This window comes from Tamandua tetradactyla, chromosome 11 (assembly GCF_023851605.1).
Source record: "Tamandua tetradactyla isolate mTamTet1 chromosome 11, mTamTet1.pri, whole genome shotgun sequence".
Classification (NCBI taxonomy): domain Eukaryota; kingdom Metazoa; phylum Chordata; class Mammalia; order Pilosa; family Myrmecophagidae; genus Tamandua; species Tamandua tetradactyla.
This window is the reverse complement of record NC_135337.1, coordinates 72,899,009-73,043,187: the sequence shown is the minus strand read 5'-3', so window position 1 is coordinate 73,043,187 and position 144,179 is coordinate 72,899,009. Positions and strand designations below refer to the sequence as shown.

The following is a 144,179-nucleotide window of genomic DNA, read 5'->3' as shown; positions in this document are numbered from 1 at the left end:
GGTTTGTTGAGGTCATCTATTTCTTCTTGAGTCAAAGTTGCTTGTTCATGCCTTTCCAGGAACCCATCCATTATATCTAAATTGTTGTATTTTTTAGTGTAAAGTTGTTTATAGTATCCTGTTATTACCTCCTTTATTTCTGTGAGGTCAGTGGTTATGTCTCCTCTTCCATTTCTGATCTTATTTATTTGCATCCTCTCTCTTCTTCTTTTTGTCAATCTTGCTAAGGGCCCATCAATCTTATTGATTTTCTCATAGAACCAACTTCTGGTCTTATTGATTTTCTCTATTGTTTTCATGTTTTCAATTTCATTTATTTCTGCTCTAATCTTTGTTATTTCTTTCCTTTTGCTTGCTTTGGGATTAGTTTGCTGTTCTTTCTCCAGTTCTTCCAAGTGGACAGTTAATTCCTGAATTTTTGCCTTTTCTTCTTTTCTGATATAGGCATTTAGGGCAATAAATTTCCCTCTTAGCACTGCCTTTGCTGCATCCCATAGGTTTTGATATGTTGTGTTTTCATTTTCATTCGCCTTGAGATATTTACTAATTTCTCTTGCAATTTCTTCCTTGACCCACTCGTTGTTTAAGAGTGTGTTGTTGAGCCTCCACGTATTTGTGAATTTTTTGGCACTCCGCCTATTATTGATTTCCAACTTCATTCCTTTATGATCCGAGAAAGTGTTGTGTATGATTTCAATCTTTTTAAATTTGTTAAGACTTGCTTTGTGATCCAGAATATGGTCCATCTTTGAGAATGATCCATGAGCACTTGAGAAAAAGGTGTATCCTGCTGTTGTGGGATGTAATGTCCTATAAATGTCTGTTAAGTCTAGCTCATTTATAGTAATATTCAGATTCTCTATTTCTTTATTGATCCTCTGTCTAGATGTTCTGTCCATTGATGAGAGTGGTGAATTGAAGTCTCCAACTATTATGGTATATGTGTCTATTTCCCTTTTCAGTGTTTGCAGTGTATTCCTCACGTATTTTGGGGCATTCTGGTTCGGTGCATAAATATTTATGATTGTTATGTCTTCTTGTTTAATTGTTCCTTTTATTAGTAGATAGTGTCCTTCTTTGTCTCTTTTAACTGTTTTACATTTGAAGTCTAATTTGTTGGATATTAGTATAGCCACTCCTGCTCTTTTCTGGTTGTTATTTGCATGAAATATCTTTTCCCAACCTTTCACTTTCAACCTATGTTTATCTTTGGGTCTAAGATGTGTTTCCTGTAGACAGCATATAGAAGGATCCTGTTTTTTAATCCATTCTGCCAGTCTATGTCTTTTGATTGGGGAATTCCGTCCATTGACATTTAGTGTTATTACTGTTTGGATAATATTTTCCTCTGCCATTTTGCCTTTTGTATTATATATATCATATCTGATTTTCCTTCTTTCTACACTCTTCTCCACTCCTCTCTCTTCTGTCTTTTCATATCTGACTCTAGTGCTCCCTTTAGTATTTCTTGCAGAGCTGGTCTCTTGGTCACAAATTCTCTCAGTGACTTTTTGTCTGAGAATGTTTTAATTTCTCCCTCATTTTTGAAGGACAATTTTGCTGGATATACGAATCTTGGTTGGCAGTTTTTCTCTTTTAGTAATTTAAATATATCATCCCACTGTCTTCTAGCTTCCATGGTTTCTGCTGAGAAATCTACACATAGTCTTATTGGGTTTCCCTTGTATGTGACAGATTGTTTTTCTCTTGCTGCTTTCAAGATCCTCTCTTTCTCTTTGACCTCTGACATTCTAACTAGTAAGTGTCTTGGAGAACGCCTATTTGGGTCTATTCTCTTTGGGGTGCACTGCACTTCTTGGATCTGTAATTTTAGGTCTTTCATAAGAGTTGGGAAAATTTCAGTGATAATTTCTTCCATTAGTTTTTTTCCTCCTTTTCCCTTCTCATCTCCTTCTGGGACACCCACAACACGTATATTTGTGTACTTCATATTGTCATTCAGTTCCCTGATCCCCTGCTCAAATTTTTCCATTCTTTTCCCTATAGTTTCTGTTTCTTTTTGAAAATCAGATGTTCCATCCTCCAGTTCACTAATTCTATCTTCTGTGTCTTTAAATCTACCATTGTAGGTATCCATTGTTTTTTCCATCTTTTCTACTTTGTCCTTCACTCCCATAAGTTCTGTGATTTGTTTTTTCAGACTTTCTATTTCTTCTTTTTGTTCAGCCCATGTCTTCTTCATGTCCTCACTCAATTTATTGATTTCATTTTTGAAGAGGTTTTCCATTTCTGTTCGTATATTCAGCATTAGTTGTCTCAACTCCTGTATCTCATATGAACTATTGGTTTGTTCCTTTGACTGGGCCATATCTTCAATTTTCCAAGCGTGATCCGTTATCTTCTGCTGGCGTCTGGGCATTTAATCAGATTTCCCTGGGTGTGGTACCCAGCAGGTTGAAAGATTTTTCTGTGAAATCTCTGGGCTCTGTTTTTCTTTTCCTGCCCAGTAGGTGGCGCTCGTGGCGCTCGTCTTTCTGCGGGTCCCACCAGTAAAAGATGCTGTGGCTCCTTTAACTTTGGAAAACTCTCGCTGTGGGGGAGGGTCGCCAGCTGAAGCAGCTTGGGGGAGTGCCGATCCAAATCTCCCAGCCAGCCCGGGAATCCGCGTGGGGGGGGGGCGCTGGCCCCTGTGGCCCGGGGGACCCCCGACCCAACCCTCCCAGCCAGTCCGGGGGGCCGCGCGTGGGGGGGCGCCAGCCGCCGCGGCTTGAGGGGACCGCCTGTCCAACTCTCCCAGCTGGCTTGGGAAGGAGGGAGGGAGGGACTCCGGCTGCCAGCCGCCCCGGCCCGGGGAAGCACGCGCCCCTCGGCGATCCCACCGCAGCGGACCCCCCCCCCCCCGCCGGCCCAGCCGCCCCAGAATGGGGTACGCTGTCTTTTTGGTCTCTGTCGTGGTTCCGGGAGCTGTTCTGTACCGTTTCTATTTCTTTAGTAGCTGTTCTGGAGGAGGAACTAAGACCCACGTGTCTTACTAAACCACCATCTTTTCCGGAAGTCTGAAGTGGGCACTTTTAAGGGTAAAGTGGGGGATGCACATCTCGGACAAAGTCAGGAGGGGGAAGGTGAGGCCGAGTTCTGGGTCTGATTGACAGAGAGCTCAGCAGGAAATACAGCAGACCACCTGTGTGACTGAGTCACCAGGGTTTAAGTTTTGGGACTGAATTATAATCACCCCAGACTGTGGGACTCAGAATTTTTACAGATATCCTCAGTAAGCATGAGGTCGGGATAAGGAAAGAGGTGAGGCCGGAAAACAGGTGGTGGGGAAATCCAGCACGTGGCGGGAAGCGTGGGGTCTGATGGTGTCGCTGAGCTGAGACTGACTTGTGACCCTTAAGGAGAGAGAAGACAGATGCATGCAGCAACCCAAACTTAATTCTGTCAGGTGTCCCCCAACCACTGAGCCTGAGGTTTGGGGGAACCACACATGCTCACAAACACAGTGTAAAGACATTTACCTCACAGGCCAACCCCAGAGAATACAAAGTAAAAGGATAAATAATCTTTTTTGCCTACAGCAGGGTCATTTTTTGTGCACCAGCTGCTCGCTCTTTACACAGGCACTGAGAAGTGTCCAGACAACTGCCAGGCCTCAGACATCAAACTCAGCTATTTCACCAGAGATGTCTGAATTAGGGAAAGCCAAAGCCTATTTGAGCGCCTATAAAAATAGCATCTGTGCTATTCACAGATTTCTCTAACCAGATTTAATTACGGTCTTTGCAGTCAGGTGAATGTTCTAGTTATTAAAAAAAAAACAAAAAACTGCTACTTTTCAGAGAAAATTTTCCTCTATTTTCCAAGAGCTATAATTATGTCAGGAAACCCTCAATAAATTATACTCATTTAATTTTATTGCGGCAGTTGAAGGTTTGAAATGTATAACTGCCATAAAATATCAAGGTGTAACATTTGAACCATATTTTATCCAACAGAAAATTTGGCATTTTTAGAAGCTCCAAGAGTTAAGGAGCAAAACAATGACATTTAATTTCAAGCAAGTAGAAGTTAAGATGGATAATATTAAATAATTTCAGTGTGCTGGTAAGCTGAACCATTCATGTTACAGAAAAAAACAATAAAAGCAACAATTTTTTGAAACACTTTCTTTACTTCTTTTTTAGAAAACCAGATAGATTTTAAAAATTTAATTGAGAAAGCTTTTGATTGCTTAGCTGGAAGCAATTAAGTTATTTGAATACATGGTTTTAAATATTGCTTGTTTCTAAAGAAAATATTTACGTCTTGAGTATAGATATTATTATCTGGACACCACATATGACATTATATGCATCAATTCTCAATGCAAATAAAAGAAACTCCCTGAGTTATCAGTGGATGATGAGGAATTCTCTAAAATCATTAAGAATAAGTTTCCATGCCAATAAGGCAATGTCTTCCAAAATCTCTGCAAAGCCATAAATGTGACTGATAAATTCTATAAGACTGCTAGCAATCAGATAGGATTTTTAGATACGTGTAAAATTTGAAAATGTTTCAGCAATTGGAGTGCAGAAATCCACACACTCTCCAACGGAGCTTGTACGAGCTATTGGCCCCAACACCATAGACATCCATCATTACCAAGATAATTAGGCACAGAAAAATAACAGCTGCATAAAAGGACTCAACAATTTAAAAAAAGACTCCAAAGGTTGCAGGCATAATAAGAGCAAGTAGGATAAATGATCCCAAGCTAAACAGAGTTATGCAGAAAGAGGGGGGAAAAACAAAGCCAAATTACACAAATAATTTAATTTTCTGGTAATATTTGTTCCACATCAGACCATCACAAAAATATGCTAATAGGGAATAATTCTTGAAGATGACAAATACATGCAATTTAAAAACACACAAGTAAAAGCTTTATATTGGCCTCACACGATATTAAAAAAAAAGTAGCTCAACATGTTTCAAAGACCTAAATTTCAGAGTTAAAACTATAAAGCTAGTAAAGGATTGCAAACAATTGTAGCTTCATGGCATTGTACAAGACAATCCATTCTTAAATATTAAACCAAAAACATGAGCAACAAAAAGAAAAATATATAAATTGGACTTCATCAAAATTTAAAACATTTGTGCATCCAGAGTCATCACCAGCAGAGTGGGAAACAACCTACAGAATGGGAGAAAATAGTTGCAAATCATGTATCTAAAAAGTGTCTAGTATGCAGAATATATACAGACCTCTAACAACTCAAAACAGAAAGACAGTCACTTTTTTTTAAATGGCAAAGGACTTGAATAGACATTTCTCCAAAAAAGGTATACATATGACCAACAATCACGTGAAAAGATGCTCAACATCAGTAGCCATTAAGGAAATGAAAATCAAAACCACAATGAGACACCACCTTACACCCACTACAATGGCTATAATATTACTTAAAAAGGAAAATAAGTGCTGACATATATGCAGGGAAATTGGAACACTTGTACATTGCTTGTGGAAATGTAAAATAGAAAACAATTTGATGGTGTCTCAAAAAGTTAAGCCCAGAATTACCATATGACCTAGCAATTCCACCTCTCCTAATGAGCTCCAAAGAACTGAAACCAGGCATCCAAACAAAATCAGCATGCAATGCCCACAGCAGCTCTGCTCAAAGCAGCAATAGGTTGAAACAACCAAAATGTCCACTGAGAGGTGAAGGGAAAAACAAAAGGGCCCTTATGGCCAATGGAGTGTCAGCCAGCCATAAAAAGCAGTAAGGTACGGATACATGCTACAACAGGGATGAACCTCAAAACTGCTATGCTCAGTGAGAGAAGACAGACATCAAAGGACATATATGAGCCTATTTATATGCAATATCCAGATTAGGTAAATCCATGGAAACAAAAAGTGCAGTAGTAATCGCCAGGTACTAGGGATAGGGGGATGGAGAGACTGCTTAGTAGTCCATGCTCTCCTTTGTGGGTGATGAAAATGGGGACCCAGATAGAGTAGAGGTTGAAAAATGCTGTGAATGTACTAGATGCTACCGAACTGTACAATTCAAAATGGTGAATTTACAACATGTGAACTTCACCCCAACAAATAAAAAACTAGTTGGCAATGAACAATCAATTGAATATTACAGAAAATGGAGTTAAAAAAGTCATGGTATGGCATGAAGAAGACCAAACTGACCAACTACAAATGGCAAGTTGATTTCTTTTTTCTTTAAGAGGAACTGACGCTGCTTCAGCAACCAGCTCTCAGGGGCGTCAAGACCTCTCTATGAGGAGCTGCCAAGACGTGACCCTACATCCTGCAAGCAGCGCTCCTTGCTCATTTTAGGCAAGGCTGAGTCTTAGAAGCAGAGGGAGAGCCCTGCCTAGGAAACAGCAACTTATGGAGTATTTGCCCATCTCGTGCACCTGAGAGATGAAAAGGCCATTTGGGGCCCAAGGCCAGCATTGGGGGCAACCGAATAGGGGAAGGCAAATAAAAGGGACCCTAACTTTTTCACCTTTAAGGTATTTATGGATTTAAAAATTGCATAGGCTAAGAGGCTAAGGAACTAAGTCAAAAGATGATTAAAACACAGATCTGAATTTTTATCATTCCTATGACACTGAGGTTAAAACTACAATTTAGAAATAAAAAAACAAGAGACACTCTAGTAGCACCCAACGTCCCGGCTGAGGCTCCTGGAAAGTTCCTTCAGGGCAGCAGAGCAAACCAGTGGAAGACCTGCTTCCTATCAGCAAGGTCCTAGGTCACGAAGGCTGGTCTTCCTCCACCCTACCTGCCAAAACGCCAAACACAGTGGAATTTCCATGGTGAAGACATAGAAACCAGAGTCGGGGGCCACTTGGGAGTTATGCTTCTGTACGTCTCAGCCAGAATCACAAACTGCCAAGGGACGCAGAGCCCAAACCAGCATGCTTCTGAGGACCTATGCACACCACAAACCGTCCGAAGGTAAGGCAATCAGTAAACTTCTTGCATTATTATCAAACCACATCAAGCAATCTATTAAATGGGTAAGTTACCGTGATTAAGTGGCATATTCATATGAAGAGCTACGATATGACATGAAAAGTTAATTACTGCTCTCAGCAACAAGAATGGACATCGCTGTCACTTTTTCGTTTTGAATTTAACATTGGAGTCATTTTTCTTTAATTCAGTGTGCAAGTATTAATTACAGCGATTTTATCCTTAAGTCTTCATAATTTTTGCCAACAGGAGCCCTATCTGTGAACTTCTGATTCATTCACATTAGTTTTAAACACTTTCTTTTGCTCAAAGTCAGGCTCGCCTTTGACTTTCTGTGCACAGACCTGGGGTCAGCCGTTTTCCAAAGGAACTCCACATCTTTTGCAGAAAATGGAATTTAGAAAACATTATACTTTCTCTATTTTCTCTGTCCTCTCCCCTTCTCCTCCTTTTTATTTTATTATTTCTAAATATTGCTTTCAGTCTTATTCCTTCTTGCGTTTATCTTGGATCTACAGTAAGATATATTTCATTTACATTATAATTCTTTTCTGCTTATTTTTCCAATATTTACCTGGTTCTATGGTGCTCTTCTGGTAGGCCCATCTTCTGGTAGGGTGTATGGGTGTGGTATTTCTTGACAATTGCATGATTAAAACAGCACTTCATTTTCCTTAGCTTCTATCATTAAGCGAATTAAAAATGCTTGACACATTTTAGTTCTTTGAAATTTTTTATTGTCTTTCTTTGCATATTGCTTTTGAAAAATCTAGTAACTTGATTTGTTTTTCCTTTGTAAGAGAATTAAACTTCTTCCTGGCAGCCCAAGAGATTTTTTTTTCCTTTAAATATATTTCTGGTTAAACACCAAACCTGGGTCTCCCGCCTGTGGATTGGCTTTTGTAATGGGGATTTATCAGTTTACAATTTACAGTTTTCAGGCCATGGAAAGGTCTGACTCAAGGCATCGAGAGGATGATACCTGGACTCTGAAGACAGGCTGCAGCATCTGGGACACCCCTGCCTGCACAGGCGCACGGCCAGCCCCTGCTCCTCCTGCATCTGGGATGCCCCCGCCCGCGCAGGCACACGACCAGCCCCTGCTCCTCCTGCATCTGGGATGCCCCCGCCTGCGCAGGTGCACGGCCAGCCCCTGCTCCTCCTGCATCTGGGACGCCACTGCCCGCGCAGGCACACGGCCAGACCCTGCTCCTCCTGCTTTCCCTGTTTCGCTGCCTTCAGTTCTGGTTCCAGGGCATCTGCTCCTCTCTGGGTTTCTCCAGGGCTGTTCTCTAAACTTCTCTGGGCTGTTCCTGTTTTTTATCCTGTTGAAAAGAACCCAGTAAGAGGATTCTTGAATGGGGTGTGTCACACCTCGAGTGAAATAACCCAAAGTCTCCACCCACAATAGGTTTGCACCCATAGGAGGGGATTAGAAAAACGTGATCTTTTCTGGGGTATGGAACACCTTAAAACTATCACAGTATCTATCAGTGTTTTTCTCTGATCTTTTATATGCCGTTTCTAACGCAGTTTTTTGGCTGTTCTTTTCATTTATGTGATCTCTCTTTTCCTTATAATAGTTTCGATTGTACTTATTCTCTCTTCTGCACCTAGTAATTTAGCTTTCATTCTCAGACTTTTGTCACTTTTAAGAATGTCTTTGCTGACATTTACTTTCCCATTTCACATCTTACGGGCGGCCCATGTCTATTCTGAATTTTTAATCTTCTTATTCAATATAGTTTATATTTGAAATGTCTTTTCTTTGATTATATTCAACTCATGATTAAATGAAAAAGAGACGTTGCTGAGTCTTGGAGCCTGTTATTTTCTGTTTCAAATTTTAAAAATTTTCTTTCTTTGTATGATAATTTCTTTTGTTTACTTATTGTCAAGATAAGCCACTATTTCGGATTACTTAGGATGGATGGCTTATTTGTCTTCTGAGTTTAATTGCACATCACTTTAGTGAATGGTTGCTCTTTAAGAAAAGCATTTATTTTTTGTCTCTCTTTGGGTTGTTTGATGTTATTAGGCTCATAGTCTTTAAATTTTCCTTTTTGCTTTTACCGCCTGAACTACAAGCGATGCCTCACTTCTCAAATTTGCCTCCCTTCCCCTAAAAGCAGTACCTTCGCGTTTCCTGAAAACCTTCCTTTTCCCCCGTTTACCTCCTCCAGTTGATGGGCACAGTTGCTTCAGTCTTTGAGCGGCTGTGAATAAAACCGCCATGAACAGCAGTGTGGAAATATCTGCTTGAGCCCCTGATTTCAGTTTTTTCTGGGAATATTCCTAGTAACAGGAATGCTGGATCCTATGGCGATTTTATACTTAGCTTCCTGAGGAGCCACCAAGCTATCCTCCACAGCAGCTTCACCGTGTTACATTCCCACCAAAGTGAGTGGGCGCTCCTCTTTCTCCACGCCCCCTCCTCCACTTTTAGCTTCATGTTTAACGTGGCCATTCTAGTGGGCATTAGATGATATCTCATTGTGGTTTTGGTTTGCCTTTCCCTAATAGCCAGTGATGTTGAGCATCTTTTCATGTGATTTTTAGCCGTTTGTATTTCCTTTTCGGAAAAATCTCTATTCATATCTTTTGCCCATTTTTGAATTACAGTGCTTGTCTTTTCATAGTTGAGTTGAAGGATTTCTTTATATATTCTGGACAGTAAGCCCTTATTAGATATGTGGTTTCCAAGCTGTTTTTTCCCCATTGAGTAGGTAGTTTTTAAACTTTCTTGACAAAGTCCTTTGATGCAGAAAAGATTTTAATTTTAAGGAGGGCCACACTAGGTTTTACTTATCAATTCCCCCTGTTTAGTCCAGCCCTTGGCCAAGTTGAGGGCTGAGCTCAAAACTGAGCCTTAGTCCATTCTCAGTTACCACGCGCTGGCTCTAGACGGCTCTCGGGTACCAGCCCTGGGTTACACCTATGGGGGCTGCTTGTTTCTGTTATTTCTGTGTCTGTGTCACTTTAGGTGGATGATCACTATAGGTCAGAGGGCAGCTGTGACCACTTACAACTTTAGGGAGGATGTGGAACACCGGGACATTTCTGCTGATTCTGGGTGGTGAGAGCCCCACATCGGCCACCTCCGAGCCTGGGCCCCAAATCACACCACCTGAGGTCAGACGTGAAAAGGTGATCACAGAGAATCCAGCCTGGGCCCAGGACTCACACCTCCTGTTTGGTTCCGGAGAACCTAGGTGCCTGGGCCATGTGGCCTGCTGGACTGTGCTGTGACACGCTCGGACACCCCAGCAGGGTGTACCCAGACACAGCAGGCGGATGAGTTCTTCTAGCTCAGCAGGTGAGTAGCTGGCACAGCTCTGTTACCTAAAACCATTCCAGCCAGAGAGCCCACAGACCTCGATGTGCAGCAATCCCTTGTGCAGGGACTCAGCACTTTCTCCTACACTTACAGGGAAGTTTCGGGTCACTTTTCCTGTGTTTTAATTCCTAACTCTAATGAGCCAGGCCCATGCAATGCCAGCCACCCCCAGGCAGCTGGCGTTTGCCTCGGGAGAGTAATGCAGTGAGGCAGGCCAGTGTTCAGAGGTCCCGTCCTCTGGCTCTGAAAAGTTTGATCTTAAGTAATATAGTGACCCCCTCACTTGGTCCTTTAAAATACCCAGGTTATTTATCACTGTCCTGGAATTATTAACATAAATGCAGCGTTGTTCATGGGCAGTCATGCTATCTGAAACCGGTTTGTTCTGCAGCCAAGCTGTCGACTTCAGCCTGGAGGGCTTGCGGGCTAAAGCTGTGTCATCACCTTAGATATGTTTATAACCTCTCGTTCCAGCCCATGCGCTGTGACGGTGACATGAAAGGAGGACCCCGTATTATGGAAGGTAAGAAACTGGGGGTGTGACCCTCTTTTGCCAGCTTGAGGTCTGGTATACAGAGGATAGTAAGTTAGCTTTCTGACTGGCATTGGGGTAGACAGCAGACAAGGTCACTGGAGCCAGTCCTACCTCAGGTGGGTACAAAACCATGCAGAGATGTGCAGTTTACAAAAGGGATGCAAAACAGCTCAGACCATGAGCAAGTGCAGAATCCGATAACCCACAGGAATGTGCTGTAGTTTCCCATTGAAACAAATTTCTCTATAGTCACCCTCCTTTTCTTATCTATAGTCACAGATAACTTCCTAAAGGTTACTCTTAGTATATTACTATATTATTCTTAATAATTATTCTTTTCTTTAGATTTGACCTGATTATTTTTATAGGAGCAGCAAGAATGGCAGTTTACCAGATATGCTTTTGGTGACTTTGCTTTGCTGGTAGTTTTCATAAGGAATCTCCAATTGGAATTTTAAAATAACCTCTTGAGGCTCGGAAGCTAAGCCAACCCAAGAAGTCAAAAACTAGGTTTCACCTGCGATCCAGAAAGGAATTTCCTTGCTGACCTGTCAGGCTGGGGGCCCTGAAGCCAATACCAGATGTTTTTTTCCCAGAGGTTTTTGTAAGCACTGGCTCAGAAAGTCAGCCCGAGTTCCTGAAAGTGTCTGGTCACCCTGCTAAATGACCTCCATTCCCAGCCTCGGGCCAGTCAAGCCTGGGTTGCGCCAGGGTCTCCAATCACATCCTGTAAACAAGCAGGACAAATTCTGATTGAACCTAAGCAAACAATTATTTTGCCAGAAATAATGAAGAGTTTCCCAATTCTGGATCCAGCCAAGGAGAAGAAGTTGAATGTTTCATGAACTATAGATAGGTTAAGGGAAAAGAGTAAGGGATTCAGAGTAAATGTTGATATGAATGTAAAACAAACAAAAAAACTATACATGAAAAGACTTGTTTTCTAAAAATAAAAGATGATAAAGTCAATATAAATATCATAAGGATATTATTCTGATAAGACACTGAATCTTTGTCTTTTAGGCAGATTACTCAAATGGTTACTAAAATCTTTTACAACTCCTACTAAGAGCAGACCAATAAGCCAAGAAAACTTCGTCACTTTAACAGAAAGAAACCCAAATTCTAGTTTGTGTGAGGATATCGTCGGAAAAGGAAATTCTTAAAAATCACATAAGTCAAATTTTAGCCAACCCAGACTATGACAAATAAAATTCCTTTTCCACAAGTCTTGTACAACTTTCTACATCCCTCCAAGTTTTTTCCTTCACATCCTCCTCCTCATTCAGAGCCAGCCAGTTATTTTCCTTTACGGTAATCCTATGCTTTTTTCCTAAACAAAGCACATCCTGCAGTTACTAAATAGATCTTTGAAATGGTCTTCAAACAAATATCCTACAAAACACATTTAATATTAAAATAAAATTTGTAAAAATAACCCAAATTGGTTAAACAAAATCTTACATTTTTTTATCATCTTGAAGATCTAGTTAGCTTATTTTATCAGTAAACTTGTGTAAATTTAGGAAGAACAAACACGAGTGGGAGAAATTGATTGAATTGTATTTAATATTGACTATTCAGAGAGCAAAGCTGTTTTTATTTAACTAACAATATTAAACTAGTCGCATTTGTCAAAGGTTTATCTGAATTATGTGAACTTGAATTTTTTTAAACATCTGGCTTTAGTTCTATGAATACTGTCTATTCATTGTAAATATTAGAAATTTGGTATCCTTAATTTCTAGGAGTTTAGAAGTATTAACTTATAGAAAAATAAGTATTTATCTTAAAGCCAATTTGAATAGACCTTTTAAAAAGAGTTTTAAGTTGATTTATATCATTCAGAAGTAGGAAATATAATACAAACATATAGACAGACACAAATAGATAATTTATAGCTTTGATGTTGTGCACAGGGAAAAAGCACATTTTATTTTATTCACAGGACAAAGATACCAACAGTAGCAATAATGAATCTGTGGATTGAGCCAAAAGGCTAGGGATTCAGGCTTAGAATTTGAGCTTTCTCGTCACTTAAGATTGACCCTCTAAGTATCTCAAAAGTTAGTGAGAAGGGGTGGGCCATGGTAGCTCAACAGTGCCTGCCCATGCGAAAAACAAAAAAAGTTACAGCAGAGAGCTGAAACACAAACAGAGTGAGAGTGAGCCTGAGACACCCTCACTCAGGGCTCTTGGAGACTGCAAGGAGGAGAGAACTAAAAGTCCAATGGTGCCTTCTGCTGTCTTTCTCTTGGTCTCCAGAGCTATGAACTCTCACCTTAGGGTCCGTTCATGGTTGCCAACGCTGTTAAAAGAGAACTTTCCATGCAAGTTAGGATCTCACAATCCTCTACCCACAGCTTCCCAACCAGAAGGTGGAGGGAGGCCTCACCGAGGGCAGAGAAGGAAGCTGGTAGAAGGCAAGTGCAGACGCAGGTAAGGAAGTGTTCTGGTCGGCTGACATATTTCCATCTGATTTAGGGGTGCTGCAAAGTGGGGAGCAGGTGGTCGCTTAGGGAAGAGGAAGCTGGAGTAGGAATGGGAAGTTAGCTGGTAGTAATTGATAAAGATCTGGGTGTATTTAAATTTGGTCTTCTGAGCAAGTTGGACATTTCCAGAACATAGAAACGTGTTGGGAATCTTAGCTTGGGTACCTCCATGTGGGACCCCCTAGATTTTATACTTCATCAGTAAGTTATAAGGGGGCTATTTCAATCTCCCCAGGAAATAGCTAATCCCACAAATATACTATATAAAAATCCCCAACTCACTCTACACATGAGAAATAATTCCAAAAAGACATAAAACATAACAATAAAATAAACCATGGAAATATTGGAAGAAAAGTTAGGTCAGGAGGGAATTTATTTTTCTAAGAATGATGAGAAAAGACCAATAGGAGTGACTATGAACATTTTCTTCTAAATTCATAGGGTTAAAACTTTATTAGAAAAATGTTTAAAAACCATGGAGAGGCCATTCAAAAAATAAGCATGATACACAACATAAACATGTGGAAAGTTATTTTAAATAACTAGTAATAAAAGGTATTCCAATTTAAAAACTCAAACTGTTGGTAATTAAAAATTTTACAGTGCTCATTGATGAAGAAGGTGTAAAATCCAATCTTATATTCTATAACATTTCAAAGAATTCTTGGTTTCTGGGATGATTTAATATTATATATCAAATGAATTGGAAGTAGTAGAGGTCTTGAAATAAAGATATATATCACATATCCATAACATTTTTCATATTAAATGTTAGAAAGAATGTAAATGTACATCCGTTTTAGTCCACGAAAGCTGCCAGAATTCAACACACCACAGATGGACCACAGATGGACTGGCTTTTAGTAAAAGGGGATTTATTTAGTTAAAAACTCAGAGTTTTTCAGAGAAAAGGCAGCTAGCTTTCATCTGAGTTTCTCTGTCCCATGGGAAGGAATACGGTGACATCTGCTGGCTTCTGGGTTCCAGTGGCTTTCCCTGGGGCGATTCCTTGAGTGCTGGGATGCAGTGGACTGAGCCGCTGAGCTCCCTTCTGACCTCTCTCTCTTACTCCTCCAGCTGATTAAATTAAACCTCAGTCACTGTGGAGGGCGCCCCTTAGCTGACTGCAATGCAATCAGCCATAGATGAGCTTCACGTGCTGATGATTTAAGTCCACAGCAGCCAAACAAGGGGCACCATCACCCAGCCATGTGGACAGTGGACCCTAACTCTCACAACATCAAAATGTGAACGTTTAAATTAATATTGCACATTAAATTAAGGATACTAAATGCAGTCTGTAAAAATATTGTGTAGCTCTATATTTTTATTCAGAAAGAAGCCTTTGGTATATTAAATCAATTAATTAAAAGATCTGTGATTAAAATTAGAAGTTTGTGAAGTGAAAAATATTTTTTTCTGAAATGAAGTATATGATTATGGAGATTTCTACTACGGGTTACCCATATTCTTTTTTAATTTTATAGTAAATATTTGTTATTTTTTATAACCAGAAAAATAATGCATGTATTTTCCATGGAGAAAAAGTACATAGTTGTTTTATTTTAGTCCTGGGGCAAAATTGTGATAGAGCAAAACTGTTTTCTAAAAGCAATAATCTCATAACAACTAAAATTGAAGTATTTTCCCTCTCAGAAAACTGCATTTTTGGTTTCTAAATGAGATTTCACATTCTGTTTTTCTATAGCCTAAAGCTAAGCTCAGTGCTAATGAGGGAAAGGTGGCATGTGGTCTTTGTAGGTGGGCAGAGCTGGCCACACTGACCAGTATCGGTCCAGTTATTTAGACTGTACATTGCTAGATTTTATGAGAAATGAAACCTGATTATAGTAGTTTTAAGCATCTAATACCAAGGCTCATCCAACAGGAAGTGCCAGCCAAGCTTTCCTACAGGCTGTGTTCTCAGCGTTCGTTATGAGAAATTTCCTAAATGTCTGCACGTCTCTTAGGCGGAGCTGGCATCAGCTTTACTGGTGAACTCTGTGCTTCGGGTTGATTAACAGTAGGTGTGAATCATTTTCACTCATATGTGTTAAGTTCCCGGGAATAGATTCATGAGATAGTAAATGTTTCTCAGTGTCATTGTTTCAGAAAAGATGTTCTAATACTTTGAATTACATTATTCAATTTATAACTCATGTGATAAACTGTTTCACCAGACGATTTATACAACCCTTTTGTCCAATCTGCATGGAAGATAGCAACGAATTCACTGTATTGTATGAGGGTACTTTACCCTTTAATTTTATTTGTTTATGTTTTGCTCTGTTTTTCTGCTAAAATTTTTGTTTTTATTATCCTTCTCTCAAAGTTTATTCCCCAAATCTTGGTTGTCGGGCAGGATTTTTCAGTATCATTCAATAACTAATGTGAAGCCTTGTTTGTTGAATAAATAAACCATATCTGTTTCGACTTGATAATAAGACATTTCTTTGTGAGATGTGATGTATTGAAATTAGATCTTTGGGAAGATTAATTGAGAAGCTTTTACAGACAGAGATTAAAAAGACTGCAGGCGAATTACGTACGACGTGACGAATACTGGAGCTGAACTAGTGTTGGGGTGGTGAGAGCTGACAGAAAGAGGGAGAAAAAAGCAAAAATTTGGATAAAAATTCTGTATGTGATCAAAGGGGACAGAGAAGTGAAATGGGTGCAGGGACTGTTCTGAGAAAACTTTAATTAGATTAAAGAACTTCCTGTTTCTAATTTGCTATGAATTTATACTAAGGAAAAAACATATTGTTATGTTTTTTCTTCCACTTTTTTTCTTCCATTTCTTTAAAAATGATCAGATTTCCCTGTCTTCTTCATGTAGTAAGGCATATTATTCAATAATTAAATTTAAATTTCCTTGCATTCCATGGATGAAAATCAAAAATGCATTTTGATTGCCATATTCAGTTTTTGATACTTAGACTATTCTGCATTTTTGTTCATAAGTAATTTTGACCATTTTTAGAGTATTTCCCTTGGGTAATTTTAACAAACAGGTTATAATGAGTGTTGAATGATTTTTTTCCACTAGAATAGCTTTTTTGTAATTTGAATCTTCTTGCCTTGCAGGTTGGTATTAATTTCCTATATCCTTATGGGATGTTTTGTTCATGTGGTTGGCATTCGGCTGTGATTGGGTTAGGGGTGTCTAGTGCTGCCTTTACATTATGGGGAGTCACTCACGTGCTTGTGGCACCTACCCAGCAGACACAGGCCTTCATCCTACTCACCTTACACTTTGAAGGAGTTTTGTTGTGGGGTCCGTAGAACTGTATTTGGTCAACTATACCTCAGCTTCCAACTTCTGGCTTTTCTCATGTTCTGTTTCATGCATTTGGACCAGGTTCCTGGAAAGTGATCTGTTTGAAATTGTGAATTGGCTCCATGAAGTCCAGATTGCACAACCCTGTGTGTTAGATGTCAGAGAGGCATTGGACGTTTGGTAGAGATAGAAGCAAAATGACAGTAGTGAAATGTCAGACTTTCATCTCATTGATTTTACAACCCCAAAGGAGTGCTGGACCTTTCTGATAACTAGCTGCTGGTCTTTACTGAATTTTGTCTGCCACTGCTGGTCATTTAATCCTGAATCAAGTTAGCCTTCAATCAATCCAAAAATGGAGGAATGAAGGAGCAATCCAATGAAAACGCAGTGGGCTGAAAGTGAGATGTTTTGAAGTAAGTTGCATTTTCTGATGCTTGTCTTTCAACAAGGCTGTGACAGGATTGACTTTGAAGCTTTCTTTTCAGTAAGCACGGCATGTCATTTTAATACAGACATTTTAAAAATTATTTATTCAAGCTAAGGATTCAAATATGATTGAAAGCAGGAGCTGTGGGTTGCTACATATGCACGTAATAAGAATGAATTTTCAGCATGTTATTTGAAGACCTAGTTATAAAGTGTTTTGGAAAAAGTGACTCTACCTACTCATTGGCTATTTTTATTGCTGATGTGGGTTAAACTTGCTGACTATGCCTTAGTGCTGATGGCTGTCTACACTGGCACAAATCACAGTATTAGAGGGAGCCCTGGAATACAGTAGGTTACCTGGCCAACTGCCCAACCCCTCAATTGTCATACCATCCACAAACACCTAGGAAGCCAGAAGTCCCCAAATCACAGAGATTCCTAAATCACGCAATAAAAATCTGTAAGTATGGCTAGTGAGGAATACGTAAAAGTAAAATGAAACAGGGTGCACTACAGACGAAACCCATTTGTAAACATGACAATGGTTTCTGAGGATCCATATTATAAAGCTTGCGGAAATGCAAATAAAAATGAGAAAAGAGACCCCATAAGGTCCAGGGAAGGTGAGTTCCTCTCATCAAGAAGATAAAAAGAACTTCTGAGAGACACAACCACAATGCAGAGAAGGTGCTCACGCCGTAACCTGTAACAGGTTGCTCTTCGCTCAAGTATATATGCTGGGCTGATTTCTATTTCATTATGCAGAAGGCTCCTGGCCTGTCTTCCAACTGTCAACCAGCTCTCAAAACTTGTATCAGGTGCATTTTACAAAAGTAGGGAAATAATAATAAAGCTATTCCCTGATTGCAATTAGTAAACAACAGTGGAAATTTTTACTTTTATAAAAAATTACATTTGTTATTGTTGAATTCTGATATAGCAGATATGTGAGTAATTTCATTCAGGGGTGTGAGAATGAAAAATACATTCAGTTGTCTTACTGGATTTTAATTTTATAGCTTCATTTCTCCCTGTGAGTCAGTTGAACATCCTCAGTATAGAATATAAAAGGGCTGTTGTGTGTTTTGAAACTGGGGACTACTGCTCTTCCTTTTTTTTTTTTCCATTTATCTTTTTTTATTAATTAAAAAAATGAACACAACATTTAGAAATCATTCCATTCTACATATACAATCAGTAATTCTTAATATCATCACATAGATGCATATTCATCGTTTCTTAGTACATTTGCATTGATTTAGAAAAAGAAATAGAAAGACAACAGAAAAAGAAATAAAACAATAATAGAGAGAAAAAAATAAAAACAGAAAAAAGAAAAAAGAAAAAAAAAACTATACCTCAGATGCAGCTTCATTCAGTGTTTTAACCTAATTACATTACAATTAGGTAGTATTGTGCTGTCCATTTCTGAGTTTTTGTATCTAGTCTTGTTGCACAGTCTGTATCTACTGCTCTTTCAATAATTTTCTCCATGCTTTCACTTACACAAATCATTAAAGTATATAAACCTCCCATGGCCATTGAAAAAAATCACACATAGATTTTTTTCCCAGCAAAATGCAAGATGTAAACAATCTTTCTGTGAGTTACTGGTGCGCTAAAAATGTTGCAAATGATTCTGTTCACCTCCGCTTTGCCACTCTTACAGCTTTTCCTGATGTGGATTGTGCTTTTCCTTGTTTTGTCCCTTCATTTCTCTTAACAAGAAAAAAAAGAGCACAAGGGAAACTGTAATCTTGAGGGTTTTGTGGTTATGCAGTTTCCTGGAAGTTACTCTGTTGCCAAGGGAAAAGGGTCAGTGGGAAGGCTTTCCCGTGGAGACAGAGCCAGAGGCCAGCATTGTCTTCCCTGCTGGGTGAACAGGAGACAGCTGGCAGCCGACATGAACGTGGACGGCAGGCCCTTTGCTTTCTCAAACAATGCTCCTAAAACAGTAAACGGGGCTTGTATCCACCCAAGTAATATTCTTTGTGTCATCAGAAACGTTACAAAATGTAACTTTTTTTGAGTTTTAAGAAAGGATAGTACACCAAGTGCAGAAAACTACTAAGAAATGAATCAGAAATATGCCAAGGGAGCAGGGGAAACCACAGAAATAGTTAATTCACACTTGCCTCAACTACGTCTTCACCTCACGGTGAGACTGAATGAGTTTTATGGCAGACATCACATTTGCCCATTAGGACCCTAGAAAGGCAGGAATTTCAGTGGGATTTGAGTACTTTCAGAACAATTTGAAGAGAATGGAAATCCTTGTAATATATTATAATGTTCTCTCCATTTATTCAAATCTTCTTGATGCAGATTTTTGTGTTTTTTTTTTGTAAAAAAACAATACCTTTCTTGTTATGAGTATTCCTAAATTTGTAATTGCTACTGTGGTTAGAATAACTTTCATTCCATTTTCTGGCTATCAAGAGGAAATAGGACTGCAGCTACACAATGGAGGTAAAGAAGAGTTTTCCTGGAATACAGGAGATCCCCTAGGGCGTCTTTTAGTGCTACCATGACCTGTGACTGAAGTCAATGGAAAACTGCAACAACCCAATCCAGGCATATGGGCAACACCGCCTATGGCAGTTATTCTTTGTCCAGCAAGGAATCAGCACAGGAAGAAAAAACCTATAATACAAAGTCAGAAAGCAAGGAAGTCTCTGGCCCAAGAGAAAGCCATAGCCCCAAGGGTACTTTCTGCTAACTATTTCACAGGTAAAGGGGCCATTTGGAGTTAAGCTATCCATTGAACACCAGGGCAGGTTCCTGTCTGCCTTGAGAAGATAGCTCTAATTTTAAGAACAAAGCAGGAATTTCCTCATGAATAGGAGGATATGTTCCAGATAAGCAAATGCAAAGCAGATGGATGTGCAAATGGCACAGATAGACAAAACAGACAAAAAACTGTTTTCAGCTTAACAAACAGACAGTCAAGTGCAGTGGTTTACTGCTTGAGGACATGCACACAGAGCAAGCTTACAAATACTTTACCATATCCTTCCCCTCAGGGCAGGACTACCAATGGCTCTGAAACTTCAGGAATGAAGGTTTGGGTCACTCCACCAGGCAAAGAATCACGGCCAGCTGAAGAGCTTGCTGAGGGTAAAGGGAATGTGGAATGGGTGGTGGAAAAAGGTAACGATAAATATGAACTACGACCATGTGACCAGTTACAGTAACGAGGACTGTAATGGTATGTTTCCTCCTTGCTTTGTAATTAGTACCTATGTATTTATATATAAAGCAAATATCATTGTTTACCTCTCTATTTTATCCCCTTTATAATATGACATAAATTGTATTGTTATGTAATAGTGTTTAAGTTGTAGAATACCAAGTCTAAGAGTGAATATTACCCAAGGACTTGCACCCTATTCTGGAGAGATTTAATGTCTTTCCAGTTGTGGGCAGTGCAGTTGAGTATTGTCAGGCAAGGAAAAATGTGTCTCTTACTGTTTTCTATTTAGAGATTAAGTATGGTTCACGGTGATGTGTGTAGCTGCCAAGTTGACAAGGTGTAATGGTCAGGCTCATGTGTCAACTTGGCCAGGTGATGGTGCCCAGTTTTCTGGTCAAGTAAGTATTGGCCTAACTGTTGCTATGAGGACATTTCATGAACTTAAATCATGAGCACCTTGGTTGCACTCATAGCTGATTGCATCTGAGTTGGCTAAGGGAGTGTCTTCTGAAATGGGTGATGCTTAATCTAACTTCCCAAAGGCTTTTAAGGAGAATTCAAAAAGACAGTCCCTCTTTCCACTTCAGCCAGCCAGCCTTTCCTGGGAGTTCGTTGAGGACCTTCACTGGAGCTGCCAGCCTGCGACTTGCCCTACAGAGTTTGGACGCTTACAGATATCTCCTGTTGGTTCTGTTTCTCTAGAGAACCCCGATTAATACACATCATAAGCTGAATTCCCAATATTCCAGGGTATATGCTGTTCAAGTGAGGGTATTGATTAGAGAAGGAATAGGACACTGAAAGTTGGAATGGGTACAAATGGACTGTTAATGAGATGGTGTGGACATGGGAACTGTAAATTCTGCTGTCTGTTCTTTGTCAAGTAAATATAGTGGTCTTCCCTGAGGAATCAGATGCCTAACATCCATCCTAAGAGATTAATCCTGCTATGCCTGGTCAACCTGTAATACTTCCCCAGAGAAGAGAACCCTCATACCTCTTTCTAAAGAGATTAACCTTATTTCACTAGATAAAACTGTAATGGAATACCCTGCAGCAGTTGGCTTGCATGATACTGCTAATTTATTTCATGATCCACCCTTCCCAACACACCCTTCTTTCCCCCCAAATGTATAACTAGACTGAAGTCCCCACAGGCCCCAAAAGGTGAAGTATAATATATGATTCATGGGAGGTGTGCTACACTCCAGAAAACCTGCATCATTCTTGCACCTTGCATAGCCAGAAACCAGAGAGAAACGTGTGGGATGGATAGTAAAGCTATATAATAATGGTGGAACATAAAATTGTTTCATGCTGAATTTACTGACATGGGCCAATTTAGCAGAGATCAGCATTCAATGTTGTAGCTCAAGGATTTAGAAAGGGCATTAAGTTTCTTTGGGTGGTAGCTGAAACACGGATCTAAAGGTGGCCGACATTACCTGAGGTCAAAATGCCAGAACTGCCCTGAAATAAGGTAGATGATGGAATCCAGAGGCTTAGAGAGACTGGAATGTTAGAGTAGACTTATCACATAGTATCTGCTCACCCACCCTAGGAATGTCCAGAGAACACACCTTTCGCCAGCTCTTATGAGGGATAAATTTGTGAGAACAGCTGCATCACTGCTGGAAGAGCTCCCGGTCACTCTTCTCTGTGGGTCAGATATTACCGTGGGAAGTGCCACCCCTGAGCTTGGATCCATCAGCACAATGGGGATGATGAGATCCTGTTTGGCAGGAGCCAAAGGCAGCACTTAATCTCTAAAACAAGAGTGGCAATCATAACAGACTGCAGGCCAAGCAGTTTGACTCACAGAGATCAGTGCTGTGATGGTAGATTGGGGGCATCTAGAAATAAAGTTAATGGGATGTCTACCAAATTCTTTCTTGAGCTATATGAGCAGAGGAGCTCTAGGTTAAGTGAATAAAATTCTAACGTGAATCACAAAAACAAAGTCATGGCCCTTAAACCATCCCCAGATGTGAGACAGTTTTCTGACCCAGGACCCCGTGGGTGAAGGAAGGCTGGATCCCTTTGGGGAAAGACCCTGCTACATGCCAAACTGTTAATCTACCCACAGCCTTTTATTAGGGTGATTGTGCATTGAGGGAAAAGAAATGATCAGACATTTCGTGAATTATTTATACACTGCCTCTGAACTGGCAGCAAATCCAGGAGACACAAAACACCACTGTGGCCTGACATTCAGGGTAGGGGCTTACGGAGGCCAGGCGATCGATGATGTTTTAGCTGAGGTCTGTCCCATTGGGTCCAGTGGGTCTCCCAACTCATTCTGTGTTTTGTTCCCAGTTCCAGAATGTATAATTGGAATCAACATGCTCAGCTGGCAGAATCCCCACACTGGCTCTCTAACTTGTGCAGTGAGGGCTAGTATGGTGGGAAAGGCCAAGTGGAAGCCATTAGAACTGCCCCTACCGAGCAAAATAGTAAATCAGAAGCAATACAGGATTCCTGGAGGGATTGCAGAGATTACTGCCACTCTTAAGGACTTGAAGAATGCAGGGGTGGTGATTCCCACCACATCCCCATTAAACTCTCCTATTTGGCCTGTGCCTAAAACAGTTGGGACTTGGAGGATGACAGTGGATTATCGTCAGCTTAACCAGGTAGTGACGCCAATTGCAGCTGCTGTGCCAGCTGTGGTATCATTGCCTGAGCAAATCAATACATCCCCTGGTAACTGGTATGCAGCTATCGGTCTGGAAAATGATTTTTTTCTTTCAAAATCTATTAGTAAAGAACTCCAGAAACAGTTTAATTTCAGCCGACGAGGCTAGAAATACAGCTTCACTGACCTAGCTCATAGTACATCAACTCTACATCCCTATGTCATTATCTTGTCCTCAGGGAACTTGATTGTTTCTCCCTCCCACAAGATATCACATGGGTCCATAATATGGGTGATATAATGTTAATTGGACCTAGTGAGAAAGAAGTAGCCACTACACTAGTCTTATTTTTGCTTAGAAATTCAGCAAAAACTCAGGGGCCTTCTACCTGAGTGAAATTTCTAAGAATCTAGTTGTGTGGAGAATATTGAGAGATTTCTCCATAGGTGAAGGATAATCTGTTGTATTTAGTTCCTCCCACAACTAAAAAAAAGGAAAAAGAAGAAAAAAAAGAGGCACAATGCCTAGTCGGCCTCTTCGGATTTTGGAGACAACATATTCTTCATTTGGGTGTGCTGCCCTGGCCCATTTACAGAGTGACCAGAAAAGCTGCTAATTTTGAGTAGAGACCAGAATAAGAAAAGACTCTGTGACAGGTCCAGGCTGCTGTACAAGCTGCTTTGCCACTTGGAACATATGATCCAGCAGATCCAATGGTGCTGGAGTGTCAGTGGCAAATAGAGATGCTGTCTGGAGCCTTTGGCAGGCCCCTATAGGAGAATCGCCATGCAGACACTTAGGAATTTGGAATAAAGCCCTGCCATCCTCAGCAGATAACTACTCTCCTTGTGGAAAAAAGCATTTGGCCTGCTACTGGGCCTTAGTAGAGACTGAACATTTAATCATGGGCCCACAAGTTACTGTGAGACCTGGGTTGCCCATCATGAGGGGTGTATCTGACCCACCAAGCCATGAAGTTAGGTGTGCACAGCACCCTATCATCTCACGGAAGTGGGATGTACAAGAAAAAGCTCAAGCAGGCCTTGAAAACATGGCTAAGTTACTCAAGGAAGTGGCCACATGCCCACTGTCCCTCTCACCTACCTCATTAGCTTCTCTTTTCCAACAGGCAGGTATGATCTCATGCAGCGTTGCCTGTGATCAGTTGACTGGGGAAGGGAAAACTCATGCCTGGTTTCCAGGTGGTTCTGCACAATTTACAAGTACCACCTTAAAGTGGACAGCTGAAGCATTACAGCCATTTCTGTGATGTCCTTGAATGACAGTGATGAGGAGAATTTCCCCCAGCAGGCGGGAATTTTGATCGGTGCATCTGGTTTTTCATTTCACTTGGAAGGAGCAATGACCAGAGGTGTGTTTGTAAATGCATTCATGGACTGTGGCCAGTGGTTTTGCTAAATGGTCAGGGACTTGGAAAGAACATGATTGGAAAATTGTTAACAAATGTTTGGAGAGTTATGTAGATAAACCTTTCTAACTGAGGGAAAAAAAAAAGGAAGCTAGTTCTGCCCCACGTTAATACTCAGCAAAGGGTATCCTCAGCAGAGTAGGACCTTATGTGAGTAGAATGACCTGATCTGTGGAAATAAGTGCAAGAATGGGCACATTTCCATGGAATTCACTGGCAATACCATGTTCCCATCATCATGAAGGAGGGGCATTGATTTAATTGTAGAATGATCTTCTGATGATTCAACTTTAGCACCGACTAGGTGGCAATTCTTGCAGGGGTTGGGCACTATTCTGCAGAAGACAGTGTATGCTCTAAATCAGCTTCCAAGCTACAGTGCTGTTTTTCCCATAGCCAGTTTTCATGAGTCTAGGAATCGAGGCATGGAAATTGGAGTGGCACCACTCACTATTACTCTTAGTGATCCACAAGAAAAATTGTTTGCTTTCTTTCCTAGAGAACTTATGCTCTGAAGGACTACAGATCTCAGATCCAAAAGGAAGAGTGCTTCCATAAGAAGACACGATGATTTGATTGAACTAGAAGTTGAGACGGTCTCCTGGCCACATTGGGCTTCTCATGCCATTGTGTCAACAAAGAAGGGAGTTACTGTACTAGCAGGGGTGAACTATCATGATTATAAAGGGGGAAATAGGACTGCTACTAAACTATAAAGGTAAAGATGAGTTTGTCTGGAATACAGTAGATCCCCTAGGGCGTCTCTTAGTACTACCATGCCCTGTGACTAAAGGCAATGGAAAACTGCACAACCCAATCCAGACAGGACTACCAATGGCCCAGTATGGTCAGGAATGAAGGTTTGTATCACCCCACCAGGCAAAACACCATAACCAGCTGAGGTACTTGCTGAGGGTAAAGGGACTATGGAAGGGACAGTGGCAGAAGGTAATTATACATATGAGCTATGACCACATGGCTAGTCACAGACCTGAGGGCTGTAACAGTTATGAGTATGTCTTCCTTGTTTTGTTATGAATACGCTCGCTTCTATACATGAAGCAAACATCTGTGTTTCCTTCCTTCTTTCATTTTCTTAAATAATATAAGTTGTATTAACTCTATTTTTATGGCATTTAAGTTATGGAATATCAATTTTAAGAGTGGATGCTTCCAAGGGCTTGTATTCACTTCTAGGGAAAGTGTTAATACTGGAAAATTAAACTGTGTTAGGTGAAAGTACAACTACTGATGCTTTTTAAAGTACAGTTCAAGGAAATGTCTATAGGTGATAAGGTCAAAAGGGATGGACTGTGATGGTTTAAGTTCATCTGCCAACTTCAATAGGTTATGGTTTCTAGTTGTTTGGTGAAGAAAATGCTAGTCTAATCATAGTAACTGTGACAGTATCAGATTTAAATCACTGGTTCATTGATTGCATCATTAGCTGTTGCTTCTATAATCACCAGTGGAAATTGCCTTCACCAATGGAAATTGCCTTCACCAATGGAAATTGCCTTCAGCAATGGGAGAAGGTTCATCCAAACAGTTGAAGGTCCAAGAGGGAGAACTGATGATTTCAGCAGTCAAAAAGAACACTTTTCTATCTTTCCTCCAGCTAACCAACTTCTCCTGGGGAATTTATTGAAACCTTTATCAGCGTCCCCAACTTGTGACTTGAACTATGAAATACGGGCTTGGTAATTGCCATGGTTGTGTGAGTCAATTCCTATAATAAATTTCTTAATATTTCTTTAATATTAATACACTGTCAATTCTGTTTTGGGGGAGAACCATGACTAATACTGACATAAATGAGAGGGTTTATATCTTTACTTTTGACCTCACTGTTCTATTCCAATTGGTCTATATGTCTGTCCTTGTGTCAGTACCATGCTGTTTTGATGAACATAGCTTTGTAATACATTTTAAAATCAAGAAGTGAGAGGCCTCTCTGCTCTTTTTCAAGGTAGTTGTGGCAGTTGGATACCTCTTACCTGTCTTAAAATTGTATGATTGGCTATTCCATTTCTGTAGAGAAGGCTGTTGGACGTTTTATTGAAATTACATTAAATTTGTGTAACACTTTGGATGGAATTGACATCGTAACTTATTTTCAGTCTTCCAACCAATGAACATGGAACGCCTTTTCATTTACTTAGGTCTTTCTTGATGTCCTTTAGTTTTGCATGCTGTTTTTCCAAGTACTATTCCTTTACACCTTTAGTTAAATTTATTCCTAGTTATTTCATTATTTTAGTTGCTATTGTAAATGGGATTTTTTCCCTGATTTCCTCTTTCAGGTTGTTTATTATTAGTTTATAGAAATACTATTGATTTTTGCGTGCTGTGCCTGTACTCCGACACTTTGATGAATTCATTTATTTACCCTAATAGTATTATGGTGGGTTTTCCAGGATTTTCTATAAATAGGATCACGTCCTCTGCAAATAGGGAAAGTTCTCCTTCTTCCTTCCCAATTTGGATTTCTTTGATTCACGTTTCTTGCATAATTCCTCTGGCTAGAACTTACAGTGTGAGGTGGAAAAACAGCAGTGACTTTGGTGACCTTAGCTTGACACTGATCTCAGAAGGAAAACTTCAGTCTTGCACTACTGGGTAGGGTATAGCTGTGGGTTTTCATCTGTGCCCTTTACTTGATCCAAATTGAGGAAATTTCCTTCTATTCCTAGTTTTCTAAGCATATTTATCTGGAAGTTATTCTGGATTTTGTCAGATGCCTTCTCTGCGTCAATTGAGATGATCGAGTGTTTTTTTCTTTATTATATTAATGTGATGCATTACATCAATTATTGTCTTATGTTGAATCGCCCCTGCATGCCGGAGATAGATCCAACTTAATCACTGGATCATAATCATAATTCTTTTAGTGTGCCTTTGGATTCAATCTGCTGGTATTTTTATACATATTTGTGTGTCTGTATTCATAAGAGTTATCAGTCTGTAATTTGCTTTTCTTATGGCATGTTTATCTGGCTTAGGGTGATATTGACCTCATGAGATGACATAGGAAGTGTTCCCTCCTCTTCAATTTTTTGACAGGGCTGGAGAAAGGTTGGTGTTAATTCTTGGAATGTTTGTTAAAATTTACCAGTGAACAAATTCATCTTATAATCCCTTTATTTCTGCGGGCTTAGTAGTAATGCCCCTCCTTTCATTTCTTGCTTTAGTTGTTTGTGTCCTCTCTCTCTTTTTCATTGTCATTCCAGCTACAGTTATTTCAAATTTATTGATCTTTAAAAGAGTCAACATTTGTGTTTTTTTAAAATTCTATTTTATCATTCTCTATTTCATTTAGCTCTGCTCTAATCTTCTTCTGTTTCTTCTCTTTGTGTTTAGTTTGTTCTTTTTCTAGGTCCTCTAGTTGTAAGGTTACTTCTCTGATTTAAGGTCTTCATTTTGAATGAAAGATTTTAAAACTATACACATCTCCTTTAGCACATCCTTTGCAGCGTCCCATAAGTTTTGGTAGGTTGTGGTTTTGTTTCCATTTGCCCCAATATTTCCTAATTTCCCTTTTGATTTCTTCTTTTACTCAGTTTGTTTAACAGTGTGTTTAATTTCCACACAATTGTGAATTTCCCAGTTGTCTCTCTGTTATTGATTTCTATCTTCATTCCATGGTTGTGGTTGGAGAAGATACATAGTATGATATTAATATTTTTATACAAATTAGACTTTATTTGTGACCTAACATATAGTCTATCATGCAGAATGGCTTATATACACCAGAGAAGAATGAGCAGTCTGCTGCTGTTGGATGAAATGTTCTATATATGTCTGCTAGGTCTAGTTCATAGAGAATTATCCAAGTGTTTTATTTTTTTACTGATCTTCTGTATAGATATTCTATCCATTAATGAAAATGGTATATTGCATCTCCAATATATATATTATATACACATTATTATAATATTATATAATATATTATATACTATATATATACATTATATATATTCTCTCTATATATATATATTTACATTATATATAGTCAATATAGATATATATATATATTTTTTCTCTATATATGTATTTCTCCCTTCAAATCTGTTAATATTTGCTTCCTATAATTTGGTGCATATATAATTATAATTGTTATTTCTTCTTGTTGATTTGACCACTTGTAAGTATATAGTGGCCTTTTTTTGTCCCTCATAACATTTTTTTGTTTAAAGATTATTTTATCTGCTATTAACATTAATAGCCCAGCTCTCTGTTGGTCATATTTTCCAGGTATATATTATTCAACTCTTTTACTTTTAACCTACTTGTGACTTTAAATTTAAAATGAGTCCCTTTTAAACAATTTTTTAATCCATTCTCCCAGTGTTGGTCTTTGTGAGCCTTACACAATTTTTGTCCTTGAATTCTTCCTTTAATTCCTAGTTTCATATTTATTTGATTTTTTTGTAGTGTGCCATTTTGAGTCACTTCTCATTTCCTTTTCTCTGTGTGTGAGTATTTATATACATATTAGATTCATCCTTTGAAGTTTTACCATGGCCTTAAATTTAACAGCCTAAGTCTATAACAATAACATTTGATTTGACAAAAACTTAACTTCAATAGCATACACAAACACTGTCTTATGTCCCTCTGTCCCTCCACCTTTTTGCTGTAGTGGTCATAAATTATATCTTTATTTATTGTACAGCCAAAACCACAGATGTATTATTTCTTGTTATGCAATTGCATTTTAATAATCTGTAAGAAGTAAAAAATGGATTTACTAGCAAAAAAATGCAGTACTAATGGAATTATAATTACCCATATGGTAACCTTTATGGAACAATGTCAGCCTAATTTCTAATTACTTCCTTCATCTTTCCTATCTGTGCTCTTCCGAAGCTAGTCATGTTTCCTTTGTGCACCCATGGTTGTTATGGTAACAATTTCCAAGAAGAGAGTATGATTACTTCCAGAAGTCATACTGTGTCATCAACGTTACGCCATTGCTGGCCTTTCTCCTATTTGTTGCATGTGCTTAGAAAGTTCGTGTCTTAGTCTGTGCCTGGAGTATCCTTTGGCCCTTCAGCTGGAAAAGCTTCACTGGGTCAAGACACTTGGCAAGCCAGCCAGGAGACCAAGGAAACTGGCTACTGACAGCATGAATTCTGGGAAAGGAGATTCTTGGGGTAAATTTTGGAATGTTCTGTAGTTTCCATGTGGGGAGGGGTGGCTGCCCTCCTGGACAAGTGGGGACCACTGAGGGAGGAGGGGATGCCCCAAACTCCCTGGCTGGACTGACCACAGGCCTGTTAAGGTTTCAAAAGAAAAAGGAGAGCAATCAGACTGACGCGGCTGTCACTTGGCCCCTATCAGGGACCAAGTACTCAGCTACCAAAGAGGCCCTGGCAACCAAAGTTGTGCGTGGAAGAGGATAGCCCAAATAGACTTAAGAGATGCATGAAATGAAAAGCTACACCATGTAGATGAAAGCTTAGAAATATGGACATGCTGGCATGCTAGGGTGAGCCAGTGAAAGTTGCCCAAAGGCGTCAGATGTACCCTGACTTGTCCTGACTGGAAACCCAAGGTGTGGGACCCTGTTGACTTATCTTCAGATGATGATAAGCACCAGTCTGCCTGATGTGAAAAGTGAGGAAAGTCGGTTTGCTCACCCTCTAGTCTAGAAAAAGGTTAAGTCAGAACAGGCTCAACACCCTGATCCCAGGCTGTGGGCACCTCACTGCCCCTGCCACTGCCCCAGCAGCACCTCCTGACCAAAAGTGCTGGTCACAGGCAGGGGTTATACTGCCTCTGAATGACACAAAATTGGAAATCAGTACAGACAAAACCTGAAGAGGTCTTACAAAATTGTGCCCATGGGACACTGGTGTTGGGGGAATATCACCACCCGTGCCTAAGATAAGCAAATTGGCATCTCTCACTACTCATCCCTCACTCTGCTGACTGGCCGGTCTGAGTCCAGTTCATCACTCAGTTGGCTCATAACTCAGTGTGGAGAAGCCTGGCCCGATATGGGGGACATACCCCATGCCACCCTGCACTGGAATATGCTTCATGAGCTCCAGGTCATGTAAGGGGCTGGTTCGGTTTGCTAAAGCTGCTGGAATGCAGTATAGCAGACGTGGGTTTGACTTTTTCAAAGGGGATTCATTAGGTGACACGTCTACAGCTACAAGGCCATGAAGATGTCTGAATTAAGGCACCATCTGGACAGTACCTGGACTCTGAAGACAGGCTGCCGGCATCTGGGACACTCTGGCAGCCAGGACAGCTGGTGGCTTGTGTCTGCTGGCCCTTGCTCACTGTTTATGGCTTTCAGCTGCTGATCCCAATGGCTTTCTCCCTGTGGCCCATGGGTCTTCTCTTGGTGTCTCTGGGGTGTCTCTCTCTCTGAGCATCTGTGCGTCCTCTTCTAGTGTCTCCAGGGCACACACTGGGTTCCATCTCTTCGCTTAGCATCTCCACGGGTGTTTCTGCCTTCAAGCATCTGTGTTTTCTCCAAAATATCTCTCTTTAAAAGGACTGCAGTCTTTTACTTACTCCAGTAACTAAGGATTCAGACCCACTCTGAATGAGTGAGGTCACATCTCCATCTAATCAAAAGGTCCCACACAAGACTAGGTCTGCCCCCATAGGACAGGATTAAAAGAACATGGCTTTCTGGGGTCTGTAGCAGTTTTAAACCAGCACAGCGGGATAGGAATGAAACATGAAATTTACACTGCTAACTTTGGATGAGAACAAAACTTTTACTATGGGCCATTCTACATAATGCTACAAATCAGTGGTATAGGACATTAGTGCTCATCCTTAGCCCATTAGTGGGGCAGCCCATCTTTAAGGCTGCCCAAATGATACCAGACTTAGGAGACTCTGAACAGCTAAGGTGAGAGGCAGCTGGAGTCAGACCTCCAGGCCGTGCCCAAGAGGACATGAGGGTCCAAACTGCATGGCATCCACACAGATGTGGGCTGACCTAGTAGCTGCTGGCAATAAAAGAGAAGATATTGATAAATGTCTGAACACTGTGCTAGTAAGATTGTGGAGTAAATTACCCAAAGAGCAGAGTATATACAAACTTAAAGCCAAATCACCGGATTGGGAGATGAATAGAGCCCAAAGAACGCAGGCCTTACAATAAATGGAGCCCTCTGCCCCTCGCCAAGGAGATATGACAAGCCCTTTTTCCCACTCACACAGAGGATAGATCAAGATCTCCAAATAAGGGCCATATATGGGGACACTGGGGATCGGAGGCCACATACCGAGTTAGCTAGTTTTGGTCCCCGACTAATGAGCATAGGGTTTTGGTACTGGTGGTCGCTGGAGCAGAACACACCCTCATATTCGGGAAGTGGTCATGACTAGGAGGGCCTACATCAGCCATTGCCAGGTATGGAAGCCAAAGCATTAAAACAACATGCAGCCACCACTAATGCAGATTGGCCGACTACCAGTGTATTTATCTCCGATTCCAGAAAATATACTAGGAATTGATACTCTGTAAAATATCACCTTACAAACTACTGTAGGTGAATTCCATCTCTGATGCCAAGTGGTCAAAACCATCCAAAGAGGGCATGCTAAGTGGTTACCAGCAAAGTTACCCTCCGCTGGTGCAAGATGGCAGCACATCAATATGAGTTACCAAAGGGCCATCAAGAAATCACTACCACCATTTAGGAATTGGAAAGAGTGGGCATTATAATCCCCACTCACAGACCATTTAATAGCCTAATCTGGCCAGTGAAGACGACTGATGGCACCTTACAAATGACTACTGATTACAGAGAATTTAACAAAGTAGCTCCTTCTTTGTTTGCAGCAGTACCAAATCTAACACTTAGTTACAAGACATAAGTATTCAACTAGGCCAATTTCATTTTGGGTTAGACCTTGCTAAGGCCTTTTAAAGTATTTCTTTAGACTCCTCCAGCTAGCCTACATTTGTCTTCATGAGGGAAAGACAGCAGTGGACATTTACCATGGACATTACTGCAAGTATAGCTTCTTAGTACCACTATTTGTTGTGGTTAGTAGCCCAAGATTTTAAAATGTGGAAACTTCCAGTAGGGGTCGCTACTCTCATTATAGTGATGGTGTTACACTGACCAATGACTCTCCTGCAATATTGAAAACCACACTAAGTCCATCGTGGCCTATTTTGAAATCTGAAAGCTGAGGACAGGCAGTAAATTGGGACAAATTACAAGGGCCTGTATGCTCTGTCAAATCCTTGGGTGTTGTCTGGTCAGGTAAGACTAAAACTATTCCCTCAGCTGTTGTTGATTAAGTGCAAAATTACCCTACCCTACATACTCCTAAATAGCTAATGGCCTTCCTTGTTTTATTGGGTTATTGGGGATCATTTATACCTCATCTAGCACAAATCCTGAACTTTTGTATACTCTACGTAGAAAAGGAAAAATGTAGGAATAGGGTATTCCACAGCAGGCTGCCTTTGAAAAGGCTAAATGAACTATCACACAGACTCAAGCCGTAAGGGAGGTGGGGACCCAGATGTGCCTTGTGAATTAGATGTGGTCAGTACCAATATTGGCTTGGGGTGGGGCTTGTGGCAAAGGCAACAGGCAAAGCAAGTTCCCATCAGCTTTTGGTCTCAACTTTGGAAAGGAGCAGAACTACAATACATCACCTTAGTAAAACAGCTATATACTGCCTTTAATGCTGTATTGCTAGTAGAAGGACTAACCCAGAAATGCTCTATAATATCATGGACTGCCCTTCCCACCACTAAACCCCATTCAAGGAGTGCTTAACTTAGCACTTTAACCAAATGGAAATCCTATCTGCTGCAATGCAATGTTTTCAACAGTAGTCTCAACCCCTTAAGTGCAAAAATGCATGACTTTTGGAGACGAGTCTCCTGTGTGGAAGACAACGCTTGCCCCTGCCTGCTGATCCTCCTGAGGTCGCTGTCTCTGTGCCCACCATTGATGGATGTGGCAGTATACATAAATCTGCCCAGTATCCTGAAGGGTCAGCACACAGCAGCTCACTATCTGGACTCCAGGAGCTGTGCAGCCTGGTATGGACACAATCTGGTGGGAAACTGGAATTCTGCAAAGTAGCCAGTGGGCTGAGTTAAGGGCTGTATGAATGGTCAGTGTTCATGAACCAAGAGATGCACTATTTGTACCCAATTATCTGTCCACGAGGCTGGACAGTGTGGATGACCACATGAAAACAGGAACAATGGACTTTCGTTGACCTCCCTTTATGGAGGAAATAGATGTAGGAGGGCATCGGGTGGCTTGCCACAGGTGAAAGGTAACTGTTTCATGTCTCTGTACATAACACCACTTCTTTACCTGGCAACATTGAACCCAGATGTGGCAAAAATTCATAGCCTGGAGCCAACACCGCATGAGGCTGCTGAATGGTTATGTAGGGACACAGAACACTGAGCATGCAGAAATTCCAGCTGCACATCACCAGACAGCAACTGTAAGAAGTTGTGGATACCTGCCCCTCCTGTTCATTACACCCAAGGTGCTCCCTTATCTACTCGGCCACATCGGCCACGAACAGATTTCAATCACTTGGTGACAGGTAGAGTATATGAAACCACTTCCCTTATCTGAAGGTGCAAAATACAGCTATACAGGCTTACATATGGCTCCTGGGCCATTACTAGCTTTCCCAGTGGGGAAGGTTAACCAAAGAGCTAAGATACATAGGCCGGAGAAATTGAGTCCTTTTTTTTTGTGGTCCCCACACATGTAGACAGTGATAGAGGCAGCCCCTTTACCAGACAATGGGCCACTGAACATGACGTCTTATGGACATTTGACTTTCCTTATAACCCCACAGCAGTGGGGTTAACTAAAGGAATGAACGGGCTTTAAAAAGAACAAGTGAAAGAGGATAGTCTTTGTAGCAATGAAAATCTGTTATACCGAACTCTGACTGGCCTCAACTCAAGGCCCCGAGCTGCTGCTCCTGCTCCTTTTGACCTACTGAGTGGGGGCCCACGCAGGCATATGAGTCCACGTGACAAGACCAGCCATGCTACAACAAGATTGTGATAATAACTTGCCCTCCTTGCAGCGCCAGCATTAGAAATAGGGGAAAATAATGTTGACTGTCCATAGTCGCAGCCAATGCATCCATGCTGGTTGGGAATCTTAAGCCCATGGGACATGGAGGTTACTCAAAACTTCAGTATTAACACACAGTTTATACACAAAATGCCAGAATTGTTTATATCACCAGCTGGCACCCTCCACGCCTCAGGAACTGCATGCATGACCCTGTGGACACTTGTCATGCCTAGCCTGACTCCAGAAGGTCCCTGCAATTGCAAGGGGGAAGAATGGCATCTGAACCCCCCTCATAGCGTCCCCTGCCCAGGAACCTGCATACTAATGGAAACTTCACTTGTATATTGCTAGATCACCAAGACCTACACCTAATTGTTCCCCATAAACATCCCTCTTTTCACCTACAGCATTGTAGGAAATACCTTTCTGCAGGCGACCTCTGCAGTAACCTGTGCACACAGCAGTCTCGGTGCTGGGCATGTGCCAGGTGGCATCAGTCTGTAGCGTGGGATGCAGGCTGATGTGGAAAAACACCAGCTGATGACAAGTTTGGAATGGCTTCTTCTCTTTCTCCTCATCACCAAAAATGCTGCCTTCTAAGACTGTAACTTAGCCACACACATATTCCTTATTTAGGGCACAAGTTAATAAGTCCCAGCCTAACTTGGGTATTCAGCATTTGGTGGATTTGGGTGGCTAACTGCTGAAACTGCACCTGTAGATAGAGTGGCTTGGTCTTTATGGAGACATTAAAGGACATAGAGATAAGGGGTGGCTGCCCTGAGGGCTGCAATTTAACCATCTGCTTGCAGAATGGCAGCCACTTTTAGTGGCAAAATGTTTCTAGTAAAGTGAAGTCACCCCACTTCGAGGGGGCGGCTCTGGACTTGTGGGCAAACAGCTTGCCCTACTTGTCCTGTAGCCAGAATGGATGGTGCAAATGGGACCAGTCCTCCATGCCAGCTACACTTATGACTCGACCACACCTTGTAACTGGGAGATGGTAAAGCCAGATATAGGCTACAACAGACAGCCTGGTGGTGCCCTTCAGCCACATCTGTCCAAGGAGGAGGCCCTAAAGCAACTGGAAACCGCGTGGCCGCGTTAGCAAGTCGCACTGCCCACAGGCCTAATGAATCAGGATGTGCTTCCGTCACTGCAACGAAGAAGCTGCACAGCTCAGAAAGGTGGCTTTGCGAATTTCAACAGCACTAGATACCCTCATTGCTGCATGAAGTGGCACTTGTGCTTTAATAAATAGCCAATGTTGTGTAAATATACCTGATAATTTAAAAAAATGCCCTGCACATTTTAAATCACGTACAAAATCAGGTACAAAATATTGAGCATCCATCTGTGGACCCTGGGTTAAAATGGTTTAATTCATCGTCTTGGCCATGGTGCCACTGGTCACTAGGGCCACTCCCTTTATGTGCCGGTGTGTTCATATCTGCATTGCGATGGACCTGGACGCATGCCTGTCCTGCGGTCAGTGAAGACTGCCGCGTGGGGTGGCCGCGGGAACCCAGGGCTTGGGCATCTCCCTAGGGTTCTGCCAAACATGGGCACATAGCAGCCTGCGAGGGCCTGGGCAGCAGGTCAAAGTTCAGCCGCCTGCCTGGGAAGAAAGCACGTGCAGATGGTCAGTGTAGCCCTGCCTGTCCCCGGGAACTCTAGGCTGTGGCCGTTACCACCCAGGCCAGCCCCTCGCTTCACCCCGTCCTCATGCTCCATGGAATCGTCACTGTTCCCTTCCCGCCCCCGTAGCTGACCACTGCCCTCGGAGCTGCGGGCTCTCCTGGGCTAAGGCTCCCTTAATGAGCTGCGCCTCGGCCGGCCTGTGCTTGGCTTTGTCCCTGGCCTCTCGGCTGGAAAAGCAGCATCTTTATCTTTTCCAACAAGTGCTCGTCCACCGTAAACACACGTGCACCATTTCCACAAGTAGAAACTTGTCTTCCCGCCCTGCGTCTCATTTCAGTGACCGCCCACCCCTTCCTCTGTACCCTGCCTTCCTCCGTACCCTGTATGAAGTTTTTTGATAGTTTCAAACATTAGCACTTTGTTCACTTCCGTCTTCTATGTCACTCGTTACAATCTTGTTTCATACCCACCGTTTAATTGACAATTCCATTTCCCAGATCACTACATAGTCCCCTACAACCCTACAAATACATCTAAAAGATACTTTTTTTTTTTTTTTTTTTTGCATGGACAGGCACCGGGAATCAAACCCGGGTCTCCGGCGTGGCAGGCGAGAACTCCGCCCCTGCGCCACCGTGGCCCACCCTAAAAGATACTACTTAATCCCTATTTTTCATCATTTCTAATAAGTTTTCATTCATTATTAATTTTGAAGATTTACTGATTGTTTATTATATGCCAGCCAGTGTTCTAGTTTCTGGGGATATAATGGTAAATAACACAGACAAAAATCTCTGACTTCACTGAGGTGTGCTGTGAAAAATAAAATATAGAGTATGTGTGATAATGCTAAATGGCAAGGGGTAATGTAAAGCAAGATAAAAATGGTAGCTATTTAAAAACAATTTGAATATACTGAAAACTTCCATGGAAGGACTCCCTGAGATGATGATGTTTAAATAAATATGAAAAGGAAATGGGCACCAAACCACTGCAGGTTGAGAGTAGAGCATTCCAGGGAGAGGAAATGGAAAAGTTTTAAGCATGAATGTGACTGGCATGCTATAGGAAAAGCAAAAATCTCAGTGTGACTGGGTTAGAGGGAATACAAATGACAGAAAAGGAAATCAAAGAATTAGGAAGGAAAACTCATTTAGGTAAAATCACAGGCCATAGAATGGGCTTTGATTCTGTCTCTTAACACTGAATTGTGATGAAGAAACCTCTTAATGTAAATATATTCCAAATTGCTATTTTTCCCTTACACTTATTTCTTTTTTGCCTTATTTCAGGAGTATTTTCCTATCCTTAAAATATATTCTTATTGATCACAAGATATATTTTGTTTTATAACCTACCAGAATTTATTTTTGCATATGGTATGCGGTAGGACAGAAGTTTATTTTTTCTATACAGGTATTAAAGGGTTCCACCATCATTTATTTAAAAGCCATTTTTAATGTTGGAAAGAATAAAAATAAAAGCAAAGACATCAGCACCACATACCCTGGAGGGAACAGTGGCCACAAAATTAACCCAGGCAAGTAACCAAGCAACAAAAATAAACAAACAAAATAGCAACCACCACAACAATCAGAATTTAGATTTGCTACTTTGTTTTATCTAAAATGTCCTGTTTCAATAAGGAAAAAAAACTACAAGATATGCAAAGAAAAAGAAAAGGGTGACCCATACTTAAGAAAATGGGTCAACAGATGTCACTTACAGAACTCAGATGTTGGCCATAATAGACAGACTTCAAAAATAGTTCTTATAAGTTTATATAAGGAAATACAGAAAACACATTTAATGATTGAAGTATGTTAATAATTATTTATTCAACAGAGTATCTCCATTAATAGACATTATTTGAAATTATATAAAATTGCTGGTGTTGAAAAGGGAAATAATTAAAATAAAATTTTCGTTAGTGGGGCTAAAAAAGCAGATTTAAAATCTGTCAGATATAAGGGATTTGTTGACTAGATATGAATAGATATTAAACAATCTGAAGAATTGTAGGGGAAGAAAAGAATTAATAAAAGAGAATAGACTCACCAACAAAAGGAAACATAACCCAACCGAACAATGGACAAAAGACTTGAATAGACATTTCTCCAAAGAAAATACATAAATGACTATTATGAGCATGAAACACTGTTCAACATCCTTAGATTTAGAGATGTGCAGATCAAAAGCACAGTGAGATAAATATTTTATACCCGCTGGGATGGTTCTTTTCAAAATGGAAAATAAATTTTTAAAAGAATGTTGAAAAATAGGAACAATTGTTCATTTTTGGTGGGAATATAAAATGTAGCAGACATTGTGGAAACAATTTGGCAGTTCCACGGAAAGGTTTGTATAAAATTTCCATGTGCCCTAGCAATCCCACTTGTAAATGTAACCCAAAAGAATTGAAATCAGGGACACAGGCAGATATTTTGCGCACCAATGTTAACAGTGGCATTATTCACAATTGCTAAAGATGGAAGCAACCCCACTGCCCATCACCGATGATCAACATAATGTGTTGTTTCACACGATAGAAAATTATTGCACTGTAAGAAGGGTGAAGTCTGGACACATGAGCCACATGAATGGACCTGGAAGACATCACGTTGAGTGAAATAAGCCAGGCACAAAAGGGCAAATATTGTTTGCTATCACTGATATGAAATAATTAGAATAAATGTTAAACTTATTAAATTATTAGTAATAAATCATTAGAGTCAGGAACTAGAATACAATTCATGAGGGTCTGGGGGAGTGATAAGGAATGGAGATTAACGCCTTCCTGAGTGGGAGCATTAATGAACGCTTCTGTTTGGGTGATGGCACATTTTGGTGATGGGAGGTGTTGACGGTAACACAGCATTTTGAGTATAATCAACAGTACCAATTGTGCATTTGAAAGTGGTTAAAATGGAACTTAGAAAGGGTCTATATGGTACCAGAATTAAAATTTTAAAGAATCAAAAAACTGTGTATGCTAATGAGAACTATGTGCCGTGGTCAATAGTATAATGATAATAAAATTGTTTCATCAATTGTAACAAAATAATAATAGTGAAAATTGGGCTTGTGAGAGGGGTTATATGAAAACACCATACCTTCTGCATGATTTTCTGCAAACCACTACTTCTCTAATAAAATATTTAATGCCCATCAGAGGAAAACTTAAAAACAGAAAAAAAATAAAGGCTCAAAGACCTGTGGACACCTTTAGCATATCAATAAGTGCATAATGAGAGTTCCATAAGGACAGGACAGAGAGAATGATCAGCAAACATACTTGAAAAAATAATGGCTGAAAACTTCCCGATTTGGATGCAAAATATTAATCTACAGATCCAAGAAGTTTGACATACTTAAGTAGGGTAAACACAAAGAAATCCACACCCAGATACATCAGATTTAAGCAGTTTTAGTGGCAAGGATAAAAAGAAAATCTTGAAGTCATCAAGGTAAAATAACTCTTCTCATAGAGTGAAACAAAAATAAAATAACACCTGCAGTAGAACTCAGAAAGAAATTGGGTAACATTCAAAATGCTGAAAAAATTGTCAAATAGAATTCCACATTCATCTAAATCATCCTTAAAATTAAAGTAGAAATGTAGACATTTCCAAATAAAATAAGACTGAAAAATTTTGCTGCTAATGGAGTTCCTTAAAAAGTAATAAAGAATTTCTACCTGCTGAAAGAAAATAATACCAGAAAATCACTGGAATTCACATGAAGGAATAAAGAGTAAAAGTAAAGTTAAATACCTAGGTAAATATAAAAGTGTTAGAATATATTTTTTCTTTTCTCATTTTAATTGATTTAAGAGATAAAATCATAATTATAAAATTTATAAAATCAATCAAGAGATTGATTATATAAATTAATAATTATAAAACTGTGTTTCTTGGCTTAGAACATAATAAAATGCAATACATGATAAAATAACACAATGGAAGATAATGGATTGGAACTATGTTGGAACAAAGTTTCTTTATTATACTGATATGATAGCATCAATCAAATAGATTGCAACAAGTTAAAAAGCATATTGTAATTACTAAAACAATCACTGAGAAAATGCCAAAAATAATATATTAAAAATATAATTAAAATGGTATACTAGATAATATCTATTTGACCCAAAGAAGGTGATATGGGAAAACAGAGGAACAAAAAATAAAAGTAAAAGGAAGCTATAAGTTAATAATTATTAATAATTAATAAATTTATAATTAAATTAATATGGATGGAATAAATATGCAAATCAAAAAGTAGAGATGGTCATGGTCAGATTAAAAAACTCTGCTTTCTACAAGAGATGGATTTTAAATTCACATATACAAATAAGTTGAAAGTAAAAAGAGGAAAAAGAAAATACCATGCAAAGAGTAAGCATAAGGGAAATTGATTATAGTTGATTACCTATAATAATATCAAACACAACATATTTTAAGACAAAACGATATTACTAGAGATAAAAGTGGATATTTCACAATAATAGTAAAGAGATCTAAAATGTACATATGCTTAACCACATGAAGCCCAACTGCCATTCAAAGGAGAAATAAAGAACTGAACAATAATGCTGGAGACATCCAGAACACACTTTGAATAACTGATAGAATTACAGAAGACAATAGCAGAATACAGATGTCTCAAGCCATGCTAACCAACTTGAGCATTCCACTCAACAGCATTATTTTTATTGATTCATTTGTTTTTAATACTTATTTTTTCTTTAATAGAGAAATTCTTGGTGTACAGAGCAAAGATGCATAAAATGCAGAATTCCCAAATGCCACCCTATCACCAGCACCATTGGTATGGAGTACTTGTTACAACTGATGATAGCACATTTTTATAAATTGTATTATACTTAAGGACCTTGGTTTAACATAGAATTCACTGTGTACTGTAGTTTCATGGATTTAAAAACAAAAATTGTTGTGTAACCATTTATACAGTCTAACGTTTTGCCTTTTGATAATATTCAGGTATATATTTCAGTGCTGTTTGCACTCACAATGGAGCGCTGCCATCACCACCATCCATACCGAGACATCTCTCTCGTTCCAACGAGGGACCCTGAACATTTTAAGCCTTAACTCCCCACTCCCTGTCCTCACCTCTTTCCTGTAACCTGTGTTCTAGGGTCTGACTCTGAGTTTGTTTATTCAATTTGCTTCAAATTAGTGAGATTATACAACCTTTGCCCATTGGGTCTGGCTTATTTCACTTAACACAACGTCTTCAAGTTTCATCCATGTTTTCACATATATCAGAATGTCATTCCTTTTTATGGTTGAGTGACATTCCATTTTATTGTATTTTATTTATCCACTTGTCTGCACTGGACACTTGGGATGCTTCCATGTTTTGGCAACTGTGAACAATGCCACTATGAATGTCAGTGTTCATATATGTCTGTTCTGGTCCCTGCTTTTAACTCTTGCGTGTATTTCCTTAGGGGTGGCCTTGGCAGACCATACGGCAGTTCTATACATAGCTTCCTGAGGAACTGGCAAACCACCTTCCACAGTTTGGTGGCTGCACCATTTTAATTTGCCACCAGTAACGAATGAGTGTTCTTTCTCCCCATATCCTTTCCAACCACTTATTATTTTCCTTTTTTTTCAATACCAGCCATTCTAATGGGTGTAAAATGGTATGTTGTGTTATTTATTTATTTATTTTTCTGCAAGGGTAGGTACTGGGAATTGAATCTGGGTCTCTGGCATGGCAGGCGAGTACTCTGCCACTGACCTACCATCACACTGCCCATCGTGGTTTTGATTTGCATTTCCCTTATGGCTAATGATGTTGAGCATCTATTCATGTGCTTTATGGCTATTTGTATTTCTTCTTTGGAGAAATGTCTAAGTCTTTGCCCATTTTTTAATTGGGTTGCTTGTCTTTTTTATTTTTAAGTTGAAGGATTTATTTATATTTTCTGGATTTTAAACCTTTACAGAATATGTGAGTTCCAAATATTTTCCCCTATTGTGTGGGTTGTCATTTTACTTTCATGATAAAGCCATTTGTGGTACAAAAGTTTTAATTTCCTATTTATCTATTTTTCCTTTTGTTAATTGTTCTTTGGGTTTAAAGTCTAAGAAACTATTGCCTAACACAAGGTCCTGAAGATCTTACCCTAGGTTTTCTTCCAGGAGTTTGATAGCTCTGACTCTTACATTTAGGTCTTTGATCCATTTTGAGTTGGTATCTGTCTGTGGTTTGAGTTAGGGAATCCCCTTCTTTTTGTTGCAAATGGAGATCCAGTTTTCCTAGCACCATTTGTTGAACAGATTATTCTTTTCCAATTGACTGGTCTTTGTCACTGTGTCAAAAATCAGTTGGATATAAATGTGAGGGTTGATTTATGAGCTCTCAATTTTATTTCATTTGTCTATACGTCTGTCCTTGTGCCAGTACCAAGCTGTTTTGATTACTGTGGTTTTGCAATAAGTTTTAAGATCAAGAAGTGTAATTCCTCAAATGTCTTCTTTTTTTTTTGTAAGGTGGCTTTACCTATTCAGGGCCCTTAAATTTCCATATAAATTTGATGATTGGCTTTTCCATTTCTGCAAAGAAGGTATTGGAATTTGGTTGGAATTTCATTGAATCTACAAGTTGCTTTGGAATTTCATTTGAATCTTAACTACATTTGGTCCATAAATGTGGGATATCTGTACATTTATTTACCTCTTCTTTCTTCTGGCAGCATTTTAAAGTCTTTTGTCTACAATATCTTTACATTTTTTTATTTATTAAAATAAATTAGATTTTTCTTAGATTTTTTTTATTCTTAAGTTGTTACTGTGTTGTAATTTTTTTCTTGGTTTCTTCTTCCAGTTGTTTGCCTGTGCATAGAAATGTTATTGATTTTTTGGGTGTTGATCCCAGGTTGCAGAATTCATATATTACCTTTAGGAGATTTGCTATGAATTTTACAGGTTATTCTGTACATAAGATCATATCATCTGCAAATAGGGAAAGTTTTACTTCTTCCTTTACTATTTAGATGCCTTTTATTTCTTTTCTTGCCTAATTGCTCTGGGAAGAACTTACAGTGAAATGTTGAATATCAGTGGTGACAGTGAGCATCCTTTTCTTGTTCCTGATTTTAGAGGGAAAGCTCTCAGCCTTTCACCATTGAGTAGAAAGTTAGCTGTGAGTTTTTCATATGCACTTTTTTAACATAGTGAGGAAGGTTCATTCAATTTCTGGTGTTCTAAGTGCTTTTATCAAGAAAGGATGCGGTATTTTGTCAAACATCTTTTCTGCATCAATTGAGATGATCGTGTGCTTTTGTTCCTTCATTCTGTTAATGTGCAATAATAAATTAATTTTTTTATGTTGAACCAAACTTGTATACCAGGAATATAGCCCACTTGATCATGCTGTATAATTATTCTAATGCCCTCTTGGGTTTGGTTTGATAACATTTTTCTGGGGATTTTAGCAGCCATATTCATAGGAGATATTGGTCTGTTATTTTCTTATCTTGCAGTACATTTATCTGGCCTTATAGAATGAGTTAGGAAATGTTCCCACTTCTTCAAAAAGAAGAGTTTGAGCAGAATTGGAGTAAATTCTTCTTGGAATGTTTGGTAGAATTTCCCATGAAACAATCTGGTCCTGGGATTTATTTTATTTTATTTTTTGAATATTGATTCAATCTGTTTACTAGTAATTGGTTTGTTCAGATTATTAATAATTGTTTTATTGAGCTCTTCTATTTCTTCTTGAGCTAATATAGGTAGTTTGTGTGTTTCTAAGAATTTGTCCATTTCATCTTGGTTATCTAATTTATTGGCATAGAGTTGTTCATGGTATCCTCTTAAAGTCCTTTTAATTTTAGTGGAGTTAGTAATAATGCCCCCTTTCAATTTCTGATTTGTGATAGTTGTATCCTCCCTCTTATTTTCTTTGTGAATCTAGCTAAGGATTTGTCAATTTTATTGATTTTTTTATCATTAAAGATCAATTTTGGTTTTGTTAGTTCTCTTTCATATTAATTGTTTTCTTTTCATTTATCCCCACTTAAAGTTTTGTTATGTCCTTCCTCCTAAGCACTTTAGGTTTAGTTTTTCTTCTTTTTCTCATTCTTCCAGTCTCTGAAGTGAAGTCCTTCTTTTTATTCATGTAAGCATTTAAGGCCATCAATTTCCCTCTCCACACAGCCATCACTGCATCTGATAAGTTTTTGGTAAGTTATATTTTTCATCCACCTCAATATACTTCCGGATTTTGTTTCTGATTTCCACTTTACCCCTTTAGTAGTTTCAGAGTATACCATTTAAATTCAATATATTTGTGGACTTTCCATTTATCCATCTGTTATTGATTTCTAGTTTCATTTCATGTTAGTCAGAGAATATACATATTATGATTTCAACATTTTAGAATTCACTGAGACTTCTTTGTGCCCCAACATATAGTCTATCCTGGAGAATGATCCCACTACAATCAAGAGAAATATGTATTCTGTTTTCATTGTTCTAAATATATGTTAGGTCTTGTAAGTTAAGTGCATCATTATGTCCTGTACTTCCTTATTGAGCTTCTGAATAAATGTTCTATTATTGGCAGTGGTGTGCAAAAGTCCCCCACTATTAAAGTAGGACCATCAACTTCTCCATTAAAGTCTATAAGAATTTGCATCAGATATTTTGGGTCTTTGCTATTAGGTACCTATGTATTTATAACTGTATTTTACTGTTGATTTGTCCCCTTTTTCAGTAAACAATGACCATATTTTTGCCTCATTACTTAAAGTCTATCTTATCCAATATTAGTATAGCCACCCCAGCTCACTTTCTGTTACTATGGCTATGGTATATTTTTTTCATCCCTTCATCCTTAACCTCCTTGTATCTTTGACTATAAGGTGTGTCTCTTGTAGACAGCATAAAGTTGGATCTTGTTTTCTAATCCATTCTTCCAGTCTCTGCCTTTTGACTGAAGAGTTTAATCCATTTACATTTAAAGTTACTACTGATAATTCAGAAATTTCTTCTGCCATTTTGCTATTTAGCCTTGTAAATCATACGTCATTTTTGTTCCTCACTTCTGTTAATGCTAATTTTATATTTATTTGCCTTTTTGTCTTGAATTAGATTGAATGCCTTCTCATTTCTCACCGGACATATTTTTCATCTATTTTCCTTACGGTTACCATGAGGGTTAACATCCTAAATATATGATAGCAATATTTGGTTTGCTACCAATTTAACTTCAGTGGAATGCACATGTACTCTTCCTATACCCCTCTGTCCTCCCACCATGTTTTTGTACTTGTTACCACTTGCATTTTTCAGCATTCACTGTCTGAAAGTATAGATTTATCAATACTTTCTCTAGACTCGCATTTTAGCAGCTCTTGTATGTGAGAGGTGGAGTGGTCTTGTTTGGAGTACATACCAAACAAGACCATACAATAATACTGACACTTATAATTAACCAAACGGTCACCTTTACCACATGTCTTTATGTCTTTATGCTAGTTTGGCCCATTGTCTCTTTTCCTTTCCTTTCTGGCTGAAGAACTCCCTTTAACATCATTTGTAGGGCAGGTCTGGAGGGGATAAATCCCCTTGGTTTTTGTCTTTCTGTGAATGTTATTAACCTCCCCCTTGGTTTTGAATGACCGTCTCACTGGAGACAACAATTTGGGTATGGAGTGATTTTCTTTCAGCACTTTAAGTCTTTCAGCTTACTGCCTTCTTGCCCCCATCATTTCTGATGAGAAACCAGCATTTGATATAACGAGAACTCCCTTGTATGTAACACTGCTCTTTTCCTGCAGTTTCAGAACTCTCTTCTCGTCCATTGCTGTCAACAGTGTGGTAAAGGTATAATGGGGTATACTCTTCCTTGTTTATTCTGTTTGGTTTTCCTAAGTTTTAATGTGCCTTTGCTAAGTTAGAAAGTTGTCTATCATTTATTTTAGCTTTCTTCCTACCTTTATCTCTTTCTTCTCCTTCTGGAACTCAGATAATGTTTGTATTGGCACCATCGCTTGATGATGTCCCAGACCTCTCGTGGGCTATTTTCTCTTTTATTGCTTCTTTCGTCTTTCTTCCCCTCAGTCTGATGCATTTGAGGTGTATGTCTTCGTGCACGGATTCTTTCTTGTGCCAGATCCAATGTGCTCTCGACACTCCCCTGGGCTTCCTTCATTTCAGTTACTATGGTCTTCAACTCCAGGAGTTCTGTTTGGTTCTTTTTAAAAATTCCTATTTCTTATTTAGACACTAAAATTCTCATTCATTGTTTTCCTGATATCCATTTGTTCTTCCTCTGTATTTTCTTCACCTCTTTGTGCATTAATTTTTCCCTGCATGGGCAGGCACCAGGAATCGAACCTGGGTCTGTGGCATGGCAGGTGAAAACTCTGCCTGCTGAGCTACTGTGGCCCACTGTCTTTGAGCATTTTTGGAACTATTTTTTTACATCTTTGGTATGTCCGAATTCTTGTCTTCTTTGTTAGACTTTTCTGGAATTTTATCCTCTTTCTTTGGATGGGTCATTATTTCCTGTTTTTTGGTTTTGTATTCTTTTGCGGCACCCTGTACATTTTAATATTTAAAAATGTGAACTCTGGAATCTATTCCTTGGGATGTCTGTTTCTTGGCTTTATGACCAGCTGGCGAGAAGACAGTTTTTCTGGAGCTCTGGAGCTGCAGTCCTCTTACAGGAAGGTCTGCCAGAGGCCAAAGCCGGGTGTGGGTTTTCCCCATCTTTCTGGCCTTTGCCTTGTCCTGTGATTTTGCTTGTTAGTTGTTTTGGAGTTCTCTTGTTTTCAGAAGTTTGGGTCCCTCCTGTTTCTCAGGAGACACACCTCCCTCTTCCAGGGACTTGAAGTTGCTCCGCCTTTGTCCCAGAGTGCAGCCTCTATACTTTTACATGCCTTCTGCAGTCTCAAGCTGCTTTTGCCTGGAGGGCAAATTCTGGAAGTCAGACACTCCAGAGAGGGTTTTCCTGAGTTAGACTTTCCAGGCCAGAACAGGGCCAGGGAACATGAAGGGGCAGAGACCTGCTCAAAGGGCCCTGGGGAGGGCTCGGGAGGGGCTCTGAGAGCTTGCCCGAGGGCTCCTAGGGCTGAGCTTCCCTGGCCGGCCCAGCAAGGGCAGCCATCCTGCAGCCCTAGGGAGGCCCTGCCTCTGTAAATGTCCACCTGTCCCCTGTCCAGGTGCGGCTGACACGAGAGCTTCTCTCAGAGCCACGCTCCCAGCCATCGGCATTCGCCATCAAAAGCTGCTGTGGGCATCTGCCGTGTCCACCCCTGCCCTTAGGGACCAGTGAGCAGTGGGGGCTGGACGCTGCAGCTGTGGCGGCGTGAGAGTGGAGGATGGTCACCAGTAGCTGCCCTGCGGGGAGAGCACTGCATTGTTCTCAACGTAGCTGGTCAGCCTCTCCCTCCGGCCCTTCCCTGGCTGCTGTGCTGGGCGCTAGGGCCGGGCGCCGCTACCACAGTGAACACACACGGACCCGCCCCGAGGCCTCCCCACGCCATGCTCCCGCCTCGCCCGTCACGCCCCGCCCCCTTCAGCAGCTTTGCTGAAGGAGCGGGTCCTAGAGCGCTGCGTTCTGCCTCTTCTACAGATAACAGCTTTGCCGGAAAGATCCCTTAGAACTCTCTGCAAGCTTCTGTCTCTAGACCATGCAACAGGCGTCCTCACCTGCAAGCTTCTTGAAGTAATAGGAAGTATATTCTCTGACCTCAGCAGAATTATATTAGAAAATAAACAACAAAATTGAGAAGTCCACAAATACTTCAGAGTTAAAAACACACTTATATGTAACATAAATCAAAGGAGAAATCCAAAAGGAAATTACAAAAAGATATTTAGGGGGAATAAAAACAAAAACATAACGTATCAAAATATTCAGGATGCTTACTTGGAATTCACGGCTTTAAATGCATATATTAGAAAGAAGAAACATCTCAATGAAATAATCTAAGACTCCACATTAAGATACAGAAGAAGAGAAACCCATAACCAAAGTAAAGGTAAGAAAAAAATATAGAGATCATATTAGAAATCAAAAGAATAGAAATGAGAATAGCATTAGAATAAGTGAAATGAAAAGTTTATTTTTTGAAATACCAACAAAATTGACACAGCTTTAGTTAAACTCGCCAAGAAAAGCATAAATTATCAAGATCAGGATTGAAACATGAGAAATCTCTAGTGAACTTGTGAAAATTAAAAGGATTTTAAAAGAATGCTATAAATAACTTCATGCTTAAAACTGAAAATTTAGATGAAACGGAAAAATTCTGGAAATGGACACAAATGACCAAAATGACTCAAAAAGAAGTGGAAAAAATGAATAGATCTATAGCCATAAAGAAATTGAATTTGTTACTAAACAGATTCTGCAAAGAAAGTCTGTGCCCAGATAACTTCCCTGGTGAATATGATCAAGTATTTAAAGGTTAAATAATACCAATTCTTCAAAAACTTTCCCAAAAATAGAAGAGGGAAAAATACTACCAACTCGTTCTGTTCAGCATTGCCCTAATACCAAAGCTAAACGAAGACGTTGCCACTAAAGAAAATTGTAAACCAGAATCCCTCATCAATATAGATGAAAGAATCATTTAAAAGATTAGTAAATCAAGTCCAACAATGAACATAATGTTTATAAACCATGGCCAAATTGATTTTATCTCAGAAATGAAAGATTTATTGACATCCAAAAACCAGTACGGTTTTAATATAATAAAGAAGATTGAAAGTCTGCACTTTATATTCTGAGACTATAATAGTATATTCACAAGTTATTGCTAAGTTTAACGGTAATTTAATTAAGAATAGTCACAGTTGCCCTCTTAAATAAATGTTTAGTAAGCAATTATGGCAGGGTTTCTTATTTGAAAATGAAAATATAATTCTAGAATGAAAATATATTCAGCAAATATAATCTATGTTAATATTGAATTTTCAATCTTTCCGTATTTGGTTGACTAGAGAATGCCAACTGTAGAATTAAGTTCTGGGCATTGATTTCAAGTTTAATTTCATCTCAGCAAAAACGAATATTTAATTCAAAGAAAAAGATTCCAAGGATTTCTGGTCATTAAACATTTCTTATAAAGAACTTTTTCGAACAGTTAACAGTAAGTTAATAAAATACACATGGTTTAACATTTTTCTGGAAACCCTGTGATTGAGGAGAAAAACAATTTCGGGCAAAGTGTATTTGCCAGAACCTTTCAAAAATAGGTTAAGATGTATTCTGTTGGAAATGAAAGGTTGCTGGTTTCACGCACCCCTATCCACAGATATCATTATTGAAAATAAAATAAGAAACCAAAGCCAAAAATGATCTGGCACCAGATGTGGATTCCCACAGAGGACAGTCTTTCATGTTGATCCAGAGAATTAATACTACCAGTTTTGGTCACCATCAAATTGGAACTTTGTAGCTTACTGTGATTCTCCAAGCATGGCTGACACAGAATTCAGTCCTTTTTTCTTCATCTGGTCTTAGGGTTAGCTCCAAGAAGAATTTTTCCTTCATTGTCTGATCATGAAAGTTTTCTGTAATTTATCTCTAGACTAATATCCTTCAGCATTCGTCAAGACCTTATTTTTCCATGACACATATATTACATTTTCAGACTAAACCAAACTTTATTACCTTACACACAAAGGGCCAAGTGCGATGTGAATCTACAGCCTGACATTCAGAAGTGAGTAAAGGTGACTTCATATTCCTTTCTGAGTCTGGTTTATCTGTTCAGTCCATGATAACAAATAACTTCTGGCTTGGTGTGTAGATACATAATGAAGTCATAATGTATGCAACATTTTTGTATGCATAGTATTCACTAATGAATGTCACTTATTGATTTGTGCCTTCAGTGTGACACAGTGCGAACTGCATGAGCTTTGAAGCATAACAATCTTCATTGGAAACTCAACTTCAACATTATTACAGCATGGCCCTAATTTACGTAAGCCCAAGTTTCAGTGGGAAAGTGGTCATAACTAGCCTGCCTTTGGATTTATTGTGAGAAATAGCAAGCGGGGCTCCTGATCCCAAGTGGCAATGACCTAGAACCCTGCTCACTCCAACTCAAGACGTATTTTGGGCTCTTTCACTGTGACACCGGATTTCTGGGGCCAATTTTTGTAGCAATACATGTTTTTCCATTTGTAACAAAATTTTAGTTAGAATAATGTCAAATATGATTTTTTTGGTAATGAACTGAGGTAGACTTAAAAATAAAGAAAAATCTAAATGGGTCATAGAGACATACATGCATGATTTATTTCGGTAAGTTTAAAATGAATCGGGGAAAATTTTAAATGTTAATTTTATATTTTTATCCACACGTAGATAGGCACAGGAAGCCTCCACCACAACAAACACTGCTGATGGACACATCCCTTGACAATTCACTTGAATTTGGACTGAAAAGTCAGCAAAGTATAATAAAATTATTGTATGCGAAAAACATACCTATGGTTGCTTGCTGACAAATGGGTTCCATTTAGCGAGTGTAGTAAAAGAGAGCAAGGCGTCAGAGAGAGAGGAGAGTGCTTTTCATGCACAATCTCATTTAACACGCCCCTAGCATATAACGTTGGTAGCACCTTTGTTGTACAGGTGAGACCTGAAATTCAGGCAGTGAAAACCCAGGCCTGACGCCCACCATTGGCTGCGATGGAGCGCAGCTGATTTCAGAGTGCGCACCTGTGAGCCCTTCTCCCTGGGGTGAGGGATTGAGCCTGGGGCTTGATTCCAAGTAGCACTAGGTAGCTACCCAGGACAAGTGATAGGACCCACCCAGGACAGGTGATAGGGGCTGCCCAGGACAAGTGACAGGAGGCACCCAGGGCAGGTGGACAGGTGACAGGAGGCACCCAGGACAGGTGACAGGAGGCACCCAGGGCAGGTGGACAGGTGACAGGAGGCACCCAGGACAGGTGACAGGAGGCACCCAGGGCAGGTGACAGGAGGCACCCATGCACAGGTGGAGACCAGGAGGGGACAAGGGAAACACCAGGGTTTCTGGAATTGAGTTGCATATTGATCCAGATGGAGGTACACAAATGCATATATTTGTACAATTTATCAAGGTGCAGATTTAAGACTTGTGTATACTTTGCTGGATGTATATTACTCACCTCAGCGTGAACAAAGCAGATTGCAGCACAATAAAGAGCCTTAGCCCAGTATTGGAGCAAAAGTGGCAACGTGTCTGCTGCATAAATGAATGCAGCCAGAAAATATTGAATGATTTAATATTTGTAGAATGCTAACAGTGATGACTTGGCACCTAACAAGCATTCTATATCATTGCAAAAACTTTACTATAAGAGATAACTTTGCTGGTTAATGAGAAACTGTCGCTAGAGATGAATTAATAATAAAATAAATTGAGAAACAGCCCAGTATACGATGATATCTAAAAGAAAATTGAAAAACAAAGAAAATTGATGGAGAAATTAAATGGGTATATGTTTAAAACATAGAAAACTTAAGTAGAAAACTGCTGTTCAAATGTTTTTGAACCAAAACTTAACCCTAGGCAGTTCTGTGGTTATTGTATAACTGGGTCTGTGGTTATTACGTAGCCAGCAAACACTAAATGGACATGAACTCACGTTGCTTGGAGAGTGGTTGTGGGTCAAGGTCCGGGGAACACAGCACTCTTTCCAAATGTGATCCGGGCAGAAGTCAGTGAAAATACAATTTCACATTGAGCCTGATAACTAAGCGCGGTCGTGGAAGAATCATCTGTGGAATGGTGACAGCAGTCAAGTTCCTTTGTTGCATACCTGTAGCTCAGCTGGCCTTGCGTCCGTTCTCTCAGAAGCTTCATTGCACCTTGTATGTACAGAAAGACTTTGAAAGCAATTCAAGCATGTGTCATCCTTAGTCCAATCCTGGATGAACTCCATCTAGAGCTGGATAGAAAGGATTTTATGTGCATAGATAAGAAAAAAGCTGAAATGACCTCTGGAAATAAATCTCTCACCACAGTTAATACAGAAATGAAATCTTCCATTCTTGGGAAAAACATGATTTGAAATAAATTGCAAGCTGTTAAGTGTCTTTGTCACATTCCTTCTGTAGGTACCATTTTCAGGGTTTATGAGTGTGCTGGTTTGAAAGGATCCTGTGCCTTAGAAAGACATGTTTTAGTCCTGATCCAATCTTGGAGCAATGGCTTCTTTTAATCCCTATTCAGTACTATACGTTGGAAGCTTGATTAGTTTATCTCCACGGAGATGTGACTCACCCAACTGTGGGTATTAACCTTTCATTAGAGGGAGATACGACTCCACCCATTCGAGGTGGGTCTTAAGTTTACTGAAATCCTTTAAAAGTGGAAGCATTTTGGAGAATGACAAAAGTCAGGAGGACAGCCCATGCAGCCAGATACCTTTGGAGATGAAGAAAGAAAACATCCCCAGGGGAGTTTCATGAAACTAGAAGCCTGGAGAGAAAGCTAGCTGCCGTTGACATGTTTACTATGTGCCTTTCCAGTTGAGAGAGAAACCCTGAACTTTGTTGGCCTTTCTTGAGTGAAGGTAACCACTTGTTGGTGCCCTAATTTGGACATTTTTATAGACTTGCTTTAATTAGGACATTTTCACGGCCATAGAACTGTAAACTTGCAACTTAATAAATTCCCCCTTTTAAAAGCCGTTCCTTTTCTGGTATACTGCATTACAGCAACTAGCAAACTAGAACAGTAAGCAATTACTTAATTTTCTGATCTTTTTTTACTGCCTTTTTCCTTCACCATATTTAAGCTCCAGGGAATGTTTCCATCTTAATCACTGATGTAACCCCAACACCTAGCACAGCTTGTGGTACCTAGTAGGAAGTTATCCAATATTAATTCAATGTGTAAATAAGAACCTACTGAGAATGATGATAGGTCCTGTGGATTGTTCAGAATTCCAAATGGTAGTGGTCCTTGGTCTCAAAGACTATAAACTAGTCAGGGAGAAAAATTTAATAGACAATACAAGGTCAACCATATTTAAATCCTAATTTACATTATACTAACAGGGCTACTTGAAATCAAAAGTGGAAAAATGATGAGTAGTCTTTAGTAGCAAAAGAAGACTTTGCGTAGACCTCCAAAATTGATAGGATTTGGGGAGAGAGACTGAGGAATCCAGGGGAAATTTCAACCAAAGGGACAAATAGAAACAAAACAACAACAATGCTTTCTCAATGAAACTGAGGGCATCTTACTCAGAATGAGGTAGGAAATGGGAAATGCAGGTGTGAACAATGATAGATAATAGAGAGGCTGCATAGTGTCAGGCAGGTCATGTAAACTGACATGGTAGGGGCTGGTAAAGTATTAAATGTTTAGAATCAAGAGAATATTATGTTGATGGTGGATGGTGAGATGGATTTTAATGAGAAAGACTAAAATCAGAGAAGCCAATTTCAGAACACATGGTATAAGCCGGGTAGAAGCAGGTAAGATTATCAATTTGGATTTGGAGAGCGAGAAAGACAGTGATGTGAGAGACGTTTGGATAGAAAAACTAATATATTTTTACGCTCTGATCACTTGTAAAGTGAAGCTGGCCTACAACGTTTTTGAACTTTGAGAAAGATGTCTCCATCAACTGTAGCCTTTGAGCAGTTGAACAACAATCCGGGAACAGAAGGGAAAATGCTGTGCTTCGTCTTAGAAGCTTGAAATTCAAGTGAGAATTTATTCTAGTTCTAAATTTCCCTTGAGGGGGCAGTGCAGCAGTGATTATTAAAAGCATGAGGATAGATGAGCTCTCTTATGGGGTGGGGAGGTGAAACTGAGATTTGGAACTTGGGTAATGAGTATAGTTCACAAATGAAGAATGAAAGAAAAATCAGCAGTAAACACAGATTGCATAGCTTTAAAAGGAGATGCAGCTGATATTTAGGAGGGATTATCTTTAACAGGATAAAAGTTCTGAGCAACTTTAGCCAACAGTTGGAAATCTGAGAAAGGTGGACCTTTTACTCCCAACTCTTTTTTTATGTGGGACCATTGGAACTGAGACTAACGACCACTGGAAAAAACAACACCGTGCGTCTGTGCTTTAGATTAGTCAAGGTTTTGACTCCAAAGACGATTTCATTGGTGTATTAGCATAGGAGGATTTTCATTCAGCCAAATGAAAAGTCATCATTTATACTCAAACCTCATAAAGCATGCTGATTTCAAAACTGAGTTCCAAAGCTCTGCCCATCATAAAGCATCATTTTGATTTACTGGTCCATATGTTTCTTGCTTACTATGTCAATAGTTAGTGTCTGGAGAGGTTCCCAGGATGTCTTGGGAATATGGAGAATTAATCTGAAAACTAGAACTACAGCGTGTAACCTTCAAAGCGGGGGAGGCAAACATTTCGACTTTCCCCGGGGAAGAGTGAGAGGCAGCCACGGAGGCCCAGGTGTGCAGTGCGAAGTGCCGTCCTCCAGGGCGCCAGGCTGCAGCACAGCAGAGGCTGCGTCAGAGAAGAGAACAGGAAGGAGATTCCGACACGTGGAAATGGGAAGGCCAGGGTTGTCAATATTCTCACACGTGTTTCCACAAAGTTGCACAAAATTTAAAACCCAGTAGGGGAATAGGCAACAAGAAATAGTGCGACCGAATGAGAAGGAAGGGAGGCAGCAGTGAGAGAGAAGCCAGATGCAGAAGGCTGCACGGTCAGCAGGGTGGTGGGTAGGTGCACCTGTGCACCGATGTGTGCAGATGTGGGCAGGTGTGTACAGGTGTGTGCAGGTGTGCTCCTTAGCGGAGCAGGAAGGAGCCAGCAAAGGGGGACTAGTGCTACCAACGTGCTCTCTGAGGAAGGCTTGACTGGGCTCAGCCGTGGCCAGCGATCATGATACACCCCTCGTTCCTGCAGCCCATTCCCAACACTGCTCAGGTGAGCAGGGTTAGCGCTGCTGCCCACGTCCCACTCTCGCTGTCAAGAGGTGACCAAGAGGTACCGGTGAGCGTGTCTGAGGGTGACCTGCTGGCCGACCCACCTGCCCCTGAAGGGCACCAAGCCAGACAGATTTCCCTGGAGCCCAAGATCTCTACGGCCCCGAGTGCCTGCAGCTTGTGACCTGCACACTTTGTCTTGCACTAGGGACAAGTGTGCCCACCTGCGCGTCAGGAAGGGGACGTGCTCAGCGAGGCGACTGGGCCCAGCAGCTTCATGAGACGGGCCAAGCTGCCCACACTAACTGAGTGTGATGGAAGAGAATAAATGTTGCAGAAGAAATTCCATGGAATCCCACTCTCCAGATAGTGGACACGAAGTCAAGCCACGGCTTTAAGTAACATACAATCACATGGAAGTGCTGCCGTCAGCTGCAACAAAAGTTCCACAGCAGGCCAGGTTCCAGTGGAGAGGTGTTCGGGAACCCTGTATTCCATCCACGATTGTCTGCATTCTGCAAACCACAATTTCTCTAATGAAAATAGTGAATTTAGGAATCAAATTGGTACTGGATTCTTCCATTGCAACTTATGAGAGCAAAAGCCAAGGCCTTTGGTCTATTTATAACTGTGAAAGTCAGAATCCAGGATGACGGCCATCTCTGGGCTACCCCCAAATAAAACTGTGTTGCCCAGAGCAATGGCCAGCCCGTGCTTATTCTGCCCCCACCCCCAGGGGCCAGAGAGCTGAAATGTCCACACCAAATGCACCAAATGCCAAGACGCTCTTTATTTAGTCCTTCACAGACATATCAGAAACTTTAGCAATGCAAATAATATGGACTGTTGCTGTAAAATACAGCCATGCAGTATCCATTTACAGTACTAATATATTAATGTAAAATGCGGTAAATTCATGATTTTATTTATTTTATTTTCAATGCAGTCTCATGAAATAGGTAATATTGTCTTTATTTTTAAAATGAGAGTATTAAAACTGCACTGCTTATGAAATGTAGTAAAGTTCCCATAGCAGCCGGGACCAGGTCTGCATCGTGAAATTGAGGGTTCCAGGTTTTGTCCACCTTAACTGGACTGCTTTTCCATCAGAACAGTACAATTTAGAACATTATAAACACACACAAAACGTAGACGTGTGCTGCCGGCACCTGAGTGCACAGATGGAGAGACGGGGCGGAGCAAGCAAGGGGGGCCGTGTGGACGTGCAAACCTGCGCTCAGGGCACACTCAGTGTCACGGGCCCCTGGGAGAATGTGTTTCCTGTACGGCACTGAAGACTTCACTCATCCAAGGACCAAGAGCAAGTGGACTCTTCCTTCCCTGACGCCCTGCGCGAAAGAGAGCGGCCAGAGGAAACCCCCAGATGTGAACAGTAAAACGATGCAAAACTGTGAGAGAAACTGGAACAGCTCATCACATTGCCACATGGGGTAGGTACTTGGTACATAGTCACTAGGCACTGCTCTAAACTGCTTCATATTTCCTACCGAAGTAAGTACTTGTTTAAAAAACATTCTTTATTGTGAAGTATAACCATATACAAAAAAATCAATAAATGTGAAGGTATATTTTAACAAGTAATTACAGAACAGATTTCAAAGTTTATTATGGGTTACTCATTCCACATTTTCAGATTTTTCCTTCTAGCTGCTCCAAAACACTGGAAAGTAAATGAAATATCGTTATAGTGATTCAGCAGTCACACCCGTTCGTTAAATCCTATCTTGTCTCTTATAACTCCAACTTCTCCCTTACTCCCAATCCACAGGGGTCTTTGGGTTATGCACATTCTAACCTTTTCATATTGAAAAAGGGTGTCATCAATATAAAATAGGGAGATGGAATTAGTAAATACTTTTACTATCACCATTTGACAGAAATTCTCTCCCTTTGTCCTTCAGACACTGGTACAACTCATTTCACTTCTCCATAAGCTACAACCGCCCAACACATTGATGCCATTACTGCATTGAACAAATGTTTCTCTTTTAGATCAATTAAGCTTTAAAAACAATTTTTTCATTTATTTTTGTCTGCAGTGTTCTTTCTTTCTTTATATATATCAGACTTCCTACTATATCATTTTCCTTCTTCCTCAAGGCGTCTGACACTAATTCCTTCCATTTTTGTTTTCTGAGAAAGTCTTTATTTCTACTTCACTTTTGAATGGTCATTTCACTGGACATAGAATTCTAGGGTGGTGTTATTTTTGTTTTCTTTTCTTTCACCACTTTAAATATTTCACTTTATCTCTCTTGTGTTTTCAGTGTTTCTGGCAAGGAGTCCAGTTTAATTTTCATCCTTTGTTCCTCGAGAGATAAAATTTGAGGTTGTATTTCCCCCTTCCCTCTGGCTTCTTTCAAGATTTTTTTTCTCTGTCTTTGGTTTTCTACATTTTAAATATGATTTGCCTGTGGTGGGGATTTGGGGGGAACATCTTCCTCGGGGTTCTCTGGGCTTGCTGCTTCTGTGGTTTGATACCCGTCATTAATTTTGGAAAATTCTCAGCCGTTATCACTTCAAATGTTTCTTCTGCTCCATTCATCTTCTTCTCTTTCTGGAATTACAAATGATGCATGGTTTACACATTTTGAAATTTCCCCACAGTTCTTGAGTGTTCTTTTCTATGTTTTTCATTGTTTTGTTGTCTTTGCTTTTCATTTTGGTAGTTGCTACTGACTGTCCTCAAGCATGTTGATCCTTTCCTCAGCCAGGCTCGGTCTAGAGGAGCCTCTCAAAATCATTCAATTTCTATTACTATTGTTTTGATTTCTAGCATTTTCTTTTGATTATTGTACAGAGTTTTCCTCTCTGCTTACTTTACTCATCTGATCTTGCATGTTGTCTACTTTTTCCACTAAAGCCCACGGCGCATGAATCATGGTGATAGTTCATCCCGGATGCCTTTCTGAGCTCTGTGCTGTATTTGCGTTCTGTTCGGATGCTTACTTCTTCTCTTCAGACTGGTTTGCATGACTTAGCGTGCCCTTGGCTTTCCTTCTTTTGAGAGGACTTGATGTTCTACCACAGACCACGAAAGCAAACAGGACTACAGTGTGAGATTGTACATGGATCTGGCCAGGAGTTGGGCTGTGCAATGGTTTCTCTACTTGGGAGGGGGTGGGGGGTGGATCACAGTCTTCAACTTGCTCCAGGTCTATGTTTTCACCTCCACTATTGACGGTGAGCTTTCCTTAGCATGCCTCCTTACAGAGGTTCTGCAGACTGCCACTCTTTGTGCTATAATCCAATGTGATTGTCCTGGGCCTGTAGATACGGGCTAAGGTCAAGGGAGAGGAAGCATCTTACAATCCTGTGAGTAACATGGAGTTGCTCAGCCAGCCTCTGACCCTGGGCTGTAACCTCCACAAATGTCCCCTGTTCCCCTCAGGCCTTAGGTGAGACCGGAAGGCTCACAGGGAATGAAGTTGGGTAATTGTCCTTTTCCTGTCTCTGATAAAGTTACCCTCAAAGTCTGTTTCCCTGGAGAGCATACTCTGCACTTCCCCCGCCAGAGCCAAGAGGGGGTTTTTCTCAGACCTTCGCCATGAGAACCTGTGGGGTTCCTACAGGTGAGAGCCTAGGAGCCCCTAAGGCTGCAGCCCTTGAGGGTTCTCACTCTTGTGCTGGTCTACACTCGATTTCCAACTGTGCAGTAACGTCAGCATTCGCAAATTCGCACCCGTGTGTGGAGCCAGCCGCTGCTGTGCAGGTATCAGAGATTTGCTGTGATTCTCTGAATTCAGCTCTCTCTCCAGATTTAGGAATGGCCCTTTGCTCTGCAGCCTCAGTTGTCTGCTTCATCAGTCCAAGAAAAGTCACTGAGTGTCAGGTTGTTCATTGCTTTCCCAAAAGGATGAGAGTTAATGGCTTCAAAGTTTGCACATCATTTAATCTCCTTTTTAAGGAAAAAACACCACATTTCTAAGGTGGTGAGACTTATAAATTCCAAAATCTTCACATGTCAGATCTTATATTAAACTCTTGTTTAAGGGAAAAACACCACATTTCTAATCACCCATTTGGCAATAGGCATTGGCAAATAAGAACTAATTCTTTGTCTCTTTTATATGCTTTTTTCCCCAATTTCATGAAAATCTTATATTGAAACAGATCTATACTGAGTTGAGAGTAAAGGTAACGAGCTATTTGAGCATGAATTTTCCCAGAAGACTGAACTATAAGTATATTTCAAATATTCAATTAAATGCCCCCGATAGAATGAGATGTTTATAGCTAATGGAAGATATAACATGCAGTTAAGGAAATGAAAATAGTTCATAGTCATTCAGAAAGTGATTCAGTTCAGAACTGGTCATGAATAAAGAGATTCCATGTAATGTAAAATTGTAAGAAAATTGTGATGTTATTAAAACTGTTAATGTTAATATTGACATAATAATAATAACTAAGACATTGAATGTGTTTCCCCAAATTGGTTACTGTGCTGAGTGATTGTAATGCATTATTTTATTTAATACTCAGAAATCCTTGAATTACACACTCTTAATATCTCCATTATACACGAGAAAACATCTTTTAATCAGCTTATTAAAATTTTCAGTAAGGTCTATGATTGTGTTTACCACATAAAATCCCCAGTAATCATGCTGAAACATAAAAATGGATTTGATCAATTAAGCAGTAAAGCAACTAGGGTCACTTAAAGATAAAGAGATTTAGAAGAGTGAATACATATATCAACTAAATGGCTGAGTGGATGCACTGGCAAAAATCCAGAGTAATCTTTAAAACTAACTGAAGACTCTGGACCTGGGAGAAGGAATTCTGCAGCTTCTTTCCCACCATTAGATGAAAGCCCAAGCCTATTTAATTGTGTCATGTGTCTTCAGAATATTCAAAAATCTTCTCAGGACTGAATCTGGTTAAGCATTTTGTAGGTAGGAAAGTGACCAGATTACTCTTGCAAAGTCCCACCAAGACCCTGGAGTAAAAGCCATTCCTTAAAGGTTCCTAATTTACACACTGTTTAGGGGAACAGGAACTGAGTGTGAGCAGACCTGCCCTGGCTATAGGTCAAACCACCTCAGCAGTCTGCCTCTTCTGAGCATCCTTCAGCCCAGGCTTAAGTAAAGAAGATAGCTGGAGCAGAAGGTCTACCAGACAGTTTTGTCTGTTTTGCTCATAGAATAGGAGTCTGGCATGTAATAGACACTCCGTAATATTTGCTACAAGAACCAAAGGGCAAAAGAAGAGAGTAAAGTAGGAAATAAGAGAATAGAATAATAAAGAAAAGGACCAGAAAGAATATAGAAATGCCACTGCCCCTTTTAATAATATCCAGACATGATAAAATCAAATTACACATTGCTTTCTAATTTTAGGAAACTTGAAAATAGATCTATACCTACTGAATTGAATTCAGAAATATGTACAGTGTGCAATAGCTGATACAATTTACTTTGTATGTTTTGAATGAAAATAAGCGGACTGACATTATTTTGCCAAATAATGGAAACAAATCATTGGCAAACCTCAAAATGATAGTATGGTCTCCCTAATTTTATCTTTTTATTAAATGTTTAATTTCTCAGTTGGTTTGTTCATTTTTGGTTCATGCCATCACAAGGTTTGATAGAGAAGCAAGACTTTAATTTTAACTGCTATTTTGTTTCTAATCCCTTGTATTCAGTCCCAAACTTCTCACAACCAGTGTCCACAGGTTCTAACCAGAAGAATACAGCAAAGTCATGTTTAATGTTGATGGACCCAGGTTTCCAAACTCAATGTATTGTTTCCCAAATTTTACACTCTTCTCGCCACTTGATATCAACTATTCCCACACTTTCAGTTATGAAGGGCATCCTGGTCTGCCTATCTATGTCTGTATTATAATTTTCTCCCAGAACTTCAGAATGAAATACTATGCTTCAATTTCCTCTTTTGCAAAATTAGGTTAGTAATATTACTCATCTCTTAGAGTTTTATGAAGACTGAGTTATTATAGGTAAGTTACTAGGAAAATCACCTAATGCATAGTTAATGGCAACTCAAAATTTGGATACTCCAGAGGCATTTAGCACTTGGTATGTCCCACACTGAACTCATGGTGAGTCCCCAGGGGTTGGGTTCGTTCTATATTCTCCATCTCAGCTGATTGTTCCCCAGCGCATGTCACCACCCATGCTCTACACTGAAGAGTTTTCCTGGAATACATGGTCTTTTTCCATGGCCAACCAATGACCAAGGTTTGTTAACTTTCCATTCCGCATATTTCTCAAATTTATCTCTGTAGCTCCATCCTTCCTACCACGTGGGTTTCATCACAAATCTGGACTATCTAACAGTTTTCGAATGAACCTTCCTACTCCTAGTGTTTCTCAAACTGAATTTTCATAAATTCATCATCATGGCCTTTGAAATCACAAGTTATTCCCCTCAATATTTTCAGCAGTATCCTGCATTCACATGGTATAAAAGACCTTTCACGAGTTGACCCTACCAAACTCTTCACCCTCACCCCCACCACTTCTCACTTGTCATGCTTGGCTCCACCAATGCAATCTGCCTGTAGTTCTACAAAAATTTGGTGCTTGTACTTATTCTCTAATAAGTCTTTACTCTGTCTCCTCTGTCTGTGATATAATTTACACCTCTTTACAAACCTGCTAACTTCTTGGTATACTCTGTGTTCTAGTTTGCTAGCTGCCAGAATGCAACACACCAGAGATGGATTTGCATTTAATAAAAGGGGATTTATTTCATTAGTTCTTTGGAGGAAAGGCAGCTAACTTTCATCTGAGGTTCTTTCTTATGTGGGAAGGTGCAGGGCAATCTCTGCTGGCCTTCTCTCCAGGCCTCTGGGTTCCAACAACTTTCCCCGGGGTGATTCCTTCTGATCTCCAAAGGTCTGGGCTGAGCTGTGAGTGCTGAGATGAGGTGAGCTGAGCTGCTTGGGCTGTGCTATGTTGAGTCTCTCATTTAAGCACCAGCCAATTAAGTCAAATGTCATTCATTGCAGCAGGCACGCCTCCTAGTCAACTGCAGATGTAAATCAGCAACAGATGAGGTTCACATACCATTGGCTCATGGCCACAGCAACAGAACTAGGTGCCTTCACCTGGCCAAGTTGACACCTGAATCTAACTACCACACTCTGTTTCCTCAGACATCCCTTTATTGCATCCCAGCAGAGCAGATTACTTAAATAGATTATTTTAATATTTAATAGCAGACATTTTGCTCTTATAAGCAAACATTTTCTAGTTCTCTCTACTTCTTTGGCTATATCTTCCAAATGAATTGAGCCTTTTCCAATATTCTGTTTCCCAATTTTTAAAACTCCTCGTTGACCCTTATCAGGAGTATTTCAGCCACATCCTCATCTGATGCAAGCTCCAGACAATACTTAGAAAGTCTCATAGACTTAACTAAATGCTCAAATCATGGTATGATTCTTAAAAAATCAGTTCTGTTTCTAAATAAGTTCATAAAATGTGCCCTTTTCTCTACTAGGACATAGGAGGAAAATGATCTATTTTCTCCCAGATAAGGCAATTCACTAAATGATCTAGGGAAGGGTAGAGTTAGAGCTAATTCATCACTTAATTCCTCTTCCAAAGATTCATGTAGGAAAGATATTGCAAAACAAACAAAATTTTCAAACTTGTTGAAAGCCACTTCAGCAATCAGAAAATTGATGTGAGATTAGGATGTGGTAATAGATCATGCAAACGTTGTACAAGACAAATAAGACAATATCAAGTTAAGTGGCATAGAAAAACAAAACAAAACAAGAATTCCCAAGGGAGAAAGAATGCCAGAAGTATCCAGAAAGAAAAACAGAGCTCACTAGAAAAAATCCCATTGGTAGCATTTGCCAAACAATATCATTTTTTGGAAGAAACTTTTGAGAGGTGGGTTTTAGCCATTTCTTTGGAGCTAAAGTTATTTGCAGAGCCACTTTTTAAATAGTCTATTCTAAGGGTCACTGGTTTTCAGTGAACTTTTGCAAATATTTCATACCTAAAGCACACAGTCATTTTTCAGAGTTGAAGTTTGGGAATATTTCTTAATATTTATGCATACAATATTTGTTTCTATGTAGTCTTCATAAACTAACTAGAAAAGAACTATTTGAAATTTAATTTAGAAATTAAATGTGTGAAAGGGTGTGTGTTTGATGAAAGAGAGACAAGAACATCCCATTCAAATGTTTTTTAAAATATACAGCAGTTTGTGGGCCTCCATCAAAATCTTGCTGTGCATCACTTAGTTTCCTCAAAACTACTAAAGAAGAGATAGAAAATTCAGTCCCATATTCACTCCTTTCTTAGCCAGACAGAAATAGGAAACTCTAATAGGAATTCTTTCAAGTAAGATTCAATTTAAATGAGTTATACTATAATACATTTTTCATTTTAACACTAATATCTTCATATTTGTTCTAATCAAATAAATTTTAATAAGAATGTATACTCAGGAAAATAGTATCAATTCAAGCCCTAAACTTCCTTTAGTACAAACTTGATTTCCTTTTTCTTGCTTTGGTTTGGACTAAATTGTTTTTTTCTGTCTCCTCATGAAGTTCTTCATCATTCATCAGGGCACTTGAAGCTACTTTCTATAGAAGTGACGTCCTAAAGGACGAGTTAGAGCTCGATGAGCAAAAACAGCCCAGACACAAGAAGGCGCGAAGAAAGGATGGATGTGTGCCAATCCACCCACGCTCTTTCACCCAACATAACTCTAGAAAAGCCAGCCAGACTTGTGGGAGGATGGAGCGAAGGGAGTCAGTGGGTTCAGAGCAAAGTAAAGCCCACTGGCCCAAACATGATGGAAACTGCAGCCCTGATCTTATTCCAGGAGTGAATTAACAAACTGAATTAGCCAGCTGCAGTTGCCTTGGTAAATGCGCACACTCTCGGAGCCAACTACTATCACTTAGAGTCTATTTTAATAGCAACCACACACTCTGTTCTCATGTGCCAGCCTCTCAAAATGTCCTAACACTGGAGAGACGAGGTAATTCAGAATAAATTACTTCTTCCTCAGAATTAAGGATCTTAAGCCCAAACGAGATAATTAAAAGCATTTTATCTATACATGAATGGTAACCTTCATTCTATAACATTTTAATATTAGTATATATTCTTATTCACATTACTTGGTGATATTTTTAAGTAATAGACAATAATAACTGATTTTCGGAATAATAAAAATCAAAGAAAAATGTCTATAATAAAAGCTACATTTATTTCTGAAAGTATTCATGAGTAATGGATAAAAGAAATCATTGCTGAGCCGGCTGGAGGAGATGAGCCTCCATAGTGATGAGGATGCCATGGTGGCTTCGGAACCCCGTCTCTCAATCAAGGACAGGAGTCAGTGTTAGTTCAGCCCTGCTGTGAGGGTGGTGCTGGGGGTGGAGTGGTTGGATTCTGGGACATCATCAAATGCGAAGTAATTTGCTTACCCTGAGATTATCCCTGGTCCCAGCCCACTTTTCTGGGAATAGAGACAAACAAAGAGAAAGGCAGCGAAGTAGGGTCTGAGAGGCATAACTTGTACTCTTGCTTATTCCCAGGATGCCTGGAATGTAGGGCCCTCATGCCATTGGACCCAACCACCTGCCAGCTTCAGCAGTTGTGTGATTAAAAGAGGCAGGCCCCACGCTGCGGCACCAGCTGATGTGTGGCATCTAAGTGTTGGGTAAGCAGAGGGGAGCTCATGCTTATTAGTTATGATTATGTCCTAGCTCAATGTAAGGTTTGGGAAAATATAAAAATGATCACTTCCTTATTTTATCCAACAGACAAGGCAAAGAGCTCACATTCTCTGGAAAACAAAACAAACATTAGAATTTTTGAATGCTAATGAACGTTCTTCTATACACAATGTTTTCTTACCATCAAAACCTATGAGATGGGAAATTCAATGGTATTAATTGCATTCACAAATTGTGCTACCACCAACATCCATTACCCAAACACTTGAAAGTGGTTAAAATGGAAATTCTGAATTGTATATATGTTCTTACAATTAAAAGTTTGAGGAAATATTGAGATATGCAAAGAATCATGGGGTTCACAAACAAGAGTAAAGCTATTAACTAAATGGCTATTAACTAAATGGCTTGCTAATTCCAGAATTGTAGTTACTAAATAGGACTTTAAAAGTCTATTATAAAAATATTTTAAAATTTTTACAGAATAAAGGAAAGAATGAGTGAAAAGATGTGAGACTGCAAAGAAATGGAAACCAGGAAAAGAAACAAAGTGAAGGTTTTAGACTGCATAGTTACAATGTATGAAATTTTAAACATATATACATTGGATAGGCTTACAGCAGAAGAGAGAATGTTGAAGAAAAATAATTACATTTGAGAAAGAGTGTTAGAAGCTATCTAATCTAAAATGCTAAAGGAAAGAAAATTGAAAAAATTTGACCTGGGTGGCATATCGAAAGATCTGATATACATGGAATCAGAGAACAAAAAGAGGTTAGAGAAAGAATTGGGCAGAAAATCATTTGAAGAAAGAAAGAAAAAACATTCCCCAAATTGGAGGAAAATATTCAGCCTAATGTAAAGATCTGTTGAGTGTACTGAAAAACAAAAAAGTTTGTTACCTAGAATCTACCACCAGTAAAATTAAAGAATGAAGCAAAAGTGGAAGAATGTCAAAACTTTATCAAATAAGTGTAAACTGAGAAAACTTCTTGCTAGCAGACCTGTAATATGAAGGTAAAGCTCATTCTTCAAGCTAAAGAGAATCATACTAGATAAAAATCTGCATCTTCAGAAAGAATTCCAGAAATGATAAATGTCTGTAAAAGTATAAAATACTACTTTTTTCCCTGTTTCTTATTTTTTTAAAAAAATGGAAATTGACTTTGAGAACAAAACCATAACATTGTATCAAGGAGTTTATTTCATATTTTTTAGTAAAATATAGGGAAAATCTGGTAAATATAATATGTCACATCCAAGTGTTATAATATTAATTCGTGATCGACAGTGACAAATTAAGGCACACATGTTAATCCTAGAGCAACTACTAGAAATAATTGACACACAATTGTTAAAAACCCAACAGAGTTTACTTGACTATTCCAAAAGAAGATGGGAAATGACAATCTAAACAAAAAACAAATGATGATATTAATAAAACATGAGCAGAGCAAAAAAAATCAATAATCGTATAAATATAAGTTAACTAAAACCTCAAATTAAGAAACAGAAATTGTCAAATGGCTTTTAAAAAAGTAAGCCCCCGATCTGTGGTGCTGATGATACACCTGCAGCAAATATATTTGCACGGATGCATCAGCAGCAAGAGGACAGGAAACATGACGTCATCAGCATGGTGACATCAACACCCGATGAAAACCTCTCCTTAGAGATGGTGGGAAGAAGTCTATTCCCATTTGTTCAGAACTCTGGAGGAAGGTATACACTGGAGAAAGATCCCACAAATGATGAGCCGAATAAAGACTAAAATGTCAGGTAGGAAACTTCCATTCCGGGTTGGCCAGTGCCCTCCGCTCCCTCTCACTCATCCCACACAGATAGAACAGTGCCCAGAGGCAGCAGCCAGGATCCTTCCCACCTCCCACCAGGGACACGGATGATAAAAATCTCTCAGTGCCGTGAGGCAGAACCCACTGTTTGGGGATCCAGAGGACAGGGGAGGACATTTCACAGCCCAGGTCAGTGAGGGACAGACAGTATGAGAAAATGTGGACAGAGGTGGTTTCCAGCTCTGGGTTTTGGTCCCCAACCCCAACCCTTGAGGGAAACAGCACTGGGATGCCTGAACCTTGCCTGGGGGAGAGCTGCAGATGGGGCCACTGGGGGAGTCCTCCACCCCAAGTAAAGTGGGGGACACAGCCACACACGGAGTGGAGTGAGGGCACAGGAACCCCAAGTTTCAGTCCAGCCCAGTCAGATGCAACCTGGGCCCCGGGAGGTGGCTCAGCCCCACCTGGTCACACGCAGCCTGGGCCTTAGGAGGGAAACAGCTCTCAGGATGATTAAGACACTGAACAGCACAATCTACTGGACAGGCGGAAAGTGCAGGGAACCGCAGGGCTCATCAGAGTCTCCCCAGACCCTGTCCCAGGCCCACTGGAGCTGGTCTACACCCCTGCACGGCAACCATGCCCTCTTTTGGCTGAGAACCATGGGCCACCCAAGTGTCAAAGCAGCTCCCTAATAGAAGTCCAGGTCTTGCTGGATGGGGAAAAGCAGAGCACGCCTGGGCTGGTGCTGGCTGGATGGGGCAAAGCAGAGCACACCTGGGCAGCTGCTGGCAGGCGAACTGGAAACTCTCAGTCCTGCAATCCAAGGCCTTTCCATGTGGGAATTTGGGAAGCTCCAGACACGTGCCCACAGGCAGGGCCTCAGCTGAGGTGCGCAGTGCCCAGCCCCAACCCTGGTGTCAGCAGATTCCAGCAGGCATGGAGAATCACAGCCTTTTCTGGAATGGGTCCAAGCCCAGTGCACTGCCACAGGTGGAGAGAGACTGGCTATGGGGAAAAGGTGGCCCGAGAGTGCCCCCACTGCAAAGACAGGGGAAGTGTGGTCTGGTAGACTGCTTTCCTGACACTCAGCACAAGCCCAAACGAATATACAACCTTGGGTGATGAGGAAAATCAAAAAATATTATCATGATAATCAAATTCCTGAAAATCAGCAGACTCTCACAAAGCACATTAAGATGCAAGAAGAGATGGCTAAGACGAATGACCAAGTTTAAAAGATAAATGATCAAATTTAAAAGCTAAGCCAAATGACACAAAATTTGGAACCACTGATCAGTATATGCAAACCTCCAAAATAATTTCAATGAGTTGGTTAAAGATATAACGGATATCAAGAAGATACTAGAAGAGTATAAACAATTTAAAAATGTAAGTAGAAAAATAGCAGCTCTTATGGAAGTGAAAATACTGTAGCTAAAATAAAAAATATACAAGAGACACACAACAGCAAATTTGAAGGAGCAGAAGAAAGAATAAGTGAGCTAGAGAGTATGGCAATTGAATGTGAATGCACAAAAGAACAAATGGTGGAAAAGAAGGAAAAATTTGACTTAGAGTTCCAGGAAATGATAAACAACATGGATTGTTCATATATAAGAATCACTCGTGTCCCAGAAGGAAAAGAGAAATAAACTAGAAAAGTATTTGAAGAGATAATTGGGGAAAACTCCCTAACCCTTATAAAAGGCATTAATATGGAAATCAAAGAAGCCCTATGAACTCCAAATAGAATAAATCCAAATAGACAAACTCAAAGACTCATGCTAATTAGATTTTCAAATAATGAAGAAAAGGAGAAATTCCTGAAAGTAGTAAGAGAAAAGCAATTCATCACATGCAAGGGAACACACATAAGACTGACTACTCACCAGACACCATGGAGGTGAGAAGGCAGTGGTGTCACATAGTTAAGATTCTGAAAGAGAAAAATTGTCAGCCCCAAATTCTTTACCAAGCAAAGCTGCCCTTCAATAGTGAGGGAGATATTAAAATGTTTTCAGACAAACAAATGCTGAGAAAATTTGTTAACAAGAGATCTACCCTGTAAGAAAAACAAAAAGTGAGTTTTCTGTTAGCTGAAAAAAAAATAGACAGGAGAGAGATGTCTGGAGAAGGGCACAGAATGGAAGAACATTAATAAGAGTGAGTTAAAGGATATAATAAGTGAGGGGGGGAATAGATCTGACAAATAAAAACCAGAGGATGACATGGTTGGTGCAAGTACAGTAATAACTCTGGATGCCAATGGATTAAACCTTCCAATTAAAAGATGTCAATTGGCAGAATAGATTAAAAAGTATGATCCAACTATATGCTATTTACAAGAGACTCATCTTAGACTCAAGAATACTTTGCTGGTTTGAAACTGTTATATACCCCAGAAAAGCCATGTTCTTCTAATATAATCTTGTGAGGGTAGACCTATTTTGGGGTGGGAATTTTTGATTGGGTTATTTCATGGAGATATGACCCACTCAATTATGTCAGAACTTGTAATTAGAATGCTTGCATGGAGATGTGACTCCACACATTCAAGACGGGTCTGAAACCTTTTACTGGAATCCTCTATAAAGAGAATAAAAGGAAGAAAACATAGAGAAAGCTCAGAACTTACACAGAGAGCAGAGAAATGTAACCAAGACACATGTTTGGAGATGCAATGCTAAGAGAGTAGAGTCTGCCCTGGAGAAGGTAAATGAGAACCCACAGATGCTTAGAGAGAATGCCACTGGAATCAGAAGCTAAATCCAGAAGCTGGGAGAGAAAGACAGCAGACATCAGCACATACCTTTCCATGTGACAGAAAAACCCCTATGCAACTGGCTTTTCTTCACAGTCAAGGTATCTTTCTCTGGATGACTTAATTTGGATATTTCATGGCTTTAGGACTTTAAATTTATAACTTAATAAATCCCCTTTGAAAAAGCCAATCCATGTTTGGTATGTTGCATTCTGGCAGCCTTAGCAAACCAAAATGGATTTTGATACCAGAGAAGTGGGATGCTGTGAGATAAAAATACCAGAAATGCTGGAATGGCTTTAGAAATTGATAAGGGAAAGATTCTGGAAGAATTGTGAAATGCTTGATAGAGAAGGCCTAACTTGTTTTGGAGAGATTGTTGGTAGAAATATGGACTCTAAAGATACCTCTGATGAGGCCTTAGACAGAGATGTTGAATATGTTTTTGCAAACTGGAGGAAAGTCAATTGTATTTTAAAGTGGCAAAGAATTGGGCAAAATTAAGAACTGGTGTTGGATGGAAGGGAAAATTTGAAAGAGATAAGCTCAGCTATCTAGCTAAGGATATTTAGAAATTAAATGTGGAAAACATAGCCTGGCTTTTCCTTGCAGCTTATAACAAAATGCAAAAGGAAAGAGATAAATTGAGAACTAAACTCTTGAGTACAAAGAAAGTAGAAATTGATGGTCTGGAAAATCTGGGCTTTGAAGAAAGTGAGATCCCAGAGAATAGTGCCCCACATGTGAATTTAGTCAAACATGAAACACATCTGCCATTTCTTTTAAAGGCTAGAGTTGCAAATGTGGCTATCAAGAAAGGACTTTTGGACAGTCCTATTTTCTGATTGTTGTGACTCCTATGTACTGCATAGAAAACCAACAAGAGTGTTGCAAGATCTGTATGAATGTACCCACTGCCATTCTGGACTAAAATGGGCAGATTGAAGAAGAAATGACTTCAAAGGCAGAACTGTGGAAGCTAAGGTGTGGAGCCAAGGGAATCTTGGCCCAGGAGAGCAGATCCACTCATGCATGTGGAAAGGTGAGCTTGCCCCAGAGACAGAGGGCTGGTGGAAGTGGCACCTCAGGCCTCAGGGAGGGAGGAACACATTCTCCAGGGACTGGGAAGAGTGTGGCTACCACCTCACTGTTCTGAAGGGTTTCAGTGTGTGCCCTGGAGACGGCAGAGCGTCGGGAAGCCGCTCAGATGCAGGAGGAGGGTGGACTGAGGACGAGGTGGTCTACGAATGCCCCTATTATTGCAACACTCGTCACAGCATTTGGAGAGAACAGAGCCTCTGTGTAACCCCTTGGAAAGGGTGGGACTGTCACTCCTACAAGCTCAGAGGATTAGACATCATCCTATAAATGACTCTCAGGCTTTGAAATCTAATGGAGTTTGTCCTGCAGATTTTTGGAATTTTTTATGTCCAATGACCCCTGTTTTCTTTCTAATTTCTTCCTATGGCAATGGAAACATTTATCTTACAACCTACCTTCCTTTGTATATTGGTAGCAGATAACTTGTTTTGAGTTTCACAAATTTACAAGCAGAGGGGAATTTTGCCTCAGGATGGGCCGGGTCTGAAACTCACACTGACAAGATTTTCCACTGTTTCCATACACTTAGGCTCACCTGTTACTGAATACACTCAGAAGAGCAGAAAGCAGGGACTCCAATAGACATCTACACACTGATGCTTATGACAGCATTATCCATGGGGCCCAGTAGATGGAGGTGGATGGACAGCACATTAACTGGTAAGTGGAATGGTGAAGCAGGATGTATGCGTGTGATGAAATGTTGTGCAGCTATAGAAAGGAATGAAGTTGTGAAGCATGGAACAAATTGAAGGAAACTGAGGGAATTATGTTGAGCAAAATAAGCCAGAAACAAAAGGACAAATATTGTATGGTCTGATTTAGAGAATACTTATAAGAAAATTAAGGCCTAGATTGAAAGCTCTTATAACAGCCACTTTTATTCCTGAGCTTTAAGCCTTATTTCTAAATTTTGAGATGCTGTGCTGTTTTGTGTATAACCTGGTATTTCACTTGAACTTTGGGTATCTGTGTGACACCTAAGACTCAGAGTTGGAGTTCTGCAGCTCAGAAAGTCAGCATTGCTCCGTATAGCAACTGTTAAAGAAGCCAAAAAGAGATCAGATTCAATTAGAGATAAGAATTTAGTTGGGACTAAGGCAAACAGACTACAGGGTAAAGGATTATATTATCTGTATTGTAAAATTTCACCTACTTATGAAAACAAAAGAAGATAGGTTTATTTTGTCCAAAACCTTCTGTAGCACATAATCTAACTCAACCTGCCTGGATAGTTAAATAATCCGAACACTTGGAGCCTAGAATTGGGAATGAGATCTTGTCATTCTGCATAGTTTAATGTAATAACTCGATACATTCCAGAGTACATTGGGCAGATAATGAAAATGTATTGTCAAAGTCCTTGGAGGGATGGGAGAAAAAAAAAAGGAACTATTAAACTTCACCACCAGGGAAACCCTGATACTGGGTCAAACATTAAGGACACCCAGATCAATAGGCCAAGCCCTTGATCTTTAGGCTTGCTCTTGCGAAGCTTATGTACGTAGTGAAGAAGCTTATCTTACCTATAGATATGCCTAAGAGTTACTTCTGGAAGACCTCTTTTGTTGCTCAGATGAAGTGTCTCTCTCAAAGCCCAAGTCTGCAAGTGAAATCATTGCCATCCTCCCCATAATGTGGGATATGACATCCAGGGGTGAAAGTCTCCTGGCAGCATGGGAGATGACTTCCAGGGACAAGCCTGGCTCTGACACCATGGGACCAACAATGCCATCCTGACTAAAAGGGGGAAAAGAAGTGTAACAAATAAAGTATCAGTGGCTGAGAGAGTTCAAATAGAGTTGAGAGGCTACTCTGGAAGTTGCTCTTATGCTAGCTTCAGTTAGACATTGCTACCTATCATAACTTGCCAAACCCCAACCAAAACCATTCCAGCCAGTCCTAAAGAATACCTATGGCAATATATAAGATTTTACAAAGGTTCCATGCACTAGGATAACTTTCCAGAAACCTACAACCTCCAGTTGAGTCCCTGGACCAGATAAGTCCTGAAATGCAGATGGGCCAGCCTCTCCAGAATATCAGCTAGCCCCATCTACCTACCCCATATTATTGACAGCCCCTCCCAACATGAAAAAGTTAGAATGGGCACAGTCCAAATACCTCTAAAGGGTGGGAGAAAAATCAAAGGTGATGGTGGAGTCTTTCAGAGAAGGTAAGATTTAACAAATTAGTATGATTGCTGAATCATTATATTGATATTTTTTTTAGTCTCCAATATCTTAGAGCAGTTAGAAGTAAAAATCTAAAATTATGGAATTGTAACCTATACCAAACTCTGAAATCTGACTACAACTAATGGTTGTGATGTGCTTTGAAATTTATCGCTTTTTGTACATACTATTTTTCACAAACAAAAGGAAAAAACTCATTAGCAAAGTCCCTTGAGGGACGGGAAGAAAAATGGAGCTGTTAAATTTCTCCATCTGAGAAACTGATACTCTCTCAAGCATTAGAGATTCTCAAGTTAATAGGTCCAGCCCTTGATCTTGAGGCTTCTTCTTATGAAACTTATTTCTGTAACAGAGAAGGTTATCCTACCTATAATTATGCCTAAGAATTACCTCCAGAAAACCTCTTTCTGTTATTCAGATGTGGCCTCTCTCTCTCTCTCTAGGCCCCAAACTGCAAGTTAACTCACTGCTCTCTCCACTATGTGGGACATGACTTCTAAGGGTGAAACTCTCCCTGACAGCGTGGGACAGGACTCCCAGGGACGAGCCTGGCCCTGGCACTGTGGGATCGACAATGCCTGCCCGACCAAATGATATTGTGGTAGTAGTACAAAGGTAAACTAATGAAATAATGGAATAGCATAGCAAGCTCAGAAATTAAACCATACCTTTATATTCCATTGGTTTTCTTACAAAGATGGCAATACAATTTAGGGAGAATGGAAAGCTTGTTTTAAAAATCATACTAAACATCTAGATAGTCATATGTAACAACAATTGCTGTAGGACCCATATTTCAAAACAACGAAATTAACTTAGCAGGGGGGAAGACCTAAAAATAAAAGCTGAAATTTTAGAGCGTCAGAAAGTAAAAGGAATATGTTTATAAATTTGGGATAAGGAAATATTCTAGGAATTTCTGAGTAAAGAAAAAATATTTAGGAAATATTTAAAAAATATTTCAAAATCTTTTAAAAATTTTTGACAAGCATAACTTCAACAAAATTAATAAAACTTTAATAAAAAGCATTCTTAAATAAAGAAACATCCACACAGTAGGACATACAATTTCAATATATTTCTCTACAAAGAATTTGTGTTTACAATATATAGAAAATCTCTATGAATACAAAATAAGACAAAAAGCTTTAAATGAGCAAAACCTTAAAGAGAGATTTCACAAAATGACCAATTTACATAAGAATTGGTGTATCATTATTATTCATTATTATTCATGGGAGCTACTCAACAGAGCAGCTAAAATTAACATATATATATATATATATATATATATATATATATATATATGCCATCAGAACTCCCATATATTTCTAATGGGAGTGTACATTTTATAACACTGGAAAACTGATGGCATCTTGTAGAGTTAAACATAAACTGACTTTGTAACCCTACAATTTAACTCCTTGGTATTTACCCCAAATAAATAAAATCCTAGGCCTACTAATAGTCATGAAAATGAATATACTGAGCAACTTATTCATAATAGAAAAAAAATGGAAGTAACAAAAAAAAGTCCTTGAGAAGAAAATATCAAATCTCTATTTGACATTTAACATAAATGTGTTAACATATTTTGTGTCACATATGAAATAACAATACATATATGTAGAATTTCAAATAAAATGAGAGCATCCCTATAAGCAATACCCAGCTTAACATATACTTATTTTTCTCATTTATGAGACTTCCAATATCAATTTTCTCAGATACATCCCCTTTAAGCTTTAAATTTTACATTCTTACCTCTTTATAAATAGTATTGCTGCACATATATGATCCCTAAATAACTTAGTGTTGATCTTTCCCAGAAATTGGCCAGCAAGTAAGTGGATATATACTGGACATATTCTTCTAGAACTTGCTTTTCATTCATTTAGTTTCTGAGAACCACTAAGACAGTGTACCTATCATTTATTGACTTTCACTGATGGCTAGCATTCCATTTTAAGACATTTTTAATATATTATGTGTGGATGAAATTTGGGATATTTCCACTTTCTTTTAATACAGCTGCTTTGCACATTTGTGCACATCTTCCTGCGGACAAGAACAAGAATTCTTCTCAATATTTTTCAAACTGGATTTCACCTATTATTGTCAAGAAATAAGTTCAATAGCTGGTGAAAATATCCTTTGCTTAAAGTAATGAAATGCAATAGAAAATAAGGGGAGGGGAGGGGAGGGAAGTTGAGGGAAAGGGATGGAAGGGAAAAGGAAAAGATTGCTTTGCACAAAGTAAGAGAAAATAATAGTGTTTTGTGAAATTTTTGTATTTTCCCATTGGATATTAATTATATTTATAACTGTGCCTTGTAATCCAAAAAGGTTTAAGTTGTAACTTGAGACCACATACCAGTGAATTTCTGACTTTTGCTAAAACTGATGTTCAATTTTATTAAGTACTGTTTGTTCTGCTACACAACGATATCCATTTACACTCGTAAGAGGTGAGTATGAGAGTTTGCTTCATGAATATTTTGACCAATTTATCTCAGCTATAACAATCAAGTACTATAATAATAACGATTTTACACTGACTTCCAGTAATTTGCATTTATCAGGTTATCTACTTAAGGCTTCCAATTTCTTCACCTGCAATAATAAAAGCCTACAATATTATGATCGCCGAAGTCCCTATAGGTAGTGGTTTGAAGCTGGATGTCCCCCAGAAAAACATGTTTTAAATCTAACCCATGCCTGAGGTGTGGACCAGGCAGGCAGGAACTTGGGATGAGGCCACGTCAGCTGAGGTGGGGCCACCTCGATCAGGTTGGGTCTGACCCATCACTGTGATCCTTTACGAGAGAAGGAACTCCACCACGTCAGATGAAGCCGTTGAAGCAGGGACCTGAAGAAAAGGGAGAGTCAGCAGATGGGCCTTGGGCCTGGCAGAGACAGAGGAGCCCACGGTGGATGGCTGTCCCCAGGAAGAAAGCATTGTCATGATGGGGCCTTGGTTTGGACATTCCCTCAAAACTGTAAACTAATAACTTCCCATTGTGTAACCCACCCCATTTCATGGTATTTGCCTCAAGCAGGCTAGAAAACTAAAACACCATATAAAATGTTTCTATTATTAAGTAACCTCAGTGAACGGTATCTGTTTTTTGTAAGGGAAAGGTAGAATTTAAGCTGCCCGAGAGAAGGGACTTGTATCATTGCTGTAACTGCAGCTCTGAGAACAGTGAGGGCAGGTTGCAGGATTTCAGCAAAGGTTCATCGAATGAGGGATTCTGTGTTTTACACTTAGTAAATACTTAATACACAAATACAGGCTATCGTGCCAGGAAGGAGAACAATAGCAGTTGAGTCCGTTCTTATCCTTGATCTGATTAAATGAAAAAAAAGATTTATAAAACTTGCCAGTTCTGGAAGTAGAACGTAGTTTAGTTCACTGAATATAGGCACCTTAGAGTCTCCTGCCACCACTGAACAATTTGGGGAACTTAGAAAATACAGATTTTCCTCCAACTGCCAGGTTGCTTTGATTTCACCAGGGTAATTTGACCTGAATATAGAAGAGTGGCTAAATTTAGAAACACATTTACAAATGTACTTTTCAACAGAAGTTTGATTGGAGGAAAGTGGAAATGCTAATCAAACAGTTCAAGCATTTGGCTAGATCAAAACGACATGTCTTCTCGGAGTTGTTCCCAAATGAAGCCAACGTGCTCAGCTTCTCTGCCACCAGGATGGTTAGTTCTGTAATGATTAATTTGTTCTTTGCTCTAAACAGAGTCTGCCAAAATAATCGACTCAAATACACTCTAAAGTACAATTTTAAAAAACTATTTTAAAAAACCCTTCAGCCTTAAACTATTTGAAAACTCGCTTGATTGTTGATAAATTCATTTTTTAATGGATTCTCATGTGTTATTATAACAATTCCACCAAAATATGAACCAACAGAACATTCTAGGAGTGAGACTCAAAACCTTGTTGAGAGTGAACTATTCCTGACGATATGAAGCTGGTAAAATTCCATTTTCCAGGGTGAGCTTTGTCCAGATGGCAATTTTGCCTCAGTGTAATCCAAAATGACATGTCCAATCCACCCTCCCTTTCCCAACGCTTGAGTTTTTCCAGGGAGAAAATGTGGTTTTGCCTTATTTTAGCAAGTTAATGTTTCTATGCTTTGCTTTGCTAATGCATCTGGAAACATATGGCCACTTCTGGCAAAAGATAGCCATTACTGATTCATTTGGCTGAAGCATGAATTTTTCCAAGTGCAGTAAAAATCCTCTTATGAAATATTTTATCCTGCCATGGAGCCCAACAGACCACGGGTCAGAGCTCTTGGACGCACAGTCTGACTGTCATGACAGTACCAGAAATCCAGGATACAGGGATTTTTCTTACTCCTTTCTTGGTACGTTGAGAGGCAATCTCTACCTGCCACGAACCCATACTGGGTCCTTTGACCTTTCCCAAGAGGGGCACGCTGCCCTCTCCTCACGGTGGCACCATGAGGTGCCCCAAAAGGGACTGGATGGAGAGGAGGGGACAGGAACGAGCCCAGGAGGGTCTGTGCTGGCTTCAAGTCTGCAGGAAGGTGGAGTGACAGGGTGGCGCTTAGGAAAAAGAGGCAAGATCAGACTCAGCCAGAACAGAATTTTTGTGAAATTGGACGGTATTTACGTGGAGGTAGAGCAGCTGTCCATTACAGAGGGATAGTGATAAAGGAATAGAGTGAACGTTCATGGCGTGACTGCTGAAGTCGGGCAGGTGCTGCCGATCTGATAAGGACATAACCTCCAAAAGGATAACTTGAGTCAAAGTTCTAAAGCACTTCAGAAGTAAACCAAGGTAGATTAATTTTTAAAGGAACATACAGAGAATTAAAACAGGAATTCAGACTCAGAAAAGAAAAAAAAATGCCTCTCAAAAGTGCAGACCAAGTAAAAATCGTAATGCATAATTTGCCCTTGCACTTTCCCAATCTCCAAAAATCCTGATCTCTAGGAAGTGACTGTGTATTTTTATGTTATTTTATTTTAAAAACTTTTTTTTTTGCTTGCATGGGGAGGCACTAGGAATTGAACCTGGGTCTCCAGCATGGCAGGCGAGAACTCTGCCTGCTGAGCCACTGTGGCCCGCCCCTAAAAACATTTTTATTGTGAAAAATAACGTATATACATAAAAACAATAAATTTCAAAGTACATTGTAAGAATCAATTATAGAAAAGATTTCAGAGTCTGGTATGGGTTATGGTTTCACAATTTTAAGTTTTTCTTTCCATTTGCTCCAAGACACTGGAAACTAAAAGAAATATCAATATAATGAGTCAGCAGTCATGCTCATTTAAGTCCTATCTTCTCTGTTATAATTCCTCCTTCTCCTTTGATTTTTCTTCCAATCTTTAGGGGTATTTGGGCTATGCCCATTCTAACTTTTTTTCTTTTTTGGGGGGTGCATAGAAGGCAGGCATTCTAACCCACATGGAAGGCAGGCATTATAACCACTGAACCACCCATGCACCCCTCCATTCTAACTTTTTCATATTGGAAAGGACTGGCAGCAATATGGGATAGAGGGATGGAATTAGCTGATGTTCTGGAGAGTCTGGCCCCTCTCCGTTTCAGGACTCTTCTGGCCTAGAAACCCATCTGGAGGTTGTAGGTTTCTGGAAAGTTACCTTATGTATTAATTAGGGTTCTTTAGAGAAACAGAATCAACAGGAAACACTCGCAAATATAAAATTTATAAAAGCGTCTGATGTGACTGTGGGAATGCAGAGTCCAAAATCTGCAGGGCAGATTGTGAAGCCAACGATTCCAATGGAGGGTCTGGACGAACTCCACAGGAGAGGCTCACCAGCCGAAGCAGGAAGAGAGCCTGTCTCTTCTGAACCCTCCTTAAAAGGCTTCTAGTGATTAGATTGAGCATCACTCGTTGCAGAAGACACTCCCCTTGGCCGATTACAAATGGAATCAGCTGTGGATGCAGCTGACGAGATCATGATTTAATTCTATGAAATGTCTTCATTGCAATAGACAGGCCAGCACTTGCCCAACCAGACAAACAGGTACCACCACTTGGCCAAGTTGACACATGAACCTGACCATGACACCTTAGTTCATGGAAACTTGTAGACTCTCAGACAGAGCCTGGGCACTTTTTATGGGTTGGCAAACCATGGCTGGTTGGCGTGGCAATTAACAGGATCAGTGTGGCTTATGTAAGAGTGACCTCCAGACTAGCCTCTTGACTCTGCTTGAACTCTCTCAGCCACTGATAGCTTATTTGTTACACTTCTTTTCCCCTTTTGGTCAGGATGGAATTGTTGATCCCATGGTGCCAGGTGTGGAGTCATCCCTGGGAGTCATTTCCCACATTGCCAGGGAGACTTTTGCCCTTGGATGTTATGTTATGCCCACGTGGGGGGAGGGCAATGATTTCACTTGCAGAGTTGGGCTTAGAGAGAGTGAGGCCTTTGTGTTTTTATTGATGGGATTCTGAGAAATAAAGAATAGGAGACGAATAAAATTGGTGTGTAACGTCAAAGAAAGCACAACTCACTACGGGTTATTACAGATGGAGACAAGACACTTCTTAAAGCAGGCCTCAGCTGCTCACTAGTGGGGACATATTAGGAGTTCTGTTCACTCTCTGAAGCAGAATGCTGAGAATTGGCTTTGGAGCTCTTAGCAAAACCCACAGAACCTCATTTCCCAAAATAAAAGTTTGTGCTGATAACTCATACATTTTGAGCAATTTGTATGCAGCAGACACTATGCTGTGTGCTTTACCTATGAAACTATTTAGTGATGGCTGATTATACCCACTTAGGGGAGTAATAAATTCCAAAACAGCAAGTTTTCCTTCAGCTAATCATGAGCACACGCGGAGTCGGAAGATGACACAGCATGGGCTGCTCATTTTCCGTGTTGCCCCCGCCTTTGCGGATGAGGCTCACCTTGCACACTCGTCTATAGGCCTCTTTCCTGACCTACAGTCCCCGTTGCCTCTGCTGGTGAGGCTCACCTTGCACACTTGTCTACAGCCCTCTCTCCTGACCTACAGATCCCTTCACTTCTGCTGGTGGGGCTCACCTTGCACACTCGTCTACAGCCCTCTCTCCTGACCTACAGTCCCCTTCACCTCTGCTGGTGGGGCTCACCTTGCACACTCGTCTACAGCCCTCTATCCTGACCTACAGTCCCCTTCACCTCTGCTGGTGGGGATCACCTTGTACACTCGTCTACAGGCCTCTCTCCTGACCTACAGTTCCCTTCACTTCTGCTGGTGGGGCTCACCTTGCACACTCGTCTACAGGCCTCTCTCCTGACCTACAGTCCCCTTCGCCCTTCTTCACTGCTCTGCTCCCTGCGCCCCCTGCACATGGTGGGAAAGGAAATACATAACGTTTTCAGAAAGAATCACCCTACTCTGAGCTCCATGCATCGTGTGCAAAGATCCTCTCCAGAGGAAATGCAGGGAAATTTGGCCCTGCGGGGTATGAGGATGGCGTTTGGTGGGGGTCACCAAGTATAGCATGTCAGAGTCTACATGGGGGAGCACCGTGTGGAGAGGAGCATTGTGGGGAGGGAGCATTGTGTGGGGGAGCACTGCATGGGGGAGCATCATGTGGGGGGAGTGCCGCGTGGTGGAGCACTGGGTGGGGAGGAGCATCACATGGGGGAGCACTATGTGAGGGAGGGGCACCATGTGCAGGGAGCACTGCATGGGGGCAACTGCGAGGCACAGAGTTGGGAAGAGGCAGGGGGGCGAGCTGTCCCAAGGAGAGTAGCCTGCGGGGATCAGAACTGAACAGGTGAAGAGAACACCTGGGGGGCGGTGTGGAGGGCAGCACGCAGAGCCTCCCTCCAGGACAGCTGCTCAGCCAGGGCTGAGGTGGGCGGGGCTGTGGCTGTTCCTGGGCTGGGGAGCTGGAGGCCAAGGGGTGTAGGGGAAAGGGGGCTGGGTTAGGGAGCTGGAGGCCAAGGGGTGTAGGGGAAAGGGGGCTGGGTTAGGGAGCTGGAGGCCAAGGGGTGTAGGGGAAAGGGGGCTGGGCTGGGGAGCTGGAGGCCAAGGGGTGTAGGGGAAAGGGGGCTGGGCTGGGGAGCTGGAGGCCAAGGGGTGTAGGGGAAAGGGGGCTGGGCTAGGGAGCTGGAGGCCCAGGGCATGAGGCAGCAAAGGCGGTGCAGCAGGAAGCGGGTGCTTAGGGGCTCATGGCACGTTGGTGCTGCATACAGAGAGAGAGGAGCCCTCTGGAAGGGGGCAGAAGTGACCATGGGAGATCACACAAATCACGGGGGTGGATGAATCTGGTTTCTCGTTTGGCAGAAAGGAGTTACAAAATGCGAATACGGAGAGGAAGGTAACTAGAATCAACCCTGGGTGTTTGATTGTAATCAGAAATGTCTACATGGATTCACAGATTTCACTATATAAAGATACACATGGACATATGTAAACATACGTAAAAGACATGTGTGTTCACCCCGGGTCTGTACACGCTTACGTGTGCGCCTAGGTGTGCCCTTGGTTCCAGTTACCGAAACAACTTGGGAGCAGCAATGTACCAATAAAAATGAGTGCATTTAGATGCTAAATCTTGGCTTCTAAATCCCATTCTGAAATGAAAGAAACCAGGGCTCTTGGAGAGATGGCAGTTTCCAAGGGTGAGCAGTGTAAGCTTCTCTGCATCCGGGAAGGAATAAAGAAAGTGGCCCCCTTCCTTCCTTTTCTCTCAGCTTCCAGGTGTCAAAAGCCTGAATTAGAGCCTCTGTGCCCTTGGAGCTCTGCCTTGGGCAGCAATTCTGCTCTGTAAGTAAGAAAAAACAACAACAATTTTTCATTCTCAGAAAAGCTTCTCAGCTCGATGTCCAGATGACTCACGTTGCACTGACGAGTAGCAACCGCAAACGGTGGGACTTAAGGGACGTTGAAACAGCTGGTTTCCGGGAGGTGAGAGGACAAAGGAAACCACTCCATCAAAAGCTACAAAAGAGGGCTGGAGTTTGCAAGAGAAGCTTCCCTACACCAATGAGAGGGGACTAATTAAGATTTATGATTCATCTGAATAGTAACTTCAGATGGAAACCACATGTGCTTACAATTTCTTGCAGACATTGCAGGTAAGTTATTTCATAAGCTCCTTTCTCCAACTGCCTTTATAGAAAAGAACCCTGCACTCTGCTTCAAATGACATTTATTGAAAACCTATAATAGCCAGGATCTCGACTGGGTACTTTACAATGTTAATTAATCACTGTAACAAGCCTGAAAAATTTGTATTTTGCCTGTATTTCACAAATTAGGAATTTGAGATCCAGAGAACTAAAGTAATTTGTCCAAAAGTGAATCCAAAGATTAAACCAATACTTTCTAATATGCGTCAGTCCTTTTTCCATGCTATTTTTCTTCCCCTAAATTTAGACTGAGTGAATACATGGTCTGGAAATTACATTAACCCATTTGGAGGTGAGTTTGGCACATTCTTATTTGCTTTAGAGGGTAAGGAAGGAGATTGAAATGAAAATTAGAATTCTATGCTAAGGAGGGAGAACCCAAAACCCAAACCCAAAACCCAAAATTTCATATTTGCCCTCACATCCTCACTTTCTTTTCTTTTCCACCCAATCCTTTTTCTGGAAGGTTTGTGTTTTTTTCCTCCTCATAAAATTGTCATTCTAATGCCTTGCTCATATTTGAATATTGTAAATTGTCTCCTAAATATGCACTTCTGTTTCCCCATATATAATTAATGAATATTTTCAAAATCACTGTAGCCAGAACTAATGTTCTATTTCGCATGATCAAGAATTGAATTTTCTAGTAAGTGTCTTGTATTCTCCCACTGCCAAATTTATTATAAACTAGTGTTTCTTCACTGCATTTTATTTCTCTTTGAGGCATCTTCACTTCTAAAGTGGAGCTTTTCAAAGATATCATTTATGAACATATTTCCCAAGGTTTGTATATTATTCTTTCTGATAATATGTACCTGACACTTTTCTTATGCAGATCTTCAAGAGTTACATAAATTCAGTTAACTATACACGTAGGAAAACTGCAACATGGAGAAGGCATTGTACAAATATGAGTCCAATAAAAAGGAATGCAGTACTAATGCGTACTACAGCATAAACGAACGTTGAAAGCATTATGCAGGGAGAAGCCAAAACGAAAGACCACACAGTGCGCGGTTCCATTTGGATGAGGTGTCCACAGCAGGCAGCTCTGCAGAGACACACAGCACATTAGTGGTTTCTTCGGGCTGAAGAGGAAGGACGTGGAGGCGGACAGAGAATGAAGCTGACAGCAGTGGGTTCCCTTTTGGGAGCACAGGAAAATGCTCTAAAATTAAATTAATCTAAATTCAGATGGTGGTTATGGCAGCACAGCTCTAAGAGCACACTAAAAAACATTGATTTGATTGCACTTATAGGGTGAACTGTATGTATATGTATTATATCTCACTAAAGTTATTAAAAAGGTTCAGTTACCAAAAAAATATTAGTGTACATGAGTGCAGGATCTCCTGGGAATTCCTCACTGATATCTCATAGGTGAAGTCTAGTTAACATACTTTCAAAGAGATTGGAGTATATTGCACCATCAGACTTCTTTCAGTTTTCATTAAATCTTCCTTAGATTTGCATCCTTGCTCTTAAATTTATTAAAACCACCTTCTCCCCACCACAACATCTGCCAGTGTGCACACGTGCACGACACTACTTCCTGGGACAGGCTTTTCAAAATAATAGAAAAAAGATGTAGTCATACAGGTGTGCTCTGGAAAATAATCAGTATAAAGAGAAGAAAAATCATGTGGTAGCTTCTTAACACTCTTCAGGCCTTAAATGTGTCCAGGGCTCCCGGACTCCATATCCCACACCCTATGCAGATCTGAGTCCTTGGAGAGCCCAGATCACACTGGACGAAAGGACAGGATTGGAGACTGAGCCCATGCCATGAAAGACACCTGACAGGGCTGCGAGGGTGCTGCAGTGGTAGAGTTCTCACCTGCCATGCAGGAGACCCAGATTCATTTCCCAGCCTTCCCGGGAACAAACAAACAAACAAAAACAGAAAGAAAAAACAAACAAAAATTCAACAAATGGTGCTGCAATAACAGGATACTCACATGGAAAAAGAATGAAATGTGACCCCGGGTATATAGCCTACAAAAAAAAAAAAAAAAAAAATCGAAAAACCCACCTGAATGAATCATTGCCTTTGTGAGGATGAGTCACTCAATGCTGCACAAGCTCAACGGTTTGTTGATCAAGTGAAGCTAAGTTAATTCGATTTACTGCAATGATGAGAAATGCCTTTGGCAGATTCTTAGTCCTTTCTCATGAGTGGAAAGGAATGGTAAGTTTAAGTGATTCTTTCAAGGGGGAAAATTGATTGGGATTGGGCAGTGTTTTTGGTGTGATGATGTAGGATTGGTGGAATCATAAAGCAATGGGTATGAAGTAAGTCTGTAATGTCACTGATGGTTGATAAATGATCTTTTTGCCCAGAGATGTTGTCATGATAGTTGTTTTCCCAGATGAGCAAACTGTTTATCTGGATAAACTGGCTTACAGGATTTTCTTGAAACAAACAGTAAAGTTGCATCTACAATGTCACTTAATGGCTGAGTACAATGACCTGGGAAAGCAGCTGATTCATTATAGGTTATGGGTTCCAAAAGAGGCTGGGTGGCCCCCAAGGGACGTGAAAACAAATCCAAGAGTTGTTCTAATTGTATAATTAGCTAAACTATGAGAACATCAAAACCAGAAGGTAGACCTGTATCAAGAATTGACTAGGATAAAATAGATACCTTAAGGATAGGGAATTATCATATTTGAGAAGTAAAAAATGTCAATACAGAACCCTACAAAGGCAAAAAAAATAAAATAAAGAAAACACCCAGCAAAGTAGAGAACAAAGCATGCAGATTAAAGCATAGCAATCTTCAGATCCAGTCATCTAGAAAATGTTCCACGGATTTGAATGGAAGCCTTTAACACACACAATTGTCTTTTGCATCTGAAGTTTGGGGTAAGTTGTCCTCTCCAAAAAAATCACCTGCCGTGGTGATTCCCTGACAATCTTTGCTGTTAAATTTCCGGATACGATGATGGTCCATCGTGGGAGGGGAACACCTTGTAATTTCTCACCTGAGAGACATAACTTGTTGCATCCGTATTCTGTGGTTTAACATGGTAATTCTTAAAAGTCACTGGTGACAGGTTTGGGGGTGACTTTAATGATTAGTGAGATACTATTTATAACACTGTCTTGCTTTAGGGTTCTTTTCAACATGAACCAAAGCATTTTCAATTCTCTTCATTTATTTTTCTCCAAAAGACAAAATTAAGTTTTAGAAATTGTAGAATCTGCCTGGGAGAATATGGTGACAAGTGAGTTTGTACCTATTGTGTATGAGATATAGAATGTACCTTTGCAGCAATTTATTAGGTCTGCCTGAAGTAAGGGAGAGTCAGAATTTGGGGGGGATAAACACTTAACAAATTAGCAGAGACCAAGGAACTTCAGTGAGTGAGAGCTCGTGGCTGTGTGTGGGTTCCCACCCCATGGCTGAGAGATGAGGAAAGCTCCAGTCATTAGACACCCCTTTTCCAAAGGATTGAGGGTGACAGAGTCTCAAAGTAGCAAGGTTTGGCAGAGCTCTTAAAGGACAATCCTAGGAAAATAGGACAGATTTGTTTGTTCTCTAACTTCAGAACCAATACAATTATATATTTTTTTTCTTTTTCTTTTATTCCAGTCCAGACATAGATTTCCAACAAGTAAAAGTTCCTATCAATTATGAAAAAAGGCAAACCATGACCAGGGCCTATTCAAAATTCATTTTTTCAGAGCAATTATATGAAATGCAAACAGGAATCCTGAGGCTTAGGATCTTATGCATTTGCCATTTTTGTTCTACTAATGATACGTTTTTTGACCAATAGACATGCACAGCGCTGTAGGATTTCCCTGCCAACAGAGACCGACTGGGGTGTTCAGTCACCTTTGCTATAAAGTGCAGTTCCCCATGCCACTTTTACCAGCCCTTTGGGACCTCTGACAGCTCGTGGCTCAGAGAGCACCCAGCTGTGCTCACATAATTTACAACCAGAATCTTCCTAGTATCTCTGTGCTGATTCTGGAACCAATTTTGGGGATTATATCATCATTTCTGATGTAGTTAGATTGATTTTTCAACGTTTAAATTCCTTCTTAGGGTCCAATATGTACTTTAAAAACCTGCAAATTATTATACAACAATTATGCCTGAATAAAGACAAAAGAACATAAGATGAATTAAAGACATTTGGAGTCAGCAAAAGCTGATTAATTTAATGCCAGAGAACTGCACTAGAAAGAAATAGTAAAGAGATTTCTTCAAGCTGAATAAAACCAAAATGATCCTAAATACAAGTACAGATATTCAGGAACAAATGAAGAGTGGCAGAAAAATTAAATAGTAGGGTGACTATAAGAGAATATTGAATGTTTAAAATAGCAACTGTAATAATGAATTTTATGAAGTATATAGAAGTAAAATACATTACTGTATTAAATGGAGCTAGGCATTAGAAACAGCTTGCATTTTCTGGGAAATGTTAAAAGTAATAATATAAGGTAAATATAAATAATTCCAGGTTGTATATCTTAATCTCTAGGGTAACTGCTAAAAGAATAATCAAATAAGTGGAAAAATAGAAAAGGAAAATGGATTAATAAAAATAATTGATATAATTGAAAGATATCAGGAAACATATTACAAAGAAATAAACAGATGGGTCATAATTGAAGGGAAGGGAGCATTCAATATTTAATTCCATGAGGCCAATATCACCCTCATACCAAAGCCAAATACAGATACCAGAAGAAAACAGTATCTCTTGTGAATAAAGATGCAAAAATCCTCAACAAAATACTAGCAAACTGAATCTAACAGCTCATTAAAAGAATCACACATCACGGTGCAGTGGGATTTACCCAAAGCATGCTGGGGTAGTTCAACATAAACTCAATATGCAACACAGCATAGGATGAAGGGGGAAAATGATCATTTTAATTGATGAAGAAAAAACATCTGACAACATCCAGGGCCCCTTCTAGATAAAAGCACTTAGAAAACCAGGAATAGAAAGAAATCTCCTCACCATGATAAAACACATATATGAAAAACCCATTGCTATCATCTACTTAGTAGTGACACTGTCAAAGCTTTGCCTCTAAGATAGGAACAAGACAAGGATGCTCACTGTCACCACTGTTTTTCAACATTGTACTGGAAGTTCTAGCCAGAGCAATTAGGCAAGAAAAAGAAATAAAAGCAATCCAAACTGAAAAGGAAGAACTAAACTTTCCCTATTTGCAAATAATTATAGTTATACAAAAACCCTGAAAATTTCCCAACAAGGCTGCTAGCAGCAATAAGTGAATTCAGCAAAATTGTGGGTTCCAAGATCAACACCCCAAAGTCAGTAGCATTTCTATACACAGGCAATGAACAATCAGAAGAAGAGAAAAAGAAAAAAATCAATTTACGATAGCAATTAAAAGAATCAGATATCTAGGAATAAATCTAACTTAAGATGTGAAGGACTTGTAAACAGAAAATCATAAAACATTGATGAAGAAAATCAAAACATACATAAATAAATAGAAGGACTTTCTGTGTTCATGGATTATAAAAGTAAATATTGTTAAAATGTCAATCGTACCCAAAGCAATTCACCGTAATCTCAATAAAAATTCCAACAACATTCCTTGCTGAAATGGACTAGTGAGTCATTAAATTTCTATGGAAAGGGAAGCGGTCCTGAATAGCTAAACATCTTAATAAAGAATGAAGTTGGAAGACTCATAATTCCTAACCTTACAATTTGTTCTGAAGTCTCAAAACAGCATGGTATTTGCACAGAGAAAGACTTATAAGCAGACAAAATAGAATTGAGAGTTCAGAAATCAACTCACATTTAAGGCAGTTGATTATTGATAAGGTGGCAAAGACCTATCAATTAGGAAAGAATGTCTCTTTCATAAATGAGACTGGGAGAACTGAATCTCCATTTACAGAAGAAAAAAGGTGGACCCCATCTCATATCATACATATATAAAAAAAACAATCCAATGTGGATCAAAGACCTAAATGTAAGAGCCAGAAATATAAAACTCAAAGAAAAAATGTAGGGAAGCATCTTCAGGACCTTCATGTTAGGCAATGGTTTTTTAGACTTTACTCCCAAAGCACAAGTAACAAAGTAAAAGGTAGGTAAGTGGGACCTCATCAAAATTAAAACTTTGCACCTTTATGGACTTTATTATGAAAGTAAAAAGACCACTTACACAATGGGAGAATATTGGGAAACCACATATCCGACAAAGAATTAATATCCAATAAACATAAAGAAATCCTTCAGCTGAAGAACAAACAGACAAACAACCCAATTTAAAAATGGGCAAAAGACTTGGAGTGTCTTCAAAGAAAGTACACAAATGGTCAAAAAGCACATAAAAGTCTGCTCACCATCATTCGACATCAGAAAAATGCAAATCAAAGCCATAATGGCATACCATTTTACAGCCACTAAAATGACTACTATTGAAAAAATGGAAAAAAAACAGGTATTGAAAAATGTGTGGGGAAATAGAAACACTCGTTTCTTTCATTGCTGGTGGAACTGTGAAGTGAGGGAGCTGCCGTGGAGAGCTGTCGGCAGTTCTCCAGGAGGTTCCTACAGAATTTCCATATCCAGGGCAAGCCGACTTCTGGCAGACACCAAAAGTAACCGGTACGTTCCAGGCATCTTGCCAGGCTCTGCAGGGAACACACCGCACACCTGCGTGTAGGCGGCTGGGCATCCAGGGGAGACGTGAAGCTGACACACTAAAAGGTCAGCAGGCGCACAACAGCGAGTATCAGTTTATCGGGTAAAATGGATTTCACGAGGCCCAAGAGCAGAATCAGGATCCCAGTGCGGCTCTGACCTCACCCGAGGCCCTTCACGTGTAGAGGCGTAGAGGGCAGGGTCCCGGCCCCCGCGCGGCCTCTGCCCCGTGACCCTGCGCCCCGGCCCCTGCGCGGCCTCTGCCCCGTGACCCTGCGCCCCGGGCCCCCGCGCGACCTCTGCCCCGTGACCCTGCGCCCCGGGCCCCCGCGCGGCCTCTGCCCCGTGACCCTGCGCCCCGGCCCCACGCGCGGTCTCTGCCCCGTGACCCTGCGCCCCGGGCCCCCGCGCGGCCTCTGCCCCGTGACCCTGCGCCCCGGGCCCCCGCGCGGCCCCTGCCCCGTGACCCTGCGCCCCGGGCCCCCGCGCGGCCTCTGCCCCGTGACCCTGCGCCCCGGCCCCCCGCGCGGCCCCTGATCCGTGACCCTGCGCTCCGGGGCCCCCGCGCAGATGGCAGGCTCTTGCTGAAGGTTCTTTCGCAGGCACCGGCACCGGCACCGGCACCTCAGAACTGCTGGTTCACCTGGATTTCCAGGATCTGAAGGCCACGCGTTTGACCTCCCTGCCACTCCCCCCCCATTCCCGAAGGCAAAGGTGAAAGTTATTTCTCCCGTTTGAAAGATGAAGCTGCGGTTCCGAAAGGCCATGAAGCTCAGGCCACTGGCCACTCCATGGCCCCAAGGACGAGCCCAGGGCTTCCTTTCCTGCCCGTCCCTTTCCCGCTCCGCCGGCTGTCACCCGAGTTGTTGAGGAGGTGAGGAGGAGGTCTGTCCAGGCTGGACAGATGAGGAAGGGCTTCGGGCAGCGGGGACAAGGGACGGAGCAGGCAGCCAGGCAGACGGAGTAAGTACAGATGGATGGAAAGGTTTCTTGGTTCATTTGCTTATCAAGCATCCGAAGACAGGAAAATAAAATTTTCAGTTATTCTTTTTTCTTTAAATTTACTAATTTAGTAGAATTCCCCGGTTTACTTGTCACACACTTTCACTGTCAACTACAGCCTTTTGTAAAACACTGTTTGGCCCAAATATTTGTTCTAGCATTACAAGAAACACTTAAAGAATGAAAATTCAATGTTGGTATCTTTGTGCCCTAATATTGTAAAAATAGAGGGTTTCTTAAGAGAAAGGCTGGCAGCCTGGTCGAGAACTAGAGTCAGTTTCCCCCAGGGCTTTTAGACCGTGTGAAACCAATTTTGGCAATTTTTCTTTATGGCCGTGATAACCTATGTCAACAGAGGAAAATCAATCTTGTTTTAATATATGGCAGTAAATCTTTTCTTATTTCAGAGTTGTAATTAGTCGTAAATTATTCAGGAAACAATGCCATACTACAAATTGCAATAAATAACCAAGCTCTATCACTATTGTGAAATGCAAATCCTAGATTTAAAAATATTTTTCAATTTAAAGTCATGAGAATGGAAGTGCAAGCACAAAAACAAAGTTATATAACCAGAATAATAAATTGAAGATGTCAAGTAGCAGATGGGAAGAAAAAGCAGCAGACACAAACAGAAACACACAAATAGTTCAGCTGCCGCCACGTCAGCCACCGTTTCTGCCACAGTTGATTTAGAATTTCTCAGCACGCATGACTGTAAAACCTTGCAAATCACTGCTTAGACATCTTGACAAGAGTTTAGATAAGCAGAAAAATTAACTGTTTTAGCTCATATTTTCATAATTGGCTCACTAAGCAAGAAGAATAATACTGAAAGTATTTTGCAGCTGGGGCTGCAGTAATTATGGTAGGGACATGATGCTCAAAGTTCTCACAACTTACGTGATTTCAAATGATACCATGAAAGCAATTCATGGACTAACTTCCAAGGAATATTGTACCCCCTGCTGTACTCCAATGTTTAAAACTTACAGCCTCTTTGAACAGATGACCTCCTTTAGCTTTATGCTTTATGAAGTAAAATCTAAAATTCTCCCTTGACTTTACTGGCTTATTAACTTTGGGCAATTCACTTCCCCTCTCAAAGCTTCTGTTTACTCATGTCTAAAAGGGGATAATAATAGCAACTGCCTCAAAGATTACCTCCAGTAGTTATAGAAATAATCATGTAAATGCATTATTTCTATAAATAACGTTCTGGCACTGCTTAGTTAGAAGCTCTCTTCGCTCACACCTTGATTTTCTGCTGGTGTCTCCTGCCCTGAGCCCAAGAGAAGTCATGGAGAAAGGAAGTCTGTAGATAAACTTTATAAAGTTCAGTATCTTGGGCAATAGGAAGGTAAAAAAGAGCAGAGTTGATCAGAAAAGGAGGAAGAAAAAATAACCAGCATTAGAAATAGAGAAGTTGTGGGGAGCAGATCACGTAGGGCTCGTCGATCCTGCCCTGGAGTGATTCCTGATGGAATGTGGACCACTGGGAGATGGACAGTTACTCGTGATTTGCATTTTAACATGATCATTCTGGCTGATGTGTTGAAAAGGCAGAAGAGAATCGAGAATGCAGCAAAAACAGAAGGCTATGTCAAAAATTAAGACATGATATTGGCTTAGAGCAGGGTGTTGGCAGTGATGATGCAGAAGTGGTCAGACTCTTGAAGCATTTTAATATATCTAGTGTCAACTAGAATGGCTGGTAGATGGACTCTGGGTGAGAAGAGAAAGAGAGGAATCACATGATGGCTCCAGGACTGTTGACCTTTGGAAACAGCACAGAGCTGTCTTCTAAGTCTCCAGGAGGAGCTGGTTTGAGGAGAACAGTAGTTTAGGTTTGGCCATGTTCAGTTTGACCTGCTTCGCTATCCAAGTGAAGGTTAGCTATCCAAGCAGAGATTTTAAAGAGGCCGTTTGATATACAGGACCAAAGTTCAAGGATGAGGTTGGGTATTGAGAAATGGATTTGGGAATAATAAGTGAAGTTGAATTTAAATACATAATTATTAGGGATGCATGTGTATTTGTGTGTGTCGGAGGATGTGCCTAACGCAGTCGGCATCTCTAAGGGTTTGCTTTCATTGTAATCATTCATCGTTTTGTCTTTCTTCATTCTCCTGGTTTAGGATATACACATCCTATTTCCGTATAGACCTTTGCCTTGACGTCTTAGGAGATTTTACCTTAAGTGAGGCTTCTGGTCTAGACATGATGGTGTCGATTCATTTCTCTCTGCTTCTTCCCACCAAGCGTGACTATGAACCCTGGAGCTTGCTCAAGAGGCCACCAAAGGAGCACTCTGGAAGGTGGTTAGAGAAAGGTAAGTGGATTTGGGAGACCCTGGGAGTGGGGGGGGAAATACAGCAGCAGGACAGTATGTCCCCCCACCCAACAGAATAAGGTGGCCCAGATCCAGCAGCCCCTAGGTAGGCTCACTCCCTCCCCAGTTCTGAGCGAATCTCCTTGACAACACCACACGAGCTGGCCTGAGGCTCCTGCCCTTACCGAGAGATCCTAGGGCCGCTGCTGAGGCCGGCAGGGGGGCCTCCACCCCCTGTGCCCTGGAAGCCTCTTTCCCAGAGACATTGGGAGTGCAGGCCCCAGCCCCACCAGGGAAGCATCTCTGTGCCCAGGGGACTAAGAATTCCTTCCCATATGGGAAGCACCGGTGTGGTTGGATGGCATCAGAAAAGACCCCGTCACAACAGGCAGCCTGGCTCAGAAAGGTTCTTTGACCCTCTGGTTTGAGGACACCACTTCCTCACTCAGAGGTGATCTGCAGGCATCCTTACGGGGACCCCATCCCAAATGTCCAGCACGAGACACACTATCTGTCCTCCACTGGGAATGGATGCACCTCAGCAAGTGCCCAGCCAGGGAAGTCTCCTCTTCTCTGCAGCCTGAGACCCTCGTCCTCACTGCAAGAGGCCTGGTGGCCAGAGACCCTTCTGCACTATCAGGAAGCAGCAGCCTCGAGACCCAGATAACCCAGGCACACCGAAATCACACTGAATAGCCTCAGCATGTTGAACTATCATTGGAACCTCAGCTAACAAAAAATAGTTCAGATTCAAAATTCAAATCATCAGAGTCCCAAAAGGAGAGGAGAAAGAGAGTGGAATTGAAAGATTATTCAAAGAAGTAATGGCTGAGAACTTCCCAAATTTGGGGAAAGACAAAAACTCATACAAGAGGCTGAATGAACCCAAACAAAAGAAATCCATGACAAACACATCACATTAAAATTCCTGAAAAATAAAAAAAAAAATGAAATCTGGAAAACAGCCATAGAAAAGCAAGGTATTACTTATAAGGGGACAGAATTCAAATAACAGTGGGTTTCTCATCTGAAACAATGAAGGCCGGAAGAAAATGGAATATTTTTTAGATTCTGAAAGAAAAGAAATGCCAACTACAAATTCTGACAAAATTATTCTTCAGGAATAAAGGCTAAAACTCACAAAACTATACTTCAGGAATGAAGGAGAAAAGAAAATTCAAAGATGAAGGCAAATTAAAAATTTGTCACTATCAGACCTATGGCTAAAGATTGACTAAAGGAAACCTTTCAAAAATAAAGGCAATGATAAATAAGCATTTTTGGAGCATAAGTGTAGAAGAAAGAAGCAACGAATAAAACACAAATATGAGTGAACCCATTATACTATCTTCTTCTCATGAATTTTATAAATCATATTTGATGATTATAATAAAAATTATAACTCCATATAATAATCAAAGCAATGATATTCAGTGTGTGGGGGGATAAAGAGACATACATGAAAGTGAGGTTTCCACACTTTAGTGGTAAAATGATGAGTAGCTTGGTAAGCTGCATATGTAAATTGTAATACTCAGAGCACCTGCTACGGAAACTGTACGGGGATTTGCTCAACGACAGGATAAAGAAGTCACGAAGGAATACTAAATATGTTCAAAGTAAGCAAAAAGGGCAAAAACAAAACAAAAAAGAAACAGAGAAACAAGAAATGGAGGAAAAAACAAAAAGCCGGTGATAAAATGATAGACGCAAGCCCTAGTATAACATTAATTACCTTAAATATAAATGTTCTAAACACAGAATGACAAAGTGAATAAAGTAAATACTATCCAACTATAAGCGCTTTGTAAGAAATTCACTTCACATTCAATTATATGAATAGATTGAAAGTATATGAGTTGAAAAAAATTATCATGCAAAGATTAATTTTTAAAAAGTAGGAGTGGCTGTATGGTTATCTAATAAAGTAGACCAGGAGCAAAGAAAATTATCAGAGACAAGGCAGGAAATTACATAGTAACAACATGATCCATCCACCAGGAGGATTGAACGATTCTGAATGTGTATGCGCTAAACAGAAGAGCCTCAAAGCAGGAATCTAAAACTGATAGAGCTGGAGGAGAGAGACCGATCCAGAGGACATAAACACTCCCCAGTCGGCCGCGATAGAATTATGTGATAGGAAATCGTCAAGGATACAGAACAGCTGAACAAAATAATCAACCAACTGGGTCTAATCTACATCTATACGGCCCTCAGTGCGGCAATTCAGAGCACACGCTCTTACAAGCACCCACAGCACGTTCGCCAAAATGGACCGTATCCTGCAAAGAATTGAGTCACACAGAACATGTTCTCTGATCATGATGGAACCATACTGGAAATCACCAACAGAAAGACAAAGGAAAATCCCTAAGCACATGGAAATGCAAAAACAGACTTCTAATAATGGGTCTGTGAGGAAGCCTTGAAATAAAAAAGAAATACGTAGAACTAAAGGAAAATGAAGATAAAACATATCAAGACAGTGATGAGAGGGAAATTTAAACCATTAAATGCTATACCAGAGAAGAGTAAAACAAAATAAACCCAAAGCAAGTGGGTAGAAGGAACAAGGAGGAGCCGAAATCAATAAAACTAAGAATTATAACACACAAAATCAGTAAAATCAAAAGCTATTTCCTCTGAAAAAAACCAATAAAATTGACAGACCTGTAGCAAAATTAATGAAAATAGTAGACACAGTCAACAATGTCACAATTAAATAAGGGCTATCACTAAAGAGCCCAAAGCCATTAAAATAATAATCGAGTGCTAAAAATAACTTATGCTCATGAATTTGACAACTTAGAAGAAAGAGACCACCCAAAACCACAAACTACAAAAACTCAATCAAGATGAAGCAGATAATCGGGATAATGCTATAATCATTAAAGACATTGAATTTATAAATAAAAAAGGTCCCAAAAAAGAAATTTAGATGATTTCCTATAGGAGAATTATACCAAACATTTAAGGAAGAGTTAACAACAAATTTATGCAATATCTTCCAGAAAATAGAAGAGAAAAGAATACTTCCCAATTTATTTATGCTGCCAGAATTACCCTGATACCAGGACAAAACAAGAAAGGGAAACTACAGCTTAAACCTTCTCTTTAGGGGAATACCAAGCCTGTGGCATTAGAATATTTTAACACCAATCACGGCTCTCCCAACTTATGTGCAATTGTTTCCATGTATTTTAGTTCTATATTGTTTTCAATCTGAGACATTATCATGTTATCAATATCATTTTTTGGGGGGTGAAGTGCATGGTCTGGGAATCACATCCAGGGTTCCCGTGTGGAAGGCGAGCATTCCTCTACTGAGACACGTGCACCCGCGGTCTCCTTTTAATATTATGTGGCTTAGTTTTGCATGTATAATAATTCTAGTTTCTCTTTATTCCTTTTCTTTTCCATTTCGGGTCTTCACTCTGGGATCATTTTCTCCTTCATGAAATATATCATTTAGCACTTAGGATCTTTAATAATTTCTACTGATAGGTGACTCGGTTTTTGTTTATCTGAGATGTCTTTATTTTACTCTTGTTTTTGAAGATTAATTTTTTTTAGTACAGCATTTTAGTTCATAATTCCATTCATCCTGCACTTTGGCAATTTTATTCTTTTTTCCCCTGATTTTCATTGTTTCTATTCAGAAATCTTCAGACAGGTTAAATATTATTTCTTTAGAGGTGTCTCTTGAGCTGCATTTAAGAACTCTGTGCTTATGGTATTCTGAAATTTTATTCCAGGTGTGGGATTTCTTTTTTATTTCCATATTTGGTGTATATTCAACCATTAACTGTTGAAAAATGCTGGTTTTGTTCTATTCTCTTTGTTCTTTCTTCTGGGACTCTGCTTTGGCATATGTTAGAGATATTCAATCTATTTTCTACAGCTCTTTATCTCCCTCTTTCTATGTTCTATCTTGTTATGTCTCTGGGCTCTTATCTATGTAATGTTTTTAGAGCAGTCTTCCATTTTACTAATACTTTCATCATTTATTTTAACTAACAATTGACTTTTTATTTTAGTGATATTTTTTATTTCTAAAAGTTATTTTTAAAATGTCTCTGGTTTATTGCTACCTATCATAACTTGCCAAACTCCAACTAAAACCATTCCTGCCTAGGGCATTATATATGATTTTACCTAGGTAGAATACCTAGGGCATTATACAAGATTTTACAAAGGTTCAATGCATAGGGCAACTTTCCAAAACCTGCAACCTCCAGTTGGGTCCCTGAACCAGTTAAGTCCTGAACTGCAGAGGGGACAGCCTCTCTAGAACGTCAGCTAGTTCCATCTCCCTATCTCATATCAACAACCCCTTCCAATATGAAAAAATTAGAATGGGCACAGCTCAAATAACCCTAAAGACTGGGAGAATGATCAAAGGTGATGGTGGAGTTATACCAAGAAGGTCGGGTTTAACAAATGAGTGCTGGTATTTCTTTTAACTTCCAGTACCTTAGAGCAGCCAGAAAAAAAACCCTAAAACTGAAGAACTGTAATCTATACAAAACTCTAAAATCTGTCCTACAGCTAATTATTGCAATGTACATTGAAATTTGTGCTTTTATGTGTGTATGTTAAAGAGAAGAAGGAGTTTAATAGAGAAGATAGGATTTAACAAATGCATATGACTGCTGAATCATTATATTGATATTTCTGTTGGTCTCCAGTGTTTTGGAGCAGCTAGAAGAAAAAAATGAAAAATCATGGATCTGTAACCCATGCCAAACTTTAAAGTCTGTTCTATAGTTACTTGCTAAAATGTACTTGGAAATTTCTTGCTTTTTTGTATATGTTATTATTTCACAATAAAGAAAAATGTTAAGAAACTGTGTCTGGTTATTTTTGATGGTCTTTTTCTTTTTGTTCTCAATCTTGATTTTAGTTTTTGGTTCATGAATGGTCCTTGTTCAGTACAACTGTTTTCATGTTTTAGGAAATTTTTAACTCTTAGCTTGTTTGTGGTTCTCCTTAATTGTAGGCACTTTAAATGGGCTGATGGACGGTTCTCCTTCGAAGGTGTACATCTGCTTCTGTTCTCTCAGGGGCACTGTTGGTTTAGAAACGTGTGGGGACTCAAATCCTGCGAGCGCAGGTTCATCTCCAGATCCAGGTGAAGGTGTCCCTACACTATGGGCAGCCCGAGCCTTACCCCTGCGGAAGGCTGCTGGTCAGTGATGCTTCCAAGGCAACTTCATATGCAGATGTTTTCTTGGTCCTAATTTTAGTTTCCAAGAACTCAGTAACCTCAACGGAAGATCATGCTAAAAAATGGCAGCCAATCTGTCTTGGAAACTCAGACGTGGAGTGAAGAGAGCTCTGCTTCACCTTCACAGTTCCAGAGGGCACAGTGGCCATCGTGCATCTGGGGCTAAGGGAAGAGCTGGGGCGCTTGTCCCTAGTGAACTCAGTCACAGAAACCCGCACGTGATGGGTATTTTACTATCCCTTATGTTAGTGAGAAATCATGCATAACTGGTTTTTGCTAAAACACTCTCCCCTCATACATCTGTTATGTGTTAAGACACAATTCAGAATCCCTGACAAGCCCCTGCAGGGCACAACAACAGCGTGGAAGTGGTGCCAGCAGCAGGCTTCACGCTCACGGCACCCCGTACTCCGGGCTGCATAAGGGCACTGCAGCATGCCCGCTTCCAGTTAGAAATAAGTTACTGTAAACTAAGGAATCTGTTAAAAGAGTTAGAAAAACAGATGTTTTTATTTATAAAAACTGTGCATGACAACAAACGAAGAATAGTTGTGTTTTTTTTTTTAATTTGGATAGCCACTTTTGCCTCTTTCCAATTTTTCTTGATAGTAACTTTATGATCCATATGTTAGTGGTAATGATGGGTTTTGTATGTTGGTCTTGCCAAACTATAAGTACCTGTCATCCCTAACCAGAATCCAGCATGTCCATTTCCATTTTATTTGCAGAATCAAGCTCCTACTACCTTGTCTCTCCCTCTCAGCCTAGGGGCCAAACTCTATGTTGACCAGTGGGCTGCAGCCCTCATAAGCCAAAGGAGCTCTGGGACACATCTCTGGCGCTAATGTTTGTGGTAAAACAGGGATCCAAATGTGAGTCGAAGCTGGGACCAGACACAGAGCATTTCTGGAATATTAATAGAGTGAGCTGGCTTAAAACGTGTTTGAATGAGGGTTTGAGTCCCTACTATGAGAGAACTTCATGCAGAGGAAACACAGCCAGGCATGATAACCTTGTCATGCTGAGTAGGTCTAAAAGTGAGGGAGATGCATGATTCTCAGTTGAGAGTGCAATTCGTATCTTTCCCATTGCCAGCTCCATCATGGACTCGTGTGATTCTTGTGGAAGCAGGAACATCAATGGAGGCAGCTGTGATAGAGCCTGCAGTCGTCGAAAAGTTAAAACACCATACTTTGATACACCCCTCCAAACAAGCGCAGCTTTCCCTCCATCTCAGACATCCAGGTGCTGCTGCAGTCACCACCCATGGCAGGCATCCCTTCTGCAAGACAGCCTGCTTTTCTGAGAAGACCTTAGATTATTACCCATAGCATAAAGGAAAGCACGTGCCCACTGCCAAGGTTTCCATGTGGTAGGAGCCTCAGGGCAGCAATAAGCAAACGTTATCCTGTAAAGGGTCAAGAAGATGTGTTTTAGGCTTTGAAGGTCATATGGTCTCGTTACAACTAAACTCTGCCGCTCTCAGTAAAAGGACCCACAGACCGTATATAAATCAGCAGGCGTGGCTGGGTTCCAACAACTTCATAAACAAAAATGGATGGTGAGACGGGCCCAGAGACCTCAGGACGCAGCTTTCTGACCCCTGACTTAGAGGAATGGTGCTGCAGGCGCTGCTTTGCTCGTCAGATGTCATCCCAGTTCTGCTTTTTATGAGAAGGTGACTTTGGGCAAGCAACTTAATTTTTCTTTCACTTAATTTCCCCATCTGTAAAATGGGCTGAATAATTACACCTGCCTCATAGAGTCTCCACGTGGTGTGAAGTGTTGTGCAGTGGTTTGTGGTGTGGATCGGCCACCAGCAGCCTGGGACCGATCTCGGCTCCATCACTTCTTATTCCTGCGATCTTAAGTGCCTCTATGTCTCAATTTCCTCTACCGTATAAAGATGGTGAAGGCACTAATAGTAAATTATCTCAAAATGTGTAGTAAGTTAAAAAAATTAACTAAAGCAATCCAGTTCCTGGTGTAGAGATACTATTATCGTAAAGAATGGTCAGTAATAGAAGAAAGAGAGAGAACAAATGGCAGTAAAAATAGATGGCCAAACGTGCGTTCCTATATCCTCTCGCCTGGAGAGATGCACGTGAATGTTGGTTGGGGGCTGGGGGACACTAGGAAGTGGGGCAGGGGGGAGGAGGTGACTGGACATTTAATCAGACACTGAGAGGAGACTAACTCGTGGGGACATCCTGAGCCACGTCAGCCTAGAGAGATGCAGCGTGCCACGGTCAGAGAGCAGGGCGCCTGCTGACATCAGGCATCTCCCTGGATGACCAGGTGGCATCCATGGCATGGATGGCAGAGGCACACTGCCTGGCCGCACATGGACAGGCTGAACAGGCAGGAGAGCCGCGGCTGCGTGATGGGCCCAGATGCCGGGCAGGGGCCACAGGAGAGGCTGGAGGGGGCACAACAGCAAGAGCTGAAGAGGAGCTGAGTGGCAAAAGGCCAGTGCATCTGATGAGCCCTCGCTGACCCAAGGAAGGCCACCTTCTCCAAGGCAAGCTCCACAGGGCACTTGATGACTAAGCAGGCAAGTATCACTTCAGAAACCAGCCAAGGCAGAGGACACCCCTCAGGGCTCTTCTAGGGTCTTCCATCGCGGAGCTGTCGGCTGTAAGGAAAGCCTATGCACCCCAGTCAGCGACAGGGGGGCCTGTGGAAGGGGAAGGAAGGAGCCACATGTGGGAGGCTGAGAAGTCCACCCTGGAGAAGGGAGCGATATGTAGAGAGACTATTTAAACTGCGGGATTGCATTTTCAACGGGATATAATGAAGAAATTTTAAGAACTGCTTTCTAACCCTCAAGTGAAGGTGTTTGATGAAGATCAAATGCGTTATAAGCTAAAGGACAGAGCTATGTACTCTCAGCTCTTCCAAAATGAGTAAAATTTGACATTACAACTTACCAATTTAACAAAAATTCCACAAGTCATTAGAGTATATGCAGCACAGCTTCTGACCCTCCAGAAGGCTGTGACCCAAGAGGGAAGGTGCCTCCACCTCTCCTTACAGTATCTGTAGCTTCCTGGTCATCGAGGAGGCTCAGACTCGGGAGGGCACACACGTCCCCCTCCTTGGCACCACGGCTGCCTTTGCCTCGTTGGGCCCCTGCTGTTAGGAAGGAGACAGCAGAGCCGAGATGCCTCCCTTCCCAGGAATGTGTTATGGCAGCGCTTTGCTGCTCTATGAAGGGTTAAAGCAAAGCATTTCCATACTCATAGGAGACAGGAATTTTTCAGGGGACGGAGATTCCTTAAACTCAACAGTGTTTTTTTATTGTTAACATGACTCTATCTCCAGCACAGGTTAGAGAAGCACAGAAAATCTCAGGTTATCTTGATGCCATGATTTTATAACTACATGCATGTTTATATATACAGATAAGTCAATATGCTCACAAAGACGTAGATGTTGAAATGGGAAATAGGGACACAACTACAGATATAGACAGTGATGGAGCTGGTAGAAATAGTGCTAGTGATAGAGGCAGAGATTTGATATAAAGTCTTTATTTCAAATTAAAATGTAGGCAGAAGTCCAGTGTGTAGAGCAGATAAAATCTCCGGCTGACGTCTGGGTGTTGAGCGTATAGCCAGCTCTTCCCTGCTGCCCCTCGCTCTCAGTGCAGCCCTGCGGGGTCCCGAAGGCCCAGGAGTAAGAGCTCCTTGGCCTCTGATGGAGACCGCAGGGCTGGTGCCCCCCCAATGCAGGCGCAGGCCAGGCCGGGAGTGGTGCTCCTTCAGTGGACTCGGCATCCATGCCACCACCTAATGCAGGACCTGCTGGAGCAGGGAAACGTAAAGTGAACTTTCTCATCCAATGGAATTTAAGGTGCCCTTTCTATAACTACAAAAAAAAAAAAAAAAAAGCAAACAAAAAGAAAAGAAGAAATATGCAAAGGGAAGTAAAAAAGAGACAGAATGCCAAGCCAAAGAGACAGAAAAATGAAACAACAAAGAACAAAGTCTCAGTGAGCAAACTGGCGAGAAGAAAAGACTTTTGCACAATTAAACTGATTTAAAAGCTACTGTATAAACATCATACTCAGAGGGAAAGCATGAACAGGAGTCGAGAACTCTTTGTAGTTACTAGTAAAAGGACTCAGGCTGAAATGACCCATAACCAGATGTGCCTGTTTGAAACTGTTGTGTACCCCAGAAAAGCCACATTCTTTAATCCTGATTCAGTATTGTGGGTGGAATCTGTTGACCATGTGGTTTCCATGGGAGGTGTGTCTTTATCCCTTCAAGGTGGGGTCCCTTACTGGAGTCCTTTAAGAGGGAACCATTTTGGAAAAGACTTCAGAACTAACACAAAGAGAGACATTTGAAGATGCAGAAGGAGAACATGTCCAGGGAAGCCTTTTTGAAGTGGGAAGCCAGGAGAGAAAGCTAGCAGACTGCCCTGTGCCTTCTCTGCTGACAGAGAAACTCTGAATGTCATCGGCCCTCTTTTTGGAGGCAAGGTATCTTTCTCTGAATGCCTTCATTTGCCCATTTTTATGGTCTTAGAACAGAAACTTGTGACTTAATAAATTCCCTTTATACATGCCAACTCATTTCTGGCATATTGCATTTCCAGAAGCATTAACAAACTAAAACACCACAAATACAGATAAGTGCTACTACAGTTCTTTACTGAAGAACTCAAGTGTACCAGGCATATTCACACACCACTTACACAGGCCTTGCACAGACAGATGCTACATACGCCTCATGTTTTGGCTGTAGTTCTCGTTGATCAGTCAATTCTTGATGCACAGAACCTTATACCAGTGCTCATGCGATACCGAGACTGAAGGGACTCCACCCAGGTATTACAAATACGGCTTAAAAGGGGAAAGTTCATGGTAGTAGCACTTGCCTATTGGTTTATTTTAACTGGATTTGTCTTTGTAAGGAATGCATCAGAGAACACCTGTGTTGGTGGCAGGGCTGCCAGGTGAGGCGTTTCCTAGCAGCAGGCTGACTCCTGATGGCGCGGATTTGCATTTTCAAGGGAAAGCTGCTCTGGCTTTCCTTAAACTCTGCAAGAGCTGGAACTGCATTGTCTTTTGTACATGTCTGTTCCTGGCATCTGATGGAGAGGACACAGTAGCACCAAGGCAATGCTTGTTGGGCAAACAACTGGTAAGATTCACCTTTTATGATGTGTCAGGATTTGTGATTTCGCAATTCTTAAAATGTGAAAAACAGTTTTTAATGGGAAAAATATTGGGCCTTCCTTAAATAAAATCAGTGAGTCTGAAGCAACAAAGATTTGGGTGAAACCCAAAGGGCTAAATAAACAGCGTGTAGATGTCGGTGATGGGAGGAGCGGCCTGGCTCAGAGGGCAGCGAGGACAGGAGACAGTGAACAATTTAAGATGCACAGTGGTGCCCTGACGGCTACTCCCAACTCCTGTGTACCCACACGCCCTGGGCGTGCCTGTCACTTCCTCACCGGGCTCCTCTCCTAGGACGCGCCCCCACGTGCTCTCCTCCTGGAGGGAAGGGGAGCCTCTCTGAAGGTGACGTGAAGGGGTGTGACCTTGTCAGTTGTCGTGGAACTCGGGGGGAAGCGGGAGTGGCAGGAGGGGAAATGTCGGTACATTGCCCAGGACGTGAAGGTCTTGCCCTGGAATTACCGAAAGCAGCTTTAGAGCTGGGCCAGCGGAGGCCCTGGACGGCCACGACTCTCCACGGGCTTCCACGGAAGGATCGCGCGGTGCTGCCCGGGGCGCCAAGGGAAGGGGACAGCGCGAGCTGCCTCTGCCGGGCACGCGGGGCCACCTGCGCAGCGCGCCCTCCGCATCCCCGCTTCCCCGCACCTGCGTGGGGATGAGACACGCCCATCTTAGTGCCATGGATTCATCCACAAAGCGCAGAATCCCGCTGTTCGCGCAGCGCGCGGTCCCAAGGCGGTACCGTCCAAGTGAAGCCACCATGGCGAGCCTGGAGGCTACCAGCGCAGCGCGGTCAGCGCACATCCCTCCCCGCGCTTCAGCAACCAGCAAGCAGGGAGGCGCTTTCCCTTTGTTTCCAGCAATCCAGATAATAGCTCGTCGTGGCTCTACAGGACCTATGAAAATTTTCATGCAGTTACATCATAACTTCATCCTTGAATTGATGCTGCTTTTAAAATGCACAATTTTGAAATTATATTCCATTTAGTGCGTGTAAGGCATCTCAATTATTTGGTTTTAATGAGAAATTCTATGAAACGTCTGTTGCACGGTAGAGAGAATACTAGTGCAGGAATCAGCTAGAACTGGGGGCGAAGAAAAGCTTTACTGCTGACTGTATGATATTGGGCAACTTAGTTTAATACTCAACTTCACTTTTCTCACGTGAAAAAGGAAATAACACAGCTTAACTAGAAAGGCAGGCAATTATCATGTTCTAAACATACATTCCATTGAACCTGAATGCAGAATGTCTCAATTCAGAATTTTCTCATGGCATCAAAACTAGCTGGGGTGCTTGTGAAAATGCAGATTCCTGAGTCCTGGTGCAGATGCTCATTTCAAATGGGAACGAATGTAAGCACAATCTTTTATAAAGAATAAATAAACCTATAGAGAAATGTTCAACCTCATCAGCGTTAAACAAAAATGTCAACAATACTGAGGTAACTTACCAGCTTAAATACATTCCTAAATTGTGGAAACCAACATTGTAGGGACCTGTGAGAAATCTGGGTGAGTCCTTTCAAAGCAGTTACAAATTAGAGTGAGTCGGCTTTGCATGGGTATCCCTTGGCTTCTTCCAGCCCCTAACTTTGAATTACTCTCAAGTCCAGAGCCCGATGGGAGGCGAGTTCCTCTGAAACATCCCAGATGCCTGGGTGTGCCAAGGGCCCCACCCAGAGGGTCGGCCGCTGGGGTCTGCCGGGGCAATGCACTGAGACGCCTGGCACGCAGGGCCGTGTAACCAGAGCGGGGTTAAGGGTAGGGTTGGTCAAAGCCCAGCCCAGCAGTCTTTCCGACACGAACCGGATGCCTCTAGGAGCACCCTGAAGCTGTCCTCCCAGGGCCTCCTCCCCGGCTCTCTGCCCTGCCCGGGGCCTTGGTGCAGCTGCCACCTGCCCCAGGAGCCACCACCACACTCCGTCCTCGCTCCTGGACAGAAAGATTTCCGCTCCATCCTGCCTCCAAAACACTCTTCACGCTTCCTGCTTTGTCACAGCAGCACCCTTAAAGGGTTCCCTCCAGAGGAAGGAACCCACAGGAATGTGGATCAAGAACATACGGGTTTTTTGGCATAAAATCTAAAGGACTCATTGAGGAGAATAACATATGTATGTGGCTATGTGTGTATGGATATATATTTGTATTTGTATAAAATATATATAACCATATTTATATGTATGTTCTGGTATTGTGTATATATGCATTTTAAAGCATTAAAACAAATTAGGAAGTCAAAGTTTGATTTATTTAAATAATTAAATTACTGAACAACATTGTTAAAATTTTTGAAACATTGTTATTTTTAATTAAAACTTTTAATTGGGCATAAGAAGAGATAGGAATTTTTTAAATTCTTTTTCTACGGACTCCTTTTTTAAAATCTATTTTGAATTTATTCAACATACTACTATGGTAGAAGCCATTTTCATTCTTCAGGCACTAAGTTAAAATACTTCTTTTTACTTCCAGGTGATGGAAAACACAAACTTTTGAGGCTGCACCAAGACCCTGAGTGACGGGACACACCCAACTCCACCAAAGCAGAAAACCTGGGGATGGAAAAAATGCAAGTTTGATTTTGCTATTTTGTTTCCCTTCTTCATTCTACTTCATGCTTTTTGAGCTGCAACCTCAGGCTTTGCTAATTCCAGCTTCTGTGGGCCCAGGGTAATCAGTATTTCTGTCGCTGGGATACATTGTATCATAGCCAAGCTGCCAACATGTCACTGTTACCAGGTGGTTGATTCTTTTCCTATGGAGTAAGTGAAATGTCAGGTTTGGACTTGACACATACTTAACTCCTCTGGGAAAACATCTACAGGTTATTTAAGCTTTTATTCCATCACAGCGCTGTTCAAGATGACGAACTCACTCACCCGAGCACTCCGTGGGGGCCCTTTTATGGGAAAGCATTCATTTTGAAACTTATCCAAAGGCATGGACAGTGTACTGAGGTGTCCCGTTCCTTTGTAAGGCTGTCCCACCGGCTTTAGAGAAAGAAATGGCTTATTAGTTACAAGTTTGGTTTAGAAGACGCTGCTGTTTCAGATCTTCGCCGTATCCCGGGAGCCCCTTGGCCTTCTCAACAGTCCTGGAAAAAAAAGGAAAGCAGTATAATACTTTAAGAAAAAGATATTACAAAATATTGTCTGATTGTGGCTGGATACTTTGAAATGTTCGCGTATGAGGGATTTGTTATTTCATCTCCCTGTAGTTTCCACTTTTTCTTTTCCCCTTTCACACGGAAGTAGACTGCAAAATTTTCTTGCAAAAACCCAATCTTTTCAGAGAATGTAGAAGGTTTTGGAAAAGATGGAAGGGAAGGGCGAGTGGCGCTCACAGGTTAGGCAGGTCTGCAGGAAGAATGCCTTGGGGCTCCATGGGGTAGGGCACGCTCCTTTGTCCTGGAAAGGGGGCGTGACCAAGTGCTGGCAAGACACGCGCGGGGCTGCTCAGCTCTGTCTTCCTGCCACGAGGGATGGAGCCCCAGGGAGTTCGGGAGACAGAGGGCAGAGGTCCCCTCATGGGACGTGTCTGGTTCCAGGCCGGCTGGTCGCAGAGACTGAAGAGACCCGCCCCACACGGCATGGGTCATGTCAGAGGAAACGTGGAGGCATGCACTGGGCAGGGCTGCGCTGCTTCCAGCTCCCTGCCCACCTCCACAGCTGCACGGCTTCAGCCAAGTTGTCCGAAAACCCTGCCCTCAGCGTCTCCCTCTCAAGCTTATTGTAAAGAGTGTGAGTTAATGTTTGTAAAACACTTGGAACAGGGCCTGGCACTTAGGAAGGTCAGACAACTGCCCGTCACATAACCTGTCCGCTCAGAGCAGGGCCCAGCCCTGGGGCACATGCCCGGGGAGAGCTGGGGTCGGACCTGCCGTGCCTTGAACGTGGAAGCTGGGTCAGAGCTGGACCTGCAGTGGGTGTCCTGGGCAAGGCCATGGTAGTCTTCCCTACCTGATATGCAGACTGAGACTTGCACATGGGCACTGTAATTGTAAATCCTCTAGAACAGTTAGATGGTCTACTCTAGTCTAACCTCCAGAGCAGGGTCAGCCCACAGGAGCGGGCCGCAGGCCGCAGACCTTGTTAGCAGCCACCCTTGTCCACTGGCAGTGAGTGTTGTGGGGTGCACCAAAAGAGAGACCACGTAATTCAAAACTGCAAGCCAGTTTGGAGTCTTTATTAGCCACCCAGCGACTGCCTGAGAAACCTCCAAGAAGGAACATTCAGAGAGCAGCCCCCAGAGGTTTTCAAGGTGTGCTTGTAAAGGCTAAAATTGTGTTGTGGTTTTGCAGTTGCTAGCAAGCAAGTGTATCATAGAAGCAGAAAAATGCCGTTGGCTGTTGCCAAAACACATCCCATTCCGTCAGTTTCCTAACACTGGTTATTGTTTAACTCTTGGGGACATTCCACCCCAGTGTTGTGGGGACTTTCCCTGCTTGGGCCTGATTGATTGCTCCTGCTTGGGCCTGATTGATTGCTCCTGCTTGGGCCTGATTGATTGCTCCTGCTTGGGCCTGATTGATTGCTCCTGCTTGGGCCTGATTGATTGCTTCTGGCCCTCCAAAGAGGACGCCCGAATCTCATGCCCCTCCGGTCCAGCCCGGCCCCAGGTGGAGAGCCGTGCTTTGGGGCATCGGGAGAAGGTGTGGGATTGTTCTAGCACAGCGTTAATAAAAACCCAAACTGCAAACAGCGCACCCTTTCTCGCCACACAGCGGGTAACCCTGTGCGAAATTGTGCATGGCCATAAAACTAAATGAAGCACTGTCCCAAGCAGCAGCAGATGAGTTTCACAAACTAATATCGAGGGAATACAAAGGACTGTACAGCATGATTCCTCTTTAGAAAGTTCAAGAACTGACAGCACTAAACTATCACATTTGGGGACACGTGCTCGTGTTAAACCTCGCAGTGAGACTGATAACTAGATGTGCAAGAGAAGGGCACCACCGGGCGGGGTGTGGGGGCCCACCTCACCTGGGGAGCGGGCACTGAGGGTCACGCTTCCGTTCTGTGCGATTTTGTATATGTATGTTGTGCTTCGCATCTCAAAAGAGTTTTAAAATGACAGTGAATGATAACTGAAATCCTAAGTGCAAAGATGAGAGCTAGAAAGTCTCAAGGGAGCGAGTTGCAGCTGACCCCGCCGCCCGCTGAGCTTGGACCTGACCGTCCTGGCCAGACTGGAGCGAGGCTCCTGGGGCCGGCAGAGGCCAAGGCCCTGGTCCGCGGTGAGCGGGGGGTGTGCGACCCTCGATCCAGCCGCCTGCGTTCTCTTCCCTCCGCGCTCACAGCCCAACGGCTTGGTGTCCCCTCCGGGCAGGCAGCTTGCTGCAGGCCGTGGCTCAGAGCCCCGACATTGTTGGGGCCACAGCTCTGTATTCTGGAGAAAATAAGAAATGCCTGTGATTTCAAAAAGATTACTTTCACGAAGTCGGTAAACAGTACACTCCAAAACTTTTTTTTTTAACTTCAGAAATGATTTCCACAAAAATTTCTCACTTGCTTGTTGAGTTTACATGGCACAATAACTAAACAGTGTCTATATGTATGTGATTTTTGTTTTTAAAATATTGATTGTCGGGAGAGGTTAATAAAATACTTTATAATCATGTTAATTCTGTCCCAATTAAAAACCTGCTAGTTCTGTTGAAAAAAAATGCTTTAAAATTAAAATTAACACTTTAAATGGTATTGGAATAAATGTAAAGACTCAAATGGAAGAAGACAGAAGGTAGAAGGGTGTGGGCCAAGGAGGGAGCCTCAACTTCAAATCCAGCTTTCCTTGCTGGCGGGTTCAAGTCACACCTGTAATGTACTTTAACGTATTTCTGAGGTTTAATTTCCTTTGGTTTTCTTTACAGTCATGGTTTGAAGAAATGCATGAACTGATCTGAACTTGGTTTTTTAACATTTAAAGTTGAGAACTAAAATCTTCCAGATATATTTGAATATTGGGTATAATAGGGATTTAAAATTTATTTTTTTAACATTAACCTTTTGAAGTTGTGTTTGTCTTGGTTTAAACTTCATCTAGAAAAGAAAATATTAGCATTGCAAAGAATTTAGTATCCTTGGTAGGAAGGAGTCTCCAAGAGAAGCCTTTAGACATCCACGTTGCTGGTCAGCTGCCCTGGGAGTGGTAGAGGCTGAGGAGGGACAGACGGCGATTTGCCTTATTTACAAACATCCATGGAGGATACTTCATACCTGTGCTTTGACTTAATTGGCCCGATAGGTTATTCCTGGTTCTCCTTCAGCAGCATGCGAAGGTAAGGGCAAGATGGTGGGGATAAAAAGAAGGATGTTGAATTTTCCTTTCTGCCTCTCTCCCTGCTTACCCACCCATCCCGCTCGGTTATGCCATAAAGAACCCAGCCAGCCAGATGCCTGCTAAGCAACCTGCTTTAGTTCCCAGGACAGACCATGACATGGGTCATTTTAAACAACAGAAATGTATTTGCTCACAGTTTGAGGCGAGGACAGTGTCCAAACCCAGGCGTCTCAAGGCAATGCGCTTTTCTCGAAGACCAGCTGCAGCGATCCTGGGCTCCTCTGCCACGTGGCGAGGTGTGAACAGCGGCCACTCTCCCCTCTCTCCTTCTCTCCTGCGTTTCACTGATTTAGCTTCTTGCTTCCTGTGGCTTCCTGTCTCTCACATCTGAATTCACTCTGTTTACAGAGGCGGGTCACTCCTTAACCTCATCAAAAGCTCCTACTTATGATGGATTTATACCCACCGAAATGGATTAGATTTATTAGATTTATTAACATGCTTTTCTGGGGTACTTGTGGCTTCAAACCACCATAGAACCCCATGCCTCCTCCTTCCAGAACAGACGTTTCCAGCTTGGTAGTTTGACCTAAGAGCGCAGACTGACAGACAAGATCGGTTAAGGGTCACTCATCATGGAAGCCAGTAATTTTCATAATTAGTTAATGTATGTATAGTAGTTGTGATGGTTAGATTCAGCTGTCAACTTGGCCAGGTGAAGGCACCTAGTTCTGTTGCTGTGGACTTGAGCCAATGGTATGTGAACCTCATCTTATGTCTGATTACATCTGCAGACAGCTAGGAGGTGTGCCTGCTGCAATGAAGGACGTTTGACTTAACTGACTGGTGCTTAGATGAGAGACTCAGCATAGCACAGCCCAAGCAGCTCAGCATACCTCATCTTAGCACTCACAGCTCAGCCCAGGCCTTTGGAGATGCAGAAAGGAATCACCCCGGGGAAAGGTGTTGGAATCCAGAGGCCTAGAGAGAAGGCCAGCAGAGATCACCCTGTGCCTTCTCACATAAGAAAGAATTTCAGGTGAAAATTAGCTGCCTTTCCTCTGAAGAACTAACAAAATAAATGTCCTTTTATTAAAAGCCAATCCATTTCTGGTGTGTTGCATTCCAGCAGCTAGCAAAGTAGAACAGTAGTCTCAGAAAGGAAAAAATTAATCTAATATAGTCCATAATAATGTGAAAGACTATTTTAATCATATGATGTTAAAATTCCAAAATATAGTTAGATATAAAATGTTTATTCTTTTAATTCTTATTCAACTAGAAAATTAGATACAAACTAAAAACCAGTACAATTCGAATTAACAATATTAATTTATGTGATGAGTGATGTTTTGATAAAACCATCTAGATGTATAGTGATGTGGTACTGAACTGCTACAGTCAGATTGTTTTGTATGTGGTATCGCACTTTGACTATTTAACAAGTAGTTTGATTTAACTTCTCAAATCAAACTACGGGTAAACTTTCTTTTCTACAACCCACCATGACACCAAATGGCTTTCTCCTCAACAGAATGCATTATATGCTTAAGAGATAACTCTTTTCTGCTCTCATTTGCTGAGTCTCTATTAGAGGAGGAACTTGATAACAATTTGATGGATTATCTGGTGAATATTTAACTTTAGTGGAAAATCCATCAACACTTGGATGAGTGCACCCATCACCCCAGTCTCATGTCAAAGCCCATTTTACAAAGTATATGCTTCAAAATGTCCACACTAGGGCATCCAATGTAAGATACCTTGATTCCAGGAAGGTCGATGGGTAGTCCTTCTGCCAGCTGGTAGTCACATGGCTGGCATGGGTTGGTCCCTTGCTCCTGGGCTTTGTTGCTTTCAGCCTCTGTTCCTGTGGGAGTTCCTCACTTTGCTTCTCCAAGGCTGGCTTTCATCTCTTGGTTTCCCTTGGCTCTCTCCAGGTTCTAGTTTGTTTAACATCTCATGGCAACGTCTGTTTGGCTCCAAGCATTCCAAACATCTGTGTCTCTGTTCTCTGCCCATCAGCTCTGCTCTGAAGTTTCTGCCAGCTTTCTCTAATGGCTCTAAGGCTTCTGTCATTTCTGACAATCTCCAAAATGTTTTCCCTTTCAAAGGACTCCAGTGAACTAATCACCATCTAATGACATCTCCATCAATCAAAAGGTCACACCCACAATTGGGTGGGTCATATCTCTGTGGACATAATTGAATCAAAAGATTCCAACTTTTGGTGTAGAATCAGGATTAGAAGAAACAGCTGCTCCTAAAGATTGAATCAGGATTAAAGCATGGTTTTTCTGGGGTACGTGATACTTTCAGACAGGCACAGATGAGAAAGTCTTCCTAAGCTTCCTGTGAGCTGGGCGGGGAGGCGGGAATAGTGCAAGTTCTGTTTTGGGTTGACTAAGACAGAGCTGCCACGGCCAGCTGGGCAGTAGGTGGCACTGCACCGGCCCTCGCCCAGCACTGCCCCCGGCTGTGGCCCTGAGGCTCCCTCCAGCCGCAGTCCCACGACTGCAGGGTTCTCCCTGCAGCACCAGGGTTCTCGGCTCCAGACATGGTTTGGTGACAGTCGACATTTCGATGCAACTCCAGGTGTCCAGACAACGCATCTCAGACACCTCTTAGGAGTTTCAAACAAAGTAACGATGAAATCAAGCTCACGTCCTCCAGACAGAGATGAGAACTCGTACCTGTTCCATGGCCTGTCACTATAAAAGGGAAACATAATGCAAGTTCACATTCTTTCTTTGATACGGATATTAATGTCATGGGTGGGAAGTATTTTATGCAATATGGATGGTATTTTAAACTCTTGAATTAAATTAGTCATGTTTTAAAAATTGATAGCCATATCACATGTGGGTATCTCTGTCCACATACGTGCTCCTACACATTGGATTTTTTATTTGTTTGCGGTCCATTTCCATCAGAATGGTAGTTCCGTGAGAGCAGAAGCTGAGTTCCTTTTGTCAACAACCTCCAGAACAGTTTCTTGCACAGTAAGTTTTCAGTACATATTCTCTAATTAATTAACTAATAGAGTGTTCTTCAGCAGTACATCAGCCTTTGCAGTCTAAGCTTTTCCTCCTGTGGCTGTATATTGCACGTGGGCAGTGAGTAATCACAGCTCCGTCATGGCTGAGGTCTCCAGGTTCCCACAAAGCTTCCTGTCCCTGGGTGTCCCCAGGTGGCCCAAACCTTGTTCCCCATGCCCGTCGGTAAGGCCTGCTCTTCCTCTCTGCCCGGCCCCCGTCAGAGAGGCCCATCTCCACGCATCTCCCAACCCGGGCCTCGGCACGGCCCCCGCCCTGTGGGGCAGCAGCTGCCTGTCACATCCTACAGACCCGGCTGGCCTGTGTCAGTACCCACAGATCCCTCCCTGCTGCTGCACCAGGCGCCGTCCTGGATTTCTGGATAACACAAAGCTTCACAAGGCCAAGCGGGTTTGCTGCAAGTGTTAACACTGCATAAAATCAAAGAGCTCTTGCAATAAATCTCTGATAAAAACTAAATTGAAAATGTTCCAATGTGTACATTGAATATCGTTCTCTTTGGAGCAAAGCTCAGCCAGCTGTTGCACAGAGGAACGCCTGGGTGTGCAATGCAAAGCACGGGCAGACAGAAAGGACTCATTCCAGTGCAAGACCAGGTGCGTTCATGCGGGGCTGTGCTTGCATGCGTGGAAGCTCTGGGCGCCATCGACCAGCGTGGCAGAGCCACCGTGTGCCCCCACTTCAGGGCGCAGAGACCTCACCCAGGCAGGCAGGGTGCCAACCTCATCATCAGAAGGCAGGTCTTTCTCAGTCCAACGACTGTGTCTTCACATCTGCAGCCAAAAGGGTCCTCATCAGGACTGTTTTCCAGGGGAAATGATCAAGGTTTATCTGCCTTGGTGGTCCATGCTTGTGGACTCCAAGTCTTCCAAATATTTGCTTTAATTTTCATGCTCTCATAAAACCACACGGTTTGTTCAAAAGCATGCTTTCAGTTGTCGGGAATTCTAATAGAGTATGCCTCTAGATTAAGGATCACTTGGGGGCCATTGCTAAACGGTAAAAGGGAGAAATACACTCTTGAATAAGAAGAGGGACAGAAAATGTCATTCAAACCATGACCAGGTGTCAGTGGTCAAGACACCTTAACAGCTTCTGCAGAAATAGATCAGTCATGCATTAGGAGACCACAAAATCATTGGAAGAGCTGGGGGAGCCAAAGTCATGGGACAAGTATTACTGTTTTTGCTCGTTTTGTCCTGGAAGTGGGAGTCAGAAAGCAGAACTGGCAGCTGCCTGAAGGAAGGCTGTGGAACCCACTGCGGAGAGTCCCACTTGCCTAAACACAGCGGGTGCAGAGGGGCAGCTGCTTCCAAGGCCACAGCCTGACTGGTCAGCAGGCACTGGCAGCATCCAGAGCCCACCATGGGTCCCAGGAAGCCGAGCCCCAAGGCAGAGGCGCTGACTGTGTTCAGTGAATCCCTTTCTCTGCTGCACAGCCAGTGGGGATTCGAGGGCTGGAATCCACATGCACACTTACGCACCACGTCGTCCACGTGCCAGGGCTGCTGTCACAATCCACAGCCCCACTGGCTTGAAGAGCAGGAATTTATCCTCTCACAGCTCTGGAGGCCACGGGTGCTAAATCCGGCCATCAGCAGGCATCCTGTCCCCAAGTCTGCAGCACTCGTTGGCAGCTTGCTGGCAGTGAACCCCTGCCTCCATTGTGGGGGACCTGTCGTCTGTCTCTATTTCCTCTCCCTGGAGCACCCTCAGAGTGTTGGGCTGGCACCCGCCCTGACCCAATCTGCCCTCATGCCCGCAGGCTCTCCGGGGGCCTGATATAGGGAGTCCACACCCCAGTGGTCAGGACCCAGGAACATGCTCCAGCCTGCTGCGGACATGATGGGCCGTTTCCTCTCTGGGTGCCCCCTGCCCTCTGGTCCCGAGGAAGTGTCCACTCCCAGAGGCGAAGCTTGAAACCTCTCGGGAGCACCTGTGTGGTCTCGGGAAGGCCCCCCGAGACCGCCATGCCACCACCTCTGAAATAGGGGACGACCGTCGGCCTCAAGGGCTGCTGGCCCACCGTGAGGATTAATGAAATCTCGACCTGAAAGCGCTTAGGGACACATCGCGCTGGAGTGAGCCAGTGGGAGTGCCCCTTCCGGGGGTAAAAGTGCAGGATCCCCATGCAGGACTGCTCAGGCCGTCTCTGAACACGCAGGTCCAGGGAGGGGGGCCTGCTCAGCCATGGGTTCCGCTTCTCCCCTTTGCTGCAGTTCAGGTGGGGCCGCGGTGACCCACACATTTGTTCAGGAACCCAGCCAGGTTTACTGCAGGGGATGACCCAGCTAGCACCGGCACACTGCTCAAAACCTGATGACAGGTAAGCCAAAAACATGTGGATCCAAATCTCTTCCTGCTAGCTGTTTCCTAAATGCCCAGCGTGTGGACCTTTTCTCAAACTCTAAATGGAGAGTCACCATTTTGCTACAAAATCTCTATATATTTGCCCTGCAATATCAAGAGTAAGCTAAACTTTGGGTTTTTGGAGAAACAGAATGATTTCCTATGTGAGGTTAGCCAATTTGGTTTCAAAAAGAAGTGATTTTTGGCTGAGCCGCTTCTTCCCTAAGTTGGGCAGCGACCTCGGGCATGTGGAGACGCCTGCTCCCTCTGCGTCCTGTCCTCGCCCTTTGCCCTCCGCCTCCTGGAGGTCACTGCCTTGGGCGCCTTCCTTCTCCTGATGACCGTGTGGCCGGCCCTCCTCACCGATCCCCTCCGTGGGGCCTGAAGAGTTTCCTAAACTTGTCTCTTCATTCCTTCTGGTGAGCAGTACAGGGCGAGGCAGCGTGGATCTCCGCGCATAAGGAGGGAAGCGCTGGGGGTTCCACCCACCAGACCCGCCGGGTGGCAGGGGACGTGCCAGACTGAGCGGGTCTCTCATCGGCAGTGAGCCGGTTTCACAAGGGAACTGAGTCCTGCCCGAAACAGCTTGTGCAGTTTCCTAACTCCCCTCACGGAGGGGTTCCCGCTGGCTGCGCAGCAGAGAAAGGGATTCACTGAACACAGTCGGTGCTCCCACCTCGGGGCTGGGCTCCCCGGGACCCCTGGTGGGCTCTGGATGCCGCCAGTGCCTGCTGACCAGCTGGGCTGTGGCCTTGGAAGCAGCTGCCCCACTGCGCCCACTGTATTTAGGCAAGCAGGACTCTCCGCAGTGGGTTCCGCAGCCTCCCTTCGGGCAGCCACCAGTTCTGCTCTCTGACTCCCACTTCCAGGACAAAACGAGCAAAAACATTAATACTAGTTCCGTGACTTTGGCTCCCCCAGCTCTTCCAATGATTTTGTGGTCTCCTAATGCATGACTGATCTATTTCTGCAGAAGCTGTTAAGGTGTTTTCTGTTTTTTCTAAGGTGAACCGGGAAAAATACCGGAGCAAAGAAGCATTTCAGGGCCACTGCTGGGACCAACTCTGAACTGGGGAAAGACTTGCCATTATAAGTCGTTCCACCCATTCAGCTTCCAGGGCAGAGTTATGACGGAAGAAGACAACATCTCAGCCTTCTCAAGAGATTCCAGGATGACTTAAAAGAATTCCGGAATTTTGTTTTATTTTATTTTCACTTCTGAGCAGCTTCTGTATTGTAAAACAGATTTCCCCTCTCTTCTAGAATACCTGTCCTCCAGCTACATCGCACACCCAGTTTGAAACAACAGCCCAGCCGAGGTGAGAAGCTGCCAGTGGGGAAGGCAGCACAGGGCGGTGGGTGTGCGGGCTGGGGGTGCGCGGGCCGTGGGTGCGCAGCGGGAGCGGCTGGGCGGCGGCATCACAGCTGCGCTCAGGGAGCGGGAACGCAGGGTTAGAGCGCGGCCGCGGTGACTTAAGCGCCAGCGCACATGCACACTACTATCCGAGCGCACAGGCCGGCTGGTTAGTACACTCTTCAGGCTCACGTCATTTCGGGGCCGTGGACACGGGGGTGGCGGGACACCAGCTCCCACGCAGCCCTCTCCTGGAGCGCAGAGCCAAGCGGCTTGGTCCTGGAGTCTGTGCGCCTCCCGTGACGTCCTGCGGGTCCGGGCGCAGAGCAGCCCTGCTAGCAGGCGGGGTTCCGCAGTGGAGAGCAGACCGCTGGCGTCTGGGATTTCAACCTTATGCCGTTTAGTTCTGAGAGTCTAGAGAAGAAATGGACAAAAATGTCCTTCACTAAGAAAACAGTGAGGCCACCTCTTCCAGAATCATTGTAAGACTGATGAGATGATGTCAGTTAAGGTGTCTGCTAGGCTGCTCCAACACCCACACGTTTTATTTCCTGCCACCTACAGTTTCCTGTAGCCCCTGCATGTTCCCTTGAGCTTGGAGCATAGGATAATAGAATGTGTGGCAACTGCCTGTTTACATGACAGAGGCCCCTTCTGGATGGGACGCCCTTTCTTGGCAGGAATTGTGTCTTATTCATCATGGCATAATAAATATTTCCAAATGTACAGCTGAATAAATTCTCACGTCTGGTTCCAAAGTTTATGTCTTCGTACACTGCAGAGCAGCCAAACGCTAACGCTTGAGGCGAGCCGTAGCCCACCTAGACGCTTCCATTCAGAGCCTCCGCGCTGCACCTGCGGCTGTCCCACATTCCAGACTTCTGAGAAGTCCCAGGAGGCATGCCATGGGGTGGCTACTGGGAATTACGTGCCAAACAAGTGGATTTCACAGAAAGGGAGTTTTGCAGAGAGTCAGGGCAGCACTCAAAGGGGAAGAGAGTGGAATTAACGTGGTTCTACAGGAATGGCTGTGGTGAAGTAGCTGCTCTGGGGTTCCCAGGGCTCCTGAGAGTTTGAAAACCACTGTCCCTGTGTTAGCGAGAGCAGGTGGCCATGGGGGCCATGAGGTAGCGTGGCGACCACTCCTGAGGCTGACTCATGCAGCAGTCCCACCTCTGCCTGCTGTGCATTCTTTCCCAGGCTGCACCACTCTGCATCACACAGGCACCCACCACGCCGATGTTAGTACACTCCACGATGGGCTGACGGGCGAGGGTTTTCTCTGCGCTCTGAGTCATGAGAGAGAGGGAGGTACGGGATTAAAGGTGGTGTTCCATGCTGTGATCTAGTTTCCTCCAGTGCATGCTGTGGTGGACTGACCACTGTCTTCTGATTTAGACATCTTAGTCCACATTTCCATGGGGCTGAGGCCATTGTGAATAGCACCCCATGTAGGAGTTATTTTAAGATATGGTGTGGCCTCACTGAATGAGGTTGAGTCTTGTTTTGCTAGAGCTGCTGGAATGTACTATACCAGAAATGGAATACGTTTATGAAGGGAATAAATTGCATTACAAGTTTACAGTTCTAAGGCCAGAAAAATGTCCAAACTAAGGCTTCCAGAGAAAGATGCTTTGACTCTAAAAAGGCTGACATCTGTCACATGGGAAGACATGTGGCTGGTGTCTGCTGGTCTTTGTTCCCAGTTCTGTTGCTTCCAGCTTCTGATGCCAGTCGTTTCCTCTCTGAGCATCTGTGGCCTTCACTCAGCTCCTCCAGGACACAGCTCTGGGTTCCAGCCTGTCAGCATCTCATGAGAAGGCACATGGAGGTGTCTGCTGGGCTCTGCCCATGTCCAGGCATCTGCCCTCTCTGTGGGCATCTCCACGCTTCTCTGTCAGCTCTGAAACAACTGTTCCCCAAGCATCAGAGGTTTCTCCAAAATGTTTCCCCTTTTAAAGGGCTCCAGTAAACTAATAAGGACCCACCTTGAATGGGCGGAGTCACATGTCCATGTAAGCAAAAGGCCATGCCCACAGTTGGGTGTGTCACATCTCCATGGAAACAATCCAACATTTCACCCTAAGCAATAGGGCTGGCTGCACGAGATTGGATCAGGATTAAGATTTGGCTTTTTTGAGGTTACATAAATAGTTTCTAACTGGCAAATGTCTTAATTCAGATTAATTAATGGGGACCTCATAAAGAAAACGAAATTAGAAGCCAGAGAGAGACAGAGACAGAGAGAGCAGAAAGCCAGCAGAGGAGCCAGAAGCCAGAAGTCAGGGAGAACTCAGAAGAGAAAGGAAAAGCTGTCACACTGCGGCAGGAAAGCCTGGGCAGCCGAGGTCACAGCCTGTGGGACACTGCCAGGCCGAGGTGGAAGCGGCCACTGCCGCCATCTGGAGTTCTGGCTGCTGAACCCAGAACCCGTAAACTCCTGTTGTTTAAGGCGCCCTTTGTGTGGCATTTGTCATAACAGCCTGGCAAAACTGAGATGCATGCCTGCTGGAGTTGTTTTTGAGAAGGTCAGAAGGCAGTGCTAGAGCAACAGCAGGAAAAGGCAGCCTCTGAAGGCTGCACTGCATCTGGTAAATGAGACTGAAAGAGCACAGCACGATGCTTCTGGTGGCATTGTGGAATGCCGGCAGTTCTGGGCACACAAGTGCATAAATGAGATTGGAAGTCACTCATAAACTAGGCCCGTTTCTCTACCCCAGGAGTCTGGGCATGCCAGGCATAAAACCAGGATTCAGAAAATACGTTTTTCAGAATGTTCCCTGAAAACTTTAAACTGATTTCATTAGACAAAAGAGAAAATGAAGTAGACTCAGTGGGAATGAGGCATTCGTGAGACCATCAGGTGGCTCAGGCCTAGTGGGCTCTCTCCTTGGAGAAGGCCGGGGCACCCCATAGGCCTCGCTTTCTCGGCAGAAGAAATGGAGCTGCTGGCAGCTGCAGTTTATTGCTGTTCTAGGCAAATGCAGTCATGATAGGAACAAGATTGAACAGCCCACAAACTGTGGGGGAAAGGTGAATTTTGACAGGAGATGTGTTTCTGGAGACTTCCGTGTGCAGTGCAGTCTAAGGATTAGGGAAGATTTCCAGGTGTGAAAGAGGCAGGAAGCTGGGAGGAAACAGCATAGGGGGATGTTCCAAGCAGGAAGGAGGAAGAAAGGATGTGTGGCGCTAAAATGGAATCACCCGCTGACCACGATACATTAGATGACAGAGAGAAAGGAAGGCTGGAGATGCCCACCACACACTGATAAGAATGGAGAAACTGAGGCAAGGCAGAGGCTCGCCAGGTAGAGCTTACGGTTTCCTGGCGGCTCTTGGCTGAGTCCGTGGCTCATGCGATTGCCAGGAGAAAATTTCAACATTCTAGTGCAGTCATAGACTTTCAACTCAGAAAGAAAATAACATTACTTCCTTTAGAGAGCATGGGGTGTGAAGAACAGAGGCTACCCATTGTCTTAGGGACAGAAAGTGAGAGGAGGCTGTGAAGACAGAGAAAGTCTGAGAAAGTATTTTATGGGCTTGAGCCATTGCCAAATTAAGTGAGTAATGCCAGATTGTGCCATGTGTAATTTACCTCTGCCGATTATCGTGCTAGCCTGTGATTTGTCTGATGCGGCTGTAGAACCCACTGACCTTGAATGAAAGTGAGGGAAAATGGGTTTCTTGAGCTCCTAACATGTCTTTTGTATTTATTTGGTTTAATTTTCATCATAACTCCTGGAGGCGAGTATGCATATCGTCTACATTTTTGAGCCATAGAAATTAAAACTCACAGAATTTTAAAGACTTGACTAGGAAACCAATTAGGAATTAGTAGAATGTTCATTTAATTGAGAAATTATGAGGTTATGCACTTTCTGAAATGTAATCAAATAACTAAAAGGGACAGAAGGAGGAAGCAGGAAAGAGAGAAAGAGGGAGAAAGGAAGGGAGAAAGAGAGGGGAGAGAAAAAGGGAAGATATCTGTGTGTGTGTATAAGTGTAAAATAAAGGAAGGAAGGAAGAAAGAAGAAAGGGAGGGAAAATCGAAAATCAGAGAGAGTGAACACAACAAAGAGAATCCCTTACCCCTGGAGGTATAACCATTGTTCTGTAATTTATGTAAACAAAACAGGGATTAGGTGAATATTTCTTTTACCATGAAACAAAGTAAAATTGTCCTTATTGGTGTATTTATTTTTACCTGGGAATTCAGTATTCCACCTCCTGTACCAGGTTTAATGAATAATTAATTTGTATCCTTGTGGTTGGCTTGCACAATTCCAATCTACCCTTCCAAACCAGTTATCCCAGTGAAGAGCAGGACACAGACACGTGGGGACTGAAAAACGGGACCTGGAGCAGAGAAGAGGCATTAGGCAGACACTGAGGAAGTTTGAATGAAGCTTGGAAGTTTGAATGAACTAATACTAGTTCATTGCTTGTAACCAATGTACTATAGTAATTGTGTTTATAATAAGGGAAATTGGGAGTAGGGAAAATGGGAACTCTCTATTATTTTCACTTTTTTTTTTCCTGAAAACTGATAACTATTTGTACTGTTTTTAAGCCATTGTGTACCCCAGAGAAGCCATGTCCTTCAATCCTCATTCAATATTGCTGGTTGGGAGCTGTTTTATTGTTTCTATGGAGATGTGACCCCCCCAATTGGGGGTGGTGACTTTTGAATAGATGGTTTCCATGGAGATGTGTCTCCACCCATTAGAGGTGGGGTTGCTCACTGGAACCCTTTAATTGGGAACCATTCTGGAAAAAGCTTTAGAGCCACCAGAGCCCACACAGCCAGAGACCTTTGGCGATGCAGAAGGAAAACACCCTGGGGAAGCCTTATGAAATGAGGAGAGGAAGCTAGCAGGTGCCATGTGCCCTCCCAGCTGACAGAGGTGTGCTGGACCCATGGCCTTTCTTGAATCAAGATCCCTCTTCCTGGACACCTTAGTTTGGACATTTCATGGCCTTAGAACTGAAAACCTGCAACTTAATAAATTCCCTTTTTAAAAGGCATTCCATTTTCAGTATACTGCATTCTAGCAGTTTACAAACTAAAACACTATTCTAAAATGAAGAGTTTATTTTTAAAAACACTCATGTCACACTTTTCAGACAACATTGAAAATCAATGTACTGCATCTGGACCTCTGAAATGTGGGAAAGGTGAAGAGAGTTTGCTTCTTCTGACCTAAAAAATCAATTGTTTTGATTTGAAACTTAAATCTGAGGCAATGGAAACTTGCCTAGACATTTTAGTCATACTTTAAAAGCATTTAATAAACAATAAGTGAACTTTATAAATATTGCAGCATGGCCTACTTGAACCTACAAGAAAAAGATTCTCGATGAGTAATAGGGATAAAAAATTAAAATGTCAAAACTGCTTTGATCATGGGTAAGACTACTATAATTATTCATTTTCTAGTGATGCATCTGCAGATGCTAAAGACTAAATGGAAGGGTTAGTCACTCCGATTTAGAGAAAACAGGAAGTAATTATGGCATAAGAAGGAAAAGGCATTAATAATGGCAAGTCCTAGGAACAGTTGATAGATAAACCAGTGTAAAAATTACTGGAAAAAATCATTCCTGGACCATACACCCACCCACCCCCAAGAAAAAAAAGGTCACTGGAAAAATCTTTCTTTGATTTAGAGTATGTCTAATCAGAAGTAGGAAAATCCCTAATGATAACAATATTATTCAATGCATACAATTACTGCCAATAGTAATACCTAATGTTATAGAGCTCTTATTACATAGGCTGCTTGCATATTTTCTCAATTTTCAAAGCAGCCTTTCAGGTAGGCAGTATTATTATTTTTACAGAAAAGGAACCCTCACTCAGGGTGTGACAGCTGGCTCCGAGTACCGTTCCTTCCATGTGTGAGGCCTGCTTGCCCACCCCCCCCCCAGACTCCCCCCTGTGCAAATGGAAAGCTCACATTGCCCCAATCCTCTGCCTCAGATAGAGAAACATCTTACATGTTCATTTTAAACATCTGGAGGGAGAGCTTGATGGTGGCTTAGTCTCTGGCTATTGTATTTCAGAGCTTCAGGCAGCCTCTTCTGGTCATGGAAATACACCTGTGTATAATCCAGGGGTCAGACTCTGTCTTTACCTCGATCTCATGTTGGCGCCTTAAGAATCTGCTGCTAGGCCCATACAAGGGCCATGATTAGAAATACACGGTTCACACAGCGGTCTTTCGTTTGGCTGAGACCAGTAACAGATGTGCAAGACTAACTGCTAATGGTAACTCCTGCTCCAGCCAAGAGAAAGCAAATGGGGCCCAACGTATCTCCTGCCACAAAAGGGACAGAATATGTGAAACAATGGATTCCAAGGCACTGGGCATCAAGTGACAAAGGACAGTGATCCCCAGAGCTGGGAAATGAACAAAGTGTGCCCTACACTTCCCCAATCTACAGCCTTGAAGGCATGTCTAGGCCACAGCATGGAAGGGGACCCAGGAGAGTGCTTCTGCCTCCCTGAGCTCCAGAGATGGCTCTGAGACTCCAGAGGGAAAACCACCTTCTCAGTTCAAAGGACTGAGTGCCGCAGCGAGAGCTGCCAGGAGCTGGGCTTTCTCTGCTCTGCTCCCCGTGCCCTGGACTACTGAACCAAGTGCTGAGCAGCGCCTTCACAAGAGGATTTGAGGTGGCAGTGCTCAGTGCCCCCCAGGCCAGGTCCAGGCCTGCTCCTGCTGCCAGGCTGGACACTCCATGGTTCACAGGGCCTCAGAGAGACTGCATGGAAAGGTCTTGCCCAGGGAGGTAAAAAATTGCTCTTACACCAAGCACTTTTTGTGACTCACTTAACAAATCTAAATGGCAGGACTCAGAAGGATCAGGTTCAAACTTTCCAACCAACTTTTTGCATCGCTGAACAAAACTCAAGAATGTTTATAGGAATACAATTTGTCCAGCATCCAATAAGAAAAGATCGTATGTGTGGGATCCAACCAAAAATCACCGGACATACAAAGAAAGAAGAAAACGTGTCCTATAATGAGGAGAAAAGCCATCAGTTAAAGCTCACTCAGAACTGATGCAGAGGTTAGAGTTAGCAGATGAGAACATGAGCACTGTGTCCCACGTGTTAAAGACAACGAGAGTGGTGGACGGCGCACAGGAGGCTGCAGTGAGCTCCGGCCCCGTCCCCTGCTGGGGTTCTGATCTCTCTGCCTGTCCCTAGCTGGGGTCTCAGGCCAGCTCCGGCCGAGCTGGGGAGGGAATGGGGGTCCAGCGGGGCACGACGGGAGCCTCTCAGTTCTGAGTTCCTTTTCTGGGGGCGTTGCTTGCCCTGTTACTGCAGTCCTGAAACTGTTCTCTGGAGAAAGATGTTTCTGCCAGAGCTTGTGGGGAGAGGAGCCATGAAGTGTCTCCCTCAGCCATCTTCTCTGATTTCATTCTAAAGGCACATCCTATATCCATATTATTAAAAGGTTGTTCTGAAGGGAATCCATTCAAAAGAATCCAGGCAAAATTGTTTTAATGACCCCAGTCATAGCACCATATGGAAATAAATCAGTTAAATTGAATTATGAACTATCAAAGTGGAAGAGTAGAAAAAATAAATCTGTTAGGTATTTTTTTCTCCTCAGGGTAACATTTTCATTTTTGAGACTATATACACACACACACACACAAATATATCTTTCCATTTGGAAGAGAAAATACAAACATACTTATCTGCCTGACTTGCCCCTGCTGTAAGGCAAGTGGCGTGAACCCTGTTCCTTCACCCCTGATACCTGCTTTTTGCCTTTACCGTTCTCATTAATGTCCTCTTCGTTCTTAGTTCCCGTCCCTCTGCCCTCCCCGTGCCTAGAGTTCCACTCTAATGCATGTCATAAATGTCCTTGAATATGCAGGTTTAAACATAAAACATCAGTGCTACTGAGTGTGTTGCTTTAAGTACATATGAGCTATGGTGCTGCAGGTTTTGTTGTTTCTTACTTTTCTCCCTGAACGCTGTGCTGCTAGGACACACACGCACTATTGTGACTTGTGTCCCTCTGCTGCGTGGTTCTCACAACAAGTAGCTCCACTGTTCATTCTTCATGTTCATAACGGTGAATATTAGTGTGTTTTTACTGCTACTGTAAACATGCCAAATTACTATTCTCATTGAGCTACCCTTATGGACCTACGAGAGAGTGTCTGTGAACTGAGTAACCAGGTGTGGGATAGCTAAAACACAGAAAATACACCAGCTTTATTTTACTCAGTACTGCCACATTTCTTTCCAGAATTACTGTATTGATTACACTTGCATGAACAACACATAGAAGTTTCCATCTTCTTACATTTAGGCAGTGCTCTAGTTTGCTAAACTGCTCAAAGTTGACACCATGGCTTGTGTTGGACTTTAGAATGGGAGTTTACTAGCTTGCAAGCTTGCAGGTCTGAGGCCTTGAAAATGTCCAAGTCCAGGCATCATCAGGACGCTGCCTTCTGTGTGGACACTGGCTTCTGTGTGGACACTGGCTGCTGGGGGCCCTGGGCTCCTGTGCCCCACAGCCAGGCACATGGCGGCGTCCGCTTGGCTCTCTTCTCTTTGGGTCTTGTTTCCAGCTTCTTGCTTCCGTGGCTTCCTGTCTCTTTGTCTGAATTTCATTCTTTTATAAAGGATTCCAGTAAGAGAATCAAGACCCATCCTGAATGAAGAGGGTCACATCTTAAGATCTTACTCACTGAGAGTCCTACTCACGGTGGGTCCACACCCGCAGGAACAAATTAGTTTTAAGAACGAACTTTTCTGGGGTGCGTACGGCTTCACACCTTCACAGTTATTTGTTCATTCACTAATTCAGATCTTTAATCTATTCAAACAGTTACTGAACAACTGCCACATGTGCAGCTAGGTTTTAGGTTAACCTTTAGACCCAAAGAGAAAAGAGCTGAGCAGATGCCGCCATGTGCCTGGCTGTGGGGCACAGGAGCCCAGGGCCCCCAGCAGCCAGTGTCCACACAGAAGCCAGTGTCCACACAGAAGGCAGCGTCCTGATGATGCCTGGACTTGGACATTTTCAAGGCCTCAGACCTGCAAGCTTGCAAGCTAGTAAACTCCCATTCTAAAGTCCAACACAAGCCATGGTGTCAACTTTGAGCAGTTTAGCAAACTAGAGCACTGCCTAAATGTAAGAAGATGGAAACTTCTATGTGTTGTTCATGCAAGTGTAATCAATACAGTAATTCTGGAAAGAAATGTGGCAGTACTGAGTAAAATAAAGCTGCTGTATTTTCTGTGTTTCAGCTATCCCACACCTGGTTACTCAGTTCACAGACACTTTCTCGTAGGTCCATAAGGGTAGCTCAATGAGAATAGTAATTTGGCATGTTTACAGTAGCAGTGACGTAAAAACACACTAATATTCACCGTTATGAACATGAAGAATGAACAGTGGAGCTACTTAGATAAGAAAAAGAATTACTTCAACCGTAGGCTACACTATTTAATGCATTCCAGTGGCACTAAGTACTTTCTTGCCTATAATGTCTTTTTTTGGGGGGTTATACTCATGTTTTCAGATTACTACAGCAAAAGGACATAGATTAAAATAAGTGAAGGAAAAAGACTCACAAGCAAAGACCAGGGAAAGCAGATGCAAGTGTGGAGCTGCCCTTTTCCAGTGCAGTGGCATGGGCAGTGCTTAATTATCCCAGCAACTACATTTGGCAATACGTGCAGAGTGTTGTCAACCAGGGAAATGTACCCCATCTTGGTAGCTAGAGCTTTTATTGGGGTTCAGTCGCATACGCATTCAGTGCCCATGTGATTAACCTTCACTGCTCAGTCTCTACCCCCATCCCAGAGGTCAAGTCTCAGCCAGAGCCCTGGGCATATAAAGCAGCGTTCACCACAAAGCACTGCTGGCATAAAGGATGGGGTCAAACCGACACTGTGTGGCCCAGGGCCTCAGGCACACAAAGACAGTCTCAGATGGGATATTCCAAGGTTTTACTTCTTTTTGAAGAAACCTCTCATAATCTCTGGGCAGGGAAACACAATGCTTAGTGTCACCTCATCCTGTCTCTTAGGAGGAAAGATATCTTCTCCAGGGATGGAGATGGATGCTACAATCCTCTAAGCTACTCTATCAGTCCCAAAGCCTCTGGTATCTTCCAAATTTTCCAAAACTAGGAGAAGTTAAGGGAAGGAATCTCACCTCCATAATTATCAGCTTCTATCCAAGCACAATAATAATATTAGCATTTTCCTTTTTCCAGTTAACATTCAATTACTGAGAACAATGACACCCAAGTTTTACAGGGTCCTTGGGTTTTAAAAACTTTGTGTTACCTCTCCTCCAGCTGAATAAAAATTCAATGTGATATGTGAGAAATGTCAGGGTGATCACCCCAGACAAGGGGTTGTGACAATTCAGAAAAGGAAGTGGTGCCTCGGCTTGAGGACAGCTCTTCCGGGTGCTGGTCTAGATGGGGGGAGAGTGAGGCACTCCTGCCGTGCTGCACCCTCCAGGCGCTGCCGCTTACCAAGTAAGTGACTTTAAGCAACGCCCACATCCCCACCTGATTGGGGACAAGAAAAGTGTCTACCTCAGATAGCATCTTTGAAAGGTAGAAAAGATCATGTTAGTAAAATACTGAACCCAGTACCTGGTGTGCAAAAATCGGGAAAAAGTGCATGTGTTATGGTGGCAGCAACACTGAAACGTAGGCACGGAGGTGATGCATTTACAGTAAGTGCTATTGACAGTGGGGAGTCATCTGAGAGATTTCACGGAACAGATTTATATCAGATTGACTTACTCTAAGTCACATGTGTTTTCCCCACAAAAAGCTTAAGTAAAAAGGCAAATATCTTCTGAGCCCCAAGAACTTCTCATCATTCGGCTTTGCCACTAAAGGAGTGGACGTTAGTGCTTTGTCCACTGTTTGTAACTATCATCCGTCTCTTTTCTCCCACTGTCCTTGACCGAATGCAGATTTGGAGCTTTGGAGATGTGAACACAGCTGGGGACTTCAAAATGGAATAAGACACTACATTACATAATATATAGAGTATGTATAGAATGTGTAATATATAATGTGCATTTTTTATACTGACAACAGTGTATATAAAATCTTTTTACTTAGTCTTCTCCCAGCACACTGCTTAAAAATTATAGATGAATTTTAGGAAAGAAATGAATTTTTTTCCCTTCTGAACATCAGTAAAATTAATCATAAAGGCCACTTGGAGGAATTTATTTTTTTAAAAAGTCTGTTTGCAAATTATCTTTTTATTATATTACACACTTCTTCCATAAAACCATAGTCCATCCAATCTGCTTGCAATTTATACTTTGACAGATTAATGCTATCTTTCTCTTCAACGTCTAAAGGGATAATTGGATAAATAAATCTTATGATACAGACGTATGTCTCAGAAATGCACTGCATATGCTATTAACTACCCAGACGTAGATGAAAATGTCCAAAATATTTGGGCTCTTCACCTTTGAAATTAAAATTGTCCCCAGTTTCCCCTTAAGCAAAGCAACATCTGTGTGTGTGTGTCTGTGTGAGTGTGTGTGTGTACGTGTGGGTTTACATTTTCTTTCTTTCTCTTACATAAGTTTTATACACTTTTCTATTAAGACTTGTTTAAAGAAAGCCTTATCTTGCAACACCTTTTGTCCACATCTGCATTTGGAATCAGTATCAAGTGACAAACTAAAAATCCTAAAGTGGACATTTCAACCCAAGGTCTCCAATAGATCTTCTTTCCAATGAACAGGGCACAGCGTGATACCTGAGGTGGCTTTTATTACCATGTGCTGGTCCAGGAGATACATAAAAATTGAGATAGAAAACAAGACATCTGAAATCCACCCCCCCACACACACAAACAGATAGTGAAAAGACTGGAGAAATATGATCAGGGTCTCAGGGAACTGAAGGACAATATGAAGTGCTGGTGTCCCGGAAGGAGAAGAGAAGGGAAAGGGACAGCAACAGTAATGGAGGAATAATCACAGAAAATATCCCAATTCTTAGGAAAGCCATAAAATTACAGCTGTAAGAAGTGAATCATAGCCTAAACAGAATAGATCCAAATAAACTACACAAAGATGCTTACTAATCATATTGTCAAATGTCAAAGACAAATAGAGCATTCTGAGAGCAGCGAGAGAGAAGGGCTCATCACATACAAGGCAAGCTCAGTAAGTGCAGATCTCTCAACAGCAGCACCAGAGGCCACAACGAAGAGCTATTATACATTTAAGATATTGAAAGAAAAAACTGCCCACAAAGAATTCTCTGTCTGGCAAAACTGTCCTTCAAAAATGAGGAAGAGTTTAAAATATTTACAGATAAACAGATACAGAGAAAGTTCACGAACAAGAGACGTGCTCCACAAGAAATCCTAAAGGGAGTGCTGCAGGCAGAGAGGAAGACAGGAGAGAGAGGTTTGGAGGAGAGTGTGGAAATGAAGACTATCAGTAAAGGTAATTAAATATAGTTAAGATGTCAATTTTACCCAAATGGCCTTATAGATTCAATGCAATACTAATTAAAATCCCAACAAATTGCCTTAGAGAAATATCTATAACTAAATGTATTTAGAAGGTAAGTGTGTCCCAAATAGCTAAAAATATCTTGAAAAACAAAAATGAAGTGGGATGTCACACACTAACTGACTTCAAAGCATAATACAAAGCTACAGTAAAAAAAAAAAAAAAGCATGGTACTGGCATAAAGATAGACGTGCTGACCAATGGAATTAAATAGAATGTTCCGCGGTAGACCTTCACATCTACAGCCAATTGATCTTTGATAAGATGGTCAGGTCGACTCAGCTGGGATGGAGCAGCCTCTTCAACAACTGGTGATTGGAGAACTGGATATACATATCCAAAATAATGAAGGACCCATTCTCATACCTTATACAAAAATTAACTCAAAATTGATCAAAGCCCTAACCATCAGAGCTAAGACCATAACACTTTTAGAGTAAAAGTGCTGAAGGAATACAGAAAATTTAACACGATCGATTGTAAGGATCCAGAGATCTAAAATAGCACAATACTATGTGATGGTTGCACAATATTGTGATTATAATGGACCAAGCTGAACATGAGTATGGGTGAAAGAGAGGCTTAACGGCAAGTGCGGCTTGAGAAGCAAAGATAGAGGATATCAACTGGGACTGTACACATAGCAAAACCTCAAGTGGACAATCATGGAGATTAAATGTACAAATATAAGAAAGTTTCTACTTGAGGGAAAATAATATCACCCATGCAAGGTGTTACAAATGGAAACATATGGAAAAAATGCAATTAATGCAAACTAGGGTCTATGGTTAACAGTAACTCTTGTAATAAAAGCGACACATTAAAGCTAAACATCAATAAAAGGGGGATATGAGGGAGGAGTCTGGGATTCTTGTTCTTGTTTTTCTTTCTCTTTTTCTTTTCTCCTGTTCTTCTTTCTTCACAGGAGAAATGGAAATATCCTCATATACATGGTGGTGATGAATGCATAATTATGTGATAACACCAGGAACCACTGATTGTACACTTAGGATGGACTGTGTTTAAAGAGTAGGGCGTATAAGGATAGTTCAGTGGTAGAATTCTCACCTGCCATGCGGAAAACCCAGGTTCGAATCCCAGCCCATGCACTTCCTAAACAAATAAACAAAAGAAACTAACAAAAACAACAAACAAACAAAAAATTCAATAAACAGTGCTGCAGTAATGGGATACTCACATGGAAAAGAATGAAATGTGACCCCCGCCACACAGCATACAAAAGAAAAGTAAACAGAAGGATACAAGGGCTGGAGAAGACAGAGAGGAAGAAAGATGTTCCTATTCTCTGTGAGTAAGGAAGTAGGATGGGGCAGCCCTCCTGGAGGGCAATGTGGTGTTTCCTCATAGGCTAGGGGTGGGGTTGCCACCTAATCATGCAACCCTGTTGTTATTAGACAAAGTCTGGAAGAACTGAAAGCAGGGACATGGACAGTTATTTGTGCACTGGTGTTTACAATGACAGTATTCATGATTTGCGATGGAAGGAGGTGGCCTAAGGGCACATCAACTGATGAATGGAAGGGCAAAACATGGCGTATACATAAGATGGAATATTGAGCAGCTGCAGGAAGGAATGAAGTGGTGGAGCATGCGATTAGGTGAAGGAGCCTAGATTGATGATTAAGGAGCACAGAATATTCAAATAAGCCTGATTTTAAAGGCTCCTGGACTATAAATTCTTACAGTAGTAACATTTATTTCCCGAGTTTTAACCATTATCTCTAAATTTTAAGATGTCATGCTCTTCTGTATAATCTGTATAACTTGGTAGTTCCCTGAAATTTTGGGTATCTATATGTTACCTGAGACTCAGAGTTTAAGTGCTGTGGCTCTGAAAGTCAGCATTACTCCATACAGCAGCTGTTAAAGAAGCTGAAAAAGAGATGATACTTCAATTAGAGTTATGGATGAAATGAACCTAGTTAGGACTAATGTAAATCAGAATGCAGGATAAAGGATGCTATTGTCAGTATTTTAAAACTCCAACTTTTGTGTAAGACTAAAGTAAGAGATGTTTATTTGGTTCAACATTTAAATTTTCTGTAACACACTAACCTGTCTAATCAGTTTATTTACATAACCTAATTACATGGAACCTGGAGTAGGGAATGAGATGTTATTATTCTGTACAGAATAATGTAATGTCTGGATACATTCCAGAGATTTTGGACAGAAAATAAAATTTACAAAGCCACCTTGAAGAACTGGGGAAAAAGGTGAAACTATTAAACTTCCTCACCTGGGGAATTCCTGATGTTCTCTCAAGCATTAGAGGCTCCTAATTAACACGCCAAGCCCTCAATCTTGAGGTTTGCCCTTATGAAACTTATTTCTGTGATAGTGAAGCCAGGCCTGTTTGTAATTATGCCTGAGTTACCCCAGAGAACCTCTCTGTTGCTCAGATGTGGCCTTTCTCTTAGCCAGCTCTGCATATAAACTCCTTGCCCCCCCCCCCACATGGGACATGACTCCTAGTGATGTAAATCTCCCTGGCAACATGGGGCATGATATCCAGGTGTGTCAGTCTCTCTGGCAATGTGGGGCATGATTCCTGGGGATGAGCCTGGCCTTGGCATTGTCGGTTTGAGAATGCCTTGTTGAAATAAACAAAATAAAGTATCAGTGGCTATGAGATTTCAAATAAAATTGAGAGGTCATTTGGGAGGCTTATGCAAGCTTCAGCCAGATATTTCAAATTGCCATGTTATGCTAAGCCCCAAGCAACAATATTTTGAAGCCTTATGGAGTACCCTGGGCTCTATCTAATCTCCCTAAAAGTTTTTCTGAGTAAGTTTGTTTTTTTCCAGAAACTTAAGGCCTCCAGATTGAACCTGAACCCAGAGGGTACAGTCTCTTAAAGAACATCAGCCAGTTTCATTCCTTACCCCAGAAGGTCGACACCCCTCTCCAGCATGAAGAAGTTAGAACAGTTTCTGCCCAGAAAACCTTGAAAACTGAGAGAAAGATCAAATGACAGGGAGGAGGTGTAACTGAGGAGTTAGGGTTCACACATTGCTGGGACTACTCACTCATTATATAGATATTTGTTTTTATTGTCTAGTGTTTTAGAATAGCTGGAAGGAAATACTGGAGTTGTTTTACTGTAATCCAGTAGCCTGATCTTTGATAATGATTATATGACTATATTGCAAAATAAAGTCCGTTACCCATATGTGTATGGGTCTCCTTTTGGATGTTTTATTCTGTTCCAGATATAGATACGTCAAGCACTGCACTCTCTTATTTAACCTACTGCTACTGGAAGTCTTAAAACTAAGTAGAGGGCAGGGGGTGCGAAGGTGGTTCAGTGGTAGAATTCTCACCTGCCATGTGGGAGACCTATGTTGGATTCCCGGTCCTTGCACTTCCCAAAAAACAAGCAAATAAGCAAAGCAAACAAGCCAAAAACAAACAACAATTCAACAAATGGTGCTGCAATAACAGGATAGTCACATGGAAAATGAAGGAAATGTGACCCCGCCATATAGCATATAAAAAAAAACAAAACTGAGTAGAGTGCAATACCAATGATCAGTAAGAGGGTGGGATAAGGGTATGGGGCTGTTTGGGGTTTTCTTTTTTCTTTTCATTTCCTTCTCTGGAATAGTGCAAATGTTCTAAAAATGATGAAGATGATTTCACAGCTGTGTGATGATACTATGAACCACTAACTGTCTACTGTGGTTGCATTGTATGGTATATGAATAAAATTACATTGAAAAAAGGATCAAAGACCTCAATACAAGAAGCCATCTAGGTGCAGACATATTTCGGTTTCCCAGAGGAACCTAAATTGTTCTACCTGAAGGAACTTTACAGTGGTATCCTGGCTAGTAGAAAGAATTTCCCAGTCCCCCTTTCCCTTTGGGGGATCCCCTTGAGGTCCCAGGTCCGCCTGCAGCTGGAGGGGAAGCCGCCCACTTCACACTGCTCTGAGGACGCAGCCTTCTCCTGTATCCAGTGGAGCACAAGCCACTAGTTTTACTAGTGAACTGGTGATTTACCGGCAGCCGTTAGCCGCGCAGTTCAAAAGGAAAGTGTACAAACAGCGTTCAGCTTTTTGTGTGCTTTCTGAGTGTGGTCTTCAGAGCTAGAACCAGGGAGGAAGGTCCTCGACTCGGTGCAGCAGAGCAGTCACGCTGGCAGCAGGGGGTGGGCGGTCTGCATGGACGCAAAGTAATGGAGGAGACGAGGCCCAAGGAGCCCAAAGGGAAGCAAGAGGAGGTCATCTTAGGGGAAATATTTGGGTCTTGATTGCAGAGGAGAGGTCCAAATTTGAGAAACTTTCTCCAAGAGAATATTAAAGAAGGAACCAATGGATGACTCGGTCGTAACAGTACAGCAACAAGAAGGAGAATGGACAGTGGGGGCAAATTCCTGCCTTCTTAGCATGGTAAGAAGTGAGGCCAGTTTGTACACAGGAGAAGGAAACTGATTCATTAGCGTATTCATGAATACAGACTTTCAAAAGATACAGATAAGTAATTGATATGCAAAGGGCACGTCAAATACTGGAGAAACATAAAGAAAAACATAAAGAAAAGGAAGGAGGAAGGAAGGACAGAAGAAAGAAAGATGGAAAGGCAAGAAGGGAGGAATGTAGAAGGAAGGAAAGACGAGGTGGGGGAAGGAGGGGACCAGAAAGGAAGAAAGGAGCAACAGACAGGCCTAGGGTGCTAGAATCAACAGGGAATTGAGGGGCATCTCATTTACATTTCCCCCTTGTTTCATTGAGAAGGAGACAGGGGACCTGCAGAAGTGGGGGTGGATCAGAATAATTGGTCATTTCATCTAATAATCTACAATACATTTTTGATTCTGTTAGTACTTCTTAGGGAAAAGGAGGACACTAAAGACCATGAGTCTGGGAGTCCCACAGATTGTACATAGGGTAGAACCAGGAACGGCCAGCAACTTCCATCTTAATAAATGATGTTTTCATGTAGGGACTCACGCATGTACTCACACACACGCATGCATGCTCACACACGTGCACACGCATGCTCTCACACACATGCACACACATGCATGCTCTCACACACATGCATACACATGCATGCTCACATGCAAGTTCACACACATGTGCTCTCATGCATGATCTCACATACATGCATACTCACACACATGTGTGCTCACACACACGCATGTTCACACATTCATGCTCATGCACATGCTCACATACATGCATGCTCACACGCAAGTTCACACACGTGCTCTCACACACATGCATGATCTTATACATGCATGCTCACACATGCATACTCACACACATGTGTGCTCACACACGCATGTTCACACATTCGTGCTCATGCACATGCACACACACATGCTCACACACACATCCTCACACACATGCATGCTCACATGCAAGTTCACACACGTGCTCTCACACATGCATGATCTCACATACATGCATACTCACACACGTGTGCTCACACACGCATGTTCACACATTCATGCTCATGCACATGCTCACACATGCTCGCATACATGCATGCTCACATGCAAGTTCACACACGTGCTCTCACACACATGCATGATCTTACACATACATGCATGCTCACACATGCATACTCACACACATGTGTGCTCACACATGCATGTTCACACATTCGTGCTCATGCACATGCACACACACATGCTCACACACACATGCTCACACACATGCATGTGTGCTGTCAGTCATGGAGGTTATGAACCTCATCAAGTCCTTTGGGGATAGTAAATAAAAAGCCCCTAGGGGATTATCATATTACCTTATTAATCCTTTATCAGTTGTGTGTTTCTTGTATGCAATCCATGAAGCCTCACATCTAGGGAAGTTAATTAGTATAAACCAAAGTGATTCTAAGGTTCCTTCTAATTTTACTGATAAAATGACAGCAGAATCCAGGGAGTTAAAAAATAGGCTTCAAGTGCCTTCCAGTGGTTTGTCTTGGATATTGCATCATATGAAAAAGGCAGGTAGCACTTTTTATAAGAATGAAGGGAATACACACTTACTTTGGTTGTGTGTTATTAAAATACATTAGATTGAATTATCTGGCCTTTAAATGATGACCTTAGGTAGACAAATAAAGAGAAATAATATACACCTGACAATATGCTGATGAGTATCTCTATGTTTCTGTTGAGAATAAGTTACAAGTGTGTATTCTAATAGATCAAATTTTAGTAAATAAATATCTTCAAGAACAAATTTGACTCCTAATAAAAAAGTAAGTTACAAAGTAAACCTATAACTTCTCTAAATAAAAATAAATAGTAAATAATTAATAAAGAACAAGTTAGTTGCTAAAAACTGAAACTTTCGCCAGAAATGTAAATATTCTCTACTATTCAAACTGTTCAAGAATTTTAAATAAATCAGATCATACCAGTGAATAATATGAGCTTTCTACCCTTTGGAGAGATACTATGAAAGCTAGTACACAGAACAAGTGTACTAATTTAATCCTACAAAATATACTAATACTAATGCCAGTCTGTCAGGGGACAGTGGGGGACACAACACAGTGGCAGCCGCCACCCTTAGTGGAGACTCAGTCCTTGCTAGGGGTCAGCAGGACGTTAAGCCAAATGCTATCCCAATTTTTTCAGATGAGGAAATAAAGTTTAAAGAAATTAAGTAACTTGCTCAATGTGACATAATTTTGATTCAAACTTGGATTCCAAGTTTTGTGCCAATAAGTTATTCTGTTTTACCCAAAACTGAAATCAAACCATTAGTGAAAGGAAAATTAGCATCATTATCAACTTACAAAGATGAAAATCATCATATCATTAAGAAACTAAGACAAAATGCCATCAATTGTTGAAAAGAGATGCAAGCAAAATGTCTAAAATTAAGCAGCGTAAAAATAGGGCCAAGATCTTTTTCCTAAAAATTTTTAGGATATCAGGGCAAATCATGAAACAAAAATACATTATATTCAAAAGCAGTTGCTCCTACAAGTATAATTAAATAAGTAGAAGAAGCAAATAAAGGGGAGAAAGCAACTTAAAAAATGGAAAAAAAAATTCAAATACAAAGACAAGAATGCTTGTAAATATGGGTAGGTATAGGAAGGCAAAAGGAAACAGAAGAAAACTTTAAAAACTAGAACAACTCTTAAAATGCTATCCTATGGAAACGAGCTGGAAGCGCAACGTCACATCCTGAGGATGACGGCGCAGAGGCGGCTCCTTGGAATGAACTAAATGCAGTAGGTGCTCGGCAAGCAGCAGCCATGTCCGCAAGATCCCGGGGCCAGGGGGGTCAGAGCCGCGGAGTGAGAGCCACACGCCCAGAAGGGGCGTCTCCACGCAGCAGGGGAAGCGCAGGCTGCTGGGGGCGCGTACCCTGCTCACGCTGAGGAAGGCACAGCTCGGGTGTGGCGTGTCCTGCGGGTGGCATTTCGAGGTCACTTTTGTACATAAACATGTCCACAGGTAGAACCAGTCCTCAGGCCACAGCCAGCGGACCACGGAGGACCCCAGAGGGCAACGGAAGACCACAGGGGACCCCGGAGGACTGTGGGGGCCACGGAGGAGCACGGAGGCCATGGAGGGCCACGGAGGAGCATGGGGGGCCACGCTGACGCTCACGAGCATCCTGCGTGGACCAGCTAAGCTGCAGGCACGGGTGGATGCTGACTTGATTTCTGTAAGGGGAAAATCACGCAAACATGTGGTTGGCATGCTTTTATTTGGTTATACTCATTTTAAAGAAAAAAAGAGGTATAAATGAGCGCATATACAGAGGAATGCAGTGCATATGAACTTTCAAACTCTTGAGGAAGTTTCGCAGCAAAATTTGAGATGCAAACTATACACAGAAGTTCCAGGAATTAAAATTGTAATAAAAACACAAAATTATAAAAGTTGAAGATAGGATAAATATGAACTTGACAAATCCTACAATATTAGGATTGGGCTTACTTTGAGGAGTACGGAAATATAACTTGGAAGAATAACTCATGGATGTATTAGGGGAGAACCAAATAAGGTCATATGCAGTTCATTCACGTTGTAGCCTTGAAGCAAATTATGATTTGGAAGAACCTTCCCTGGTTCACGGGTGTGACGCCAGGAACAGCAGCCCTGGCTGCCTTTCATATCTCCGCTGGCGCAGGGGGTGTGCCGCATGCTCTCGGTGCTGTCCAAGCTAACCTCCACGACGCCCCAGGAACTTTTCCTAGAATCCCCCTCAGGGAACCGAGGCTCAAGGCACTGGGCGATTTTCCTATGTTCACACGGTCAGCAAGGGGGCCGGGGCTGGGAGCCAGAGCCCGGGGCCAACGCTCAAGCTGCAGGCGCCCCCCGGCCTGGCAGCAGCCGAGTGGTCCCGAGGCTCACGGTGGGGGGGGGGGGGTCTGCACCTGAGCACCCCGTGAGGGGCCACATCGGGTTCGTGAGCCCTCAAAGCATCATGGGCCTCAGCTGCAAGTTCAACACACACCAAGTGCTGATCACAAAGAATTAAAAATGTTATTTATATTTTCACATGTTCGTACATTGAAATAATGTTTTGGATGTATGGAGTTAAATAAGATATATTTTTAAAATTAGTTGCATCTGTTCGGTTTTGTTTCATTTTGTTTTTTAACTTTAAAAATGTAGCTATTATAGCATTTAAGGTTACATATACGTCATACATTTCTTTCCTACTGGTCGGTGCTGGTCCGCAAGATGGGCCTAGAATCTCAGCTCACAGACGTTCTATTTTACTTTATCTTTATCTTTGGGAAATATTCTTTTATGGCCTTTTGGCCAGAGATAAAGTCCAGAATGGGAAAATGCATGTTTCCAGTTATGTGCATGAAGTTTAGATAAAATTTGTCAATTCTTCACATCATTCAGCAGGTACCTATTGGACTCTTACTCTGTGCATCCTACTTCCTTCCAAAGCACCAACACATCGCAGGGGCCTTTGGAAGGGGAGAGGGGTGAGAGAACCCCCAGGGTAGAGAAACAGGCCCAGTAATGTGATTGCACTGTTATAAATTAATTTGTACAATGCAAAGCTCAAAGTTTAGGCAGAGAGAAAGCAACAGTGTGACAAATGTTCATCTTCTGTTTATTTAGGAGAGTGTTTTTGACTCAGCTCCCAACGAGCTCTTCGTATTGGTCCATCTAGATTGTCACAGTCTGGCAACTGCCTTAAAATTCATATTTTAAAATCTGCAGCCCAGCGGGTTTGGGGTTTTGTTCTCCATTCCCTTTTCTTTCTCCTCAGAGTGTGACAAAGTCCAGTTTCTACAGCATACTTTCCATACTTTCCAGGCACGCTCAGCAAACTTTAGTGAGCAAAGTGGAAGTGTTGCAATAGACACTAACACCTCCAATTCTGATCATTTTTAAAAGATTCTTTTTTAACTTTAAAAAGTTCTTTCTAGTTAAAAACTGATTTTAGAGTATTGGTAATAATGATAGTCCTTTGCTTGAGATTCCTTATCATCTTCTGGCAAAAGTCAAGGAAAGCCAAGTCAGAAAGAGTGGGCAGGAACTGAGGAGCTGAGAAAATACCCCAATGACAGCCATCAGGCACAGAGCAAGGATTCCCTTTGCCTGGAAAACACTTGCGAGCATCTTGTCTTAAGCCCCTCCATAAAGACGCCTTCCAGATGTTTAACCCCCTTAGTTCAGGGCCCACTGAACAGGAGTCCTGAGATGCAGCCAGGGGCTGAGATGTCCTTTAGCTGCCAGCATGCACACTTACAGGACACTTGTTGTTTCCTCTGAAATTCTATATGATTTCCTTGGCCCATCAGTACCAGAAAAAAAGAAATTATTTTAATCCCAAACTCTGAGCCCATACTTTTTATTTCTAGCAGAAGTTATCAGATGCAATATTTCTCCTAAGCAGCCAAACCATTTTCTTTGCTTTCTAAAGTCAGCAAGAAATCCATTACCCTCAGCCAAAACTCCTCACCCACATCCAAAGATGTTTTATAATACCCACAAGCCTGAAGAACAGGTTTGTAATACATTTAAATACGAATTGATAGTGAAAAAAAAAGTATGTAACTAAATCTCACTGGTTCTTGGCAAAGCAAGGTCTCAGCCAGGAGGTGGCAGTAATTGCTTGCCTAAAATTTCACTGCTACTTGAAGCTAGTATTTTTTTTCATTTTTAAAATTATTTTTTATTAGAGTAGTTCTAGGTTTGCAGAAATGTTATACATAAATATATAAAATACAAGATTCCCATATGCCACTCTACGATTAAACCGTGCCTTTCTCAGGTGTGTGCGTTACACGTCACAGAAGAGCACGTCACAGTTGCTCTAGTAACTGCAGCCCCCCCACTCATAATAGGGCGCCTTGTGGGGTGCCGCCCCCTGCTTTGCCTTTTAAGTTTTATTCTAGTAGCATTTGTACGGCCTGAAGTCCCCCTTGGGCCACGTTCACATGCAGAAATCAGCGCTGTTGATGGCAGCCCCAATGCTGTGCCCCTCCCCCCCCCCCCGCCCCATTCGTGACCAGAACTTGACAATCATCCCACACAGACGTTTGTAAGCAGCCAGGTCTGCTCACGGGGACTTAGGATGGTCGCTTGGCGTGTTTAGGACAGTGGCTGGGCATGCATCTTCTTGCAGATGGCCGCTCTCAGACACGATCTCAGTTCCCACAAAGTCCGTGCGCACATGGGAAAGCACAGACACAATCACGCTTGAAGGTAAATGACGGGCGCTTGGCTCACGCCTGGCGAGGCTGCCGGTGTTTGCTGAAGCGGGTGTGTGCGGAGCATGATGCCTGCACCTCGTCTCTTTTTAGCCAAATTCTCCCAATCATCCATGGCTAGTCCCCAACCCCATTTGGTTTATGAAACTCGCCCAGCAACGGTGAGCACGAAGTAATAGCTCACGCTTCAGACTCCCGCAGAATTTATTTTAAGCACTGCAAGCGTTAATTCCTTTGCTGCAACAGGCTTTTCAAAGGTCTATAAACATGTTTGGGGCTTAAAAAAATTTTACCAGCTCCAAGGCAGGAGAAGGCAACAGTAAATTTTAATTAATAAATGTTAAATTGCCTACAAATGGTTTCACTTTATGTATTCACAAACTGCCATTACATGTAAAAAATATTTCATCACTTGATTTTCTTACTTTGCAATAATTCCCAAGTAGGTCCAAAGATTGATTAGCAGTACATAATGGAAAATCGTAAATTGAATGCGCTTATCATAGACAAGTAAATCCTTTAAAAATCTTTTAAATACTTTCACAATTTTGACGAAAAAAAATCCAATGAGGCATAAAAGTGAACTTGAGAATATCTGATGTATATTTGGGAATGGCGGGTGGCATTCTGTAAGTAATGAACAAGGAAAAGACGACAAACAGCCCTGCAAAGTTCTTTGAAGCAGAATCTGGGGAAATAAAATGTTCATCTACTGGAATTAGGGCATTTTCATCTCTTTTGCCCTCCATACCCACCAGCAGAGAAAGAAAAATAACTTTAGAAAGTAAGTTGCAGCATGTATCCCTTCATAATCAGCTTTTCCCCCAGAAACACAGCCAGCGACTCAAACAAATCTGGTTTCACGGCGGGTCTTCATTCAAGGACCAGCCCTTTCCCTCCCCAACAACTGCACGCAGAAATCCCGGCTGTCCTGTCCCCCACGGAGAGATGCAGGGTCAGCTTGAGGCCCCCTGCGCTGCTTCCCACGCAGCCCCGAGCCTGGCACAGGTGGGCACAGCGCCCAGCACGTGGATTCCAGTGCGGACGCCGACTGCCTCGGCTCGGAGGGGACATGGGGAGGGGACACGGGGGCGTGTGGGGAGGGGGACACGGGGGAGCACGAGGAGGGGACACAGGGGGTGTGGGGAGGGGGACACAGGGTCGTGGGAGGGGACACGGGGGTGTGGGGAAGGGCCACAGGGAGGGGGCCACAGAGAGGGGGACATGGAGATAAAGCCCACCTAGGGCGAATGTAGCACCATCTACACTTCTGCAAAAGCTTGCCATGCCCTGGTCACCAGAGGACAGCAGCGCCCAGGGAAATGCAGTTAGCCCCAGAAGGTTGACAGCTGCTGCTGGTGGCCTGTGTCTTCGGCCACGTCAGGTGTGCAGTGCTCCTGGCCACGCTCGTGAACACACCCTATAGTGTCGTTCGCAGTACCAGGAAAGGCTTCCTGAAAGCCCAGCCTACATTTGCGCGTGCAGATTTCCTTTTGGAATAAAGTAAACAAAAGAATAGATAGGCATCAGACAACAACAACAAAAACGCCAGGCACTAGGCTTCCAAACTGTTTTCTGAAGTGCTTTGTGTCAAATTGAAAGAAGAGCACAAAATTGTTCCTTGTTGACTCCTGGTGTCAGTTCACTGGACCTGTGCCAATTTTTGTGATAACTCTTACTGACAGTTAAAACCTCAGTTTGATTAAATAAAAGCTGGATTTGGACACGAACCACCTTTTAAACATTAAGTAATTGTAGAACCTTCGCTGTATTTCTCAATACAGTTAAACCTGCTAGCTTGCCAATAAAAAAGCTTCCCTATTATTAAAGCAAAATCATGAATTGGAATGGGAAAAGAATCCAAACTTTATCTTCAGTATACTTCTCTCACTTTTATTTTCTTATAAACAGTGTCATGTACTTGAAATGTTCTTTTAGAAAATGGAAAAAAAAGAAAGTAGAAGAGAGAGAGAAGATCAAGAAAGAGAAAGAAACCACAGAAATTGACAGAATTTAGTCTGCCAAAGATTACTTCTCGAGCCCACATCTGCCGGCCACTGAGCTAGGGTGGCATTGGGCATTGGTACTATCCCCCTGCTCTGCCACCTCCCGTTGACAGCTGCCCGTCTCAGATGACCGGTGCCTGGACACAGACACACAGACACAGCTCCCGGCTGATGAAGCCCCGAGCAGCTCACAGCGGCTGAGCTGGCGGCGCTGTGTGGGGACAGTCCTGTCCCCACGGGTGGACGGGGCTGCCGAGGTCATTGACGCACTTACTGGAAGCTGAGCAGCCCTGTCCCGGGTCCGCTCTTAAGCAACCCATAAATAATAGTTCCCAGAAGTGCTCTTGTCTATTTACAGTAACCCTCTTCCTGCCCTCCTCCTCCAGCGAGAGGCCTGGCGGGCCGTGAAGGGCAGGGGCGTCCCTGTGAGGTCATGGTTGGACGGGAGCGCGCGCAGCGCGGTGGCGCTTACTGCAGCGGCGTGGGGCTGGTGCCTGCGGTCAGGAGCTCTTTGTGCAGGGCAGGGGCGGCCGCCGGGAGTCGCCTGAGAAGCGGCCGCGGGCCAGGCCACGGTCCCCACGGGGCCCCACTGTCACCCGTGACGCAGCAGCAGAACCCGGAGCTCTGAGCCCAGCAGCGCAGCGCAGCCCACTCAGGCGGGAGGCCAGGGCTCCACGCGCTGCCACGCGGCTGGGCTTCCCGACGTGGACGCCGCCCTGGGCGCAGCCTTTCGTGCTGTCGGAACCCAGGCTTGCTTTGATGGTGGCAAAAGAAGAGCGTTGCAATTACTGGCTTGAAAATGAGGAACAATCAGGGCGATTCTCGAGTCTTCACTGCGCTCATGGAAGCAGGACGAGCATTTCCCTTACTTTAAAGATCAAAAAGAAAAAATACACAGAGATTCAGAAAGAGTTGGTGACTTTCCCCATTTCTGCAGGTGGAGAAAACAAGAGGACAACGCAACTGTCCGCCTTCATGCCGACTCCTCCTGGGGCTCTGCGCTCGGTGGTCCAGGAGGAAGGGGATTCCGAGGGTCCCCCTGGGTTCTCCTTGAGGGTCTTGTCTCCAGACCGCCGGGTCCAGGGCTGCTTCCTGGGAGATCTGACCGCAAACTTCCCACCAGCCTAGGGCTGCAGAAGGAAGCTGAGCAAGGCGGAAAGGACAGAGGGACCTTCGGCATATGACACAGAAAACAACAAACAGGAATTAAGAATCCTCCCATCGAAGAAAGAAAGAAAGAAAAATACATTTTCCTTTCAAAATTCTTTCACACAGTTTCCACCTAATGAGGGCATTGTTTTGGGTAAACACTGAGGTTTCCTTTCGAAAGCAACCATGGACTTGGTGGGCCGAGCGGCTCCGACGCCAGGCGGCACAGCGTCATTTCAAAAGTCGCTGCAGCTATGGGTCCTCTCTTGTTCCGCACATCTTCTCTTCGTGATGACATTGTCGCTGCACCTTGGGAATTCAGTCGCAATTGCCACCCCCTGTGCACTGAGGAAACCATGCATTTTAAGCTTCTTTCTCACATCACTCAATGTCTGAGTATTTGGCAAATTTTCAGTTATATGAACACATTGAGGGGTGGATTTAGGTTCTGTGGGACTTGACACTGAAATGACTTGGGGAGCTCCTTTAAGAAAAATAGGACCAAAGTGCAAATACACAATTGATTAGAAAAGTGAACATTTGTTTCAAATGGGAAAAGAAATCTCAACTAATTATGCATTTATAAAAATGTGACAGACACTATACATATGACAAAATCCATTTAAAATAATATAATATTTTAGCAAATAACAACATTCCATATGCCAATTACTAGACCTTTGTAAATGTCATTTTCTATTGAGAGAATAGAAAGAAAACCCAATTTTACCCCTACCATAAATGCATGAAATTAATTTTAGGATTAACTGGGACACACAGAGCATATGATTTCACATGCGGAAATGCTTACTTCTTGTAAAAACAGTCCAGCTCTGTGCCCTGCTTACAAATTCTATTTTGCACAATTGCCATATAATCATATTTTATAATTTGTGTATTTTATTTGTAAATCTATCAAATATCATAAATGTGTATATTGTATGTTAATAGTTGTACTGATGCCTTGTTGAGAATATTCTCGACAGAAGATTTCTATTTTGACCAGAGTTTGCTCAAAGCTGCAACTTCTACTTATAATTTTTGCGTATGGTAACTGGAAGAATTTTCCCCAGAATGGCTTCTGGCTCCAAAGCTTTCAAACCCTGTTCCTCTTTCTATTCACCTCCTTCTGGAGCCAGGCACAGAGGACACTTGGATGGTTTTTGCATCTGTTCCTGCCCCTTTGTGCCCCAATGCCAGGTGAGGGGACGACGGGTGGAGGAAATGAGCAGGGACTTAACTGTCCATGGAGGTGGTTGCTGCTTGACTGTCCCCTGTCACAAGGAGACTAAAGGCATGGCCAGTTCCTCTTTCCCTCAGTTGTGACCCGACATGCTCTCTCTAGTGCCTGAGTCGGGAAGCATACCAAGGGCAAGGGCAGTCTTGGCCAGTCACAGTAAAATCGTTCCTGGTGACACGTGACAAAGCCATGGACTCATGGACACAGGGCAGGGGCGCCCTCGGGCCAAGGGAGGGCAGAGACCCCAGTGCCAAGCTTCACTAGTCTCACGTATGTCTGTCTCTGACCATAGTTGACAGGATTTAGAATAAACTAACATGGAAGCATTGAACCAGTTCTTACTTCCGACGGAGAGGGGATTTAAATGCGCTGCTGGGCCTCCCCTCCGGTTAACAGGGAGGACACGTATTGCTGCTCCTGGAGTGAGGCCATGCGAGAGTCCCCTTCTGATCCGCTGACTCTTACCCCATATATTAAGGCATTTCCTTTATGGACACTTACTTTAGAAGACATTAGGTGTATATTTGATGAGTTCGATGTGCTTCCAAAAGTTTAAGATGAAGTTTTAAAGTTAGGCACTGAGGCAAAATGTTTTAATATTCAAAGTATGACTAAGCTGATTCTGTGCCCTATAAAATCTAACAAGAGAGACTATTACTTCTCGTGCAAGTCAACTCTAATGTTGCCTTCTCCAAGGCCAGGCGTTTAGGGCAGGGGCAGAGAGGAAAAGAGGAAGCGCTGATACATACCCAGAACTGCGTCTCTTACTCTGTGGCTTATTTAATCTGGATTCATGGCTAATGGCACGTTCTCATCGTGAGTCAAAATGCACTGATTCCCGTGTCCACTATTGCCATGTTCCCATAGCTAGCGCAATAGTTTGTGTCTGAATAGGCATAGGACTAAAGAAGAGTAGGTATGGGGAAAAAACAGGAGACATTTGAGGGATTATATTAAGAATATGCTCCCCACCATCTCCACCATGCCATGCTAAAATATAAAAGCAGAACTCTATGATTTCTGTTTTGGGAAACACTGGATTTTTCCAGGACATTGTATGTCCATATATTCTTTTTTAGTTGAGCCTGGGCTGTCTTCTGTTAGACTCAGAAAATATTTTGCTATACAAAAAACTCCTGGCTTCTACATGAAGTAAAGTCTTATTACACACCATATATATTTTTTACAATTAAAGTTGAAGTGTTTGATTGCTATCCACAGGCCAATAAATTTATTATTGGATACTTGGCATTTCTCTTCTGGAAATGTTTACAATACCCCAATATGCCATTATCGCAGACTTCCATCAATGTCATTTTACTTACATATTTTGCCAACATTCACTTCTACCATTTCTGTGTTAAATCATTTTACTTGCTTCAGGCCACCTCCCTGCATTCCACTGCATGGTGAATACACAAGCTGTGGAACCTAGGCTAGACCATAAGCCGCAGAGAGCTCCTGCTTCCCTCACTGGCTGCAGTGGAC

The 144,179-nt window shown here is 42.0% G+C and overlaps 4 long non-coding RNA genes across 4 annotated transcripts; 3 read left to right on the top strand and 1 right to left on the bottom strand.

Annotated features, from left to right (window-relative positions):
• Nucleotides 1-70,808: 70,808 nt before the first annotated feature.
• Nucleotides 70,809-74,566, top strand: LOC143649581 (uncharacterized). Its single transcript, XR_013159124.1, has 3 exons — nt 70,809-70,928; nt 72,907-73,078; nt 74,495-74,566. It is a non-coding gene; the product is annotated as an uncharacterized LOC143649581 (long non-coding RNA).
• Nucleotides 74,567-88,791: 14,225 nt separating this feature from the next.
• Nucleotides 88,792-105,461, top strand: LOC143649579 (uncharacterized). The gene is made up of 3 exons (XR_013159122.1): nt 88,792-89,236; nt 91,414-91,607; nt 104,501-105,461. It is a non-coding gene; the product is annotated as an uncharacterized LOC143649579 (long non-coding RNA).
• LOC143649580 (uncharacterized) lies at nt 104,378-110,249 on the bottom strand. Its single transcript, XR_013159123.1, has 3 exons — nt 110,074-110,249; nt 104,908-105,122; nt 104,378-104,580 (listed from the first exon to the last, which is right to left on the bottom strand). It is a non-coding gene; the product is annotated as an uncharacterized LOC143649580 (long non-coding RNA).
• Nucleotides 110,250-110,852: 603 nt separating this feature from the next.
• LOC143650277 (uncharacterized) lies at nt 110,853-130,738 on the top strand. The gene is made up of 3 exons (XR_013159495.1): nt 110,853-111,312; nt 114,979-115,034; nt 130,440-130,738. It is a non-coding gene; the product is annotated as an uncharacterized LOC143650277 (long non-coding RNA).
• The last annotated feature ends 13,441 nt before the right edge of the window (nt 130,739-144,179 follow it).